This window comes from Sycon ciliatum, chromosome 1 (genome assembly GCF_964019385.1).
Source record: "Sycon ciliatum chromosome 1, ocSycCili1.1, whole genome shotgun sequence".
NCBI classification, from domain to species: Eukaryota; Metazoa; Porifera; class Calcarea; order Leucosolenida; family Sycettidae; genus Sycon; species Sycon ciliatum.
The window spans coordinates 38815021-38958907 of NC_088643.1; the positions used below are offsets into that span (position 1 = coordinate 38815021).

The window sequence follows — 143887 nt, forward strand, 5'->3', positions numbered from 1 at the left end:
ATGGCGTGGTAAGTCACGTGTGCGGTGAAAAGTTGCGTAACCAGTCACGGTGGTGCACATCACTGAGTTTGTGCAGATTTTTCGATTTTTTGATATGGACAGCCTGGTGATTTTACTTGACAGCGGATGTACGGAGCGTACGCACTGACACGAAAACACCGAAATCCTAAAACAGGAGGTCTAAGATCATGCAAACTTGGCTGATTTTCGGGCTGCGAAACACAAAAATTTGAGCTGTGCTTGGCTAACCTTTCAGATTTGATGTGCACACGCTCTGGTTTATGTATTTCTCTTGATGGCGGTGATCACTAGTAGTGTACAGATGGTAGCGTATACATGACTGTACTACTGTACTACTGGGATCACTAGTGTAGAGTTGGTAGTGTATACATGACTACTACTGTACTACTGGGATCACTAGTGTACAGCTGGTAGTGTATACATCATCGTAACATGACTGTACTAAAGAAACCACTTTTACGGGCAGAAAACAATTCCGATATGACTCATCATATGAGCACACAAGTAATTGAAGAGAGAAAGCAAGAAAGAGAGATCTGTATGCGTGGGCCCGCGCATAGGTGCATCGATGTGTGTACAGGCTTATGAGGTTGTTGTTTCGTGTCCATGCGTGTGCACGCACCTGTGTGTTTCACTGTTTTGCTTAGTATCACTGGCGTTCAAGTTGCTCTATTGACGCTACAGCTTATGTCTCATGTCAACAAGCACAGTACTCAAATTGAGGTCAGTATCTACTTGTAGTCATGTTCGTCGTGTTCGTATGCAATCACACACTTTTCAAGTGTACGCACACACATACACACACACGCACGCGCGCATACACGCATGCGGCATATACACACCCACATACATACACACACGCATGCACGCATATACACACACACACACACACACACACACACACACACACACACACACACACACACACAAACACACGCATACACACGCACACTTTCTTTGACATTCACACTGTACACCGGTGTTAAACTGCACATGATAAAATTAATTGGTGGTTGCATTTGCAAGTGGCCTGGCGCAACTGTTCATATCATTGTTACTAACTTAATCTTGGCCTTTCTCACTTCTGCTATCTGCGGTGCAGGTTCAGTTACAGCGGGCGCTACAAGTAAGTGGTAATGAGTTGCATTGTCTACAGTATAATAATTATGGACTTTGTGTGTGGGCATGTGCTTTGTGTGCAGGCATGTGCTTTGTGTGTTGCTTTGATTGTGAGTGGCAGATTAGTTACTAACTTACTCCAATACCAATACTAGTAGACAAGAGCATCTCTGGTGTTGACCGTGCCGGTGGTGCAGAATGTGCCGTTGGTGGTGATGGTGATGGTGATAGTGATGGTGGTTATTGTGCAGAAGCTCCATTCTTGTGCGCCCAATCTGAACCATTATTTGAACAGGATGTGCGGCTACTGCCCTTCCTGGCGTCATCTCTGAAGAGTGAGAAGAAGGCGCATGTGCAGCGTGCACTGTGTATGCTACTAGCAGCATGCAAACAAGCCGATCATGACGATCTATCACGGTGAGCAGCTGTGCGGCTTTGCCATGACTGCGACACACACGCACACGCACACACGCTCGCGCGCACGCACGCAAACACACACAAACACACACAAACCTGCTAGTCTAATGCTATGGACTGTAGTGGAGATTGTTGGAGAAAGGACAGTAGTGGTAATAGCATTGTGCATGGGTACAACTGCCAACAATACATTAATACGTGCCCGGAGGGGGGATAGAATAGAATACTGTAGTTCATTACTAGGGGTGAACGAAGGCGTCAAAGGTTCGAAGAACCTTCGTTTTCTTTTGAAACAAACCTTCGTTTTCAATTCAAAGAAGGTCAACACACGATTTCTGCACACACACATGCACTAATCTTCCTTGTATACAGGAGGTACTGTACTGTAGTCGGTCCAGTCGACTAGTTTTGTGTCCACTTGGCTCCCGGTATGTGCCATTGCAAGTGCATAGTAGGCCACGGACTGCGCTTGAGCATGGCCATTCACGGCCACCATGTGCAGACGTACGTAGTCTTGGGCAGTTTGATATGCAAACTGCGCAGTGCAAAGGCTATGGGCGTGCCAATTGTGGTGACTGCATAGCAAATATGTGCACAGTCATGTACTTTGTAGGGCAAATGCACGAGTGTGCTTCAAGAGGAGCTGTGAACTGGTAAAAGAATCCTTCGACACCTTCGTTCGTTTTGATGAAGAAGGTTCCTTTAGCAAATTGAGACCTTCGTTTCACCCCTATGAATCATTACACTACCTCGCTCTATTCCTCTTACATCGTGTTATTGGCTAGGCAAGAATGCTGGCAGTACAATCATGTACAATGTACCAGCTAGCTACACTATGTGTAGTGTACACACGCTTGTTTCCACTGCATTCTCTTTTGTTCTCGCGCAATCAGATTGGCTGATGTTGTGGCTAATTTGAACTGCACTACTCGTCAACGTCATGGTAGCAGTGGTAGTGTTCATTCACATCATGCTACCACCGCTTCCACACCAGCGATGACATCATCATCCAGTGGGATGACGTCAACGGTGCCGTCATTCCCGTTTGATCGGCATTGTGTTGCTCCGGGAGCCAGGGCCAGCTTTGACCAACCCGTGATGTCGCCGCCCTCATCTCAGGTATGTTGTCTTTATCCTGTCACTCCTGTGGGTGCGGGTGGGTGTGGGTGTGTGTGTGGGTGTGTGTGGGTGTGGGTGTGTGTAGCCAACCTGTTGGAAGGCTACCATCTTGCCAAAGCATTTGGAAGTTTGGACTAGTTTCGGCTCCACAATCCAGTGTGTCGTTACTATAATAGCTTTCATGGCTGAGGTTGTTGGTTTGTCTGTTGGCTCTGGGTTCCCAGTACTCAGTAGCCGAGGCTGGTTGGTAAAGTAACTCCAATTTCACTTCAAGGTACCAGTGCATCTAGTGTCTGCGTCTATCAAAGCAGCGTGCTGTCTATACTGGTTACCCCAGCAAGTGTAGGGTGTGCATAGGTAACTGTCTTGGCCGTTTTATGCCGATGTACTCCGTGTGGTGTAGACCAGGTGTGCATTGGTGGTCGATTCACATGGCTTCGCCAGTTGTGTGGATTAGACAGTTATCTGGCGCAAGTCTTGATCTGTCTCATTCAGATCTTGTTCGCTATCGTTGCTATAAGAGAAAATCTGTGGGTGCACATCCAGTGCATTTGCAGATTTGCGTGCTTCTCTTGCGACGGGCGTATACATGGATGGATGGACATGGTACATGGTGTGTGTAGGGATTCACTGGCCAGAGAAAGTCACTTCAATCAGCTGTGTGGTGGATACCAGGCTAAAAATAGTGGCGATCAATTCATCAGCCTTGCAAGCTGTTGAATGGTGTAATCCCAGCACAAGTTGCTATGTCTAACATAGCTGTTCGCTATCATCGCTTCCGCGATGGGCAGGTCTGAGGTATGTGTGTATGTGTGTGTGTGTGTGTGTGTGTGTGTGTGTGTGTGTGTTGGGGCAGGGGGTATGTATGCGTGTGTCCATGTGCTATGTGATTTTCACTCACGAGTTGCTGCCACTTCTTTGTGTTGTTTAGAGTCAGTCTGGCGAAGTGCAAGCGTTGATAGAGCGTATGCAGAGTGGCCTGGACCTGAAGGATATCCGTGCACATGAAATCATGGAAATCTACGAACATGAATTGGCCACTCGAAGTGTAAGTGCAATATACATGCACTCGCACTCAGGTGCATCAAAACCATTTTTCTTCACATTTTGGACAAGTGAGTTTGAGATTATCCACTGTGTTTATGATTCTGAATGGACCTCATGGAATTTCGTATAGGACTTTATCGAAGTGACTCTTGTTGTTGCCATCCTGCCCGTTATGCAGACAAAAGAAACTCATCTACAAGATCTACTCGAGGCCAAGACAATGGCATTGTCACAGGCTGATCGTCTCATTGCACAATACCGATGTCGTCGTGCCCAATCCGAATCAGAGGTATGTTTATTCGACGTATTCTTTTCTAAGGATTCTCAAACTCCATTGCAGCCATTTATGTTATTTACGTTACTTGTTTCACGCTGAGGAGGGGCCATGCCTGAAAATTTGGTGAATATGGAAAGACTTTAGCGCAAAGAGACAATGTGCGAATGTTCACACTGAGTAACGTAATTAGCGAATCATCTACTAGAGACCGCTCCGCTTCCTTTAAACAGTATAATACAGTCATGTTCACGTGTGATTAGGCAGCTGTGTGTATATGTCTGCAAGTGTGATGCAATGGCAGCATTGTGTACTGGGCAACTACGACAATCATATGTTGTAGCTACTTGGTGCCAGATGGTGTGGCGTGTATTGTGCTGTTCATTTGCACCTACTCTTACAGTGCATACACGTGTGTGTGCGACGTTTTCTATGTGCTCTGTGTCCGATTGCAGTGTACAAAGCTACGCGCCTTGTTACAAGAGTGTGAGAAGCGATCTGCCAATCAGCAGTTGGAGGTGAGTACCTAGTAGCTAGACTCTGATGACTTGCTATTTCTCTACTACTGTATTGCTATGGAAACAATATAAAAAATAATTTCTCTGGCGATAGTGGAACTCGGATAACTGTGTAAATTAAATTCCGCCAGCGCTCTTGACCAACCACCCCTTTTTTGCATGAGGACGGATTTTATGTATACATTTTTTAATTTTTTTTAATTACGAACGGCCCCTTAGGGCCTGGTCAGACTGCGGCAAAATCGAAATAATCCTAGGATTATAATCCGAATCTCCATAGTAACTTGCCGCCAGAGCGGCAAAAGCGAGAGTTGACGCTCCAAAAAAAAAGCAAGAACGGACCACGCTTTTCCGCTCCAAACAGGATTTGACGCTGATACGCCATTGACGCTGATAATCACTGATTTTTTCATCTCGATATCGAGGAGCTAATTGGCCACGGACAACAACAAAACTCATAAGGATGGTTGCAAGGATTGCACTGAAGGTGTTGGCGATCCCCAAGGTGAAGGAATTTGACGTCGTTCGTGGAGATTACCACTTGACGCTCGAAATGAAGTTTGAATTTTCACTCTCCCCACATGTGTAGTGTGATCGCAATTCAAATTCTGGACGCTGTTCCTTTTTCGTCAGGCAACCAAAATTTGCCGCAGTCTGACCAGGCCCTTACAGTAGAGGTTATCACTGGCCATCTAAAATGGGGGAGAATTAATTGTGCAAGTCATGTGTACGTGTGGAGTCTGAGTATCTAGTACATGTACACAGTGGTCCAGGGGCGTCGGAACCAGTGCCGCATCAATAATCTGTGATTTTTGAGGCAATAAAATAAGGACTTTTTGTGCCCAATTCCGTAAAATGTTCCCGGGGGCATTTTAAGTTCAGCCTGTACTACTGCTGCCTGTATACTGTATAACTGGGAATTTTCGGTGGTGTAATATTTTCAGTATTTCCCAAAATCAACGGTTCGGTAGCACGAAAATTTCGGTAAACCAGTTTTCCAGATTCAAAAATGCATTTTGCACACTGTGTGACATGGCATTGTTGAATTCTACGTAGCGTTTTATTTTATGTAAAAATTTCCTGTACCGAATACCGGAAATAAAAGTCCACCGAAATTTTCCGGTTTTACAGTACATTGTCACACTGAACCTTGCAAAGCAAAATTTCGGCCGCAACAAATTTATGCCAAAAAATGCCCAGTCCGAAAATAGCCGAAAATAAATATGCGACGAATAGTTGCTGACTTACAGTAGGCAGTACCAGTGCTTATAATATTATGTAGGGCTGGGACAGTACACTAGTACTTGGAAGTGTTTGTAGATACATGTATGTGTGTGTGTGTGTGTGTGTGTGTGTGTGTGTGTGTGTGTGTGTGTGTGTGTGTGTGTGTGTGTGTGTGTGTGTGTGTGTGTGTGTGTGTGTGTGTGTGTGTGCGGGCGGGCGGGCGGGCGGGCGGGCGTACACCAAGACATGCTATGCTGTGCTGTTGTTGTTTTTTCTCTGTTTCACATGCCTTCACCGCAATGCTATTGTCTGTAGCTTCAAGACTTGCTAGCAACTCAAAACAATTTGAAAGAGGAGGTAAGAGAGAGAGAGAGAGAGAGAATGAGAGAATGAGAGAATGAGAGAATGAGGGAGAGAGTACTTTGTAAAGATGAATAAGTCTAACAAATGAGGGCTGAGACCTCTACAACAGAGGAAGAGAAGAGAGAGACAGAGACAGGGGGGAGAGAGACAGAGAAAGAGACGGACAGGCAGAGAGAGAGAGAGAGAGAGATTGAGATATTGAGATATTGATATATTGATATATTGACTAAGGCATGTCACATACATGCTTGCATGTCTTAGTAGTATCACAGGCGTTATTAGTGAAATAATCTCGTATTGGGGCTTGTGCCTATGTCCACTGGAGCAGGGTGCTGACAGTCGTGGCTGTATTATCAGAATGTAAATCACTTCAGTTGTTCAAAGAAAAAAACTAAGCACATACCGCACAGTTGTGTTGGAATTGGTTTTCTCCTCCAATCCAGTGTCCCTTTGTCCTTTCTAGTCCGGCTTAGTTCATGTAATGGCTCATCTAGTATCTTTTTTTGATTACTGATCCCTCTCTCCGCTGAGTTAAAAAGTTACCAATTGTTTTGTTTTTTTGGTTTGTGTGCAGAAAGGGTGGGTGTATGGTAGCCGAAAAAACTAAACACTTCGTTTTGAAAAGAAAAGAAACAACCACTCGGTAACCCCACGGTCCCTTTCAACCAAATATTGCTCTTGACCCATTTTTCCATGGTAAATGGAAATATTACTCTTGGCTCATTTTTCCATTGTTCCAATGAAACATCTTTTCTCGTGTGCTTTCCTACGTGTGTTCTATGAGCAGATTGGTCAGCTGAGTCAATCTAGAGTTCAACTAGAGCGGCTAACGGAAGAGCACAGTCACTTACGCAGTACCTATGATGAACAGAAGCATAAGTAAGTGTATGTTGCCTGTGTACTGCCACCGCCACTGGACCACAGCAGACTGGCAGAGGTGTGCAAGGTATGCCACCATAGCTGCCGCGGAACCTGCTATCCACACAGCGAACTCAGATACATCAGTGCTGCACTGTCAGCAAGGTTTTTCGACATACAGTCAGACCTCGCATAACCGCACGCATCCGTTTTCCAGAAAATATCCAGATAGGCGAGGGAACCGGATAATCGAACACACATACTGTATATGTGCATGGCATATGCTGTAAATCGGTAACCAACAATTTTCTACCGGATGGCGAGGGATCCGGATAAACGAGGACCGGATAAGCGAGGTCTGACTGTATCACACAATTGATCTGCTTCAGAGCAGCTTGGCATGCTTGGATACTTTATGTCTGATGTATGCTGCACTACCAGTAGGGACTTCAATCGAAAAACCAAATTCGCGAGTTTCGCATAAAACGCTAGTTTTTCTAAACCGGGAAGATGTGAGAAACAACCTGTGAAAATTTGAACCCAAAATCCCAAGGCAATCTAGAGTTATAGTCGATTGAAGATTGGAAAACGGGGGAGAAAATAGTCACAGAAGTCAATGCAAGTATGTATGCGAGCCGTGTGGTTTCCGTCCAGCACTGCACTATCTGGTGCATACATGGCGATACAGGATGTGTGCATGCATGCAGTGTGCACGCATGCCGTGCGCGCCTACTTGCACAAGTCACACGTTTTCACCGTCACTGCTTCTACAGTGTGCGCGCAGTTCACTCGATTTTTTTCGTCTACCACCAGGAAATCGCCGTGGGCTGGTTTCTGTGATCATTTTCCTTCTACCGCGATAAAGCGCAAGCCTCAATGTTCTAGAATCCTCTTGGTTTAGGCTAATTCGAGGCCGCTGAACACGAAAATCGGGTGTTCCTCGCTGGGCCGAGTACGGATCTGGTCGAAATTAGTGCTTCGAAGTGCATCCGCGCCAAGCGCGGAGGCATTATTTTTGGAAGCATGGCATGTGTGGCACCATTGGAAAGGTAATGACCTCAGCTACCTAAAAATAGCATCGACAAGGCCGAAAAGGCCGCGGGAGAAGATACTCGGGCCTCGAACTGCATCTCGAACTGCAGCCACGAGGCGCCCATTCACTTTGTACAGGCGAGCTGTGACTGCATTTTTCGCTTTTCAGTGACCGGAATTGAACTCCCTACTACCAGTGTACGCACTGTGTGACTGTGTGCATCTCTAACATGTATGATGTTGATGGTGTGTGTGTTGTGCGGGTGTATGTGTGTGTGTGTGTGTGTGTGTGTGTGTGTGTGTGTGTGTGTGTGTGTGTGTGTGTGTGTGTGTGTGTGTGTGTGTGTGTGTGTGTGTGTGTGTGTGTGTGTGTGTGTACATGTGTGTACACGTGTGTGCATGTGTGTGTGTGCATGTGTGTGTGTGTGCATGTGTGTGTTTGTTTGTACGGGTGTATGTGTCTTTCTTGTGCTTACACTCTGACTATCTAGACTAGAGGGTACAATGCGCAGTTTGGCAGCAGCACAGGAAGAGCAGTCCTCGTTGTCAGATCTACTCGACATGCAGCGGAAACACTGTGACAAGCTCAAAGCTCAGTTTGAAAGGTACACAATCACTGTTCCTAACCACATTTCATAAAGCGTAGAATACTGCTGCGCCTCTGCTAACAGACTCGCTGCATGGTGATCTAGCTTATCACGTGCTAAACGGTGGTCTTCTTCTATCCGCAGTGCTCACCAATCCATTCACTGTTCAATGGATACTTCTGCTGGTGGCCATATTTCCACACTAGTTCAATTCTCTTGTTGATGGAGTTTTCCTTGTCAGCCTTGAGGATGTGGTATTTCTCCGCTAGGCATAGGGTGCATTTCTTGGAGGTGTTGCACTATGATGTAGCATTTTATCTTCCAGGAGATGCCTACATCACAGGCTTCATTCTCGAGCTCCCAGACATATTTTCATAATTCAGTTGGCTTGACTTCTTTTCGTGACGAAAGGATGACTGATGGTTGGTTTTACATATTGGCTGTCATGCTTGCGTACGTTTTCCTGTCATTTTCGCTCGGTGTTGCTTTCGCCTTGTACACAGTACACAGTACGCAGTAGGTATTCAGTTTATGGTGTGAAGGGGGGGGGGGGGAGGGGCACTCAGTTAAACTGTTTATGGTGTGGTGTGAGGGGGGGGGGGGGGAGGGCATTTAGTTTATGGTGTGAAAGGGGGGGGGGGATTCAGTTTATGGTGTGAAGGGGGGGGGGGGCATTCAGTTTATGGTGTGAAGGGGGGGGGGGGGCATTCCTGAACCTACAAGAGCAGACACACATAGCACGGTGGACTTCTTTGTGATTGCTTACCGGATATGCACTGAACATGTGTCTGTTCTTCAGCTCCAACAATCAATTGGAGTCTCTTGAGAGGCAGCATCAACAGGTTTTGCAGCAACTTTCTGACAAGGAGATGCAATGCAATGGTATGTGCAGATAAGTTAGGATAAGCTGAGATAGCACTAGTGTTTTTCTTCTTACACATAGGTCATGCTACATGTGGTGAAGATTTGTTGCTGCTTTCATGTAGGGGTGTCATCGGGTAGTAGGGTACCCGTGCTACCCGTAATTAGAGCGGGTACTCGGGTAGCAGTGTGCTCCTGAGAACCCGATCGAGTAGTTGGAGTACAGTGTTTTAGTAACGGTGTATGTAATAAGCACGGCTATGTGCTTACTGGACACTTTCTATGTAGCGCAAGTGGACACTCACTGTACAAACTATATCAAAAAAATACCCGATAGGTACCCGTGCTACCCGGATAGAAATACCTGAATGCGTTACCCGACCAAACCCCTACCCGTTGCAGCCCTACTTTCATGCACATGTTTGGCATTTTGCTTCTTTTGTATGTATGTGTGTATGTACATATACCGTAATGTACCGCGAGAGCGCCCCAGCATCTCATCCTTTCGTGGTCCTATTGTGGGGGTCGTCTTCTGTCTGTAGGTCATACGACACGAGCCTTGTACACATATTGCACGTTGTGCAGTCAATCCGTACCTTCGAGCGGACACAAGCTCCACACCAAAACCTGCTAGGTGTGACCTTAGTACACTACGGTTCTCACACTGTACAAACTTCGTTGCACTCTGCAATACGATTTTCCTTTCCCTGGCTGTAAATCAAGGCCGCGAGACGGGGCGCTCTGGCAGTACTTTACGGTACATGTGTGTGCATATACCGTAAAGTACCGCGACAGCGCCCCGCTATCTCGTCCTTTCATGGTGGACAGGTCGTCTTGTGAAGGTGGTGTCCTGTCTGTAGATCATATGACACAAACGTTGTACATACATTGCACGTTGTGCTGTCAATCCATACCTTTGAGTGGACATGAGCTCCACACAAAAACCTGCCAAGTGTGACCTTAGTACACTATGGTCCTCACACCGTACAAACTTCGTTGCACTCTGCCATACGATTTCCTTTCCCTGGCTGTAAAATCAACGTCGGGCGCTCTATGTACTGTACACAAGTAACAGCGGGAAGAGATTTGTTTGCTTCATTGCTGTGTAATCTTTGTACTGTACACACATATGTGGTGACCTGAGTGCTCTGCGAACACTGTCGTCACAAGATGCACAGTGTTGTATAATTGCCCCGCAGTGTGCTATCTTCGTGGAGTGCTTTGAACGAATGCTTGAGCTGCTTCTCTCACAACTAATGCAACCTCGATTGTAAAGGGATTTGATGGACCTACACTGCCTCGCCTCCCCAGCTTGCGCGCACCTATTTCCCTGTTCTGGAAATGTGTTGACTCCTGGCATGATGAAGTTTCATCCATGTGTCCATCTGTGTGTGTGTGTGCGTGCGTGCGTGTGTGTGTAGAACTCCAGCACAACCTCTCGCGCACTGAGAAGTTGTTGGCTGGTCGTGAGCAAGACTGTGGCCAGTTGCAGAAAGAGCTGCACAGTTTGCGTGCCGACCTGCACCGTGCTGAAGAAGCCAAGCAACAGCTTGCCAGACAGGTATGAACATTTGCTGCTGGTCATGTGTAAGGAAAGGTTGATATGTGTGTGTGCACATGTTTTCCAGCATACCTTTTCTTTGGTGTGTTTGAACACACACACACGCACACACACACACACACGCACACACACACACGCACACACACACACACACATACGCACGCACGCACCCACGCACCCACAAGTAGGAAGCAATAGACTGGTTCTGGGACAGGGGGCATATCTTTGCCTGAGGACTGCAAAGCATGCAACGTAAATTGCAAAACAAATCCTCGTTCTGTCTTGTTTGTAAGGATGCTCTGTCCATTAGGGTGTTGATCAGTGAGTGGAAAGAGGAATAATTCTACTGTCTTCACGGGGATGTGTGTGTACATGCGTATGTAGGTGGCAGCTTTGGAGGAGGACAGTTCTCACGTGAAGCGTCGCCTAGAATCAGCTGACAAGGAGCTGGACAAACACCGGAAACTGCGAGAAATGATCCACAGTCTGAGTGGCGGCATCAATGCTTTGCAGCAGTCATGATTTTTAAATAAATGTTTGCTGCATGGCTGTATGTTCAGCAGCAGCATATTCGAATTCCATGCTGTTGTAGAGGGCTATGCAAACCTCATGTTCTTGCCGCCTCGTCATTAGAGATTCCTTGGTCTACGTACATTGCTGAGAGTCAACCCTGTTTTTGGCACCAGTCCTGGATTGGCCATGTCTGTACACGGACTGCCTTCTGCCACTATGGTTCGATCAGTTCATGATGGAATGGCAGTAGAATGGCTAACTGCATAACACTCACAACAAGAGCTCTTTCGCGAGTATTTTCTTCTCTGTGTCTTGCTCCGATTAACTGTGTAACGTTGACATTCAAGGGTGCTGCTTTTCCTATGCATCCAATTGCAACCCTGCCTCTGCTACTGCGCCTTTCCTGCCCTATGCATGCCCTGTGCATGTGTTGGTGTTCCGGCCTTGTACCTGTGTATAAGCATCATGCCGGTGATAGGGGGTAGTGACATGACCCGCCGCCTCAAGATTACCTGCTACCACAGTAGGTTCAAATCAGATTTTGCCAGCACACTGGTTTGTCGAATCACCTCGTCCATTATTTGAAGTATAACACTTGCTGAAAACTAAGGCTGCCTGACGTTGCTGAACCTCAAATCTTTCTTACTAATATCCCGCCTGTAAATGCTACCGCTTCAAGATACTTGTAATTATATTTTTACTTCATGGCATTCTAAAATGCACATCGGCACAAAATGAATAAAAGTATCTACATGTACTTTCAAGTACCATCAATCATAACGTTATTCACCAGTTTGCTGCACATGTACTTTGGTGTGGATGTTAGCCATGGAATGAAACTTTATCGTTGTATTGTGATTTGTAAAATACCGGTATATCCTGAAAGATCAATAGCAATTGGAAAGTATTCTGCATTGCATGTCTGTGCTTCTTGTACAGGCCCACCGGAACCGGCCCGGTTGGTCACCAGCGAATGTATGCCGCTGAGGAGGTCTTGTGTACTACCCACTATATCAGACATGAACTGTATGAAAGGATGGGGCATGGCCCCCTGGCTGGTACTCTGTACTGCATGTACATGTTGTTGTTGTTGTTGTTGTTGTTGTTGTTGTTGTTGTTGTTGTTGTTGTTGTTGTTGTTGTTGTTGTTGTTGTTGTTGTTGTTGTTGTTGTTGTTGTTGTTGTTGTTTGGTGTTGTTGTTTGTTTGTTGTTGTTGTTGTTGTTGTTGTTTGTTTGTTTGTTTGTTTGTTTGTTTGTTTAGAGTCGAAGAACAAACAGGCTAATTTGTCTAATTACATGGTATCGACTAAAAGGCCAATAAAGGAAAGGGAAGACAACAGAGGTCAGTACTACATGAATGATTTGATGAAGACCTTTTTTAAAGCTACTGCATTGTAGGAATGGGTTTGCTCCCCACATTGGAGCTCGCGCTCTTCCGCCGACTTAACTTGACACGTGACTGACTCACGACTGCCATCCAGAGCACACGAGAAGTCCATCGAACCTTCAACATTGCAGTGTAACCATGAAAACCGAGGTGATATTATCATATCACTGTAGCCATGGTAACTACATGTAGTTGTTGGGGCGGGACGCAGTGTCATGTACTAGTAGCAGGAAGGAGCCATGAGCCCTTACCGGGACAGTCAGTGCCCTACTGGGGATCACACACACCCGGGCCGACATGGCTCTTCCTGCTACGCAGCGTAGTGTACCCCAGGGCTTAGTTTGTAGGGGTCGGGAGTCTCACAAACAGGTTTATCTCACTACTACCGGTCCGGTACTACAACTCCCTCGTTTACCGTCTACCCATATTTGCAGAAGAGGTCAATTGGCCCATCATTTCTCGGCCGATGTCGCCTTTTACCAATGTCACCACCGTCTTAATTATTCATAATGTTGGCCGATTCCATTTTCAATATTATTGGCATGTTCTTTGGATTTGTAGGCATGCTTGGCAATTCTAATAATCATGATCCTGCAATAATTATTATCATTTTTGTGGGTGCGTGACCATGGTGACTACTACAGTCGTGGCCGAAGAAATCCGACCAGGCCTAGGCTCATGTGGCCCTCGAATCAGTTTTGGGAACATGCATGATGTAATTGAAATGGAAATGCGATATATGCGGCGCTACTTTTGACTCGCAGGTCGGATTTCTTTGGCCACGACTGTACTACATGTCTTGTACCTTACTTGAATGGTTCTTTACAATCTGCATCACAATTATTTTGTGGGTTCAGCAATACTGTAAGACCAGATATTTGAAATTCTAACGGATTTTGTCTCAAAACTGGTCAATGACTGTCATCATTATTCTACAAACAGCAAAAGGATAATATTGTACACAGTTCATCCATACATAATGGACTGGAAGATTTGCTCGTATACCGTAGGCGGGAAGATTTGCTCGTATACCGTACTCGCGTACAGGCTCGTACTGCGCACAAAAGACGACTTCCACGACTCGACTCTCGAGTACATGACTGTACAGTCCCAGTTTTGATAAAACTACTGCGTGCACACCGGCGATTTGAGGGGAACACTCGGGTAGATCTTGAAATCACTGCATTTCTTTGTGTGACTGTCAAGTGCATGCCATTGATGTATGAAGCAGTACTAGCCAGGTCATGGCTACTTTAGAAGTAGCGCAATGCCAATAGCCATTGTATTCAGTCAGCATGCGTCTCAGCTCGTCTCAGTTTTTGTGCTGGATCAGACTGATTATCTTCACTCTATCAAGGACAGGCTATCTGGTAGCAGTTAGTTTTCTTTCCTGTGTGAAAACAGTGTTGCCAGTGTAACAGGTTGATTCGATGATAGCCTACACCGTGTGCGCGATGGTTCTAGTTCTGGAAACACATTTCTACCACGCCTAACCCTAAAGTCCATTCTGGCGAACGTTAGTCGCGAAGATGCAGCTGGGCGCTTTGGTATCGTCCAGTTTGAACATCACCATCAATGGCAGCAGCTATGTAAGCAATAATTTTTCGATTGGCCCAAGCATCTCTGCAGCACCGTTTACCACGGCTAGCGATGGTGGTGGTGACAGTAAGAAGTGCCACTTGATGGATAGAAACGCTGTTATTGTGCAAACGATACTGGCTGCCTTGGCGTTTAGCACTCTGTTACGTGAGTATTACTGTAACTTAGAAGTACTAAGTACTAAAGTATAAGCTTGCGTATGGTCTATGATAACATCAATTATACTGAATGATGTGTAAAACGACATGCGACACTTGCGACAAGAAAATGCTTCTGGTGTGCTATCGCAAGCTGCATGCTGTCGCAGAAGTGATATTTTGTGGCTGAAATTCAAGTTTGCATAATTATGTCATTATGAGCCACAATCATATCAATAATATCAAGAGTACATAACCCCCCAGAGTGTGCAACGCCGATCCAGCTCTGTGTAGGGTCTTGGTCGAGCGGAATCGGATCTTCTGATGTCATGCGTACACTTCACACCAGCGCAAGGCCGGTCTCGAGGCAGGGCACCATTGTTTTTGATCCAAGAGTACCCGCGACTCCCCGGGTTCCCCTCAGATGTGTACGGTATTATGACGCAAAGATCCGATTCCGCTCGACCAAGACCCTATGCAGAGCTGGATCAGGCGTTGCACACTCTGGGGGGTTATGTACTCTTGATAATATGGAGAACAGTTTCGAAGGGGATTGGCGGTGGTGGCGAGTTTGGATCATGTGTGTATGTATGTGTGTGAGTGTGTATGTGTGTGCGTGTGTGTGTGTGTGTGTGTGTGTGTGTTCGGGTGTGTGTGTTCGGGTGCGTGAGTGCGCGCGTGTGTGTGCGTGCATGTACTACAGTGTGCACGTTTCGAATTCGCGGACATAATATGAATGAGAGTCCGTCATTCATCCTCTCTGAATTTTAGGAGACTCTCCAAAGCTCTCCAAGCTCTCCAAACTTCAGAGTGGATTGAAACTTTGGAGATTCCCGCGGTTTGGGGTCAACACATGCGAACTACTGCTAAAGGCCACGTGTTGATCATGAGTGTACGACATTCCCTTTTCGCATACACACAGTGCGTACTATGTTCGTGTCACTGAAGATCGCTGCCCCTTTGGTGCTTCACATGCAGTCAACTTTGCGTATAACGACACTCGGCAGGGCATTAGAAAAGTGTCCTTATTTGCGAAGTGTCGTTATACCCGAAGTCTCATTATATGTGTTACAGTTAGATGGGACTTTGCTCTGGGCATGGAAATTCTGTTGTTATTCGCGAATTGTCGTTATATCCGCAGTCGTTATTAGCGAAGTTGACTGTATGCAAAAGATCTCCGAATTCTTCGAGACGCGTTCCTAAATTATCCCAGTTTCTTCCGACTTCCAGGAGAACTTTCTCCGAGAAGCTAGAGAGAATAAGAATGCACCCTTAAAAGCAGCAATGCCCAATGCACTACAAATGGCAGCAATGTCCATAAGATATACTAGACCAGACTTAGTATGTGGTAATCTTACAAATAAGCAATGCCAATAGGTCCTACAACAGCCAGGGTAGAGAATGGTATAGGTGACCCCGGTGCAGCGTGGGGAGCTCGCTCACCCAACTATGCAAAGATGACGTTTTCGTACGCCGAGGTCTTTGGGGGCCCGGGTGTAGATGTTGCCTTCCGCGGGAAAATTGTACGGGCTTTGTCCCATGTGGGTAGGTTCCCCCGAGTATGGCAGCAGAGCCGCTCTCCCTACACTTTGGTTCGCGATTTTCGGCGTGCTCTTTACGTCGCACCAAGCACATGTACAACACAAGAAGATGCGCCCTCTGGTTCAACTACCGGTACAAAGTTGTCAGATCATTTGTAAAGTTTGCAGGTGACAATCGTTTTATAATGTGCTGCACCATGTAACATTGCTCTAGTGAACATGCCAGGGATAGCAATGTCGACCTGCCCAGCAAGTTGGTGTAAATTTCAGAAGGCTGCAATGGGAGCTATGCCTAATCTTCCCGCGCCGTTTGGTTTCGCAGAGCAAGCCGTACACACTGTGATACCAGCCCCTGCATAGAAAGGTTCATGACCTGTGTACAGTCATACTCACAAGTATACTAGGGCTGGCTGTTCCTGCCAAATACAGGGCAAGTTGCCCCGCAAAAAGCCTGCAGCCATATTTTATGCATAGGTGCCATTGCATAAGTGTAAAACGAACAAGGCAGTCAACAGCAATGGTAGAAATTGAGGCAATGATGAACAAAGCCGCTTTTAATACTATGCAAGCAATCTACTATGTCGGCGCGAAGCAATTATTCATACTGTGCTGTACAGTGCTGGCCGTTGCCGTGAGTGAGGCAAGCAATCGTTGATGCCCTCACGCTCACAGGGTAACTCATGACACATGTCTCAGGGGACTGGTCGCACTTCACTGTCCAGCACTGCGGTACATGTGGTGGTAGTAATACCGGATTATGACTACATGCTGCCTCCCTTTCTCCATTGGTTTGTGTGTGTGTGTGTGTGTGCGTGCGTGTGTGCGTGTGTGTGTGTGCGTGTGTGTGTGTGCGTGTGCTTCTGTTTCCATGCAATTATTTAGTGAAATGGTACCGTGAGTCAGCGCATGAGAAGCGACCGTGTGCCGTATGGTGAGTGTCCCGGGCCCTACACGCCTTGGCGGTCTGCATGTGTATTGTGTGCTTGCTGCTCTACTTGCATGGCACAGCAGCCTGCATGTGTATTGTGTACTTGCTGCTCTACTTGCATGGCACAGCAGTCTGCATGTGTATTGTGCGCTTGCTGCTCTACTTGCATGGCACAGCAGTCTGCATGTGTATTGTGCGCTTGCTGCTCTACTTGCATGGCACAGCAGTCTGCATGTGTATTGTGCACTTGCTGCTCTACTTGCATGGCACAGCAGTCTGCATGTGTATTGTGCACTTGCTGCTCTACTTGCATGGCACAGCAGTCTGCATGTGTATTGTGCACTTGCTGCTCTACTTGCATGGCACAGCAGTCTGCATGTGTATTGTGTGCTTGCTGCTCTACTTGCATGGCACAGCAGTCTGCATGTGTATTGTGTGCTTGCTGCTCTACTTGCATGGCACAGCAGTCTGCATGTGTATTGTGTAAGGTGTACTTAGTACTACTTAGTGCTCTACTTGCATAAAGATCTTCAGCACACTGCTTGTCAACTTATCATGTTTACATCTTCTGTCCTAAGCCATGCATTGTCTTGCCAATTGCCCTCAAATGTGTTTGTTAGGTTAGCGGATACGACAAAGCAAATCGTTGGTGCTGGGGTGGTGCACAGTCTGAACGTTCTCGTCTCGTCTTTCAATCAAATTGAAGATCCATGCACTTGGTGAGTTCTCACAAACACCAGCTAGGCTCTGATGTGTTCGTTTTTCTACCTCAAACGGTAGATTCTACTTTCCTCTACCGTCTCTGCCAGGCTTGAGGCTGGTAGAAGTCTGTAGGGGTACGGTATTTCTGTAGAGGTGTGACCATGAGAGCTGGTTTCCACACAACATTGTACATTGTACTGTAAAAATTGCATACCGGTATGCGGATTGAACATCGGTGTCGTACCGACATCGGTAGATCAGCCTTCAGGTGTGTACACAGGGTCATCTGTAGGGGGTTTCCAACTGAATCACAACCAACGAGTTTTAACTTTCTCGACAGCCTTTGTCACCACAGACACTTCTCCATAGGCACAGGCGATGTCTTGTGCACGACCCTGCAGGAATGTCGTGAGACCTTGACAAATACCAGACCATGCTTGGTGCCAACAAAGGCATGGATAAACGGGAATTTCCGAATAGCGGCCAACAGGCTGTTGGCTTTTCGTGTGGACTCCACGTTCCAACCTTGGCCCGTTGCGATATCCTCAAATACGACAGTGACGGCTGGCAGGAGCTCTGCGAATGACTCATACACAGCAATACGTGCTACCCACCGGGTCTTGCATAGGTTGATGAGCTTGGTGTGTGACACATATTCCAGCTTTTTGATGTTCTCTGGCCTCCAGGAGTTGCTGTCGTTTCGGTGAGTACTGGAAGACGAGGTATACCTCCTCCAACGCCCCATGCACGTTGCGCACAGCCTGAGTTCCACATGCGTTGATTACACAAAGGTCCAGGGCATGTGCACCGCAGTGCATGCAAAACGCCGATGGACACTGCTCCAGTATCCGTGCTGCTGTGCCTTGGGCACGCCCTGCCATATTCCCTGCTCCGTCGTACCCTTGTCCAGGCTGGCAAGTATCTTGCCAGCAATTGCTTCGCCAGTGGTGCCGGTGTCGCGAAGAACGAACTCAACCAGCTGTTCCCAAATGGCTCCACTGCTGTCCACGGACCGCAATACTAGTGGCGATTGCTCCTTGTTTGATGCATCTGCTGCTTCATCTGCGCAGACAGAGAAAAACTTGGATTTCTTCACGTCAGCAATGATGCGCTGCTGGATCCATTGGCAACATGCTCCAATAAGGGCATTCTGGATACGGGGTGACCTGTACTGGGCAGTCTTGTCAGCTGTCGAAAAGTGCTGCTCCAGAACTTCATCACCAGCCTCCATCTGGAACTGCAGAAGCGCCTGAACATTGCCTGGTGTTGTGAACCCTCTGGTTCTCTAAAGTATCAGGAACGAACGACCCCACACGGCACGAGGACAACTATTTATTCTCAACAGTATATTTCACTTCCATCTACTAACAACAATGAATGACGAACAACTGAATAACTAACACTAAAACCACCGGGTAGTTATAGCGTGAAAATGACAGCGTATATGAGAAAAGCATACACATACAACATACAACTACAGCGCACACAGCAAACCGCACATAGCGCCTGTAGCGTATGCCACGTCGTAAACATCAGCGGTACGGCGGAGTCGGGATACAGCTGCATTGAAACGAACACAATGTCACAAGCGAGAAGGCCTTTCACTCTCGAGAACTTGTCGTTTCACAACATTCTCCCCACCAAACGGCTTCTCACCGCCGTACAACAACTCCTAAGTCAAAACGATGGGGGCTCTGACTACACGCCCAGAACGAGCCATCCGCTGCTGTGGGGGTGGCCAAGGTAGAATATTACCAGTGCTCAACATTTCTGCCAACTGAGCAATGGTCTGCAGACTCGCGCATTTCAGATCAAGCTCTAACGTTGGCTTCACGAGAGCACATACCGGAATGACTGCGGAGCTACCCAGGATCGTGATGGCGAACTTGTCCATCCGCCGTTGGCTTGATTCCGCACCGAACGGCTTCACCTCAACAGTCTCAACACCAAGCTTGCCGATCTGGGCTGTCACACACAACACAGTCACGGGGCCACTGCCTCGTGGGGCGGACGCTGGACCAGATAACCTACATTCGATCTCCGTGTTCCACACAGTCTCGCCGCTTACTTCTTCCGTGCTAACCAGTATCGCCCTTCTCGTTTCCTTATCTTCTACGCCTTGCGCTTTTATGTCTTGCGCCTCTAACTCTTGCGCCTCTAACTCTTGCGCCTCTAACTCTTGCGCCTCTAACTCTTGCGCCTCTAACTCTTGCGCCTCTAACTCTTGCGCCTCTAACTCTTGCGCCTCTAACTCTTGCGCCTCTTGCGCCTCTTCGTCTTGCGCCTCCAACTCTTGCGCCTCCAACTCTTGCGCCTCTACGCCTTGCGCCTCTACGTCTTGCGCCTCTACGTCTTGCGCTTCTACGTCTTGCGCTTCTACGTCTTGCGCTTCTACGTCTTGCGCTTCTACGTCGTTCGGCCGAGACTCCAGCTGCTTCTGAGCGTCTCCGACCGATGTTGCCACGCTCTGTACCGACGCAGTGGGCCTTGGATCTGATCCTGCCACTGGCTTCAAGCACTCTTCTGACCGCTGCTTGTCTGTAAGCAAAGTCTTACACGCCTTCCGGCGTCCTTCCGGGCGAGGCAAGCAAATCTCGCTTTGCTTCCTCATAATATGTACTGGCGGCAATGCGCTCGGCCATCTTCTTGAGCTTTTCGTTAAACTCTGCGCGGAGCGCACACTCTTGCCGTCTAGCACTGCGCTCTTCAAACTCCTCGCTCTGTCGGAGCCTCTTCTCCACGTATTCTCTCAACCTATCGCCTTCAAATCCATACCGAATTCCGTTGGCGATGAAGCTGGCTTCAATGATCCATAGTTCCTGTGCCATGCTCGCTTCGTATCCTGGCGTGGTCGCCAAATGTTGTGAACCCTCTGGTTCTCTAAAGTGTCAGGAACGAAGGACCCCACACGGCACGAGGACAACTATTTATTCTCAACAGTATATTTCACTTCCATCTACTAACAACAATGAGTGACGAACAACTGAATAACTAACACTAAAACCACCAGGTAGTTATAGCGTGAAAATGACAGCGTATATGAGAAAAGCATACACATGCAACATACAACTACAGCGCACACAGCAAACCGCACATAGCGCCTGTAGCGTATGCCACATCGTAAACATCAGCGGTACGGCGGAGTCGGGATACAGCTGCATTGAAACGAACACAATGTCACAAGCGAGAAGGCCTTTCACTCTCGAGAACTTGTCGTTTCACAACACCTGGATTGCCAGACAGGTCACAAAGCGAACCATCCTGAATAGGTGCGCTCTCGTTCCGATACCCACGCAGTGGAATATTTTGCTTCCTGCGAAACGCGATGCATTTCAAGATGGAACCGAGAATCTTCCAATTCCATTCAATGGTTCTAGCTGCTTGCAACTGCATCTGCTGCTCTACTGACAACTGACCCTCTTCATGTGGCAAAGAAACACCGCTGTATCTTCCAGTGCATTTCGATGGTGAGTCAAGTGGCTGTGCTCTCACAGCGTTTGCTTTGCACGAGTCATGTTGGTGAGAACATCATTCGTGACAGAAGGACACCGTTCTCCAATTGGGTGTGCCGCAGACCCTACTGCCGATAGTGAACAGAACCGGCATCTGCAGGCGATTTTGGAGAATCTCAGGAGGGAGAGTACTGAAGCTCTCAGTCACTACTGCTAGTACTCGGAACTGTATTGGATTCGCTCGGACTTTGCAGAGTCACAGTTGCTGTGTCCGAGCAGGATGCACTAGGCACTTCGGCCCAGGAAAAAGACTCCACATTCCTTGCTCGTTTCCCTGATCTAGATGGTTCAGAAGAGAAGAAGACCAGCAAAGTCCCCTTTCATTTCGACATGATCCAGGCACAAACAACGACACAACGAACTGCTTCTCGCACTCTGAGTTACAGCGAAAATCTTCTCTGCCGAAATAAGAACTGAAAAGCGAGTTACATGACAGGGTATGATGTGACAGACGCATGTTGATCTTGCTTTTATTATCGCCGCCCACTATGACCGCTGGTGACTTTCACCATGTTCACATGACCGTCTCGTAGATCTACTGCATGCAATCATCCAGCATGCTGCATACAGCACCAGTCATGTGTATCAGTGCACTGTCTGTCTGAACTGAACTGCATGTGTATGACTCTACGCTCACGACGGAACAAGTACAGTCCATTTCAAAACTATAGACGCGTAGGGTTTTTGAAATATTTCAAATTTGGCTGGAACTTTTTGAGAATAGTTTTCGGAATATTGCTCAGGTCCGCTCCACAATTACTCTCATATAGTTTCTAAACGATTGGATAACAGATGCCCAATTTCGAAAAAATTATGCACAAAGTTATCACAGATTTTATGTGGTATAGATGCTGGCATAACGGTTTTTGCCTAGGTACGCGTCTATAGTTTTGAAATGGACTGTAGGTCGATCTCGTATTCCCTGTTGCGCTTCGGACTGAAGTGAGCCGTCAAAGCATCCTTCAAGTCGTTGTAACTTGTAATACTACTGCTGTCAAAGGTGAGGTAGACGTCACACACGTTCTCACCGCCACCGTGCAAGAGCTGGGCTTTCTGCCGCTCGTCTTCCGTGATGTTTGCTGCAATCAAATAATTATCGAAACGAGCCTGCCATTTATCCCAACGAGGGCCAATCGACTCAGGCGGTTCCAGATCAAACGGGTTCAATGATTTTACTGTGCTCATCGTGGCAGCTGAATCAAGAACTTCGTCGCCAAATATTATGATCACACCATGTACCAGAGCAGTTCAGGACAAGACAAAAGGGGAACTGTTGACTCCAAGATCAAAGCTAGAACGCCGAACTAGAACAACATGGAACCTCAGCAGCACAACGGAAACGCATGCGCGGCTGATACAAACTTAGAGTAGGGGAGTAGAAAGATAATGATCTATCACGTGAGGTAGCTCACTAGTAAGGATATCACAACGCTCCAGCTCTAGTAGGCGTATGTACTGCATTTACTGCATTTACATGCACATGTATGCAATGCACCGCACGCATACTGGTATGCATGCCGTACTATAGCCACTGCAGGGCACCCCGGCGGCCCTGGCAAGTCTACAGATCGATCGCGGACCCTACCAAAATATTGCACAGTGGTACATTCGGAACATTTTGGGGGGGGGGGGTTCCGGGCAACCCCCCCCCCTGCGTACCCGCCTGGCCTTTATTAACTACCAACTATAGTCTTTTCTCTCCTCTACTCTACCACTTTGAAGTATATAAAAGACCTCAGTGCAACAATGTAGTATGTTATTACGACTGGATAATGTGTCAATATCGTACTGTAAGTACGGTGCAAATTACGGGTGAAGGTTGGCACTGAAATCCCGAGTTTGAGTACTCTGATTTTCTCCGATCGAATATTCGAGTATTCTTCATCTCCTAAAAATTGCACACCAGCAGTGTCTGCTCCAGGATTGTAGGACAGCCGGGTACACGTGTATCTGGCGCAACCATCTCAACCGGGTCGGCGCCGGGTACACATGTACGCCCAATGATATAAATGCGAATGGATAAGCTGCATTTAGAAAAGAGAGGACAGGAATTAGAAAATTACGAAAGAAGAAGAAGTATCTGACACATACAAGCCATGTAGTCAGTCCTTTCAAAGTTCGAAAGTGTAAAGTACCAACCGGGTCACAGGTGACCCGGCACTATATTTTCAACGGGTCCAAGCGCCGCCCAACCGGGTGGATTACCCGGCTCAGACAGCAGACACTGCACCAGGGGCCTGAAAATCACCTGATACAACCCTGATTGAACCGAGTAGCAGTCATTTTTCTCGGGTATATTGGTTGGTGGGTCATTTAGGCTCTCTCTACTCGTGAACAAATGTTCACCACACAGTCTGCACATCAATATCTGCCGACTGCTGCTCTGTAACTGCAGATTTCTGTGGTAAATGCATGTACAATGTATGAACGAGTACTCTGATTTATTCCGAGTATGATTATTTTTGAAAAACCGAGCGAGTGGTCGAGTATTGGGTATAATTGTTTCACCCCTAGTGAAAATGCAAAAGAAAGAGCTAGTGAAGTGTATCCAGTTATACTGAAGTAGTAGTATAAGCCACCAGCAATGACTAGATCACTATGACCCAAAGCGCATGTTCAGTTATGGCGAGTGCGACTTGCCGACAAACCTGCTACCGTACCAACCGTGCGGTCCACCATCATATGTACACCATCATACACCATCACACATCATCACACATCATCACACACCGCCACACACCATCACACACCACCACACATTACGGCACTAGAGAGGTTCCGGGGTACGATTTTCCGTGCCAAAATCCGTATGGGCGCTACGGATTTTTTTCCAGGCGTGCTCCATACGATTTTTCGGCACGAGAATCCGTGTGGACTGGCTTTCATACGAACCATGCTTCGTATGGAGATTTGCGTCATCGGGTGCAGAAAGATTTTTCGCGTACAAATTTCGTACGAGAAACATCGATTTTTCGCGGGAAGTTTTTATTTCGGTACAAATTTTCAAAATAAAAAGGCATAGCGCGGGAATGTGACGTGTTTGCGATCGTAACCTAGGCAATGACGGCAAACACATAAGTTCCGTACCCCGGAACTTTTCACTGCTCGAAAACGACGTATAAAAAATCCGTAGAGCCTCCATGGATTTTGGCACGAAAAATCGTACTCCGGAACCTCCCTACTATAACTTATAAGCACTCTGAAGGGAAAAGTTATGTATGACGGAAAAGTTCCTAAGCCTGCCATCATTGAACACTTGTGATGAGGCTGATGGAGAACCGACCCCAGATCCCATGGGAAATCCTGGATCCGCCCGCGCCTCCTCCTCCCACCTCTCTAGTATGCACAGTCTCTCAATCTGATCTTGTTTACGTGCGATTTGACATTCCTGTGGATTCCTCCAGTTTACGTATTGTATCTCCTACTTTCATCGGTGTTTGCTAATACCGCTGTGCTGTGTGCGTTCTGTGCGTGTATGTGTGTGTGTGTGTGTGTGTGTGTGTGTGTGTGCGCGTGTGTGTGTGTGCGCGCGTGTGTGTACATGCGCGCATGCGTGGGTGCATGTGTTTTTGTTGTTTTCTGTTGTGCACTTGTCACGGATATTCACCTGCACCTCTGTAGGTATCTGATCAACTTTGTCTTGGACTGCACACTGGGCCTTATCGTGATTTTCATTGTTCTGGCTATTGCCAGGTACATTGGTAAAGTGCGCTTGTGGCCAAGCTTGAACTTGGGCGAGTATGGTGAGTAGCTTGGTTTGCCACCACCCACCTAAGCCTGGCTAAACGAGTACAAAGCCGCATTAGAGTGGACTGCTCCAATGCCTCACCTATTTGCCGAGTCAAGGCTACTCGTACTGCGGTACATGTACCAGCATTCAGCAACATGATGTGACTACTGGCATTATCTAGGGTGGTGATATAGAATATGTTTCCCCCTGTGCTATGTCAGTGTGTGATCATGGCATGTTCAGTCTCATCAGCTGGTATAGTACATGTATATTGTACAGTTTCCAAGGACCCGGCATATGGTGCAAGGCAATACATTGTAAGCAACATGTACCGTACAAGAGTATCACAGTACACGATGTGCCCACAGTGAGTTAAGACCTAAGCGCAGTTGTTCTAAGTGATAGTATGTGGACAACTAAGGAGTCGTGGCATGCAGGAAGATATCACGGGCAAGTGAGACACTAGACACCCTTAGCAAACAACGGTAACGCTATTTTTTACGGTACTCGTACCTTGATCACCCAAATAGCGTTGAAGCTGCAGCGTATAAACGTTATGGGGGCTGATTTATCGTTGTGACCAACGGTACGTGTTTTGGCCAAATATTGCATAGTCCATACGCATTTCACCTTGTATCGCGTATATGGTGACAAAAATGGTTGTACCGCGCGAAATCAAAGCTATTCTCGTGCCAACAGCGTACTAAAAATAGCGTGCATCTTGCTAAAGGTCGAACCCAAATCACGGTATTTTCCCCCTTACGATAATACCGTTACAACATAACGTTTTTTGCTAAGGGTGTCTACTAATAATATAAAACGGTATGGGATTTACTTCTTTGGTGCCCGTTCTAGTTTCCCTTGGGGCAGGATTGATTTATGTACCCTTGCCCGCGCCATCACCAGGATAGGTCGCGTTTGGGATCTTTAGGTTACGGTGAAGTATTTCACGGATCACGAGCCACGTCGAACAACCTAATCCCAGGTCAAAAGGTAACATTGTTCCGGGTACAGTACCATGCTCTCGTGTCGTCTCTATAGATGCACCGACTCCCTGATGACAATCAACCGAGCGCACAATATACATTCTGACTCAGTGTGCTTACACGTGTGTCTTATTCTGTTGATTGATGGTCGTTCTGCGGCATGGCATCTGCACTGCATGTTTTTGGTTTGTTTCAGGAGAGCCATTCCAGTGGCGTTACTGGCTTATTCAGTGTGGAGTGTACGTGCTGGCTATGCTCATTGAAAAAGGATGTGTGCTGGGATTTGTTCAAGCTGGTTTCTGGAGAAAGGTGAGCAATCGGTTATCAGGCTGCAATGTCTGAATTAGCAAGTGATAAAGGCACCAATGATCACGGTATGTCATGATCAGCCTGGAATCTATCAGCACTGCAATCAGTACTCAAACAGCAAAGAAAGGTGTACAGAAATGACCAGAATTTGAAACTAAACGTGTAATAAATGCTTGATTATTCAAATTTTCAAATGGAAACTTTTTAATTATTCAAATGTATTCGATCTATCAGTGCTTCAAGATTATTCGAATAGTAATTTGCAAATTCGAAGGTTCGAACCAACACTAAACCTAGTGGATAAAGGTGCTAAGATATTACGAGATGGCGAAAATAATACATTTTAGCCTGCATCTGTAGTAATGGGGTAATGGAAAGGAGTGCTATGACACCTTCGAGAATACGGACGACTTAACCCTTTAAGAGCCACAGGAAAATTTCAAAATTCTGCATTTTTTCGTGTTCCTTGGATCATAGCTTCAGTTCTACTCACTCAATCCTCACAATCTAGGGCTTCCTGGAAAGGTCTCCGCGAGAGGAAGAGAATGATTTCGATCATGATAGCCAGCACACCGTCTAGCCAGCGCTAGATCGCAGCGACAGTACGAAAAATGCCCTAAATGCGTCCCGCTCCAGATATTTCATTTTTACTCGATCGTGGAGTTCCAATTTTTTCGCTGTGTACTCTTGACAATATCAACAGTGAAACCCGTGCAAATTCGAGTAAACCAGCGTGACGAAAAGTCTCAAAATTCTCAATACTAAAGTCGCACTGCGCGCTTTTGAAATTGCCGCGATCGCGGCTCAACTTACGAGTGATTTATCTCAGGAACCGTAGCCCGCAGTGCTTCGCGGATTGTTTCTTCCGACAGGTGAGAGTTTTCTCTTGGCCCTGGGTATTTCGATCACTGGATTTGAGCGAGATTGGACTGAGTTACGATCTTTTGAAGTTTTGCATTTGAATGCGTCGTTTACGACGCATTCAAGTATGGGGCGGCTCTTAAAGGGTTAAGAAGACACATAATTATCTATTTTTCAAAGTGCATTGTTGTCAGTGATAGTATGCCAGCAACAAGCATGCTGTGATTTAGTCGGATTGTTGCACGTTTGTATTGATGTCAGTGTATAGGATACATGTATGGCAACACAGCACTCTGGAGCTCGGGATAAGTAGACGTTTCGTCGTTTACCGTGGTGTTTTCTCTCCTCTGCCTGCATTTGTTGTTCTCGTAGGTTGCTGATGTGCTCCTTGAGCCTATCCATAACACCACTGTCAGGATGGTTATCGTCATGCTCATTGTTCCGTTCGTATTTAATGTGAGTAAAGAATGGATTTCTATAATTATAGCCTACCAAGTACGCCTTTCAAGTATAGGCGTATGTACCAAACGTCAAGAGTATTTAACCCTTTGCCGGCCTAACTCAATGTATGTGAGGGGTGGTCACGCAAATACATGTACACACAACCAGCAATAACTCAAGAACCATGTGATGTAGGTATGGGTAAACCATATATTTTCAAAATCTGTGTGCCTGAACGCGTCCAGAAAATTCAAATATGACTAGGTCCAGGCAAGGATAGGGCCCATGGTAGCCCTTCAAGTTGAGAGAAAATACAATTGCGAATGAAATACACGAATATCCCAGCACGAAGGGCATACCAAGTTCGTGATGGAGCTGAAGTCGTACGATAAACAATCAGGTAAGGGCTACGTCTTTACAAGAAATGTAGGCTCTCTACAATACCGCCATTGAACACCAACACCTCGCCATCGGCGATACGCCAGCAGCAGCAATTCCCATTGCACGATATCGCAGTTTCGGTTTGTTCATCTCAGCGCTGCTCGCGTCAGATTCACTCTCGCTCAGATGAGTACTCAGGCGCGAGCTTACGCATGCCGTGATTCTCACGGCCAGGCGAATCAGCTGATCGCACCTGACGAGTCCTTGTGACAGTCGCTGTCGCCGTGTCGGCAGCAAGAAGGCTTCCTCTCTGTTTGGAGAATTTTGTTTCTTCATTCGTGGACGATATATTTTTGAACTAGCAGGACTCAACGGAGCTCTTTTTCTCAACACACTACACTGCAAAACCTCCCGGGACATCCAGCCTGGACTGGTGATGTTACTGCTCTCACTCGGAGCGCTTGTCAAACACGGCCCCAAGAGATGCACTCGCATTCTTGAAATGCGCGCATGGCGGATGGTCGTCTTTTCAAATTTCAACAAACTTCAGTCGATCGATACGGCAAAAATTTGTATGGTAAGCATGGTTGTTTTGCACATCGTCAGAAAGCCTTGGACCTCAGCTACGCGTAGAGCGCCATTTTAGCTGTCTCCTAGCAACAAGACCCCAAAAAAATGAGGGCCAAACGTACCGATACTATAGTATCGGTACGCTTATGGTAGACCGGTAAAGGGTTAAAAGGAAACAAACGATGCTCATAGAATGTATGCTCATTTTCTTTGTTGGTTTTCAGGTGCTCATACAATTAGATTCGTTTTGAAACTGTATCACATGTACCACTCCACACTGCGCTTTGACCGCCTGATTCCACCCGCACACACCACCGCCATCGTGAGGACAGTTCCCAGGGAATGTGTGAACGGAATTGTCCTCACTAGAGCGGTAGTGTACAGTAGGTAGAAATGGGTCGGTCAGGAGGGTGGTGATGTGGAAGGATGAAGTTAGCTAAATATTCTACTCTTTTTCAGTGGATTTGCTTCTATTATGTACTATTAGCCTCAAGGTGGCTGGAGCGGTACGACTTTTTAGGGGCCATTTTGGAAGTAATAGTAATTGGCAAGATGGAGATGAAATTTGAAAATGGTTTCAGTGGATTTCTGGAGGAGAGCCCGGTTTCATTTCTTTTGGTCTCATTTTTCACTTGTGCGCCAACTTTGAAAAGGTTTTATGAATGGTGCATGATACTTGAGTAAATTAAGACAGATCATAAGCCTTTCTAACTTTTGTTTAAGGGAGAAAATAAGATCAAAGGAAATTGGAGAGGACTATTTGCCAAATTTTCGCTGAAACTATTTTCATAAATCATCAGTCCATCTTGCCGATACATGTAGCTTCCTAAAATGCAGTTAACATTTTTCTCCAAGAAGTTGTATCGCCATCTTACGTTTCTCATGGTGTGGGCTTGCTTATATGCATTTCTGTCTGTACCACAGGCTTTGCAGTTCTGGGTTGTGGATAACATTCTTAAGCGAAGGCAGCGAAAAAAGAAGGCAAACGGGTCAAAGAATCGTGCAGGTGACTGCGATTCGAATCTCAAGGAATCCCTGCTCCAAGATGAAACAGAGCCAGGGACCGGGAGAGGGTCAGAAGATCTATCTGCAGCAGCAGTCTCAGCAAAAGTTATGCCAGGCATTGCCCTTCGTGTGCTGGGCAAAGGATATTCGAAGTTGAAACAGGATTCCGGTGCTACATCCGATGACACTGATCACGCATACAGCAGTGGAAGAGAGCTGGCAGTGTAGTCGAATAGTCAGCACAGGCATCATTTTTAAACTCAGAGTTTTCGGAATCTATAATAATAATTATTAGCATTGCTGGCTAGAAAGCAGGCCTTGAACCAACCCTTGTGCATCATACTATTCACAGTGAGCTGGTGGTGTCTGTGTTACGGGTACATGCATTATGACCGGCCCGGCATTTACTGATAGTGTCTAAGTGCTGTGCACCGCTGGAAGTGTAGTAATACCTGTAGTGTAGGCTGTTGATATGGCACATAGTCTTGCCGTGTTGCCCTGTCTGCCTGTGTGACCATAATTTTTTCATACCACCTACCTGCAGTCACTGTTGACCAGTGACGTTGAGCTGCATTAGTGCATTGCAAAATTTTATACTGATCCCACACAGCCAGGGGAATTCTGCGGAAACAGCCCTGGTCTGAGAGTAAGGATTATTGATTTTTTCTGGTGCTCTGTGTAGATTTTTGATGTCTTGATTTTCGCTTCTTTACGCAAGCAGCAGTGGATTCATATATAAATTAATGTGATGCCAATCTAGTGATATTAATTTTATTGCTCTGAGAGACAGTGAGAGTGAACTAATTGGATGTATTCCTGCAGCTTCTACTTCACTACTACTAGTGTAGGCTTACATCAAGAGTACATACCCCCCCCCCCAGAGTATGCAACACCTGATGGGGGGGTTATGTACTCTTGCTTACATGTAGATTTCAATAAGAAGGTTGAAGCAGCACAACCTTGGAGCCAGAAATTTCAGAAGAATGAAAATACCAAGTAGTTCGTTGGTGGTGCGTGGTTGTCCACCATTGTAGTGGTAAGATGTACTGGGGTCCGGCTGTCCACCAATGTACTGTAGTGCTGAGATGCACTGGGGTCAGTGACTGTGTGGCTGTCCACCATTGTTGTCACGACGTTGACATGATGTTCAACGTCATGAGATTATTTGCAGTACACGTCATAGTTTGTGTTCTCTACCCCGGTTTTGTTTCCGCGTTCCCACACCGAAGCTGGGCCGCGTGTTTATTATTTCTACTGACTCACTCACCTCTTGGCGACTTCCTCCATGTTTTTTCCTCCTTTTTTCTCTGCGCAAGCGCCTTGCGCTTTAGTCGTTGTCTTCTTTCAGTTCACAGCAAGAACAAGAATTATTTACCTCTTGTGCAGTGTCAGTCAAATTCAGTCAAATCAAGCTCTCCCGATCCCAAGAAACTGTCTGGCGTGTGCACAAAGTGGTGCCGAAACCCGGGACATGAACCGCACCGGAGCTCGAAACGAGCCGTGCGTACCATTCCAATCTTGAGAAAGATAGACTCGACTCAAATAATTTGTAAGCAGCTTGCCCGATTTGGGTCGTCGAGCTAACATGCCGAAGAGAGCAGTGACGACCGGCACGCAGATCATGCGCCGGGCCAAGATCGCGCAGCTGCAAGGATCCATCGACGAACTCGTCAAAGAGGCCGAACTCCTTTTATCGAAGGAAGGAGGTCAAAGGGCCGACGAGTTGTCGCCAGAACACGTGGACTCGGATCCAAAAAAGCTAAGTACACTTGTGGATTGTATTGTTGAAGAATTGTACGCATATGATGAGGCGTGTGATGCATTGGCCAGTGTTTTGGACTCGGAGACTCTGGAGGGTTCAGATGAGGCTCTGCAAACGGAGATCTGCGATGTGGTTGCGTATTCGGTACGCATCAGAGGGTCAATTGTTGAATGCAAGCGATCTCCGCAGTACAGAGCCCAGACGAACCGTCCAGAAGCTGCTACTACTAGTACTAGCTCACCAAGTAGCACCAAGAGTACGGGCAGTGCGGGTATCAAACAAGAAACTAGTATGGTTGATTTGTCCAGCATCCAACAGTCAATAGGAGATCTTGTTCGTACGCAGTCTATTACACATAGTCAACACCAGCAAGTATTACAGTCGCAAGAGGATCTAATCAAACAACACCAACTAGTCGTACAACACATGCAAGCATCATCACCTCAACCACAACCAGCTCCCACAAGTTCAGTCAAATTGCCCAAATTTGAAATACCAACATTTTCTGGTGATTTCCTGAAATGGGCTGAGTTTCACGATATGTTTGTTGCGTCTATTGATGCGAATCAAGGGTTGTCGGGTGTCCAGAAACTGTCGTACCTAAGAGATCACGTAACGGGTTTGGCTCGGGATGCCATAGCTGGCTTGCCCATATCAGATACCAACTACACAACCGCGCTTGACATTCTCCGCAAACGTTTCGGGAATGATCAGCTTCGCGTCAATGCACACTACACGGCAATCATGGACTTACCGCCTGCGTCCAACGCTACTCCATCTTTGCGTAGGTTGCACGATGCGTTGGAGGTGCACTTGAGAAGCCTCACAGCGCTTGGTGAGAATGTTAATCAGGCGGTGTTTGTGTCAATGATTACGAACAAATTGCCACGCACCACGCTAGCGGCTTTGGAATTAAAAAAGGGGCCACAATCCTGGACCGTTTCGGACTTGCGCGCTGCAGTAGCCAACTTCATAATAGCGAATGAAGCAGCAGATCGCCTCAGCCAGCCACCGAAAAAATCGCACGAATCACCATCTGCCAGTGCGTCCGGTCAATCTCTTGTTGCCTCAGCTTCAGCTACTTCAAAAGCGAAGCCCAAGAGAGTGTGTGTTTTTTGCAGTTCGGAGGCACATTTCTCTGACGAATGCAATAAGTACACTACAGTAGAAGCGAGGAAGAGCGTAGCTAAACAAAGGTGTTTCAAGTGTTTGCGATCAGGCCACTCCGTGCACGATTGCTCTAGCAAACGGCGGTGTTTCTATTGCCACAATCCTGCACACCACAGCAGCTTGTGTCCAGATAAATTCACTGCCGCATCCACTCAGAGGCAAGCTTCCACTATGAGCCCGAATGCTCAGTCCTTCAAACCCAAGCCTGCCACGAGCACGGTCGCAAACGCCGATCACCAGATCATGATGCAAACTGCTGTGGCACCGTTTCTCTCCTCCAAGTTGAAGCCGATCAATGGCCGTATTCTCTTTGATACCGGCTCCACCAAGACATACATCACGCAAGCTTATCGAGATCAGCTCGATTTGCCCACAATCGGAAATGAAACACTCTCCTTGGCTACATTTGGGAACAACAAAAGAAAAAGTACCGTGTACGCCAAGGTGAGTTTGACCATGCAGTGTAAGGATGGGTCCACTCGTGCGATTCAGGCCAGTGTACTTCCGAACATAACCGCTCCAATTGCGCGATGTCCACTTGCTTCTTCTTTTCCTCTTCTACAGTCTCTGCCACTTGCAGAACCGCTCTCGAGCAGCGCAGAGCCCATGGTCGTAGACGTCTTGATTGGTCTCGATCACTATTATGATATTATCGGCAAGGACCGCACCGAACTAAGCGGTGGTCTGGTCCTGCTCGACTCCGTTCTTGGTTTTATCTGTACCGGCAGTCTGCCTGTGCCTGCCACCACAGAGGCGCAGTCATGTCTTGCTCATCAAACAGACGCGGACCCTGAATTCGACCTCCGTAAGTTCTGGTCGACAGAGAGCTTGGGTACTTTTGACGATACGTCGTCGCAAGATCTTGTGGGCAAGCGCTTCGCCAACTCCATCTCCTTTGCCGAGGGTCGGTACGCGGTGAGTTGGCCCTGGAGGGACTCACATCCTCCTCTTCCGACAAACTACGGTCTGGCTTTCGGTCGCCTGAAGGCACAAGTGCGTCGCCTCGAAGCCCATCCGGAACTTCTTGACCAGTACGATACCGTGATTCAAGACCAGCTTGACAGGGGCATGATAGAAGATGTTCCTCGTGGTTTTACAACCAACCAGATTCACTACCTTCCACACCATTCAGTACTCAAACCTACTGCTACTACCACGAAGCTGAGGGTAGTGTATGATGCGTCCGCAAAATGTTCCGAAAAACTCGCCAGTCTCAACGACTGCTTGCACGCTGGCCCCAATCTTGTTCCAGACCTTTGCGGTATTCTTCTTCGTTTTCGTCTTTCTCCGGTAGCCATAAGTGGAGACGTAGAAAAGGCCTTTCTGCAGATTGGTCTGCACTCACATGATCGTGACGTGACCCGCTTCCTATGGCTGCACGATGCATCCAGCTCAGCTACTCCAGACAACATACGGCAACTTCGTTTCTGTCGTGTTCCGTTTGGCGTTGTCAGCAGTCCATATCTCTTGGCTGCCACTATTCAGCATCATCTTAGCGCTGCTGATACAACCGATTCCGACCTAGTGTCTCGCAATATTTACGTTGACAACCTGTTCCTTGGTGCCAACTCTGGGACGGAGGCGATTGCTATCTATGATGCCACGAAGCGCCTCTTCAGTGTCGCGTCTATGAATGTTCGCGAGTGGTCTAGTAATTCTGCAGAGTTTCTTAGCAGCATTCCAGAACCAGACCGAGCCAAGGGTACTATCCACAAGTGCCTCGGTATGCTGTGGGATACAGAACATGATACTCTACATATTGCACCTGTCAGTGCCGTATCCAAGTCGGCCACAACGAAGCGGAGTATCCTTCGACATACTGCCCAATTCTTTGACCCCCTTGGTCTCCAGTCTCCTGTTCTTGTTGGTGCGAAGATTCTGCTTCAGGATCTTTGGAAGCTGAACGTCGGCTGGGACGACGACCTTCCACAAGACATCATTTGTAGATGGTGTGATATTGCGGCTCAACTTGAACTTGCTGCATCAACGAAATGTCCACGATTCATCAGTGCACCACGTGCCAGCGACGCTCGGTTTTCTCTCCACGTCTTCAGCGACGCATCTGGGCTGGCTTACGGTGCCGTTGCTTACCTTACTACTACGTTTGACGATCAACACACGTCGAACCTTCTAATCAGCAAGTCCCGTGTTGCACCTGTTGCTTCACCTACCATTCCACGTCTGGAATTAATGGCCGCGCTTCTCGGTGTTCGTCTGATCCAATTCGTCCGTCGGGAACTTCCGCTCACTTTCTCCTCTACCTTTCTATGGTCAGACTCCACCACAGTTCTCCATTGGCTGGCCTCTTCTGACAAACTACCTGTCTTCGTCAACAACCGTATTGATGCCATTCGTGCGGTTCCCGATGTTGCCTATCGCTATGTCCGCTCTGCCGACAATCCCGCCGACTTGCCTTCACGCGGTGTCTCTGTTCCTTCCCTTCAAGCCAGCTCGCTATGGTGGCACGGTCCACACTTCCTTGCCACTGCTGACCATCACGCCGAGCCAGCACTTGATCACCATGTCAACGTTGCCGCTGGGGAGGGTCCTTCAAGCACTTCGGAGATACCTGCACCTGTATCACACCCAACAGAGTCCACCGGTCCAGACACTGAGCTTGCACACGAAATGAAAAAAAAGCCTGATGCGCATCACGAACAAAAAAAAACATGTGATGAACCACCATTTGGTATTGATTGTGCCAGGTTTTCGTCTTTCAGTGCCTTAGTGCGTGTTTCTGCTCTGTGTTTGCGGTTTCTCTCCAGGTTGAGACCACAAGGCGGCAAGTCTTTCGGGGTGGATTCTAGTTGTAACTCAGAGGTCAAGGTAGCCAAAATCATGTGGCTACACCATGCACAACAGAATCTGTCAGACGTCAGTGCTGTCGAAAATTGTAAGAAGCACAGCCCGAAGGACAAGCTGCGGCTCTTCCTCGATGAGAACCGCCTCATCAGATGCAGAGGACGCTTGGAGAACGCCGAACTTTGCTATCAAGCAAAGTATCCAGTACTGATTCCCCAAACGCATCCCATCACCCAGCTCATCATCAACGATTGTCACCTGATGACGATGCATGGCGGCGTTGCACACACGCTATCAAGACTGCGTTACGAGTACTGGTTACCACGAGGGCGTGCAACAGTGAAGTCATTCATCACTAAGTGCCTGACTTGCCGGAAGCACCACGGTGGTCCATACCGCACCCCAGATATGGCCCCGCTTCCATCTGCCCGCGCAACAAGATCTATCCCGTTCACCCATGTGGGACTAGATTATTTCGGTCCTCTGCTCGTCAAGCACCAGCCAAGTACCAAGAAGGTATGGGTCCTCCTAGTGACATGTATGGCAACTAGAGCTGTCCATCTAGAACTGGTGGCAGACATGACCACAGAGGAATTCCTGCTAGCGTTCCGCAGGTTCGTGTCGTTGCGTGGTTGCCCTGAAGAGGTAGTGTCTGACAACGCGCCACAATTCATCCTAGCTAAGTCTGTTCTGGATGTGGCCTTTGAAGAAATGGCAACGAGTGATGATGTCCTGTCGTACATGTCGAGGACTGGTGTGAAGTGGCACTATAACCCACCGATCTCACCTTGGATGGGTGGTTTCTACGAGCGTCTCGTTGGAACAGTCAAACGAAGCCTGAAGAAGGTCGTTGGCCGCGCGCTCCTCACTGTGTCGCAACTGACTACCATTCTCATGGAAGTGTCAGCAGTCGTCAACTCGCGTCCACTGGTGTACGTGGACAATGACTTGCAGGAGATACTCACCCCAAGTCATTTTCTGTGCCTGTCCGCAACTACTGGTGGCGTGCAACCCACTGCTGATGACGGCGATCCGGACCACATCGAAGTTCCGACTGCAGCTCAGAATCTTCTCTCTGTCTGGAAGAAGGGTCAACGAACATTGGACCAGTTCTGGCGTGTCTGGCGAGACGACTACTTGGCTGATCTCCGCAACAGTCACACTCGGAAGCTCCGACAGGCACGCGTTACCGTTTCAGAACAGCCAGCCGTTGACGATGTTGTACTAATAAGGGATGACATGCCCCGTGGCTCATGGCGACTTGGTCGCATTGTCGCTCTCCATACAAGCAAGGACATGGAGATACGTTCCGCAACCGTCATCACTGCAGAGAAGACAGAGCTCAAACGACCCCTGTCTCTCCTGTACCCTATCTGTCCTGCTGCTAACTCCGAGGCTAATAACAACAGCACCGCTCCGGACACACACACCACTGGCCAAGCCGATCTGCCAGTTCCAGCAGCTGTTGCTCCACCCAGTCGTCCACAACGTGCTGCCGCTAAGAAGCAACGTCAGACGCTTCGCCAATTAATTGGCAGCGAACTTGTTTAGTTGAATCAGCTAGACAGTTGGTAGTTCACATCCGAACTCTCTCTCTCTCTCTCTCTCTCTCTCTCTCTCTCTCTCTCTCTCTCTCTCTCTCTCTCTCTCTCTCTCTCTCTCTCTCTCTCTCTCTCTCTCTCTCTCTCTCTCTCTCTCTCTCTCTGTGTGTGTGTGACGGTCTACTCTCTTTCACCCTTGCGTATGTTATATGCACTTATTGTGTTTTGTTTCCACGTTACTTTGTTACGAATTATCTCCTTTTCTCTGCATCTCTTGCGGGGGAGTGTCACGACGTTGACATGATGTTCAACGTCATGAGATTATTTGCAGTACACGTCATAGTTTGTGTTCTCTACCCCGGTTTTGTTTCCGCGTTCCCACACCGAAGCTGGGCCGCGTGTTTATTATTTCTACTGACTCACTCACCTCTTGGCGACTTCCTCCATGTTTTTTCCTCCTTTTTTCTCTGCGCAAGCGCCTTGCGCTTTAGTCGTTGTCTTCTTTCAGTTCACAGCAAGAACAAGAATTATTTACCTCTTGTGCAGTGTCAGTCAAATTCAGTCAAATCAAGCTCTCCCGATCCCAAGAAACTGTCTGGCGTGTGCACAATTGTAGTCACTACAGTAAGTGGTAAGATGCACTGCCCGGGTCAGAACTAAGTTATTTGCAACGTTGGGCACATTTACTGACGGTTGAAACCAAGAGTACATAACCCAGCCCAGTACTTTTGAATGTAGTCTGGTAACCAACACGACAAAACCATTATGCCATGTAACTAAAAATAAGAGTACATGTACCTGATTGTACAATAGTCATGAAGTTGATTGTTCCAACTACTAGGAACACACGCTTCTTGCCGAACTTGACACTTGACTGACTCACGACTGCCATCCGGAGCACACGAGGAGCACGTCGCACCTTCCACTCGGCAAACCTGCAAGAAAGCACCACTCCCTGCTCAATACACAGTGTTTCGGGGAATTCACCCCTCATCAGTTGAGCTTTTTGGAGGTGACAACGTTGCGAATAGCTATACTGGCTCTCAACGTCTGTTTAGCATTTTAGCACAACTCCATGATATATGAGCGACTCTGACTCACGCTGCTACCTGGAGCTTCACGAGGTGTTTGTCGCGCTGGAAACAAAGCGTCTCTGTACGTTTGTATCCCTGGTGATGGTTTGGCCTGGAGAGCAGTATATAAGTGGTGCTTTTCAGGCACAATCTTCCTCACTCCCCCTAGGGCCCTGCCTCCCCCTCGGGCTACTCAAGCTCAACTGATGAGGGGTGAATTCCCCGAAACACTGTGTATTGAGCAGGGAATGGTGCTTTCTTGCAGGTTTGCCGAGTTGAAGGTGCGACGTGCTCCTCGTGTGCTCCGGATGGCAGTCGTGAGTCAGTCAAGTGTCAAGTAACTTAGTTCGGCAAGAAGCGTGTGTTCCTAGTTGGAACAATCAACTTCATGCCTACTATTAGTATTACCGCCGAAGTCGCAACTGTTACTTCTAAATTTGATTGTACAAGTAGACGCGACTGTACTGTTGATGTAACGCTGCCACCGTGCCAGACCTGGGGTCCGGCGACAATACCAAACCGTCATGCGGTTTTGACTACAACTACTTACAAGGTGTAACCATGGTAACGGTACTCTGCGAAGTATGGCAACCGACTGTCCGAAGAGACTGCGGTAGGGTCGATCTACACTACAGTACCTGATCCTCGTGTTGGTGCATTACAGTCAGTACTTCTGGGATCCCCTCTTCAGTTACAGTTCCGTATGGGTTATGTTGGATAAACCAGTTACTACCTAGTACCTACATGTAACCAGGGAGTAGTACAATACGTATTGTACTACTCCCTGCATGTAACTACAGTGTACTTAGTCCTCAGGCTACACTACAGAGTCGCCGCTCAGGAAGTTGTTGTTTGCCGTTCTTGAGGTGAGCAGTGGCCGTGTTATGCCACGGTCTTCTGCCTTAGTTCTGGGTGCAGAGTCACCGATGTACGACTCGTAGAGAGTCTACCATTTTTAATCAAAAATTACGAGGGCAGAATAATCAATAGTTGTGACGCTAGCCAGAAAGAGCTGCTGAGTTTAGCGCATCCAAGACGTGATAGGGCCAAGTTTCAGATCGCTGAACGTCGATATCCTCCGTCAGATATTGAGTATTGTGTCAGTTGCTAAATGTTTCACGTTCTGAATTGTGCCACCAATTCACCACACAGAGCAATACAGTCAATTTCGTTTGCAAGAAGGTTTAACTTTCGTGTCAGAACTTATTCCCCTTTCAGAGTTTCAGTCTACTACATTTTCATTTGTTTCCGATTCGTTTATCCTTTTAGGAGTACATATGTACTCAGTACTGCCTAGTGCCTACTGCCTAGTGCCTGCTGGTGAGTTTAATGCCGAAGTGAAACATGAATACTGTACACAGTGTACCATACATTGTATACCACATCCAGAACCTGTTACCTGGTGTAGTGTCTGCCAGCCTGCTCGTGTCTGAGGCACTTTGGACTTACAACAGAAAGTGATTCAGGCTGACAGCACTAGCGGGAGGAAAACAAGCTCTTGGGCTTGAACTCTTCAGACTTCACTTCATAATTCCACACAGCAATGAGAAAGAATGATGGGTTTATATAGGCCAGAGGGAGAGAGCAGCTGGGAGCGAGGGCAAAAGATTACTAGGAAGACAACTGTTGAAAGATCTAAGGAAAAGACATTAATGTGTGTGAGCTTAGCTACTGAGCTAGGGCTGATCAATAACATGGGTTCGGGGAAGAAAGCTGTAACCTGTTGGATGCATACATGTACCGGTACATGGAGAACCGGGAAGGTATCTCGCAAGTGATCAAAAGGGTCAGTGATGGGGAACGGACTATACAGGAATCAATGTAATGTATTAGTACAGTATGAATGCGATAGGTCATGCCGTACCGGTCTTGCAAGCAGGGCTATCTAGTCCTAAGTGGTTGCGCGTGAGAAGCACTTAGATAGAATGTACCTGTGAACTACAATGTAACTACTGGTAGAGATTTGGCTGTGTGATTACTGACAGTCAGGGATACTACACCTGGTATTATTATTGTGACGTTCTTCAATGGAGAACCGTCAACAATACTGATGCTTATCGGTAACACCAAGACTACTAGTACATAACCCCCAGCCAGGGACTATAATTTATATTGTGCATGTACTCTTGGCTAAACGTTGCACAAGGATTGTCGACCACACTACTAGTAATATCTGGTCCAGGGAGTAGTATTGTACTACTCCCTGATCTGGTCGATCAGTGGTGCCAACTACTAGTATACCACAAAGAAACCTGCATTGTAAAGTTTGTAAACTATTAGGCCACACGTTTTTATTGCTATGTTTCTCGTCACCTGAAAATCTAAAAACGTATGCGAGAGGTGGAAAAAATATGAAATGACCGAAAAATAAAAAAGAGTTTATTAGACCTTTGTTCACACTAAAATCCATCAATAGTGCAATACACCATGCAAAATAGCCTCCATAGTTTGCAACTAGTATCAAGAGTTCATAACCTCCAGGGGGTTATGAACTCTTGATACATGTAGTACTGTATGTGGTAGGAGCTTCTGTCAGTGTCACAATCTGTGCATGTGCAGCTAACGTTACATGTAGATTGCGCACAATAATTGGTGACCTCGCAATGCTCGCATCATGTGTCGCGTAGGCCAGGCCACATTATGTACATAATGCATGAGTGTGCTGGTCCCCGCATCCACAGTCAGCAAGGTCAGTGCAGCACACTGTTTTTTCTTTTTTCCTCCAGACTCCTGAATCGTATGCGCACGGGTGACGAGAAACATAGATATAAAAACGTGTGGCCTTAAAGCGGCTGTGACAAATTAATTATACTTGCGCATGATCTGATCGAATCTGTTGTGATGTGTGCAAGGGGGATCGGCGAGCTCCACAAGTAGTTCCCAGTCCCCACACGTACGTAGATCTACAGCGGATGTGTCTGGGACTCTGGATAGTACAGTCAAGTCTTTTTTTCATAGTCAGAGTGCATTGTAAATATTAGTATCATCGTGGTTTATGCAAGCTAGGGTATTACTTGCTTGATAGTCTAACAATTATTATTATTTGTACATGTTTGAGGATAATAGCGGGTATTTAAACAAGGCTGATGAGGACACACAGTAACACGCAGTGTGTTGAGAATAGTGTTCCTGACAACCCGTTTTATGCTTGCTTGCTGCCAGGAACCGTGACGGTTCGCACAACACAGTGTTCCTCACTGACCTCAGCTTTGTTACCGGCTGTTATCTTCAAATAATTACGTTAGTACTGTTCATGGTTGCACCAACTCTGACTATCTGCAGTCAAAATAGTGAAAGTACTCAAGAGTGAACAGACCATTAAAATAGCTCAAATGAATACTTGCGCAGCTGCAATGGTCAACTATGGGTACCCGGGTAAGTGCTGAGATAGACTCGAGCTGGAGATGGTCACCACATTGCAGCATGGTGATCGTTCATCCACAGCCTGGAAAAGGTGGAAAGCATACGATCAAGCGATCAAAAATGTGGAGACTATGATCACCTTGTTCAGGTGTCCTCTGCTAGCCTCCGCGCGATCCGCGGTATTGGCGTGCATGCTTTGAATGTTATTGCTGCTTGACAACCGACCAAGGTGCAGTGATGATGGGACACTCAACTGCAGCTGCTGCGCGTGGTATATTTGTTCCTTGCCAGTATTGCAGGGCATGTTTTCTGGCTGAGTGCCGCACGTACGTCCCTCTGCCGTGATGAGGTATTTTAAGGTGGAAGGTCTCAGCCTATGGCGGCATGTTATCTTGTGAAACATGGACAAAGAACGCGGGCGCTTGAGCAGCATCATGTCGAGGTCACTGGAAGGGGTCCATCTCCAGTGATCTCCGAGCGGTTAGCATTGAAAGCAAACCATTCCTTTCCTTGCCCACTTGGCCACGACACGGGTCGGTGGCGGGGCATTCTTTCAGACAGTTTGTAAGCCATCTCAAACACCGTTCTAGCAAAGTAAAAGGAAACGTGCAGTCAGCTGAAGCGCAACGACCTGATCCTACACGTGCAAAACCAGGCAAGTGCACGTTGAAACGCAGCTAACACCTACAATGCCCTAATATTAGTATTACTTCAAGCACTGTATTGGTAACATTTGCATGATTGTACATGTAGCACAATGTACATTCGTGACTCATGTAGATCTACATCATATCTACAAAGCACACTACAGTCTACAGGACCAGAGCCAGGGTACACATCTCGAGATCCGTAGTCGCTGAGGGAATAGATCTACTGTCCTGACCTCCAGACACAAACAGATGGTGACAGCGGATACTTCACCATGACTGAGCTCCTCTACTCGTAGAGTCGTAGGAGCCAGGACTACATTGCTACATTACTAAGTATTTTGTAATCAGCAGCGGCCCTCAACACGTCGCCCAATGTCTATAGGCTAGCACTGATGCGGCAATATATTCACGCACAGCAAAACTTCAGTACAAGTCACGTACCCCAAGAGGAAAGGATGTATGGGACTATGGGACTATGGATATCCGAAGACTAAAAGATTAAGTATGCACTCAATCTGCGGACAGAATGCTTCGTAGAACTACCGGTACGTTCCTTGAGATGTGGTGGACTGGTCAGCGACAGCTGTACAGCGCTGCAGTCTGTAGTCTGACTTTAGAAAGTTTAGTACAATCATGTAGTGTAGGCCTGCCAGACTTGCTACCCATGCCCAGGGACTGCAAGACAACAGTGTAGATCTACCTGCGCGGCTGCCGCCACCAAGACCACAAAACCCGGCCGTGCTACTCGTAGATCTACTTCAGTAGATGTGTAGCATAATTATTACAATAGTCACTTCGGAGCTTGCATTCCGGCTTGACGGAGTCCTTGAAATATTGACGATGATTGACAGCAGCATGCTACTAGCGCTAGCAGATCAGCATGTCACCAGGACTACAATGACTTTTAATATCAGCTGGTATCCACAATTTATAATGCTTCCAGTTCAGTTATATCTGTGCATGAAAGTCTTGGCTTATCCTCGATCTTTCACAGACTTTAGAAGTCTGTGAAAGATCGAGGCATGGTCAAACTGATTTTAAACCCCTGTCCAAAACTGATATTGCTATGTTTCATTATGAGTGGCTCTCTGAGAGTCTGCACGATCCACGAGAACATCATCGCTCAAGTCAAGATCAGACTGCCAGTGCCACCACACCTCAGAAAATTGAGAAATGAAAGAATTGTCCATTCACAGGTAGAGAACTAAACTACATGTAACTTTTCCATCCAGTCAGGTGAAAGGTACATGACTGACTGTCCTACGCAGCAGCTGTTACTTGATGACACCATGAGCGACAGGTCTCCTCTGAGAGGAAGGGCAACCGTCTGTCAAAAACAAGACCTGCACGCACACAATCATGGTGGCAACTAATTACTTACTTCCAGACTCTGTTATTAAAGCATTGGAATGTTTCCTAATAAACTAAGTCCCATCGGCCCCCAGGCGCAGGGCCTTGACCGTTGCTGTCTGCTGTCCTAGGCGTACAGAAGTTGGCTTGTCTAGGTGCTGGGGGAGGTAGAGCAGTGGGCGACAATCTGGATACTTCCATTGTAAACTGTAGGGGTGTTACATCTAGCCCAGCTTATCCCGCACCTAACAACCTGGTAGCACTACAACCCTGATCCAGAGCAAAGAACCGTGCAGCGCTGATAGTACCACCAGCCTGACCAGGTCAACAAGCGCTGAAACGCCGAACAAAACCAAAACTGTGACCTCAAGCCTCAGTACAGGGTAATGTTGAAATTCCTGCCGCTTCAAACCCACAGTGCCGTAGATCATTGCCAAAGTGAGTTGTGACACACCGCGCTGTTGTGGAGAGCCAGATTCTGCACACACGGCCATTTAGCACAAGTGGTGCCAGTGTAGTTCCTGAAAACCACACACACACTGTTTCTGCGAGTGTTTGAGCGCAGGAACTGCACTCTGTACCGCATGATGAGTTCAACTAGCAAGTAGGGCCCATGGCCCAGTACTACTAGGCAGTAGCAGTACTCATGGTACTGGCAGTAGGGGCGATGAAACTGGCAAGGACAAGACATAATAATAATATTAATTTTCACATCTTATCTACTACTAGTACTGCGACTTGTTGTAATCTAAGCCGCGTGATCGCGACGAGTGCGAGTGTGGAGTTTTAGGTCTGCACATAATGACTATGTAGATCTACCGTTGTTTCGTGTCCACGCCGATGGTTGGCGGCTTTGATGCGTTGTAGCGTGCCAAGCGTGGATGTAGTGCTGGTCGAACGATAACTACACGACACTTCACACCCCTGGTACACAGTCGGACGGAGGCAGTAGACAGGCGCACGAGCCCTACACTACATGACATTGCAGAGTAGCAGTGCAGCTTGCAGCAGTGGACTCTGAGCTGAGCCTGAACTGAAGTCACTCTTCCAACTGATGTTCCAACTGATAGTATTTTCATTGTGCTGTGTAGCGTGGTCACGGTAGTCCGGGAAAGTCCGAGTAGATGGAGTGCGCATAGTTTCGGTGCGTGCGGCGGTATGGCGGTGCCACTGCGCATTGCAGTGAAGAGTAGCGACTGAGCGTGTGAGCTTGCCGACAAGAGCTCCATGACTTCACGACAGTCGTGGCTTGAAATAGTGCCTAGAAGCAACGGGCTTCGCGTGCTTACACGAACTTGCCGTGAAGTACGCACGCATCGCGTAGCCTTGTGCTTGGTGGACGAGTTGAATTGCCTGGAGGCCGCGCTAGGTTTCATGTAGACTGCTTCCTCTTCCCGACCTGGGAGAATTCTTCTCAAAAGACTTTATTGTGGAGGGATCGAGTGAGAACAGCATTTCGACGGATGGCAGCCGATGTGCGTGTACCAGGAACGATTCTGTCCTCGCTGACGCCGTTCAGAATCATGGTGTTCTCTCTCCTTACCGTCCTTATGGTCCTATTCCTGTCAGTGAATAGCAGCAGAGGCAAGGCTAGCCTAGAAACGTAAGTCAACAAGCTTGGTGTAGATTTTCACATCCACAGTCACCACCATTGGTTTTTCATTCTTGGGTTCTTCTGGCGACACACTCACACAGTTCTGCCGCTTCGAGTCAGCTGTTCACAGTTCAGGGTTTTGTGTTTGCTGTCATTGTACGCTGTCAAGATTTGTGCGCTGTATGTATGAGTGACTGTGTCGAGCATGGGTAGTACGGAAAGAAATCGGTGCATAAGGTTTATGGCGATTGAGGTGGCGATTAGGAAAGGATCAGTTAGGCAGTGGAAAAGACCGTATTGATGTCACGTTGCTGTCGGAAGCCTACTTTTCCGTGCAGCAGTTCGACAGATGTTAATATGTTGCGTCGTGCCTCACGAGTCACGGCTTTGACGCGTTCCTTTTCTGAATCCTGTTCCGATTTCTGGTGTCTCCTTTGTTAACCACACTCAAACTCTCTAACTGCTCAGCAAAGTACGTGTACCACGAACTATTACTTTAGTCTTTAGCCTGGGGGATACGCCTGGGCCGTGTGTGCATGTGGCGTAGATCTGCAGAATTCGATCTACTACTACTACTACTACTAGTACCACGATCTACATAACTGAACGAGGCCCTACTCCTATCAAACTAAACTAAGTTACTACTTCTCCAACGGTACTAAGTACTGTATGAGTGTGCTCGGTTGTCACTGAACTTTAGTCCTCAGTCCTCACATAACGGCCCTGCTCCTGTCTACTTCTAAGTGCTGCCACCGCCTTCCAAAGTGTGCAAGCATTTTTACTACTGTAGTAAGTAAGTTTTTGGTTTTAGGGAGGGAAGTACGTTGAGGAATGGCCAAGACTCAAAAGCTTGACTGTACAATGACGTCATGTCCATTCTTCAAGAGGAAAGGCTCAAAACACATCAAGTAACTTAGTTCAGAACCGTTTGAAGTCTACTTGAAGAACCAAAGTAAAGCATCAGTTGTGTGAAAGTCTCACACATTATTGATGTGTGCAGTGCAGTTGAGAGGGCTAGGCTACCATGCACTGTTGCAGCTGTGACTATGGCGGGTGAAATGTTACATTGTATTGCACTTTCTAAGGCAGAGAAGCCTGGGTGTATTGGCTGGATAGTTAGCGAGCAAGAAAAAAACCCAAGTCACTATACTAGTGTCTGATCTTGCCATACTGGATACCATATATTCCCATGGTTACTGATGATCTGTCACCATTGTGGAATCCTGTCTGAAGTATGTATTACAGTATTATGTAAAGTTTTCACTTTGCGGAGGGTTTAACATGGAACACCCTACACCAACACCAAGGCAAGTGATCTCTTTGCTGCACAACTTCATATCTCAATTGTAATGAAGTGGCTGCAATAGAGCTTGCACATCTGGAGGGTTTGCAAGGAGGTGAACGTTTCGGGAGTGAGGTTGCAGATGTCAGGATTGGGTCCAATTAAAAGAAAGAGCTCACTGTGAGTCTGTTCACTGCGTTCACTAATGGGTCCCTGGTTTCAATCACAAGCTTTCCAGCTAGGGGTACAGACCTACATGTAAGAGTGAGCATGTAGCGACCAGGGCCATAGCTGCATAGGGTAGAGCAACTAACAGCTGTTGACCTATTGTATACAGTGCAAGGGAAAGTAAGTGATGAGTAATGTTATAATTATAGCAGCAGTGTTGGAAATGAGTGATGGGTAGTATTATAATTATAGCCGCAGTGTTGGGAATGAGTGATGGGTAGTATTATAATTACCATAATATGGAATAATTTGCATGGGGTGGAAGCAGTTTTGGAGTCTGGATGAGGACAAGAATAACTGAACAAGAATAGGATGCTGCAGTTGACATGCTGGTGTGCCATCAGCAGCTGGAACTAACTTTGCAACTGCTACTATTATGGTTACGTGCTGTGGCTATATCTATGTTAAATGGTGCTAGTGAGTCTTGTGCTCAAGCAGTGATGTATGGCCGCTTTTGTTTCATTTACATATGGGTTTGTTTGCAATGAGCCATGGCATACTGTTACATAATTGCACCGGAACTACATCTGCACTGGTGGGTATCTGAACTTACTTACTAAGCAATGGCAATCACCTCTATAACCTACTCTACATAACTACAATAGCAATTAGCAAACTGTAATGTACTTTCCTAGATTTCAACACCTGTGATCTAATGTACAAATGAGCTGCTTCTGCACTGGCAGCCTGCTGCTGCTTCTGCTAGTTGTAGTGAAGGACTATTTGGACTGATTGGAAATGGTTCTAGTACGGGGGGGGGGGGGGGGGGGGGGGTGTCCTCATCAAGAGTGCGCATAATCATGGAAATGCTTGTCCAGTACAGTTAGTAACATGGCTGATTTCCTGAGTAGCTTGTATTTCTATCACCAGAAACCAGCAGTCCAGCGCCTACTTCTGTCTGCAGGCTCATGTAGCTTGTTTCAACTGTAATGTAAATCTCAGTGTTGGGGTGACGGTAGTGAGAGGCATGCAGATGAACCATCCGCTTGTTGTTCTACCATGATGTGTGATGATTGTATGAAACTCAAGCCAGGCCTATCCCTTTTGCTAAGTAATTCCTGTGTATGCGTGGTATTAGTGTCTGCTCGGTGTGTGAGTATCTCTGACCTGATATCCAATGTACTGTGTAGACCTTTGAACAAGTGACAAGAGCGGCATTGGCCAGCGGCACTGGCATTGGCCTGCTGATCTAAATTTAATTCCCTGCTAATCCCACTATTCTTCGGCTAATGTGTGTAGTGACACTGTCATGTTGAGCTACTTCACAGTACTTGCTACTACAGGTACTATGCAGGTACCGGGCAGCAGCTTGGTGTTCCTGGCTTACACAGTGTAAAATGTTGATTGTTACAGGAGCCTTTAGTACCTTGTACTGGCACTCCTAGCCGCAGCAAAGGTTTTGGTTTTAACATACGCTCAGCGCTCAGCGTAGTAATACGATACTGATATATTTACAAAACGTGACTTAGTACATTTACATGTGATGAAGTCGTGGTGCTTCTACATAGATCAAGAGAGTGCCAATAACTTGGATATCGAATTTCATGTCTACACCTGCAGTACAGTGATAATCAGTTATCTCTTGGTAAGAAGCATCCGCACTCAGTTCCCCATGGTGCAAAGGTTTCACCCCTGAAGAGAGTTCTGTCAGATCATCAGCGGGTGTTACACTAGATAAGAGTCACTGAGACTGTCCACAATGAAAATGTCTGGTAAGCACTTCAGAGTGCCAATATCCTGGCCTGTACTGTGCCTTGATATGAGTCGTTGAAACACCGAAATATTGATAAGTATGGCGTGTTGGCATGTGGGGAGTGAAGGGGAAGGAAAAGCGGGCGTTTCATGGTATTTATGTGAATGGAACAGCACTATGAAATGATGTGTTTAGAACTTTGGACCATTGCATTGCATCAGCAACGGATATAGATATGGACATTTGATCCGAATGGCTAATGAGTCTTGTATTTTTCATGGTTTGGATTACAGCTTGACCATGGGAAGTCATGTACACCAGCGAAGTCAATCCCAGGGATATTCTAATTGCGATGAAGATTCAGCTTCAGCGGGCAAAGCAGCACATGGCACAGAGCTAGAGATCCAGCTATTCCCACGGGAAGGTATGTAATGATCATGTGTGTGTGGGGGGGGGGGGGGGGGGAGTGATACAGTAATGCTACTTTTCACCAAACCAGAAGGGAGGGGTGGATGGGGGATGATAACCACATGCTACACATGCTAACAATTTTAATGTTACTAGGGCATGTAAAAGTCGTCCATGGAATGCTTGAAGACTACTTTTCCAAACTGGTTTTGAATAGTCCTTATCCTGTATTGGCAGGCTGTGGACTGCTGTGATGGACAGTCAGTACTTAATGCCCTGGGAGGAATCCACTTAGCACGCTCATTGCCCACTGCACATTCCTATACCACATGACCACAAATAGCCTGTGACTTTAAATACGCTCAACCTGACTCTACTAGCCCCATGTAGATGATTCCTGACAAGGTTCTGATGGTTTTCAAGTTGTCAACAGCGACCATGTTGTAATGACTAATGTTGCCCATTGCTTGGTGTGGCTCATGGTAAGGCTTGTTCTGAAGAAAAACACTAGTAACGTCTCGTACAAACTAGCCACTAGTCGTATCAGCGTATCCACTAGTCGTATCAGCGCATTCTTAGAACTACATGTCATGGTAAAACTCACTTTGTCACGGAAGTAGTGCTGGGTGACACCGGATCCTGCTTGTACCTCCTACATATGTATGTGTACTGCACGTGTGCCCACAATGGGATTGTACTGTGTTTCTTATGGGGCGAGAGCAGCGGTGAGAGCAGCAGAAAACAAATTGTCTAAACAAGAAAGAGCATCAGCATCACCATAATCAGAAGAAGATTTGGAATCAAATTCATGCTGGAGAGATCAACAAAAAGCTAACGCTGTCAACGATGATGGCATCATGAAGATCAGCATGCAGGCTCTCTTCATACTCGTGCAGTGCTCCATCTTGATATAGATGCAAATCCAAAGCAAGCATGCAAGGAGACAAAACATATTTACAATAGGAGTATCAGATGTAGGCAAATAATTCAATGGATGCAGTTTAATTAACATTTTGAGCATTTAGATCAGGACTGTGAACAGTTATCATGTCATCAACCGTGTCCCATGGATGCGTGCTGAAGTCTCTCAGTCAGGCTGTGCGGCGCATGAGCTGATCTTTGACAGTCGGGTCATGTAGGACATCAGTGCGATATCAAGGGCAGGGATGAAGTGTAGGGGTGATAGACAATGACTGTAGTGATACTCCACTCCACCATAGACTGGCGACCGAAACTAGTTGTTATCCAGAAACAAGACTGAGCAAGACTCTTATAGAGGGAGTTTGGTGCTGTCCAGGCTATCCATGATCAACACACTAAAAGTTCTTGCAGGTTTCTGTAGTGGGCAAGATGCTGGAAGTACAATAGTGGGCCATTACATGTGGAATGAGCCATGCGTGAAATGTTCACGCATGGCTCATTCCACATGTACTAGTGTATGCGGAAACCCACTGACCATGCATATCCACTGCCCATGCATACCCACTAACCATGCATATCCACTTCCCATGCATATCCACTGGCCATGCATACCCACTACCCATGCATATCCACTACCCATGCATATCGACCCATGCACATGCATATCGACCCATGCACATGCATATCGATTTATTCTTCCTAAATATCACCATGTACATGTACATGTATAGTAGTAGTCTTGTACACCTAGGTTCTAGATGCCACCTCACGATGATTGCCTGAGATAGCATGAAACTTGAAGTTGTGGACGACTAATCGTGCCAACAAGAGTTGTTTTTGAATAGTGTGCCACGGCTTTGCCTCTGTGGCATTACGCTGTTTTGGAGTTCTACTGGACTTGATCTTGATATACTCGGAACATACTCGGAACTTATCTTGTGTTGACTCTGTGCATCCGTGTATGTGTGTATGTGTGTGTGTATGTGTGCGTGTGTGTGCGCGTGCATGCGCGTGCGTGCGTGTGTGTGTATGACATTATCCTGGTACAATCATGTAGATGGTCAGCAGGGAGAAGATCAGCTGCCTTGTGATGTTATCAAGAACGTCAAAACACTTCTCCTCTTTGTCGGCTATCCAAGGAGTTGCCATAGTCTAGTGGGCTCTATCCTAGATGCCCATCCGCACATGGTTGTCGCTCATGAATATAACCTTCTGGGAAAGTGGCAGAAATGGTCCAAAAGTCAACAAACAAGAAGATTAGTTTTCAATAAGCTCTACCAGACTTCCTATCATCAACGGCAGACTGTCCGCACGGTGAAGCACATTCAAGATCGCTATAGCTACGGGATACCTCACCAGTGGCAAGGCAGATACAAGGACTCGATAACAGTGAGTGACTGTTGTACTGGCTTTTCATTTTATGGAGTATAGTCTCTATAAGAAGGTGTTCGAATGCAAGAGGTTGTTGACCCTCCAGTCATACACGGCCCCTCTGCTACAAGCCTCTGACTCTGTATGAGGTTTGTACTTTGTAGCCTGGCATCTGTACTGACTAACCTAACTACATGGATGCAGTGTATCCAACTTGCTGCTGCTGCGAGCTCAAGTTAATTCCTAGCTGTACTTAGTCACATGAGCAAGAGAAAGAGCGGGGTCTTGTTCATTAGTGTTTCATGGTCAGTGGAGACAGTTATTCCTTTGTGCTGATGGTTGAAACTGGATGGTTGAAACTGGATGGTAGAAACAGGAAGCCTGAATGCTATAGTTAGACATCCATCCTTGTAGCTTTTCTTGTCACTTGCAATCGTTGCCGGCTCACCATGCGGAGTGATTGGATGTAACCATCTTCCGCACAGTCTTGTCAGCACCACACACCATCGGCATTCACAGAATTGTTCATGGTGGCTCATAATGACCATTGACAAGTGAATTAACAGCTATTCCTGTGCATAGGTGGCGCTGTTTGGCATCCCACTACTCACTACTTGCCCCTGTGAAGAGCTTCCTCAGTGCTCATCCATAACCTATTGGATGTTTCAAAGTCGATGCACGTGACCCATTCTTGGCCCCTGTATTTTTCAGGCTAACAGAGGCCATAATTCCACTTGCTGTGGCCTATGCTCTAAATTTGTTCATCATCGGAACATATTACTTGTACTTCGAAGTAGTACAGCAAATAGAAACTGGATCATCTCATCTTATGTTTTGCTCAGTCCAGCCTACTATTCATGGCCGTGCACTTTTGTTCAATGGTGGGTCCATTGTTATTACTTATTAGGCATTATGCCTGTTTTGATTTCCACTATAAAAAGTATGCAACACAACAAATGCTCCTCTGTCATGCTGATGCTCTTATCATGATGTGCCTCATCTTGTGTCTTCTTCCACTTGATACTCTTCTTGTGCAGGTAATTGGTGACAAGCGAGGAGGACTGACATCCCGTCTTCTTACCGCTGATGGTCCAGGCCAGGTGATGGGAAGTAGCTATGATGACCTCATCACTCATGTTCAGAAGTCACTCAACGTCCGTGTCAAGTTCATTCATGTTGTGAGGAACCCAATGGATAACATTGCAACTATGGGACTCCGCAAGACAAAGTTGAGGAACTCTGACAATCAGGTATGTACTGCTGATATTGCTGCGCTGTCACGGTGTGTGCGTATATGTGTGCGTGTGTGTGTGTGCGTGTGTGTGCGTGTGTGTGCGCGTGTGTGTGCGTGTGTTTGTGCGTGTGTGTGTATGTGTGTGTGTGTGTGCGCGCGCGCGCGTGTGTGTGCGTGTGTATGTGTGTACACCGTGTGCATTATGCCTGACTGACATGGGCATGGAAAGATCATAGAAAACTCGCTTCGTTGACATGTACACGTAGTTAGCAAGCCCATCCGTGTGTATGTGTGTGTGCACATGTGTGTGTGTTTTGGTACATCGGATTCTGCTGATCTGTCAGCTGAAACCACCGATTACTCATCATTTGTTACGCGGAAAGAACACTGTAGCAATATTGTGTGCATCCTTTGTGTGCATCCTTTGTGTGCATCCTTTGTGTGCCGGTGTGATGCTTTACTGTGGATAGGTTGAAATGCTGGATAACAGCACTATTATTCACAACACGGCAAGGCGCTATTTTGCGCGGTTGGTGGCCGGAGTGGAGATGGTGAAGGCCATGGACTACCCGATGCTGGACATCCACTGCGAAGACTTAATCCGCAGTCCGAGTGAGCAGATGAAGCGGATGTGCGCATTCCTTGGCGTTGACTGTCCGCAAGACTATATGCAAGACAGTGCTAGTATTATCCACAGCAAACCATCAGTAACTCGGAACCTTGTCAACTGGGCGGACAGCACAAAGGAGCTGATGATAAGGGAAATGAAAAAGCACTCATTCCTCGAAAAGTATGTGCCAGATGTGCAAGCTACGCTGAGAGCAAAGTGATTCTGGAACCGCTATCAGAACTTGAGAACTATTATTAAACAGCATAGTAGTAGATAATGACATTGACAACACTAATACCACTATAATATTATGTAAGAGAGTATACAAATTAGACAGGCCTCGGTGACGGCATTCCTCACCATTCACAATCAGGATTAGGGTGATTTGATTTGTAATTTGCTGCTTTCATTGTTGCTAGCAGCCTCTGCATTATCAGTAGTAAAACGTTACTTTGATTTTATTGAGACAACTTTGAGATGTTGAATTAGTAGGGTCAGTAAATGAGTTTCTATTTTCCCTTTTTTCCTTTTCAGTCAGTGTGCATTTGTTGAATAAAGCACATGGGAATTCAATTCCTGTTGAAACAGTGCTCAATAAAGGTTATACAAATGATTTCATGGGGTGAGTCAGCGGTAGTCGCTAGTGCAAGACTTGGTGCAGCGCTGTGCCGCGACTTCGCCAAAGCATCTTAAGGGGCAGAACTTCTTTACAAACAAGGCAGAATGAGGTTTTGCTTGCAACTCGAGTTGTATGTTATGCAATCCTCAGGCAAAATAATTGGAATTTTTAGAATTAATTTGCGTGAAGCTCGGGTTTGGCAAGATGTTGGTTGCTTGCAACATTCTAGACACAAGCTTAGCTGTAATTACTCACCGTACATTTGTACAATTTTCTCATGTAAGTTATTTGAATGGTTTCTCTTAATTATTCTCCACTGGGGGTAGAGTAGACACTACAATGGCACCAACTCAACTGAGCTAAAGGATCGATACCGGCTGAGTTCAGTTAGGGGGCATCCGGCAATATCGATAATTTTCACGAAACGAAAAAGTTTAGTTAGGACCCTCCCCCACCCACCCACCCCCCCCCTGAACGAAAAATAGATTGACTTGACAGCAAGAATGCCTTCATGTCTCACATATCAATATTTTTCAAAACGAAACCCCCTTGACCCACCCACCCATATACGAAACTTTTTCTCTTCGTGTAAAAGATCGATAATTATGGACGGCCCCTTACTAGTAGCTGCAGAATGCCGGTTTTCATTTGATGACAGCATGAGAGCAGTGTTTCGGGTCGATCCTATTCGTCCACATTTACAGAATATTGCCGGTTTGTCTGCAGTGCAGGCTTAGGTCGAACTAGTTCACTCTGTGGCATGGCAGTGTATGGCAGCACCTGATCATGCAACATGCAAGCCTTGAGTCACTCGTCACAGGCAAATAATCTCTACTAACGTAAATTGCATCAATTGGCTTGGATAAGGAGAAGTTTCATGTCATGTCAACTGCTCTTCAGACCATTCAATTGGACAAGCATCATTATGTTGCTAATCAGAGCATGTGCGAACACTTTGCAATGGGTTCACTCAGAAAAAATACGTAGCAGGATAATTATTATGGCAAAGCACCAGCAGTGCCTTGCATCGCATTGTATAGAGTGGCAGATTGCCGATGCTGACTACATTAAAATATCATTTTAGATTGGTTTTCTTCATAGTTACATAATATTGCCTAGCATTTTAAATTTTGTAATGGCATCATAGATACTTGTACAGTATATTCACAAAGTGTATTGCAGCTTTGAACTGAGGTTATTGGCGGCTGAGGTTATTGGCGGCGTGGAAATACTTCACTAGATGTATTTGTGCGGGTGTGGTCTTTTCAGTTAGTTACTCGTAACACCAAGCTCTGTACTGTGTATCTCCAGTTAGTCATGGTACAGGGACGCTGGCAATCTAGCCACTGGCCCAGTCATGGCCGCGTCAGTATGAAGTTTTGCAATGTAGCAATGCATGGAGGTGCTGCTGTTCGGCCGTGGCGGGGGAGTAAGCAAGGTTGCCCAGGTGGTCGCGACTTTGATGTCGTGAGTAGCGCTTCCAGATGACAAGCATGAGCACAAGAAGCAAGGCAAAACCAACACATCCTAATAGAATGGGCCATACCAGTTCTTTAGACATGGACGCACTTGAGTCCACCTCTGCACCATTCGCTGGGCCATCTGGTCCTGGGCCCACAGCAATGGGACCTCCAGTCTCCAGCACATCAACTTCATCTTTGACCTCAATTTTGACCTCAACTTTGACCTCTTCATCTTTGACTTTATCCTTGACCTCATCTGTGCACACACACACATACACAAAAGTTCACCAAAAAGAAAACAGACATGCAAATACAATGTCATGTTGAGTGCCATTGATGAACATCACAGCCAGTTCTTACTTTGATGACGTCCAGAAGTTATTTGTAAAACAAGAACATTCCAACAGACCTATGCTTATGGTTCCTTGCACATTGCGGCCTTATGAGAAGACAAATGGAATGATTTCATTAAGACTACTAGAAACGGTGCTGCCAGAGCACCCCATCTCTCCAGAGCTCCGCCCTTATATAGGGCCAGGCTCATTGCACGGTGAAGGGAAACTTGTTCGGTCGAGAGAAACTGAGGTCAAGCGGTGTTAGAACCCGAATGTAGCTGTATGGTCACCCAATGTTCCACACCTGCATACTCCCACTATTGTTATGTTATGTGGAGCCCACTGTCAAATCAACAGGTGCGGAAATGAGTGCAGCTTGCAATGTGCATACAATGTTCTATTAACGCTAGGTGTCATAATTATGACCCGGCTGCAGTCAGGACTCGCTCATCCGTACCACCAACAAAAAAAACACGGGGCATGATGGGGACCAGGTAGAGCGGTACACTCAAGGTTTCACAGTACCTTACGCCAACAGAGTAAGGGGCTGTTTAGATGAGAAAATAAGCCTGGGCTTCTTCGCCTCGGGCTTATTTTTCAACCGTTTACATGACGGTTGTACGGCGCTGAGTTCTGGTGAATGACTGCGAGTTCTACGCGCATTCTATTTTTCAAATCGCACACAAACGCAGTGGTAAATGTTCGCGTATGATGAAATTTGAATCAAGAAGTGCCGGCTCACGCTTCTACTGCCTCTCCGATTGTCACTTATTTTCGAGAAGGTGAAGGATTGGCTAGGACCTTACACGGAACGAAACCAGAAGAAAAAATTCAAAGAAAGAAACAAAAAGAGATGCACTGTCCACGGCGACATATTCTCAGGTTCACGAGGCAAAATCAAAAAATACGGAAAACTTGCTTATAAGCCCAGGGCTTATTTTCCTTGACCGTTTACATGAAAAAATAAGCCCTAGGGGGGTTGGATAAGCTCGGGGTCAAGGGTAGGGCTAGTTCAGCTCGGGGCGAGCTGAATAAGCCCACCTCACCATGTAAACGTGCTCTCTAAAATGACTGGTTGACAGATCAAGGCGGGCTTATCGTAAGCCTAGGGTTGAATAAGCCCGGGCTCTATTTTTCTCATGTAAACGACCCCTCAGGCTTCGCTCACCACAGCTGCCTTGTAATTTCTCAAGCACTAATATTTTGCTGTCAGTCGAGATCAAGTCCAAATGCCTGACCCCACTTCTTTAAAGTACTGTCCAACATCTGCACATTATGATCATATGATGTACGACTCTGAGTCCAAGCAACAAAGGCACGATGGCCTGTCACACAAGCCTGTACACAGTCATGACACCCCGGCAATACTGTTGTTCACCATCTTTCGATAAATCCCTTTTAAATTACCTTTGCATATGACGCAGCATTGGTCCAGGGATGTCTCCCTGTTGACACAGCTTGAATTGATGTCTGGGCAATTCAGTCCCCACTTTTCATCGCACGCTATGACGCCGTCCATCGTACAGGTACATTCGTTGCATTGCGTTGGCTTCCAAGTTGTCCCGGACGCAACAGAGCTGCCATTGGCCAGTTGGCAACCACTACCTCCTTCAGTATTTCCTGTTCAGGGATGAGAGTGAATTGAAATGATACAGCCCGCTCTCAATTCGTATTTCACTGAGATCAATCATAAAAACTCGGATGTTGAGCCAATACGGTAATATGTAAAGAGAAAAGGACCTATAAGTTACTACAATTAGTTATGACTAACAGTCCACCAAGGGAACGAGACAATATACAGTCAGCGCATCCCTTCCCCTCATTGGAACTTTCTGCACCTGAGCCTTCCAAGTTGGAAGGTCGTTGGTTTGCGCTTCGTAGAGGTGCTGGAGCTAGGTGTCAGGTCATCGAATGTCTCAATATCCTTGTCAGTCTTGTGCCTTGTTGTCGCACTATCTGACTGTATGTTACCTTGGTGGAAGTACGGGTAGGTCTTTTTCTCTTTACAGATCAATGGTACCATACTAACGCACATATAGGCACATGTGCTTGTAAGTGAATTTTTGCTACGAATCCAATTTTCGAAAATGAAATATTTTCACCTAAACGCGCATGCACGATCAGAGTTCGTTTGCCAGAGTCTTTGTGTTTGACAAGGTCTTGTAGTGTCAGTTTCCCGGTTCCTGTATGCTGTTTGCAGACTTTCATCCGTGATTTTGTCAAAGTGAGAATTTTGGTATTGCTTCGCCTATAAGAGCATGCGCTTATATCCGAATACAGGAACATGCGCTTATATGTACGTTACTACGGTAACTGTTATTTAAAAAAAGGTTGCTTGATATTGAAGTAGAATGCCGATTATCCGAACGCCAACTATCCGAACGATCGAATATCTGTTAAAAATGACTGTGTGCACTGGATTCAAGCACCGGAAATGAGTTTTGACTGATTTCCCTACCCAAAGCCCTACCCAAAGCACAATTCAAATTGTGCACAGGATGTATATAACAAGTTGGGATCAAAATTGGCACCCAAAGCATCATTAAGAGGAGCTGGAGTGTGTCTAAATCTTGTAGCACTGGTGAAGACAAAGAGAAATGATGAAAACAACAGGGATATGCATGCTTTAGATGGATGTGTGACCGCTCCCTTATCGGAACATACTCTTCATCCGAACCCCCTGGAGACAGCCCCGCGCCCTGAGGGGTGCAGATAGTCGGCACTCTACTGCATTTCAAATACAAGCGAAAGTGTTACAGGTCAAATGCCACCAGGCCGTACTGTCTACCCTTCAGTTTCCGTTAAGGCGAAAGCGACATCAAACAGGCAAGAAGTGGTATGCTCCATGATGGTCAGACCTGTGGCGAATGATATACTTACCCCGACTTGTGTCACTTGGCACTGCCGTAGGCCCAGGTACTAGTGAAGCAATGGCATTAGCTTGGTTACTAGCGTTTCTATGATGGATGTGTTGTTGACAGGGTCTTCGGTTAGGAAATCGGAATGGAGGCTCACCGACACATGCCATCTTCTCACCGCACCAGCACACACCATTGATATCATCGCAGCCGTAGAACAATTGCCGATCACATTCTGTTCCCTCTGTGGAGAATGCACAAGCAACAGCGCGTACCAGAACACGCCACATGACGAGAATGACGACCTAGGTGTTACCTGTACATTCTGACCTAGAAGAATGGGTATTGAAAGTATTCCACTGGGACCATTTTATTGTATATTCCGCCTACCCAGACTACCTATAGTAAAGTGTATTCCGTCTACCCAGACTACCTATAGTAAAGTGTATTCCGTCTACCCAGACTACCTATAGTGAAGGACATCAACACGAAGTTTCACAAATCTACTACATAGTGGTATGATACCAGGAGTATATAAGTCCCCAAGAGTGTGCAACTCTGCATATGGAGTCTCCGACGGCGAAAACTCACATCACGCGTCTCAGGTACTTTTCGCACTACGTACAAACGAAGGATAGCGTGCGCCCCATCCGAATATCTGCCATAATCATGCTGGGGATTTGCATACGTGCAGTGAGTTTCTGTTCTGAGATTGCTTTTTTATCACTCCGCTGCTCGCTAAAAACGGGTTGAAAAAACGTACAGCTGCGACACTACACCATGTGATGCGAGTTTTCGCCGTTGGCGAACCCCATAGAAAGGGTATCGTGAGTTGCACACTCTTGGGGGTTATACTCTTGATGATACATAGAGGGAGCTAAAAGGAGTAGTGGATAGCGAAAAAGAAGGGGAGCCTGGGTGGGGAGGGGGGGGGGGGGGAGCTCTTTACATGGATGTCGGAATGAATTATAGCTGCAGCTTGGAGACTTGTGTAAAGCGATCCTCAGCCTACATTAACCCTTTCAAAGTTTGAGGACTACCCCAAACCACCTGGATTCCTACGATTTTCAGGCGAAAAATCGGTATTTTCAAAAATTGATCTAGTGTCATAAAATTTGGTTCTAAAGAGACATAGACATCAGTAGGCAACAAAAACCAAAGTTTCTACATCATATATACATTATAGAGGTCAGAATGGTCAATTCAAAATAGGTGTATGTTGCGATTTTCTCGAAAAATTGGGATTTTCAAAAATTGATATAGTGTCCTAAAGTTTGATTCTAAAGAGACATTGACATCAGTGGGCAACAAAAACGGATCACACTGTTCATCCTCACTATCGCTGCTCATAAAGATAATGCCGAGGGCCCCAGACAAGGAGACACTTGACAGGTTACGTGCCATCGGCACTCTCAACAAAGTAACAAGTTAGTTTAAAATTCCAAATAATTTCTCCTGAATCGGCACATTCTCTGAGTATACTCAAATGTGGCCGGTTCTCCACGGGACCGACTGCGACACGTCTCACCTTGACGAAGAATCAGATCGTACTCGTCTGAGCAACATATGAGCGACTTCAAGCACCTAAAAATATATCGATATCGCAGTTTTCTCAAAAACGGATGTACTCACCTTAAAAAACGGATATATTCGTCCTTCGTCCTCAAAGGGTTAAAAGTTGTCGAGGGAAGTATGGCCGAAAACAGAATAAAATAAATCCCCGTAGTCATCCAGGTGCCGTGTCGAATGGTGTAGGTCTGAGGAGTCTGCAATGCTCCACTTGCCCCATACTTACAGTAAAATTAATATTTGCACACCTTCACCAATGGCAATGAGGGAAGAGTGTGTCCTACTAGAATGTGATTTGTATGGAACATTTCTCTGGAGGTGTCATTTCATTCTTATAGAAGCTCAAACACAACTTACACCTTTAGAACCTGTTGTATCCTGGGCGCTGAATCGACTGATGTTGATCGGAGAAGGCTGGAAAACATCATAACCCGTAGTCCTAAACATGGGCCTATATCCTAAACATGGGCCTATATCCTAAACATGGGCCTATATCCTAAACATGGGCCTATGTCCTAAACATGGGCCTATGTCCTAAACATGGGCCTATGTCCTAAACATGGGCCTATGTCCTAAACATGGGCCTATATCATTGTTTGTGCACAAGCTGATAACATTACCCATTCACCAGTTCAAACTGAGCGAGTAATGTTACTCCAGTGCAGTGCCATCATGCATGCAATGCATCAATCTCTTCAAAACAATAAAAGGGGTCACTGGTTTTTACTGCTGTTGCATGCGGTTACACATAGTACGTCTTTACGACTCTTTAGCTGATCATCAACCGATGCATAAATAGTGAAATATGACCAAATCCATTTGGGATTCAGAATGGATGGTGCAGTGGAGCCACCTTGGATCAATGCCTTTCGATTCGACGACCAGAGACTAAAAGGTCTGGAACAGTTTCATTTAGGTCTGTGATTCTATATCTATGAGAATGAAATGATGCTTCTCCTGAACATTTCCACACACAAGTTCCTATCCAGTATAACACACTCTTCCCATTTGGTGGAGGTACACGGATTCGATTCGGAATATCAGAAAAACGGAGCATTGCAGCTCCCTTGGACCAACACCATTCGCCTCAGCACCCAGAAGACTACGACTGGTGAACTTTTTAATGCCGTACTTCTCATGTAGCAACGACTGTTAGAATAGTACTCAATCAGTACTGCTGCATTGTACTGGGTACAGAGCCGCTTCGCGTGATCAGTTGCCTGAAGATGTCCTTGGCATGAAACTATGGGTTGGAAATCCATAGCTGTTCTGCGATGAAGGGACCAATGGAAGATTTCCTTGCATACACATTCTCTGCATGTACAATTCACAAACCTCAACAGTGCAACCAGGTCCTTCGTTGCCGTTACTCCAACGATTGAGTACCAGAAGAAGACGGCACATGCCCCGAGAACAAGCAGGGACAACCATAAGAGGAAGGTTGTGTGGTTTAAAGGGGAAGTTAAGGCTAAAATCAAAATTTCACCAGTTGTAGTCTTCGGGGTGCTGAGTCGAATGGTCTTGGTCCGAGGAAGCTGAGACGCTCCCTTCCTACTTTAATCCCAATCGAACTCGCGCACTTCCACCGAAACTGGGTGACTGCGCCCTACGAGATGGGGATTTTTATGCAAAATGTCACTAAAAGCGCCATTTCGTTCTTATAAAAGCACGGATGACCACGATTGGCCCATATGTTGTAGTCTTTTGGACGCTGAGTCGACTGGTTTTGGTCCGAGAATGCTGCAATGCAGCGTTCCTCCTTTATTCCCAATCGAACATGGTTGAACAAGCGGTCACGTGCTCCTGCAGTACACCAGTCACCTGGTCACCGTGCCTAGCGGCCCTAGCCTAGCGCCTGCAGGGTCCAACTTACAGCCTGTTTGACCTTTTTTGGGTGCACTCCTTCACTCGAGTTGAACTCGAGTGGAACCTTGGTGTGAAAGTTCTCGCCTGCTGGCGAGGTGACCAGGTGACTTTGGCACGCAGGAACACATGGCCGCCTGTTCAACCATGTTCGATTGGGAATAAAAGACCAAAACTAGTCGACTCAGCGTCCAAAAGACTACAACATATGGGCCAATCGCGGTCATGCGTGCTTTTATAAGAACGAAATGGCGCTTTTAGTGACATTTTGCATACAAATCCCCATCTAGTAGGGCGCAGTCACCCAGTTTCGGTGGAAGTGCGCGAGTTCGATTGGGAATAAAAGAGGAATGGAGCGTCTCAGCTTCCTCGGACCAAGACCATTCGACTCAGCACCGCGAAGACTACAACTGGTGAAATTTGATTTTAGCCTTAACTTCCCCTTTAACCCGCCTTTCAGCAGGAGTTTCGAGTACAAACATGGCGGCGGCGTTCCTGAGACTGGTGAAGAAGCACTTCCCAGCGAATTCCAAGCTGTACAAAATACTTAGCCAAAGCAACGTCAGAGTCTGTTATAGTGTCATGTCCATCGTAGCCGCTGTAGTTAATGGGCATAACAAGAAGCTGCTCTAGCTGAATCAAGTCGAATTGCCAAGCCCAGAAAGTAATCTATGAAGTGAATGTGTCCGGAGTGGGTGTACGATAGTGTACATCGGAGCTACCAAGCCACCGTTCAGGAAGCGTCACTACAACCACAAATCGGCCATGAACACCCAGTCCTGAAGGAACGCAGCTGAGCTATCTCTAAGTATGTGTGTATGGCAGCTGAAGGAGAAGAGTAAGCAGTCCACGATCAAGTGGAGGATTGCAGAGCTGTCCAAGACATACAGCAACGTAAGCAAGCGCCGAGTAATCTCTGCCTGATGGAGAAGTACATGTAGCGCATGGTCACCGCCGACAGAGCATCCCACCTGAACAAAACGGGTGTGAGTTGACCCCAAATGTCGCCATGCTAACAAGTTCCAGCTCAGCAGGGTTAACATGATGGATGACGTGCACATTGGTCATGCCAGGTGCGGGGGAGGGGCTGTTGTAGTTGCCATGGGGTCGGGTGAGTGGCGATGGGTTTTGCGGGGGTGCGGGAGCGATGGGTACGCTTTGGGGCACACTGCCCACTCGTTCGCGAGACTTGGCTCTGGACATTTTGTTGACTTCTTGGTGGGTGTGATGGTCACCTCCTGGCCTTGGTACGGGTGGTGTTTGGGGCCGTATTGGTATTCCGGGGCTCGTCGCTGGCTGGTGTCGGGATGACTCCAAACGTTATGCACTCGCTACGAGTTGGTGGGATTCACTTTGACACTGGTCAGCCCTGGCACCTCCCTGGCTCCTTAATGGCTTCTACCAAGAGTAGACAAACAAGAGTGTGTAACTCGCGGATGGGTTGGCCCACGGCAGACATTTTTTGTTGACGTATTTTTTTCTACGACGCATGCGCTGTGAGTCTTTTGGGAAGTGTTGCCTAGTGCACTTGGCCGGGCTTTACATTAGACGGTCGGTGCCCAGCACGTGCTCTCACACTGCTCTGCGGTAAGATGCGCGTGCGGTGACGTCAACAAAAATTTCTGCCGTGGGCCGGGGTATCAGCAGATTGTGCAGAAGAGATGCGGAGTTGCACACTCTTGTTTATCTAGTCTTGCTTCTATGCACCAGTTTCACGGATCACATACTATCATCCTCAACATCACAGCCCATCATGATACATGATTGTGTCAATATGCAATGCTTCCCTGCTATATCTCTGCCAAGCCAGTATGCTAAAAGTGTCCTATGTGCTGTAAAGCTAGAGCTTGTGCGATCACTGCATTATTTCCCCACAGACTCGAATGGAGCTGAGGTTTTTCCACCTCCCCCCCCCCCCCACACCCCCTACTGAAGTGTTATGCGTTTGTCATCTCTGAACCCTTCTCCCGGTAGGCTGTGTGAGTGGCAGTCTAAGTTATGCTGTCTGATGTGTGTTTTCAAAGAAGGACCTGGTTGCACTGTTGCTGCTTGTGAATTGTATTGCTGGCTCAGTCCACTGGACATAGAGCACTATATGCAGCTGGTACATCATAGACACCCTGTATATCTCTACATGTACATTGTACACTCAGTAAGCCAGGGATGTTGCTGAATGCAGTGCTTACATGTACATACTTGTACTACTTACATACCTGCAATGCACTTAGCCACTGGTATACAGTGGGTAGCATGGCCAGTTTCCTCAGCAGGGAATTCCCCACAGTGGGTATAGGAGTGAAGACAGCGTGTGCCCGAAGGGCATGTCTTCTCCTGGCATGGTGTTCGCGAGGGTGTTCCTGTATAGAAAGCAGAACACGATATGAAAGCAGCACTGAGCATCCAGGCATGGTTGAGGACAAGGAAAAGGTGAAACCACCTGGGGCTATGCAAGACCACCTCTAATTTTCTTCCTGGCACACTTAGCCACGCAGATGCTCACATACCGGCACACAAACACAAACACACACGCATTTGCACACACGCATTCGCACACACGCATTCGCACACACGCATCCGCACACACGCATTCGCACACACACACACACACACACACACACACACACACACACACACACACACACACACACACACACACACACACACACCACCACCACCACCACCACCATCACCACCACCACCGCACATACACACATACACACACACACACATACACACACACACACATACACACACACACACATACACATACACACACACACACCAATTATCTTTCATTGGCAAGCCTTGAATATTGAAAAGCATCCAGTCAATAATGCCACTATCTGGATGATACTACCTCAGTATAAACCAGAGCTAGGGAATTGGTTGCATAGGTCCCATGTGTACTACATTATATACTGAGTATGCACCTGCACTCACACTCTTTTTGTACGCTTGTGTCAACACACCTGGCCAGGGGAACCGAGTTCACAACTACAAGTACATGACTGAACACAGCCAGTGACCTGATATGCTAGTACTGTAGAGTACCCCACTGATGTGCCTTTCACCAATTTCCACCTCATGGTTATTTCCTGACTGTGAAGAGGCTTGTGTATACATCAATGCATGGTGATTAGCAGATGCATGCATACACTGCTGTACATGCAACACATGCCCATGCAGGCATTCTGGTGGATAGGACTGTTCATAACCCAGCCTGGAAATCCTAACCTTTCGCACTTGTTACATTGGGGTACACATACTGGACTATTAAACAGCCTTGACGTACATGTACCTTATTTGTCGGAGTATAAGCCGCACTTTAAACACCACTAATTCACTCCCCAAAATAGTCAGTGGGTGGCTTGTACTACGATGATCAAATGAACTGTGGTAAACAGGGTAGTTGTCTGTATTTCGTGACAAAACCCTGGGTGAGGCTTATACTCTGGAAAGTAGGGTAACTCAGACATACACATAATGTATATACACACGCACACATGCACACACACACACACACACACACACACACACACACACACACACACACACACACACACACACACACACAACTGCACATACACACACACACACGTGCGCACATACACACACACAAACACACGTGCGCACATGCACACACACATGCGCGCACACACACACACATGCGCACACACACACACACATGCGCACACACACACATGTGCACACACACACATGCACACACACAGACACAGAGGTAGAATTGATAGATACACATCATGATGAGCCTGACCTTTGCAATGTCCATTTGGAAGGAGATACGGTGTGGTGAGCTCAGTACCAGCTTCGTCTCTGGTTGTGGCAATCACCACACTTTCTAGATGCTGCTCCGTCATTTCACAATGCAGTCCCTTCTCACAACGTCCATGCATATGCCACAGACCTCCGCAGAACTGGTGCTTGGCCTTAGCACAGGTCCAGCAGCACTTGCACACGTCTGGCACCAAACTCGACGAACAGGTCGGTGGACGACCTCCACATTGCTGACGCCTCTGTGCCAGAACGGCGCTGCATGGCGGACACTTCAGGTTATTGCCAGCGCACACCTCAGCACACTGCCACCATGTTACGGCAAGGAGAAGCACAGCAACTCTCGAAGCTAGTGATGGCGACCTGCTCATCATTGCCAACACACTTGAACTTATCACTACGGTACAAGGGTTCAACAAGGGTTCAACAGAATCTGATGATGATGTTTGCCAGGGCAATCAGTCTCAGTGTATATTCGGGTACGGACACAGTATACAGTGCTTGCCCTGTGCTAATAGGACCAACATGCAACTAACTTCTTTCAGAATGGCTACAGACTACAGTTGATGAAGAGACAGGCTCTTCTTCACCATGCGACAAGGTTGAGGACAGTGTAACCAACTGCTTATGTGCATTGATGCTACTGCACAGGAAGAGTCTTCTTGCAATCTTGGACCTCCGTGGCTTCCTTTTTCCCCATCCGCATTGAGGTCGTGACCAGTGACAACGCAGACAAACTGTTTGTACAAACATGCGAGCCTACTTGCAAGTACATGGCTGTCCCTGGACGGGTACAAACTGCGAACATAGCTAAATTGATCTTATCCCGCACGTACTGATGGCAAGGTCATCGGTCTGTCGGCTGCCCAGTATTCATGATAAGATAATATTATACAAGTCACCACACGGATCCGATGGCGAAGGGTATCCGCACCTGACGCATCAAGGGCAAGTGATGTACATCATCTCTACAAACACACAATCAAAGATCTACATCATAGCAGACTCAGCGCAGCAGTCAACGGATTTGCTTAGATCTACATCATGTATTCTACAAGAATAACAATAAGTTTAGTTCTCTGCTGGCCGCTCAGCTCAGCCTGGATCGCAGTTCCATACTATGTATTCCCGAAACGGCGAAAAAAGGCAGCGTTACCCTTCACCCATGCCAAACCAGTAGTCAAAAAAGACACGGCCGCACACTTGCCTAGGGCTAGGGCCTCACGACTAGGTTGCGTTCCGGGTAACACCCTGCTGTCAAACTAACTCAACTGCAGGATTTTACTGGCGGCCAGCAGCCAAGGTTCCGAATCGATATCATGTGCTACCCTGCATCTGCGAAGAGTATCGAAATCGGGAAGAAGTGACAATGACAAAATACCTCCGCCTGCGCCTGTACTGTAGTGTAGAGTGTAGTGTAGTGTTTCTATCCCACGGCCCAGGCAGGCACTGAGCTAGTAACCGAGAATGCCATGCCAAAGACACGATTCGTCGAATTTTCCGACAACCGCATTTCTCAACGACTACAGTCATGTACGTATGTAGATCTACGTCATCATGACAACATCTGCAAAAACTCCGTCTGCGCCGCGCGATATCGGCTCACAATTATGTACTATTTAATCCACTGTTCCTGTTCCTTTTCTCTTGCCTGTATTTCACCTGATGAGAAGGCTTGAAAGTATACTTGTGAAGACAAAAACTTTCAAGATGTTTGTAATGAGCCTGAAGTGTGTCCTTTTTATGAGAATTATGTACTAGTAGTTCTTTTTCCAGCAAAGAGCGCACGACGGCCATCTGGTCACGACATCGTCCTGTTCCATACATTTCACAACAATGCGTTCGAGGCTAAAGACCAGGGAGTCGTATAAACCGGGTTTACCGACTCCCTGCTAAGACAAGTAGTCAGCTTCAGCACAGAGTGGGTAGATCTACGAACGACGATACCCCGCCCCCCCCCCCCCATACACACATAGGCCATACAAATTACAATGTCGACTAGGCTCCCTAGAGTAGAGTAGAGGCTAGACTCCTACAGTCCTAGAGAGACGAAGGCACGTAGAGCCTAGAGGGTGGTGACCCAGGACCCCAAACTGCCAAAGACTGTTGTCAAGTGTTGAGCATTCCCCTGCAGCTCGTGTCCAACCGGCTGAGGTAAAACCAAGCAAAACCAAGCGCTTGCCTCCTGCTTTGGGTCTGAAGAATAAATTCCATAGGCCAGCCTGAGAATAGACTCTTGGAGCAACAATCAAGCCCACCCGCGTACCCGGCTCCTAGCACAAACCCTCTAGTTACACAATACACGTCCATGATTCCACGCTGACATGTTGCCGGTTTGTCTGCCGGTCTACCGGCGCTCTGCCCTTTGTGAGCAGTGAGTTCCAGCGGTCAGGCCAGGGACGTCGGTCCAGGCCGAGCTGTCCAGTGTCGAAGTTTGGTAATGCCGTTTGGTGGCTGGCCTGGACGGCTCTTCGTAGGCCAAAGTCGATCACGAGCGTTTCGTCGGGAAGCCTGTGTGTATCCAGAATGATACGAAGCACCTGCCTGTGCACGCGCGGCCCTGGCCACACAACGGCTGAAGGTTTGTGTCGGTACCCGTTGTTCAATGGTAGCTTTCCAAGACTGGAAAGAGCAGAAAGAAAGACGTCTTACACGACGCAGGCTTCGAAGAAAAATACATTTCGACTCCAGAGCTGCAGCTACAAAACCATGTCTGACAACAGCGCCGGTCGTTTCATTCACTGGGCCATGCCGGGGTGAACATGTAACTGTTGAAGGTGAAGATTGGCGCTCAAACTAGTGAGTAGTGTTATCACCTACACCGTGCCAGCAATGGCTGTATCTCTTGTAGGCCTGTGCTGATAGTGAGACTGTGCGGCATGGCCAACAGTTTGAATACCGTCAATGGTTCACAGCTCCACCAATGCGTGATGCCACAGCCCCACCACCAATGCCAAGGGAATGTGACCACCAAGCTATCGTGTCCCTGGAACTCGCTAGCATGCAGGACGTAGATCTGCCCACAAGTGGGAAGGAACAGGTACATTTAAATTGTGTATACCATTGTACACTGCGGGCAGATATTGACAGGTACTCCAATGATTCGCCATGCTCTTGAACTGTGTGTGTGTGTGTGTGTGTGCGTACATGTGTGTATGTGTGTGTGTGTTTGTGTGCGTGTGTTTTTACTATGTTCACATAACCATGCAGCTGGAAAAGAATAAGGAAAGACGGAGACTGTGTCTGCGTACATGTGTGTGTGTGTGTGTGTGTGTGTGTGTGTGTGTGTGTGTGTGTGTGTGTGCGCGCGCGCGCGTGGCGTTGTGTATGGAAGATTGGGAGTGAATTATTCATCCCCATCCAGTAATGGTAGTACATGTACATGCCAACTACAATCACGCACTTACTGTACAAGGTGGGTGCGGTCCAATCCTAACCGGCAAATGCAGTGTTGCAGTGCCTGGCTAGACTAGTCGCTAATGCTACCGCTGTACTCTGTACAACACGAGCGTTAGTATCATGTTGTTGTGTTAGAAATCTTTATTATCACGATGGCCGGAGCCAGAGGTGTGTTTGTTAGGCTATTCCTCTTACGTAGTGCTTCGAACCTTCATGTTGATTCGCTGGCTGTGATTGCAAGTGAATGTGAAGTGTCACGGCCAACCCTCAAACCAACCCTCTGTGCCAGTCTGGACTGAGCCCAAGGGAGTGAGTGTACATTCGTCACTGCATCGTCACTGCATTGTGGTCACCGTTGTGATTACTAACACGGTGACACCATACACACAGTTAAAGATATCTCTGAGACTCGACTGAGAATCGACATGACTCATAAGACTGAGTGTCCTAACACACTAACCCACATGCAGGTGCTGAACTATCCCATAGGGATCCCGCAGATTATCTGGGAGAAAAACAGTTGCCGTGTCAATGTTGTAGTGAACTGTTTCAGTCATTGTGGAAGTTGTGGCCATAACGTTATTAAATTACATGCATGAGGATAAAGGCTGTGATGCGGGATTACGTAGTGGGCAAACATATTTGTGACCATAACAATGCATTGCAGTGGTCTTATGATCTCATCATCAGTATCATTAGAAGACTGGCATTAATGTTACAGCCTTGGTTCAGGGTAAGTCTGAGAAATAATTATCGCATGAAGAAATTCATATTGATTGTGATGCATGATTTCTTTTCTGAAGAAATGGAGTTTGCAGAGACAGGAATTGCTGCATGAATAAAGCAGTAATCTGATACTTTGAGGTACGATAATGGTATGGTACGCAAATGTTTTTTTGCGTGATATGAAACAAGATTATGGTACAAAAGGGTGTGTGCTTCTAGTGTGACATATAGGACACCATCTGAGACGCGATCAAGAAGATTGTGGGCAAGAAATGAGCAGTTGTTGTGGTTATACATGTAGATCTGAGCAGTTCTATTTACACATACTGAGTACACATTATAGAGAACAGCTTACATGTAAATGCCCAGGCTCCAGCCGTAGTGGACACAATAATTATTGTACTTTTGCCTTTGCAAAAAGAGAACCTGCTCCAGATCCATACCAAGAAAGGAAACGGTAGGTATCTTTTCAAATAGGGGTCATGTAGTTGACCGATCCGGTTGACCTGAAGTTAGCAAAATTTGGCACAAGAAGACGTGCATCCAAATCAACATCCAACACACACTCATCACAGAACACGTTATCACACCTCTAGTGTTCCTCTTAGGCATCAACTTGTGATATTTGCACTATAGCGCAGCAGTACCAAACTAAGACAATAGCATTACTAGACTACTACTTACTAATGTAAAATATTCGTTTAAAGCGTGCTGAAGTTGTCTGGCAAGGCATAGATTTTAAACCCTTTGCCAGGGCAGGATAATTTTTGCTAGTAGAAAGTCATGGAGCAGTACCTCTTCCAGGAAGCCAGAAAGTCACTGAGCAATGCCTGTCCTGGAGAGAGAGGGGGAATTGTGTGTGTGGTGTGGGGGGGGGGGGGGGGGTACACCCTTACCAAGCACAGCCTGTCCTGGGCATTTCTTACATCCTATGGTTCATAATTATGCAGTTTACTTGAAAAGTACTTCTGGGTTGACCGCAATGGGGCTGCAACAGGCAAGACCTGGACACTGGGATGATCTAAGGGGTTGTTGCAATTTTTTTGTCGTCCCTGAAATGAACATCGTCCGTTTTTTGGGGGGGGGGGGTGCGAGCCAAAATCGCAAGTCAACCAACAATGTACATATGTACAATCATGCATGCGATTTTCGTCGTCCAGCATAGCAAGCTGCATTCATTTCAGAGGGAGGGGAGGGGGCGAGTACGAAATGAACGATGTTCGTTTCGGGGACGACAAAAAACGCTTTCGGTGACCCCAACGTGATCAGTGCACTTACAATGCTAGTAGGTTCTCATCTGAATCACTGCCCATCAGCTGCTCACGAGATCCAGCACGATCCATTGTATGCTACGAAAAGGACAGAAGAAGAAGAGGAGGAGGAATACAAACCAGTTATTTCATGCGGGATTTCTGCAGCCAGCAGGGTTTTTTAACAAACAAACAAAAACCCTAGCCGGATTTTCAGTAGAGCACACACCCATGACAAGTGTTTCTCCGCAGAACCAAATGCAGCAGGATTGTACCATTGAAGAGGTATAAGAGGGAGTGATACACAACATTACTATGACTATGCATAGGGCATGTTCACTGGGGATGCATGATTAGAGTTTCCTTCAAAAAAAGGCATCATCCAAGCAAGACATTTGAAAAGTACACCTGCCCACACATTCAATGTACACACACATAAATACACTCACACACACACACGCACGCACGCACGCACGCACACACACACACACACACACACACACACACAAATGCTAACACGTGTGCAGAATGATCACTCACATTCCTTGCATCTCGTGCCACCACATTCTGGAGTCTTGCAGCGTGCGGCAGTGTTTTACTGTATATAGAAGGTGCAGAAGGCAAAGACAGCAAAAAGACCAACGGTTAAAAAGCATATAATAACTTCATGTAACCGGCGTTACGGTATACAAACACACAATTTTTATGGGAAATGGCAGAACTCTTCTACTTGGCTTTCTGCTTGAGCAATATCACGGCACTATACTAACATAATATTATTAGCAGGAAGAAAACAATGCAGCCAGTACAGACATGTACATAGCTTCCAATCATGTGAACGGCCGCAAACTGTGAAGGTATGTCCAGGAACATGCATCTTACCTTCTCGCTTCCCAATTGGATGCCTCGTTTCTTGGCGGCAATGGTGGTGGAGGGTGTCCAGATTGTCGCCGTTCTGTCTGCAATGTGTCGTACTGATAATCAGCATCGTAGCTACTCGCATCAGCAGTACTGTCACCTTCATTACCCAGCGCATCGTAGAAATAGTCACTGCAGATGCGTGCGTGCATTTCACTACGATGGCATGGCGACTCATTCGCGTCACGGGCATGGCGATCGCCACCGCTCCTGGCTCCCTGGTGTGCTTGCTTGAGTGTAGCATTGAGTTCAGCCAGCAATGCTTCCACACTCTCCGACTGGACACTTGGAGCAGCGCTTGCACTACTCCTGGCACCAGCACTGGCTGACGACGTTAGCTTGGCCTTGGAGAAGTCGCCTCCAGAAGCTGCTGCAGCTGCAGCTGTAGCTGCCGCTGCAGCTGTAGCTGCCGCTGCTGGTTTAGATTTAAACGTGCCATCTGTAACGTCAGCAGCGGTGGCGGTGGCACCTAATGACAAGTGATCTGGATGTGAGCGGTATCCTACCGGAGTACTTGCCATATCCTCATAAGTATCTCCTGAACTGTCCGAGGGAGCATTTCTATTGCCACCACTCTGGGCTTGGCTGGCTGCGAGGCCAAACGGCTTTGGCACATATCTGTTGTCATCACTGGTGTATCCCGGAGGCCTCTCAGCGATGGCTGTTGCTTTGCTCTGCTTTGCTGGTGATTTGTCGAGCGGTGATGATGCATACGGGCCGGATGAGATATGTGACAGATTTGGCATGGTAACCATGAAGCCAGATGCCGATGACTGCAACCTCTCCAGATCCATTGTGTCAATATCTTGGGCTTCGACGGTGACAGTGGATGGTTGTGTTTTGCGCGATTGTCGACTGCTTGTACTAGCGTTCAGGTCATAGTCAGCGTTCAGAGCTGCTTCGTTTGAGAATATTGTCGATGAGGAGACATTCAGGGTGGAGATTGATCGACTCTTCAGTGTGTCGACAGCTGACAGCTTGTTTGGTACAGGTCCACTGATGTCACTTCCACGCTTGAATGTCACACCGTAATACGAGTTATCTCCAAAGTCACTGCTACGACCACCAGCTCCACTATACGACCACATATGTAAAAGCAAAATAACAATGTACAGTTTGTGTCATAGCATTGGAGCTTATCTGTGTACACAATAAGATTTTAACAATGTGTAGATTCTTCAATAACCAAGGTTATGTGCATTGAAGCATAAAGCCATAGAGACATACCAATTAGTGAGAGTTTTTGAAAAATACCTCCGCAGGTATGGTGTGTGGTGCAACATTGAATGGAAGTTATTTTCAAATCACTAGCAATATGTAGCGGATATGCACAAGGTCTAAGATCCGCACAGAGCCAGTGCTCATTTGAAACTAGCTGGAGTTCTACTGTGGATGGCAACACAATGCACCCGAATGCCTTGGTCATCGGTTGTAGGCTAATAGCACAACCTGGCTACAACATGGGAAATCTTACACTGGATACCCATAAGCACCTCATCTTCAGAGTAACCAATGACAGGTCTGATGATGACAACTTTTGTTCAACTAATCAAATTCAGAGTTGGATTCAATTTTTAAAACGTACCTTCTTTTCCAGCAACACGTCAGCCATACTCCAAACATGATCACAACAAAGAGCACACCGGCGATTGCCACTCCGACAATAAGCCAGTCGTTTCCGTCTGCCACAACTGGACTGGGGTCTGCGAGGAGAAGATGATAAAGCAATCCATTGCAAAAGGATGATCTTTAAATACATTTCTTTCTTCAGGAAAGGACGTCACATGTTTTGGGGCGTATCGCTTGTGGACTCAACCTAGAGACTGATCCTAGTGAGCCAAATTGAAATGCATGCACATGGGTATCACACAGTATGACCAGCAGTCACACCATGCACACCACTCCAAACGCCTCAGTCACAAAATACCAGTAACAATCAATAATCACCACCGTACCAGGAGTATTTTGTGCATCTGACGGTGATGTTACTGTTGTGGCGGACAAGGTCGGCACAGTAGTTGGGATACCTGTCAATGTTGGAATATACAGTCACAGCACAAACACAACTCAAACACTCGATCCTACTGCCAGAGTCTATCTATACATGTACCCGCAATCTATCTATACATGTACCCGCAATCTGATCCTGCAGCAGTGCATGTACAGGGGCACGGGACAGTGGAATATGTGTATAACAAAGTTAAGATCAAAACAAGGCCAAGGGTACTTGGCATCGCTGAACAATATGCACGGGCACATTTCACGGGCATACTCTTGTATGCTAAGTGAGATCTTTCACACTTCAAGATTTTCTAATAGATTTTTACTTTCCATCTCTTTTGCGAGTCCAGCATAGCTCGGTTTATTACGTGCCAGTGATGTCCACCAATGTGGACTTATCCTGTATTCACTATGACACTTCTATACAAGTACCGGTTTACCCTCTCTCTCCTCCGTCTCTCTTCCTTTGGCATTGTTTTGCTATAATGTTATTTCCACCTTTTTGAATCATCTTTTTGGCTTACTGCTGCTGAGACGAATATGTAGTTCATACAGGCACATTGCTTGTGTGAGACAACTTCAAGAGAGTGGTTGACTGACTCTTACCGGCTTGCACATGAACAATGGAGAATCCCAGTGGGACGAGTGCTGCTTGGATAGTGGGGTCTGTCAGCAGCCGCACTCCCTCTTCTGCACTCACTGGTATGGTGGTGCCATTAGACAAGATCAAGATCTGAAGCTGAACACTGTGATTATCAAGCAAACCAGACAACATAGACCACTGAGTAATGGGAATTCCCAGCTCATGTCCCACCACACACTAGCTGACTGTCCCACCACACACTAGCTGGCTGTCCCACCACACACTAGCTGGCTGTCCCACCACACACTAGCTGGCTGTCCCACCACACACTAGCTGGCTGTCCCACCACACACTAGCTGGCTGGCCATATGGCATACATGTGTAGTCCACTAGTCGTAGCGCTAAGCAACTGGTAGGAGCATTACCAGCAGCAACGATAATCTTCAAGTTGGTGGTGGTGGCGTCAGCTTTAGCAGTGCATTTTGCAATTTAGACTGATCTTGTCATGTAGAGAGTCGCAGTGAACCAGACAGGTGCTCCTTTGTGGACTAGTCTCTACATATGCGGGCTCTAGTGATCCTGAGGACGCATGCAACCAGCCAATGGTGCAAAGTAAGCCAATGCAGTCAGCATGGCATGACTCCCGGGCAGTTCAGAATTATGTAAGGTTCTGTGAATGTTTTCATGTCACTCGTGGCCACATGATTGTATGTTGTCATGTCCTGGTGCATGAGCAGGCACTCACTTGGTTTCCTGGCTTTCTTCTTGCTCGACAAACGTGGCATTTCCCACAGTACACTGGGTCGCCTCGCCGCCATTAGTGATCTCCTGGCACACGGATTGAAACTCATCATCTTGCGGACTAGGCTCATTTTCCGGACACACCACAACAAGTGTTGTATCAAATGTCTGCAGGGGAAGAATAGTAGCAAACGTAGTTCCAGGATAAGTTTTGCCTTTCTAGAATAACCCGAGATATCATATCGCGATGTAGAAACAGCTAGACCACCAATAACTAAAGACCCCAAGCAAGATCATAGGTGCTGGACCCGGGTACAACTACAAAACAATTCTGGACAATTAATACCTTTCCATCCCAACACTTGGATGCTATCTATGTACATACTATCGGTCAAGTTTGCTGGCCTACATATAATATACAAACTAGTAATACTGTGGTAAAGTTCAATATGCAATGTCAGCTCACCTGATCAGATGACTGTGAGCTGGAAGAGGCATCCAGGACTACTATCTGACAGCCAGCAAAGCCATCATCTCCAGTTGAGTCGCTATCACTAGTTTGTCGACGGCGTCTCTGACTTGTACTTGAGCCAGCAGTAACAAGTGAAGCGTCGTAACTTTGCTACAGAGATAGAGGACAACAAGTCATACTCATAGTTAGCATTTGACGTGACAGCCACGAACTCATACAAATGCAGTAGTATGTTGAAGAACTGCACTGGTACACATCATGAAACTATGGCAGGGGGGGGGGCGCACTGACTAGGAGATTTTGTTCATCATTCGTCTACCGATAGAAGTGGACAAACGTGGACAAAGTCAGGAGTTTGAAGCTCTCCAAACCCTCTACCATTTTTAACAGATTGACTTATAGCTTTCAGAGGCAGAAAGTTACTTCCGTACTCTACCAGATTCTGACCAGCTTCTTATTTGGTAGACGGGCGGTGGAGCTCGCTGGAGCTACCGGCTTCAGGAGAACCAGCTGCTAAAAATTCAAAACTGGCAGAGTGAGGACTAATATACCCTAAAGCAAAGGAATGTTAGTGTTACTGCTGAGGCTGAGGACTATGGCTCCTGCACCATGCCATTTAAGATGATTTGACTATTCATATTTTTGTGTTTATGCATGTACTTTCTCAGCCGCATGATAAGTTCTTACCGCTCTCTTCTTGAGCAGTGCGTTGAGTACTAGTGGTGTTAGCTGCTCGGCTATATCGGTGGATGCTGGACGGCGACCGGACCTCAGCTTCAGTGTGACCTTGATCTTATCACTGTTCTTAACACACGCGTATCCACTGTGGTAGAAAAGAGAACGCATGCACGGGCATAGCAAGGATGCACAAGTATAAAAAATGATCACAACACGAGATAGATAGATAGCCTGCCAGAATTACTCCTGGCTTTGTAGCCTGATGATAGCTAGCAAGCTAGATAGATAGATAGATTGATAGAGGGAGAGAGAAAAGTGAGAGAGAGAGAGCAGGGAAGAGCAGGAGAGAGCAGGAGAGAGCAGGAGAGAGAGAGAGAGAGAGAGAGAGAGAGAGACAGCAGAAGAGAGGGAGGGAGAGAGAGAGAGAGAGAGAGAGAGAGAGAGAGAGCAGGAGAGACGGATAGATAGATAGACAGAGACAGACACAGCAGGAGACAGAGCAGAAGAGACAGCAGGAGAGAGAGAGATCAGGAGAGAGAAAGAATGTCAGAATGAATAGCAAAAGCAGCAACGGGCGACAGGCCAGTTGGGATATGGATCTTCAAGCACATGATGACCCCATCTGTACCTGAACCTCCAGCATTCTCAAAAATCATGCTGGAACACCTCCAGTCTGCATTATTCTTTTCCAAACTATGCAGTTCAACCTACCTTGCACGTATGTCTGTCAGAACACACTCGGCCTTCTTTTCACAATTCACATTATCGCATGCTGCTGCATTCAGTTGACAACGCTGTCCTGCTGTGTTGTTCGGGCAGTCGCATGAGAAGGTGCCTTCCATATTTATACATACACCATCGTTCTCACAAGGATCTGTTCATGCACACAAACACACATGCGTGCATGCACACACAGACACACACACACACACAGACACACACACACACACACACACACACACACACATGTGCGCACACACACACACACACACACACACACACGTACACCCACCCGCCCACATACACACACACAAACATGAAGAAGAGCATCAAGATTATAGGTTTCGTTGCTGCAAATACAACTTCCCCATGCACATTCTAGTTGATGATACAGTCGTTCTACTCAGTGTGCATGTGCTGCTACACTCTCCTATCCTCCTGCTACACACATACCTATCCTCCTGTTCAGTAGTGTGACTTACTTCTGTCACATTCATCACGATCCACTTCACACCTTGAGCCAATCCAACCTGATGGACACGAGCAGATGAAGTCCTTGTTTCCGGATTGCGCCGAGCACACGCCGCCATTCTGGCAGGGCTGTGGCCAGCATGGGTTCTCGCTGCACTTATTGCTCGTACTTGCTGCTATGGCAACTGTATCCAAGTTGAAGTTTTGCATCAGGGCGAACTGCGAGCAAAAACATTCAATGCGTCAGCATACTAGTATCAAGCCATAGCAGATCAAATCAAACAATATTGCCACGTACCAATGTCTACTTACGGCATATTATGTCATCCACACAATTATGCGGCATGCATGTCAACCACCTCATTGCGCTAATCCATAACCTGCACCAATATACTATGAGGATATTTGGGAGGTTGTTTTGAATGGTGACAATCAGCACCATGTACACATGATATTGCTGCTTCTGCTTCTAAAAGTGTTTAAATAGTTACCTTAAATTGCTGCAGGGAAAAAGGTGGACATGGTTGTTTGAGCGAAGCACGCACTCTTGTCAGCACGGTAATCTGGTCAGATCGAACTGCAAATGTAAAAACACACCAGATGGCAACAGAAGGTCACACTTATACAAAGTTACACACATAATATACAAGTAGCACACACACGTAACATGTTCAGGTTTATTCAGGTGTTTGTTCAGTCTTGACACTGCGGCCATGGGCAGTTCTCCTGGACGTGCTACAGCCCTGGCCGATACTAGTCAACACTGGTCAACACTGGTCTACACTGGTCAACACTGGTCAACCAGTCAAACCTCACTCAAATGCTGTGCAACTAACTATACAATCATGTAGTTACAACATAGACAATAGAGAGGTTAAGATGCACGGTATTTCTGACGTGACACGAAAGTTCAGCTCGCGTTATTTGGCTCGCGCGTCAAAAAACAACGCGAGTGACCTGCAGCTCACGTTGAAATCTGGAGTTTTACGCCAAATTTTACGTGAACTTGCGCGTCACGTCGGATATAACGTGCATCTTAACCTCTCTAATGTGCACACATGCACCCAGCACCCACCATAGCCAAAGAGCTCCGCTGTTCTCGACATGGCCGTTCCTAAACGGTTGGCAGCGATGCACCGCAGTTTGCCATAGTCGATAGCAGTAACATTAGCGACAGTTAGTGTTGTGGTGTTGGAACCAGAGAATATCCGGGAGTTCAGAGGGATGTCCTTTCCATCACTCTGCCATTGAATGACTGGCGTGGGATCACCACGGACACCGCAAGTAAATGAGGCAGAAAGGCCGGTTTGAACCTCAACCGTTTCTGGGTGAGCAGTAATGGTTGGCGATTCTGTGGGGGGGGGGGGGAGGATGGTAGTTACAAAAAAAACCCAGTAACATGTCATTTAATGATACATATTGCTGCACATCAGCAGTACAGGTGTGGCCTGAGTATGACAGAGCTGCACTGATGGTATCTACTTAAAACAGATAGAACAGTATAGTTACGTACTATAATAATTATTGGTACAAGTACCACTGCCCCGTAGTCAATCCTACAATATTATAATAATTATAATTATATCCTTAGTGCCAGAAAGTGTTAGAGGTTTCTTGTTGCATTGAGCTTTTAAACACATATTGAACTTTGAATGGTGCACTCATCTACTGTGCCCCATCGCCTTTGCTCACCCCACCAAAGGACCAGTGCTTTAGATCAATATTATGTGCAAATTGAATGGATGGAGCCAAACTTTGACGTTTCGAACAGGCATGGGGCTAGTACTATTGAACGGGATATTACATACACACTAGCGCACACTAAGCTACCTTATCGGTACAATCATACCTTTTATGTTCAGCGCTAGCTGATGGGAGAACAGAGTACCAGCATCGGGCAGAGATGCATGACAACTATACCATCCTTCATCCGACATGCCGACGTCAGACAACACCCAGTATGTCACTCCACCGATGGCCGAGTCCTCATTGAATGAGCCATCCTTTATTAGTGTGTACTGAACATCATCATGACAGTTGGATTTTGATACACATACAAAGGACACGTTGTCTCCACGAAGAAGGTCACCCTCGGTGAGGTTCTGAGGCTCATGCGCCTCGAACAGGACTTCGCACAGGGTCCTGAACGTGACAAGACCAGATTCTTTATCCACCAAGAATGTGATGACGTCGCATGGAAATGTCGTAAACACAGTGATGTTGAAATCTGTAGACTGCGCCGTTGGAATGCCATTGTCTTGGGCACGGACGGTGACAAGTCGTGTTGTATCATTCAGCACCACAGCACTGACCAATGTGTAGTTAACCAGTCCATTCACTCCGCTGTCCACGTCGCTCGCCCGCAGTACTGCCAGCTTCTTTACGGCAATGTCGTCAATCGTAACTACATTCGCTTGATCAATGCTGAACACCGGTGCGTTGTCGTTTTCATCCAGTACAGACACGGTCACAACTGCAATGCTACTGAGATTTCCAGTATCCTGCACCATAGCAATCAGCTCATACGTCCTTCTGATTTCAAAGTCAATCGTTCCCGATACATTGACCACTCCCGTTTGTACATCAATTGCAAAGTCGCCATCTTCATTTCCTGATATGATGTTGAAAGTGAGACTATCATCACGGTCCTGGTCCTCGGCAGACAATGTGATGACAACAGTGCCTGGCTGAGCGTTTTCTCTCAATTCGGCGAAGAACGGCAGATTAGTGAACGTGGGCCGGAACTCGTTGACATTAGTGATGGCAATTGAGGCAGTGGTTGTTGTGCACTGCTGTGGAATACCCTCATCACAAGCTCGAACATCAAGCACATAGGATGTCTGATTCTCAAAGTCCAGCGCACCAGTCACGATCAGATGACCACCTACGGGATCGATGGTTAGCGGCAGGTGCTGCAGTATTGGCGAGACCATTGCGTAGCGCACTTCACCATTTACACCAATATCAGCATCTTCTGCATTGAACGTCAGTATGGTGGTGTCTTCATCGGTGTTCTCTGCAACACTGACAGAGTATGGTGCTCCGACAAACTCAGGTGCGTTATCATTGGCATCAACAACCATGACAGTTATTGTCTGCGAAGTGCTCTGCTGTGGGCTTCCCGCGTCACTTGCCATCACGGTCACTGCATACAATTCCTGTACATCTCGGTCGAGGGACTCCACAAGTGTTAGCTGCCCAGTGTAGCGGTCGATTGAGAAGAACCTGGCGTCGGCAGTGGATTGCAGCACTGAAAAGACAACCTCACCATTCGTACCCTGGTCTGTATCACTGGCTGTGGCCGTCAGTAATAGAATGGGTACACTGACGTCTTCACTCACAGATATGACTGAAGGTAGCTGTCGGAACTGAGGCGAGTTGTCATTCACGTCAGCAACCGCAATCCTTACTAATGTGGTGCTTGACAAGGACGGAACGCCATGGTCCCTTGCGACGATCTTTATCAGGTATTGCGAGACGTTCTCCCTATCCAATGGCACACGATTGCGCACAATGCCCGTTCTGTTGTCAACATAGAACACATCTGCTCCGTCACCCTTCAGAACTGCATAGGTGATAGCACCATTCCGTCCGGCATCTAAATCGTCCGCCTCGACCGTTGCCACGTTTTGGCCGGCTGCTTCGTTTTCCACCAGGCTTCCAAAGTATTCCGATTGTGTGAACACCGGGACGTTGTCATTAACATCCCCGATGATAACGAATAGGGTGACTGTCAGCGTTAGAGGTTGCGGAGTTGACGAGTCGCGAATGGTGATGATGAGTTGAAAATCATTCCCTAAGTTTGATTCTCTGTCCAGGTTGCCGGCAACGAACACAACACCAGTTGAGGAGTTCACAGCAAAGAATCGATGCTGATTCCCTCCAATTATGGTGTATACCAGCGGGCGGACAAATTCTCTGGCTGCAGTTGGTACAAACTCGGCTATTGGCGTCCCGATGGGTGAGTTCTCGGCAACGGTTACTTCTTGCAATGTTTGATTGACCATGATGCCACTCTCGGGTACATCGGTGATGTGAACGTCAAGAGTTGTCTGACATGTCAGCGATGGATTGCCTTGGTCAAAGCCTTCAATGTTGATTGTGTACACTGAAAAGCCACCCATGCCGAAATCTGGACCAGCACCTTCCGGCTCAAGGGATGGAACTCTGCCGATTGTACTGACAACACCCGAGGTCTCATTAATACCGAATATTGTTGCTATAAGACCCCGGTCTAGAATGCGGTAGCGCACTTCGGCATTGGCCCCTAAGTCAATGTCAACCGCAAGTACGTTGACCAGGAAAATACCACCTAGGGAGCGCTCTGGTACTGATGCGATGAACGGACCTGATGGAAATACACAGTTGTTGTCATTGACATCAAGAACATTCACCGTAAGACTCGTCTTGTTTGACAGAGACGAAACGCCATTGTCCTCCACGATGATTTCCAGATTGTGTCGGTTTTCCAGCTCTCGATTCAAAGGAGCGATGGTTGTGACAACGCCTGTAGTTGCGTTGATTCGGAAGAGATTCATCTGAGAGGCATCCTCCAGGCGGTACTCCAGAAGAGCGTTTCTTCCCAGATCAGCATCCGTTGCCGACACTTGGAGCAACACCGATCCAACAATGATGGACTCGTTCACGTCTATTTCAAAAGGACTGTCCAGTATTTGAGGTACGTTATCATTCTCATCCAGCACTGTAATGGAACAACGCACAGTGGTGCTGAGTTGTGGCGTTCCGGAATCACTCACAATCACTCCAACCTCGTAATTGTCCAAGGTTTCACGGTCAAACGCAACTGTGGCTGATAGTTTTCCGTTTCTTCTGTCCAGTGTGAAGAGGTCTGCAGAGTCCAGTAGCCGGTACACTAGGCCTCCAAAGGGATCAGGATCCTCGGCCATGACAGTGAGTATGTTGCGCTGCTGTGGTGCGGCATTCTCTAATACGGACCCACTGCACGGTGCCACTCTGGGATTGAACTCATTGACATTCTCAATTGTCACAATGACTTTCACCTCTGAAGATAGGGATGGCGTTCCTCCATCTGACACTGTCAGTACAAACTCGTGCTCATCTAGCTCTTCATAGTCCAACGTTCCAGTATTGGTGACAATGCCATCACTGCTTACTTGGAACAGAGCAGGTGAGCTGCCAGCTTTCAGGCTGTAGGACAATTCTCCGTTTCTGCCCGCGTCCGGATCACTGGCGGTCAGGTTCAGCTGCACATTGCGATTCTCTTCCGTCACAAATCGGCAGAGTCTGTTTTGGCGAGCGCATTGCATGAGAAATTCAGGTGCTTGATTGGTTCTTCTTAGAGCAATCCTGACACTAGCCTCTCCGCTGAGCGTGGACCTGCCATTGTCCGTAGCAACAGCTATCAGCTGGTAGACAGCGATGCGATCGACTGATAATTGGTTAGATGCGACAGTGATTATTCCATCATTATCGATGCTGAAGTCGTTGGCACCTGGCCCGGTGAGAGTGTAAGACAACTGACTATTTCTGCCGATATCCGAATCAGAAGCCGTGACCGTCAGAAAAGCATATCCAACAGGAGTGATGTCATCAATGGTGATCGAGTACTCGGACGGCTCAAACACCGGCGCATTGTCATTGATATCCAGAATGTTCACGATCAGCGTTGTGCGTCCACTGTAACATGCCAGCTTGGGATCCGTAGCCATGACCACTGTGCTGACACTAGTCTCACGCTCCCTGTCAAATGGTCGCAGTGTGGATATGGCACCGGTGACACTGTTTATGGCAAAGTCCTGTGATCCCAGTGGCAGGCTGTACTGAACACTGACATTCGAAAACAAAACAAAACAAGACACACACACGCACGCACATACAAACACATACACATACAAGCAGATACCCACAATCACACACACACACACACACACACACACACACACAATCACACACACACACACACACACACACACACACCAAAATCCTCAAAGAAGATCCCGAGCCGGCAGTCTTCTCCAATACCATGTCACAATGACTGACAATAGTGATGGCATTCTCATCCTAACAAGAGCAGGAGACCACGTTTTACCAAGTCTACATTAGGACTGAGGGCTAAAGGGAGCACATATGCATACATACGCATTCCGGGGTGGTAGATAACGACAGGTCTGTTCTTGCAAGCCAGAACATGACGTGCACAGGTGAGTAATTTGTGTCTTACTTGAATCCTTTCCTGGCCATAGCGGGCAGCGTAGTGACCACTGTCCCTGCGTCCTCCTCTTCATCAAAGGACACTTGAAATTCATCAGAACCGAATAGGTCATCAGTGATGAATATAGTGAACCGGTTGATCTTGTCTGTACCCTTGATGGCTATATATACCGTCTACATGAAAGGAATGGCGCGTACAAAGGTAACACACACACACACCTCAGACCTCAGACCTCAGACTTGCCCATCGCGGAAGCGATGATAGCGAACAGCTATGTTAGACATAGCAACTTGTGCTGGGATTACACCATTCAACAGCTTGCAAGGCTGATGAATTGACCGCCACTAAATTTAGCCTGGTATCCACCACACAGCTGATTGAAGTGGCTTTTTCTGACACACACACACACACACACACACACACACACACACACACACACACACACACACACACACACACACACATACACACACACACACATATACACACACACACATATACACACACACACACACACACGTGTATGAAGTGCACACGCATGAGCACAGACATATTCAAACACGCACGCGGCATGTACTTTTTAAGTACCATATTATCCGGAGTACAAGCCGCACTTTGAATGCTCAAAATTCACCCAAAAAGGGGGTGCGGCTTTTATATTATAATCTGATGATCAAATGAACGGCAATAAATAGGGTAAATGTCTGTATTCCGTGCAAAAATTGGGGGTGCGGCTTATACTCTTGAAAATACGGTATGTACAGTAAAAAAAAAATTATCATGTCCGTTCCTGAAGGGAATTCACGACGGCCGCTAACACCCGGTAAACCCTACAGTCAACTTCGCTAATAACGACTGCGGATATAACGACAATTCGCGAATAACAACAGAATTTTCATGCCCAGAGCAAAGTCCCATCCAACTGTAACACATATAATGAGAATTCGGGTATAACGACACTTCGCAAATAAGGACACTTTTCTGATGCCTCGCCGAGTGTCGTTATAAGCGAAGTTGACTGTACAGAAAAAAACTGAACGAGTGAAGATGATGAGGTGACACTGAATTACTTGCATGGTGTAAACAGTCAGTCATTCACATCTAAGCTCCAGTGAACTTAGATGTATGGTGTGGTCAATAGCATTGACACCGAGAAAGGAATACAGGTGATACTTGGACAGGCCGCGGATCATCTGCTTGCACAGTCACGTCGTCTATGTGGTCTATGTAAACACTGGGTTTGGAATGTTCACACGCTACCGTAGTCTGGTTTTCAGAGACCACCCACGTTAAACGATCATGATCAGACAACGCCAAAAGTGGTCGCTGAAAGAACACACTTAACATCACTGTATTGTTGTTCGGTAATAATGTTATTTTATTATATAATTTTAAGGCAAGCCAGAACTTACCTCATCGCCACTATTTGGTAGCTTGACAAGAACAGACTTGATCCTCCCTGTGGTGGTATCACGTGCAACCACCCTTGGATCATACCAGGGGTTGGGATTCTTGATCTGGAACAAATAAAGGCACAGGAACATAAGCGTTGTGCGGGTGCATCAGGATTTTGCCAAACAAATCCAGGGTCAAGTTTACGGTCATGGTGGCATGCTGTCGAGTAGGGCCGATCAGCTAAGCCATGACAAAGCAGACTATTCCCCTCTTGAGTGATTTCAAACTTTTCACATATCAAACAAGTAGACAACATAGCATATTGTGAATGGGGTAAATGCATGGATGACTAGTATGTACAGGATGGTACAGAGCTGTACTAGATGGTTAGCTAGGATGCTGGTAAGATACCACATGACATCAGAGTAAGTGCAGTTCGTCGTGAGAAGTTGATGATAACTTGTGCCGACTGGCAGGCCATTTTTGTAAGGCAGAACGCCGACCTACATACCGTTGTGGAGGCAAAGACGTGCGTGTTCCCAACAATATTGTGTATGGTAACAACCACACTGCCAGACAAGCCAGCACACTTGGCTTGGAAGTACTTGTAACCATCTTCAGGCACCTCAGTGGTGGTATTTTGACCCGGCGGCACATCAGCGGGTTCTAAGACACAAGCCGCACAAAACACAAAACACAAAACAGAGCAGAGTCCTATCAAAGCATACTGTGAATACCTCCACAGTACAAATCATGATAGATACAGAGAGAGAGAAAGAGAGAGTATGTGAGAGAGTGTGGGTGAGAGAGTGAGAGAGAAGAGAGAAGAGAGAGAGTGAGGGAGAGAAGAGAGAAGAGAGAGAGAGAAGAGAGAGAGAGAGAGAGAGAGAGAGAAGAGAGAGAGAGGAGAGAGATGCACAGTCACAGTGGGTAGTAAGGAAATCCAGGATGAGAGGATGAAATTACTTTATTCCTTCTCTGCACCTTTTGCTTCACATTCCTCTCTGTCATGGCTGTTGATAACCAATTTCTTGACTCAAGAATGGTGAAGACTATGTGTGTGTGTGTGTGTGTGTGTGTGTGCATATAATGTTGAGTTACTACACGGTATATGATATCATGATATCGTTGGTTCATATTCCACGAGACTGTTCTTACACCTAGCTACATGCCATATGACCATGCACCTAGCTACATGCCATATGACCATACACATAGTACATGTACTCCAGTTCCCCGATTCATTCATATACACTGACTGTACATTATACAGGCAAACATACTTACCATCACATGATACGGATCTCATTCTGTTGACTAGCGCTGCATAGTCATCAAACCTCTCAAGTTGATAGAGATGATCAGAGAGTGGTCGCGATGAAATGTTCTGCAGCTCACTTATATTCAATCGACTACCAACTCCAATCACAAAGATGTTGATGCCGCTTCTCTTCAATGCCTCGGCGGGTATACCTGGTCGCACGCCAACATTGGCTCGACCGTCCGTCATCAGAATTAGCACACGCGGTACACCTTCCGACAAAGGTCGCACACCGTTGCTTTTCACAAACATCTGCGTGTGAGCAACCTGCAACGCTGGCCCAATAGCAGTATATCCACCTGTGTAGCCCACACGGTTCACAGCCCAGCGCAGAGAGCTACGGCTAGTGTAGGCAGTGAACGAGAACTGGCGGTGTACATAGGAAGCAAATCTAACAAGTGAGACACGAGTATCGGCCAGGGAAACATCAAAGAAGTCGATCATATTCTTGATGAAAGTCAGCTGCGTCTCAAAATTGTATTCACCAACACTGCCGGATGCATCCAAGGCAAATGCAAGATCCAAAGACGTATTACATGCTGTGTACACAGAACAGGCAAACCAGCAGGCACAATTGTATTATATTTTATTGTATTTTATTATTTTACTTGGACATTCCCAACAGACCCTAAGGTCTTCTTACAGGGTGCCCAAGGTGAATGAATTTGCTAAGTTCCTTGTGAAATGAATTGGACAACGAGGATATTGAGTGATTTTAACGGTGTCATTCAATATTAATATTAGTAAATTATCTCCCAGGTGGTGTGGAGCCCGGCTGTATGTTTGCGGCATGTGTATGTGTGTTGATGCGAGTGTGGGTATGTATGGGCATGTATGTGATTGTCTGTGGTTGTGTGTGTATAGCTGAGCATGCAATGTACACTGAGTACAGCAATGTAAACATCAGAGTTGATCTCCAGGATGGTGGATCAGGAAAGTCATTATGAGGATTCAATGCATTCTCAGTCAGGGTGATGCTCATTGATGCAGCATAACATCTCTACAAGTGTATTCGGCAGTGATCACACGCCAAGGAAACTAGAGTGCACTGTTAGTAGACTGGCATGCCCTTGCATCAGTATTGCTCAATCTAGTACTGGGCACACTACTTGTATTATTACTCATGCACCATTCCTGCTGTACTGTCCAGGGAAGGAGATTATCTTCTATCCTGCATGGCAAGTACATATACTTTGGAAGCCAAAGTATATGAGCTGTATGTACTTACTGGTGGGGATGGAGCTGACTTGCACCCAATTACCATAGTTCTTCACCCAGTCAAACCCAGCCTTGATACACAAACCAGCCAGTATGGTGTGATCATAGCTTGACCCACTCCTTAGGCGAAGACTTAAACTTCTTCCTACGAGACAAGAACACCAGAATATGAGCCATTGAAAACGAAATGATGATCATACCCAGATTGAGATTCTTGTCGCATGAAAAGAGAAACAGAAATGCCAGGATCAATGCGGACACGTATCATGCAACACATTCTGCTCTATTGGAAAAGTATGCAATGTTCATGTGATGGTTGCGCTGCATACGAGTAGCGCGGGACGATTTGCAAGCCAAAAAGGTGCGATGCTACACTTCAAGGCAACCATGTATACAATGTGAAAACTTGACTGATAATGATGTCATTGTGTCACAAGTCGTAAAGTCATCTAAGCAGCAATCATTCATATACAGGTGGAATCCTGATAATTCGAATATGGCTTAATTCGAACATACCGCGTAATTAGAAGTTTTTCCAGGACCGATTTCTGTCAATACGATTCCCACATAAAAAAATTCTGATAATTCGAACCTGGAACCGGACCTGTCCGGTTAATTCAAAGTTCCACGGATTCCACTTACATAGAAAATTTATGGGGTTTGTGCTGATAATTCGAAGTTCAAGCAAAGTGTAATTCGAAGTTCACTGTACACTGTACTGGTCAGTTCAGTTTGCATGAGCAGGCTGTGCTGGTGTTCAGTATCCGTGAAATATGTGTCTAAGGTCCATAGCGCAACTCTGCGTGACCATGGGAGCATTTTGACATACATATTGTGTTGTGGGGTCATGTTTGGATAATTTGAGAATGTCCGGATAATTCGAAGTTTTTTCCCGGCATTTGGTGGTGGTGTACTAGCTGTGCTAGTACAGTGAGTATCGTTTATAAAGTGACCGGGTGTAACGATATACCGGCTATAATGATAGAACTCGCCAAAATCAAAATCAAATCAGAAAAAAATGCAGCTAAAATATCACTATACACAATATTATCGGCTATACCGATATATCGCTTATTGTGATGGGCTTCAGGAAGCAAACCATATCAAATGTACAGGAAAATATCGCGTATAATGATCAAGAGTGATGATCACAAAAACAAGTGTTCTTCCAATAAAGTTCACTTCTTCCAAAACTGATCCAGTGTTGCCTGGATGCACCTGGCAGCAGACATGAGTGAGAGAAAATTCTTCCCTGCATGCTGTACGCAGCCTTATGTACACGTGGCTGCATTTCATACTTTTTCCAGCGTGTACGCATCATTTCATGCCCAGTCATGTGCCATGTGTGGTCATACATGCAAATCGGCTATAGTGATGCACCGGATATAGTGATAAATTATCGAAAATCAAAGGGGCACGTTATATCCACTATTTACTGTACTTGTTAGCAACAATCCGAACTAGCGCACACACTGCACTGCATTGCTTTGTACTGCATTCAAGACTGACGTCATGCGCTTTGTTTTGCTGCGTAATCACAAATGGCACCAGCCCATTTTTGCGGAAAAGAAAAACAAATCTTGCTTGCTCTGTTGTGCTCTTCCAGACAACGGATCGTGCTTCAGCAGTGTTTCTTTTCCTTCCAGACAACGGATCGTGCTTCAGCAGTGTTTCTTTTCCTTTCGTAGCTTTGCTGCCAGCCCGAGTGTCACCTCGACACTGTATTTCTTCAGTATGTCTGACCTTACTGTCGACACCGTCAAGGCAATGCCTTGCCAAGCCCTCCGCGGCGAGCCTTCTCAGCGCGGCTTGAATCCGAAAGGAAACTTAGTAAAAGTATTTTACAGGACCGTTTGCTGGCACAACTAGCCCTTGGTAGTGAGGTCTGCTCCGGCCAGGAGAACCAGCAACATGACAGTGCGGACACGGCTCGCGAGCCCAGAAGCCCGACGTGCACCAATGCCTCCTCCGCCAGCTCAGGCGACGCGGGCTCAACGGATCTCTGCGCTCCCGTACGGGACGAGGTGTAGTCGGCTTTGTCGGCCGCCATCTTATTATTATCGGAGAGCATTGCGCCGCTCCTCACCCAAGGCCAAGGCAATGCGGCAGCTGCCGCCACTACGCCAGGCCAAGCTCCTGTTACCCACCCGATCAGCCACCTGCACCAGCTGTGCCCAAGGCTGTGCAAGAACGTATCTTGCGAGGGGAGTTCGTAGATTTTTCAAGTTTGTTGCCTGAAATTCTTGCACACTTCCGGCCCAACACTGTGATTCCGGCTGGTGCACAGCCCGAATAACGATAGCCAGCTAAATATCGTTGAGTCGGATGACGCGAAGCAGGTGCGTAGCAAGGTTCACGATAATTACACATGTAGCTACCCGGCTCGAGGCATGGACCACATACATGTCTGTTATCACGGCTGCTGCCCTACACCGCACTGCTGAACTGATTGCGTACCAGCAGTTGATCCTGACTGCTAACTGCCAGTTCTTCCCAAGCGCGTGGCTAGAGTACGACCGCCAGCTGCGGATGCTCGTGGCCCAGTAACCAGGCACGAAGAGGTTGGACACCATCGACGTGAACCTATGGCAGATAGCTGTCATAGGCCATGCACACCCAAAATGCGCTCAATGTAAGACGGTCCACACCCAAAATGCGCTCAATGTAAGACGGTCCATCCAGGGGCGGTTTGTGTCCTTTTCGTCCCGAAGCCAGCAGCATTTACCTCCAGTGGTCGCAACCATACCAGCGACGGCCAAGAAATCTGCCGCAACTTCAATGGAGGTCGCTGTTCTTCGTCGTCGTGCCGCTTCTCCCACACCTGCAGCCAGTGTGGCAAGGACCACCCATGCATCATGTGCAACCAGCGGCAGCGCAGAGCCAATCGGCCACCCCGCCGCTCCTAGCAGAATGGCTACTGAATCGCTTGACTCGGTACGTAGCTTCTTTCCTATACACTCTGCAGACACCACACTGCTAGCTGACCACTCTGCCCGCCTGTTACGTAACCACTCAGATCAATCATGTGTTGCGTATGTTCTCCATGGCCTGCGCCGTGGCTTTACTCTTGGATCTGCCGGCCAACACGACATTTGGTTTTCTCTAATAATCTACCATTGGCTTTCACTCACTCGGCATTTATATCCGAGCAATTAGCTGCTTCCTGCGCCCGCGGCGAGACCACAGGCCCATTTCCGTCACCTCCATTTCAGTTCATGCGCCGCTCTGGTATTGGTGCCATCCCCAAAAAGAACGGCAAGCCGCGAATGATCCACCATCTGTCTAGTCCGGAAGGCACCGGCGCGAACGACAGCATTCCTGCCGAGCCGCTCTCTCTGCACTACGCGAGCATTGACAACGCGATCAACATCATCATGTCATGCCCACAGCCTGTGTATTTGTCCAAGCTCGATGTACGCAGTGCATTTCGGCAGATCCCAGTCCGCCGTCAGGACTTCGCTGGGAAGGCTCCTACTACTACGAGCGCTTTCTGCCTTTCGGCCTCCGCTCCAGCCCAGCCGTCTTTGACTCAGTAGCCACAGTAGTCAACTGGATCATGCAGCACGAGTTTGCTATAGATCACCGGTTTCACTACCTCGATGACTTTCTCGATATCTCCACTGGTTTGGCTGCAGCCAACCAGCAACTCACCATCCCCCTCCGGGCGTTCACGTATCTCGGCACTCCTCTTTGCTCCATCCCAGCTCGAAGGGCCATCACCATCATTGACCTTCCTTGGTATTGTCCTAGACTGCGAGCGCCACGAAGCTCGGCTACCAGAGGACAAGCTGTCCGAGATCCGTGCGCCACTCATGGCTACTATCAGCGAGCGCAGCATCGGCCAGCGTCAACTCGAGTCCCTCCTGGGGAAGCTCACTTTTGCTGCCCGAGTCATCGTTCCTGGACACACATTCATGCGTGAACTATGATCAGCGTGCCCTGAACTGTATCTGTGTATGCGAGTGCGGTGCATAAAGCCCACCTTGAGAATGGGTTTGCCGGCCCCTTAGTAGATGCGTGGCTTCTGAAGAGGGCGTTGAAGGGCATCCAGCGATGCCATGGTACGGCTGCACTCACCCCTCGCCTTCCTATAACTATGCCAATCCTACGACACCTGACGGATGCACGCTGGAAAAAGTAGTATCCTGAATGGCCATGACAAGCTGCTCTACCAAGCCGCCATGCTGCTTCTTTGGATTTCTTCGGTGCGCTGAATTCACTAATGGCATCACACGGGGCTGTACTAGCTCCCCTGGTGACGGACGCCTGCAACTCTTCCTGCTTTCATCCAAGACGGACCCATTCGGTAAAGGCGTTACTAGTGACATTGGCCCGTCTGTACCGCCGTACTGCCCGGCCCGTGCCATTGTTAGCTACCCATCTGTCACTCGTCGCGAGGGACCGGAGCAACTCTTGTTCGTATTCTCGAACAGACAGCAGCCGACCAGGCAGTCATTCACAGTAACAGTATGGTCTCTTGTCGCTGCGGCCGGTGTACTATCCCAGTCGAACTACTCCGGGCATTTGGTCCACATTGGTGCAGCCACCACCGCTGCTATGGCTAGTGCTCCCGACTCCTTCTTCCGAGTGGCAGGTCAGTGGAAAGAGCGATGCGTGTCTACGCTACATCCAGACTACAACAAGCGCATAGCGCCAGCTATCGTCCCGGCTTGCTGCCGTGCCATGGATGCCATGATCCCCAACTCGGGTGAGTAATGAGCTACTGAACTCTAGCTGCGCAATGCTTGCCTGTGCTGACATTAATTGACCCTTGCTGTGCGTCAATAGTGCTTAGCTAACGGAGTGCTGGTTTCATGGGTCCACTCTCACAACTGGTGTTATCTAGCTATTTGCTGCGGCTCTGCCTTGCGCTATATTACATCCATTTAGCATTGCAGCTCTACGTTGAGCTAACAGCAGCTCTACTTTGAGCTAACAGCAGCTCTACTTTGAGCTAACAGCAGCTCTACTTTGAGCTAACCGCAGCTCTACTTTGAGCTAACAGCAGCTCTACTTTGAGCTAACCGCAGCTCTACTTTGAGCTAACAGCAGCTCTACTTTGAGCTAACAGCAGCTCTACCTTGAGCTAACAGCAGCTCTACTTTGAGCTAACAGCAGCTCTACTTTGAGCTAACAGCAGCTCTACTTTGAGCTAATCGCAGCTCTACTTTGAGCTAACAGCAGCTCTACTTTGAGCTAACCGCAGCTCTACTTTGAGCTAACCGCAGCTCTACTTTGAGCTAACAGCAGCTCTACTTTGAGCTAACAGCAGCTCTGCTCTGAGCTAACAGCAGCTCTGCTCTGAGCTAACACCAGCTCTACTTTGAGCTTCAAACCAGTTGTTTCGAAACCAGCACTCCTCAATCCAAAGATGCCTCTTTGTTGACTTGTTTGTGTGAGGGATGGGGCTAATGGTGTACTAGCTGTGCTAGTACTTGTTAGCAACAATCCGAACTAGCGCACACACTGCACTGCATTGCTTTGTACTGCATTCAAGACTGACGTCATGCGCTTTGTTTTGCTGCGTAATCACAAATGGCACCAGCCCATTTTTGCGGAAAAGAAAAACAAATCTTGCTTGCTCTGTTGTGCTCTTCCAGACAACGGATCGTGCTTCAGCAGTGTTTCTTTTCCCACCATCCCTCCCTATCCAACTTATTCACACCATCATAATATTATCGTACCCACTAACCGGGTCCACTCTCACAACTGGTGTTATCTAGCTATTTGCTGCGGCTCTGCCTTGCGCTATATTACATCCATTTAGCATTGCAGCTCTACGTTGAGCTAACAGCAGCTCTACTTTGAGCTAACAGCAGCTCTACTTTGAGCTAACAGCAGCTCTACTTTGAGCTAACCGCAGCTCTACTTTGAGCTAACAGCAGCTCTACTTTGAGCTAACCGCAGCTCTACTTTGAGCTAACAGCAGCTCTACTTTGAGCTAACAGCAGCTCTACCTTGAGCTAACAGCAGCTCTACTTTGAGCTAACAGCAGCTCTACTTTGAGCTAACAGCAGCTCTACTTTGAGCTAATCGCAGCTCTACTTTGAGCTAACAGCAGCTCTACTTTGAGCTAACCGCAGCTCTACTTTGAGCTAACCGCAGCTCTACTTTGAGCTAACAGCAGCTCTACTTTGAGCTAACAGCAGCTCTGCTCTGAGCTAACAGCAGCTCTGCTCTGAGCTAACACCAGCTCTACTTTGAGCTTCAAACCAGTTGTTTCGAAACCAGCACTCCTCAATCCAAAGATGCCTCTTTGTTGACTTGTTTGTGTGAGGGATGGGGCTAATTCGAATTATCAGGATTCCACCTGTAGTTACAGTCCATTCATAAAAAAGATGGGTCCTGGCTCTGGCGAGCTCCCGTATTTGGCGATTTGTCGTGATTTCGTGTACACAGTGCAGTGCAGCGAAATTTGAACTTTGAAAAAGAGTCCAAAAAGGGTACCTGAACTGGGGTTCGAACCCCGCAATGCACTGTTGCAGGTGGGGTCAAACGGCCTGGATTTTGATGGTTTTCCCAATTCATTGCTTTTGGGGCGAAACCTGGCCGATATCCTATTCTTGTTATGGCTTGCTTTTTAGACAAATAGACTTCAGAGACATAATTGGAAGAGGATTCCTTAGGAGATTGCAGAAAAAAATTCTAAAAAAACTCAAAGTTTGACCCATTTATGGCCAAAAGCTAGAAGTCCATCTTTTTCTGAATGGACTGTATGTGCGAATTGTGGCCACTAGTAATCCCTGAGTGCATTCCAAAATAATATCCATTGTGAATATTCATCACTAGGCCCCAGCGGCAGATGCTAGCTAAATGTTGCCAAGATGCTTTTTGGGATGCTAGCTGACAACTCAGAAAGATGCTAGTTTGGATGCTAGACAACACGAATTATGCTACCTATTAATGGTAATGGTGAAACATTTGGGTTGAAAACGGTGTTCCGTGCTATTTATGAATTCTCACAAAGCAGGTATGTAAAAAGAGTTTTTAAAGGTGCGATGTTGGCATCATGTTGCTATGGAAATATTTGTTTTACGTTTCCAACCAAAGATTACATAAGGCTCAGTAATCCTAATACTAGTTTCATAGTGTAATCTAGACCGAATTCCACATCCAGAATGCCAAAATTGGCAAAAATGTATCGGATGCCGGTAAAAACTGCTGTTTATGCTAGCATCGTGTGGAGTCACAAAAAGGCCCTTTTGTGCTACTTTGGGTGCTAGCATTTGCCGCTGGGGCCTATTCATCACCCAAGTCGTATTTAGTCACCCACTGGAAAAAAACGTCAAAAAGAAATTTCTATCACAAATTTGCATATTTTAAAATGTTATGCAGACATTATCAGAAAATGCTGTTCGACCAGAAAACGGCAAAGTAAGAGAACAGGCCAACGAAAATACTGCTCAAGAGTGCAAGAGTGCATGCAGCAGATAAGTAGAGACTGTATCAGTGTATACTTTTCCACTCACTCAGCTTCTCGGGTCTCCCGCCGAAGCAGGTCTGTTGCGCCGTCAAGTGGCCATCCTCAATATCGTGCGCCCGGTCGTAGGCTCTCTATGCTAGCAACATTTTCCAAACTTTGACCAAAGCTCTACTCTAGACATGAATCTGCATATCAGTTCGGGTGCGCACTGGGTCGAGTCGTGCAAACAAGGACGAACATTTTTACTTGGTTGTACTTGTACTTGTAGATAATCACGATAATAAAATATACACACGTGACAGGCTCTGGTTTCGTTCACGTTGCCATTGTTGGGCCATATCCCATCGTTCACTACTACATGCTACCACCACCGGCTCACTTCTACCACTCCATGCTCACCGCCGCTACCTCCATTGCTGTCACCGAGGCAGATTGCCTTCTGCTCGCTAATCGACCTTTCGGACCGTCCGACGCGAGCACGTGAAATCTCTCCATTACTGCATCCGTCTTTTTTTTATGGACGGTAAAGGAAGCCACGTTTGTGACAGCGCCGGGCGCTTCGTGGTTACACCCACACTGGTCCGGACTGACTGAGTCTGTAGCTACATGACAATGACTGTCATGATGATTGATGTACATGTACATGTAGCTGTGATTGTGCTGCAATCATGCTGTAAAGCCTGTACTGTAGTCTACTCTGTGCGTTTGAATTCCTTTACGGGGTTGGGCTCGGTCTTGCGGGTTGGTCTGTAGCCTTACATTTCGTAGTGTAGGGTACTATTATGATGTCGGATGCCATGCCATCATCTCGATCAAGCCTTGCAGGGGGGGGCAAGCATGACGGAGTGCTTTATCCAAAGACTAAGTCCTGAATAGCTATCGTCCTCATAACATCAAGACTGGCCAAATATCCATGAACCGCCTACAAGCGTGTGCACGTACAAGGTACAATGTACATGTATATTGCATTTCTTGCCGACTTTTTTCCATACATCTTTCCTCCTCCCCCTCCCACATAATTCCTGCATACGATGACAGTCATTGAAACTGAGCATGTAGCCTGCAGTACTATCAGTGACACGTCCCACAGCACAGTTTGAAGTTAGTTGTGCTTGAAGAATGTTTAATTAAAAGCATGTCGAATAAACGGGGGTTTCAAGCCTTATTTTAACCCTTTGAAAGTCGACCATACTTGAATTTAAACACTGGTGCACTCACCTTCATATCTCAGAGATTGATTCCGACCAGGAATTTCCTGCTCAGTCCATGCTGCTCGCACCTCAACAGCCCTGCTTGTTCTCCAACGATAGTACACACTATCTTCCAGTGTGTTCAGTAGCGCATCGCATCTTGATGACATCACTCGACACGTGGAGCAGGCAAAACGTACACGGCTGTTCCGATTCGACACGAGCTCGGCAGTGTAGCGAGGCGAAGTGCGTCCAATTCTGTCTCGAATTGGCCATGCTACGATCTCGTCAACATCCGGCCACCGTTCTCCTGACCTCAATGTCGATGGTGCTGGATCAGAAAAATAGTTACTCGAACCTAAAGCGACGCTTACAGTGGAAAGAAGGACAAGTGCTGGCAAGGCCACTGCCAACGCCATGATATTAATTTTCTCCTCTTCTATCTGCACCCACAAACTCGGCCTTTGCTTCTTGAAAGTACTCGCATGAAATTGTGCACCTTTCTGCAAGTTGAGGAGACTAAACTCTTCTATCTCCACCTCAAACTAGGCTTTTGCGCATTGAAAGTCCTCACATGAAACTGTGCACCTTTCTGTAAGTTGAGGAGACTGCAAACTAAACTAGTTGTAGAAGATGTGACCTATGTGGTGTTCGCTGATCCCGAACACGACAGTATAAGAGATTAATGGCTGGGGTAAAGCAACTGTCGCTTCGGAGTTGCCTTTTGCCTCTCTCCATCAAGTTGTCACTATGGTACTGGCTGTGTTTTTGCTCTTGCACTGTCTGGTGTCCATCATGTGAACCATTGCTCTGTCTGTCCTGCAATAATACTACATGTATTACTCTGTGTCCCGTGCCCTGCGCTCGCTCATTTCTGTCCAGTGCTCGCGAGGAGGGCGAATGGATGCAACACAACGGCTAGGGCTGTGCGGTTGTCACGATTTCCGGAGCTGGAAAATGGATGGGATGGTCGTGCAGCCGCCCTTCCTGCTGTACCATGTGTCACACGCCACCCACAAGAGACGGAGGCAGCTAGCGATTACTGTTTGGCAATTACGTTACTGACAGTTGTCGGGCTTCACGCGTGCATGCCCGCCCAGGAGTCGGTCTATTGGCAAACGCCTCCGTTTGGGCATAGCAATTCCCACAAGTAAGGTCTTCTCCTGCAGCCAACTTTGCTGCACTCCCTGGATTGAAGTGATACTGTACAGTGTACCCTGTGTCTACATGATTGTACAGTATTCAGAGTGCTCACGAATCCGGACAGGACCGTGACTATGTACATAGAGCAGTGCTAAATGCGCAGAACGTCAAGTGTTCGCCGCCGCTTTGCCCGGCTCTAGACTGGCACTGCGGGGTTCTTGCAATGAGTGGCATGTTGACTGTTGTCGACTGTTCGTAATCAACTTGCTGACCCTATGGACAATAGTGGTAGATGCGCATGATAGAGGAGCACAAGGAGGGAAGACACTAGCTGCACTGGTTGCTGGTATTGCCGACAGTCAAGTGGGTGCAGTTTGCAACAACACAGTGACTGTATAGCATGCAGAGCGGTTGGTGAACGGAACAGGTACTTGGACCGTCCACTGCGAGTACCATGCACATGACAATGTTGTGAAGGGAAAGTCAGGGTTAGGCTACACGAAATCATGATATTGCTGCATTCGAAACCTGTCCCTACACTACTGAAGCATGTTCAATAGTTACAATACTAAGCTTTTGATGGCTATTCGCCGTTGTCACGTCTATAACTTAAACAATAATGTCGCGGAGAATTCAGTGGACTTTCCGCTGATTGTTTGAGTATGTAACCCACTTCTTGAAAGAAGGAAGTCATAACGTGCTGGATGATTCAGGCTGTGAAAACTGGGAAGTGACACCACACTGTCACCGAGCATATCTCAACTGTGTAGTGTGTAACTGCCACTATTGCTGTGTATATTCACACGGAGCATGCATGTATCTCAGCTGCTTGTTAGGTACTAAGTTGTACTTGTAGATTCCGGGAGATGAAGCAGCATTATTCGAGCAGCTTGCCATGTTCCGAACAGAACAAAATCATAAACATCATGTGAATGTCTGCCAGGAACGTTTGCTACTAGATTACAAGAAAGACTGAGCATGAGAGATACTTAGTATCCACAGTGTACGAGCCTGTCCGAAATATACGAAGAATCTTTGCTTCTCCCTATCGGCATCAGAAGAAAGTTCACAAGTGGAGCTTTGATGCGACGACAGATGTTGCCGCTGCTGTAGACTGCCTATACCGGCGTGATCTGGAGTGCTGCTGACGCTGCATAAGCAGCTAGCTACACTACATACTGTATCATACACAGGGATACTGCGCTCTCTAGCTAGCTCAGTTAGTAAGTCTCTGTGAGTCTGTCTACGTTCTACTAGTACTCAGTAGTAGTATTCGTATTCCCTTTGTCAAGCCAATGGACCCATACATGTACTGCTAGTCCATGTATACAATGTCATGTAGTGGCATAGTTATTGGATTCCATTTCTCTGTTGTACGATGATGTGAAACTACGACTTGGTTTTCACAACGAAGGGGATATGCGTCTACAACGGAAAGGGGATATGCGTCTACAACGGAAGGGGATATGCGTCTACAACGGAAAGGGGATATGCGTCTACAACGGAAAGGGGATATGCGTCTACAACGGAAAGGGGCCGGATAGATACACTCCCATGTGTTGTTAGCACGACAGGATATTGAGAAACGATTCTCAGCTCTGAGTGTAAGACCGAACACCGGGCTGGGCCATTTTCACTGTCACTCACGCCCAGCAGGCGTGCGTGAATTAATGTGAATTAATGTGATAAAGATCATGCAAGTGAGATACTACCCGTAGTACTTGCCGGGAAAGATTTGTTGGTGAAGGAACATGGAAGGTAGTGTCTTCTCTCGCTCGGATGGATATATATTATTGAATCATGATTCTTTGACAGGATAGAGAATTTGAGATGACCTAATGCGAGAAACTGACGCTCACAGAGTGCCCACTTTGTAGTTCTTATGTCGGTCCATGCTACATGACACGGCTTGATGAGCTCCGGACAAAGCTACCCTTCTTTTCTGACCTGCCTGCATGACAGAGTATTTGAGGTCGGACGATGCTGCAACTTACTTTCTCTTTTCTTACAGTTTCAGATGTGCTTGCTAGAGTTAGTCACTCGTCTCGTCTACGCTAGTTGGCTCTTGGATAGTCATTCACGATAGAGGTTGCAGCATACCGACTTTAAGGATGCGGCAGACGATTCAGAAGAAGTTTTCGTATGCAGTATTTCAGGGAAGGTTCGCGCATGATTTGTATAGTTATGGGCGAGGAATAAGTCACGGAACGGACTCCTGGCAGATATTACCGTGAAACTCGTAGTTCGTCCTCTTCTGTGTGGCTATGCTCTGTGCATTCCTATACACCGAACACTGTATAAGGATGATGGACTTTGACCCAAGACGGCAAGAGGACATCATCAGGTGGTGACTCCCGTGAATAGTCTGGAAAGACTGGGTAGCCAAGGACATAGTGCGGCCGTCTGCGCTGGGATTTACTTTGATCAAAGACCATGTGTGGAGAGGTGGACGGTTAGATTCTTTTCAAATGGCCGAGTTTATCGCTAGTTCTTAGTTATCAAAGACCATCTTGTAATATTAAAAAGTAAGTTGGTTTCTCACAACGCTGGAGCTTGCGCTTTTCCGCCGATTTGACTTCAAACTAACTTGACTAAACTGACGACTGCAATCAAGACTTGAAGTGCACACGAACAGTCGGCACCGAACCTTTGACTCGGCAAGCCTGCAAGAAAGAAACATTCCCGGTAGGCGGGCTAACGCCCCTACATGGCTACTTCCCCTTGTCTAACCCCCAAGACGAAATGATAGTAGCCGACTGGCCGAAATTTAAAAAAAAATTCCCGGTTCAATGCACAGTATTTCGGGGAAGTCCACCTCTCATGAGCTGAGCTTGAGTAGGCTGAAGACGAGTGTGTCTGAAGAGCACCATTCTTCACTCTTCACTCCGTAGCGAAGGTTCGATAGACTTCTCGCGTACTCTGCGGTGGGGAGAAACCAACTTTGCCCAAGTTACTACCATGATTTCAAAGCCCACGTTCCTGAAAATTCGGATAACTTTATCATGTTTCACTGATTAATGGTTTACCGGGTGTTAGCGCCCGTCGTGAGCTCCCCTCGGGAACGGACACGATTATTTACCTTTTTTTACTGATTAGTGTAGTGTGGCGCAGAGACCATAATAATATATAAAGAGTGGTGTGAGGGAGTATGGTTATGATTGATGGCTACAGTACGGGTATTGAGATAGGTTCCTGAGGTTGCCACGCACACTTGAACAGTTTCTCTTCAATCCTCACTCACACTCAATTACTTGTAAGTCATACCGTGCTCATACTTCTTCGTCTTTTTGTCAGAGAGCTTGGCCAATCCACTTGTCCAGGCAAGAAGGCAGCAATGCCTGTTCATTCTGGCGAAGTAAAATAAAATTATACAAACCAACCAACTTACATACTCATACTGAAGTACTTGCTATTTTCTCAATGTACATGAAATAATGTTTGTCCGAATTCTCTCTGTCTCTCTGACTCTCTCCCCGTCGTGCATGCAGTCACCTGCAACAGAGTAACTGGTTCTCTGCTCATGACTGGTGTTGGTCACTTGCGGCAGTGTAGCCGGTTATCAGTAGATCCTGAAGTCTTTTAACGTCTTCTAGCAAAACATTTTGCCCTTACAGCTTTTTCAATTTCTTTATACATTATATCTTTCTCCCCACCACCTCTTTCTCTGTCTTTCTCATTTCTCTGTCTTTCTCATCTCTCTCTCTCTCTCTCTCTCTCTCTCTCTCTCTCTCTCTCTCTCTCTCTCTCTCTCTCTCTCTCTCTCTCTCTCTCTCTCTCTCTCTCTCTCTCTCTCTCTCTCTCTCTCCCTCCCCTCCCTATGGTGTGTGCCGTGTCCGTTGACCCCGATACCTTTGCTCAGGGAGTTGCATAGCACCTCTTTAGCAAAGCTCATGTAGCGCTCACTGTTGTACTTTTGCATTGATTTGTTTATGTTTCCCCTTCTTCCGTAGCGCACTGTAATAACAAGCTCAGTATTTACCCCCAGCGTGGGGCCCCCAGTGCCCCCACAACCCCAATATTGATGCGATTCTCATGCACCACCGACTGCGGTAGCCAGCCCCAACAGTTTGTAGATCTTTGATAGTCGTTTAGTAACTGTATTATACTGTATTACATAACTATGCACATGTACATAATTATGCACATGTACATAATTATGCACATGTAGTTTCAAGCGACTGCTATGGATAACTTTGGTGTAATTCCTGATATCACAATGAGGATGACGTGGCAGTGTGAACTTGTGTGAAAGCTAGGAGGAAGATGAAGGTATTCTAAATCAGAATACCCGCATGATTAGTACACTGCACCTGTAGTTAGTAATTGCGATGGACAGTAATAGGCTATTTTGAAAAGGGAAGGCTTCTCGATCCCAATCAACTCAATAAATATAATAATATAAATGCTCAACACGTACGTTATCAAAGCGTAATCAAGGCGTAATATTGCGTACAGCTGGTTGTAATGGCACAAGTACAATGTTAGTGTTAGTTGTTAGAGCAGCAGCAGCAGCAGCAAAAGCAAAAACAAGCCGTAAGAATAGTGGTTGCAGTAGTAAGCCGAGTGCTCAGCACATCACCCTGCAAGACTGTTATAGACAAGTACACACGATGGCAGTGCTTAGACGAATGAGAGTCGTCGATGCGGCACAGCGTCGTGTTGATGTGTTGTGGCACTGGCTCTGTTTGCTCCGGAGACTGTTCTTCGTCTGCCCCTTGCTACACTTCCAGTGTTGATTACCACGTCAACGTCATTGCAAACAGAGTTCAATGATAATTGCGCAGCTGATGTTGATTGAGGCTCCATGGGAGAGCTAGCCGTGTGGGCCTTCCATGTGGTTAAAACACTACCACACCTTTCAGCCTCCAAATCACAATCCGAATCACTATCCGACGTTGCAGGTGTCAACCGTTGACAGGAGTTCTCCCGCTCCCGGAGCTTCCTAGACGAGGATTGATGGCTGTCCGTGACGTCACATGACCCATCACCGCTATCTTGGGAGGTCTGTTGTACTGGAGCGGTGCGGGATGTAGTGAGAGATGTCTTGGTGTGTTTTTCTAGGCACAGTGGCGATACGCTGTCTTGGCGCGGCGTTACGCTTGTTGTTCTGAGGACAGCGCTGCCACTGTCGATGCAATCAATTCCACTGTCCTCACTCCGACTCCGCGATAGTGAGGGAGACGGTGCTGCTGATGGTGGAGAAGAGAGAAGCAATGGCGATGGACAGCTGCCGGTGGTGGAAGAACTGAACGTACTGCCAATGCTGCCACATGTAGATATGCTGCTCAGTGATGCAAAGCTGTCACGTGCTCCTGCGGAATAATCAGGGAGGTTGTGAGGATTGGCATGTCGCATTGCACTCACCAAGTGCTTGACGCAGCGAACACTAGTCGGGTCGACTACATCGACCAAGTCTAGCGCTGACTCGTTGCTATCCAGGGTCTTGGCGTAGGGATCGGCTCCAGCCTGTAATAGAACCTTCACGCAGGCATCGGCACTCATGGCCGCTGCGGCTTGAAGGGGAGTCCAGCCATCAACATCACGTCGCTCGATATTGGCACCATAGTTGACAATCAGTTGGGTCATGTCAGCATCACAGTTGAGCACACTCTGATGAAGAATGGTAACCCCGGAATTGGGACAAAGCTGGTCAATGGCTGATGGGTTGACTGTCTGTAGGAATTTTCTCACTTCGTTCAGCTCACCAGATCGCACAGCCGACTCGAGAATAAGCTCAGCGGAGAAGCTGACGTTCCTCTTGCGATTGCGTCGCGGAGAGTTGCTGGATACCAGGATACTTTCTCTGGGCAATTTCCGGCAGACCACGATTCCTTGTCGTCGCATCGGGCCCACGGCAGGAGTGCTGCCCACATCTTCACAACCCTCACTAGTGCGGAGAGAGACTTCTTGCGGCATCTTGATGTGCAATACTCAATAGTTCACTTTTCTAAGAGCCTTTGGTTAGCAAACGAATTTCAAGCGGTTATGATCAGTCCCAGCGGTGGCGAGGAGGTTTTATAGCCGATCAATTTGTACCTCCCTCATTGTGGCTCCTTCCTTCGGACTGATAACATCAAGCATATGTCACGGTACTTGGGCACATGGCTACATGCATAATGCTGGCTAGCTCAGCCATAATGACAGCCTGCTGTCGCGCCTGTCCAGGTCGCATAACACAAGGCTAGGGATGTTCAATGAAGTATGTGGCTGGATGCCCAAGCACTGTGTCCGGTGCGATCATTTCAGATCTGTACTCGTACATGTACATGTACATCAGGCGCTGGCACAGTTGAATGTTGTGAACGGTGTCATTGGTCTGCCCACCTGCTTATTTATCAACAGATTAATCACCGCAGTGGTATGTCTGTGTCTGGATTGAGCGTACAAACTAGAAGCACTTTGGCTGGATCTGTGACCTCTCATTTCTCTGCTCTTTTCATTCATCGCACATACATGTACATACCCATGCATGGAGTGCATTCGCTGCCGAATACCGAGCTCCTGTGTGTGCTGAGTGATGGTGCATGATGGCAGATCCGTCAATGGCAGTGCGTCAATGCTTGCGATGACTGAATGAGAGGACACAACCGTGCAGTTGCATGAAGGCAGGTTATCAAAACCTCTTCTCTGTTTCCTATTGCACAACGTCCAAAAGTGCATTTTCAGCCTCAGCATTAGGTGTACATAGTCGAAATACGAACACACTCCGCGCCCCCAACATTATTTGTGTGTCCGGTACCAGAATACTGCACTTCAACTCATGTACAATGTACAGATGTGAATTGGGACAGATGGCAAGGCGGTATTTTTCTTGGTCGGGCTATCGCTACGTCATTTTCATGTTAACATTATGTCATTGCGTCGAGTTTAGACATCCGCCGAAAAATCTTCCAAAGCCTGTCCTGATTTCAATCTGGTCGATCTACATGATTGTACATGTCTCCCTGGTCTGTGTGTGTGTGTTGATTTTATTTTTGAATCAACACACACACACACACGCACGCACTATACACACACACACACACACACACACACACACACACACACACACACACGCACACGTACTACACACACACACAAACACACAGGGAGACAGCGTCCATAGCTAGCTTGCAGTGTAGCACACAGGGAGACACGACATTGTAGAGCTAGAGGATTGAAATCAAGAATGGCTTTGGAACCCTGTGTGGCAGTGTGCAGCCCCGTATCTCTCATTATCAATTCCCACAACCCTAATACTACATTTTGTTTTCGAACATAACAACATCGAACTCTCAAGGGTCTAGTGTCAGCATTGCTTGCTGCCCTGGTCAGTTTGTAGCTGTGTGCCTCCAGGGATGACAGCCACAACATCCATTCATTCATGGTCACAACATAAAACTTTTAAAAGTCCCAGTACTGCCGGCAGTGGTTCAGGAGTACGAGTTGCGATTGTAGTTGTGATTGTATTAGGTCTGATTTTGTGTTGGACCACCGCATCGCAGTAATCCAGCCTAGCGCCTGCAAATCGCACTGGGACCCGGGCGGACTGTGTGGATCCGGGGAAGGTGCGATATGCCCATTCATTGTGACCTCAACTGGACAACATACACACGCACAGAAAACACTGTACTCACATAGTGCCACGCGAGCACGCTCCCGCGCTGCTTCCAAGGGTACAGAACCCCCAGGGGTTTAATTAATTTTAAATACGTACTCTTTCTCCTACTATTAGTACAGCTGTATTACTATTACTCCTACTAACAAAATAGACGTAATGTACTGTCTTGTGCTTTGTAGCACACGCAGCAGATAGAGATCCTAGCCATCATGTACTGGCTTCAAAAGAATCTGATAATTATAATAATTTAAAGTATTTGTTGGACAGAGTGCATGCAGGACATTGACCTGTAGTCTGTAGTCTGTGCTGCATGTCCCGAGACACAGACAGTGGATAGCAATATCTGGACTGCAATCCGGTGAGAAATGCCGCCAGAAATGCGTTGCTTACCTCCGTCCCTTGTGGCGCAAGGATGTCTGTGTGGCCTTCCCCTTACGCTAACACACTAGCTGTTGTCCTTGAATGGGCATTCACCGCCAGACGGCTGTCGGAATATTCGTAATACCTTGACCGAGGACTGTGCCTGCTGTGGTCAAAATAGGAATGTTTCGTTTATGACCATGACTTGTACATGTACATGTACATTTGTACGTATAAACTGGGAATATGTTACATCCACTGCAGGTGCATACATGTATTCACGTGACTGTCACCTTGCTTTGCGTGTTGATGGGTTTGCGGAAGGTCCATCCTTGTGCCAAAACCTTGTAAAATGATTAGGACCTTTCAAGTCTTTTGAAGCCAGGGATTTACGGCGATCATCGAAGATGCTCATGTGGGGTCCTGTACTGGATCTAGGATGGCACTCTAGTTTACAGCGGGTGTCACTGTGTTTACCACGGCTAGCTGGGTAACTGCACAACCATTAACCAACCACATCTCTGTTCCTGCAGTAAGTAAAGACTTAAAAGTCAGTAAGAGATAAGCAGGTGCTGGAGTATTCCATTCATACTCGCTGGCAGCAATTAGCAAATGACCAAAATTGATGAAATACCACTACATCATGTATCAATGTCGATGTGAAAGCAATTCACGCTCTCACCCTCACCACCAAGTCATCTGTCAACAGAATCAATGCAATGCTGCTGATAGTGATAGCGAGCACTATTGGCCAATTCCAGTCTTTACATGAGCAGTTTTGTAGCGTGGACATGCTGTAGGGGTGCTGTGAGAACGGTATTCTGCCCTGAAGTGAAGCTCTGCTATCAGAACCACCACCTGCGCACAGCTTCACATGATATTACTAGTACTTCGAAGTACATGTCATGTAAATGTGGTACTGAACTGATGGTGTACAAGTTAGTTCTAGGTCGAGTATCCAGTATTTTCATACTAAATCTAAATTGGCGCGGGCACCATCCGAACTAATGTTGTTACTTGCATGCTTTGTAGCAGAGTCACAATGTTGATGGAGCATTGTGTCATTGTGTGCACGGGGAAAAGAAGGTGAATACATGTAATTACAAACCCTGGAAACAAATAAATTGTTTTTTTGCTCTTGTGCACCGTTCATGAGCTGTATGCGTTGATTGTTCGAAACAGCCGTCGCGAATGTAGTTGTTGTGACTCAGTCAGTCATTTGCAAAACGTCGCCACACATTCAAATAATTTCCAGGTAATACTCTTCGAAATAGGAAGTAACGCTCAGCTCGATCTGTAGTGAAACTATGTTACTTGTAAGCGAGTGAATCATCTTCTTTCGTCAGCAGCAATTTGTTGTCTAGACGTCACCCAACGGAACACCGAACAGACGCCGCACGTGGCATTGTCCTGTATGCAAGCTAGCTGAGCTGCTCTCATCACCACAATCGTACTGTATTGTATTCGCCTGTTCTATCTCGGCTACACTACAGTACTTCATTGTACAACACCAAGATGCATCATCAGTCGTCACCTCGAGGCACACAGTTACGCGACTTCAACTTGAGCGTGGAGTGTAGAGTTGATGAAGTGTTTGTGTCAGTGATGTCGAATGCATAGCCACAGGTAATGTCTTTTAAAATTGAGCCTTCCGAAAACATGCTCCGAGTCAGAGTGAGCGTTGGATCATGTATGGCAGTATGTACTGTACCAGCAACACTGCAGTGCAGTGCAATGTACATTATGTAGTACTTGTATGTACTGCAGCTGCTGTTAGTATTGTCACTTACTACGTTGTAGACTTGTAGTTGTAGTATTATGATTATGACGTGTTGTTAGTACAATGTATTGATGTGCCCCCCCCCCCTCCCTCTTCCCCCGCCGCCATACAACCCGGAACCTATCAACACCTAATAGTCACAGCCACCGTGATCTAGCGGATCTTCATCGGACTGAACTAACTAATAATAATTATTACTTGAACCTATCGAGGCCATCCCTCCCCCGTCGGCCATCATGGGTATCCTGCAAAACTGTTGCTATCAAGTGAGACAGTGGAGAGGCCAGGTGCGTTTTAAGCGAGACTTCATCATTGTAGCTGTGTGCCTGAAGGTGCAGAACATGACATCGATTGACGGCATCATGTCGGTCTGGTCTGGATCGCCGTGACCCAGAACCGTACACATGTTTTCTGATGGACTTCTACTCCGCCAGTGGGTGTTTGCCACTGTTTGGCCTGGCGAAGTACAACTGTAGCCCTTATTCACTGACCATGTACAGTATGATGCAGACTGAGCCTGAGGTGTTCGTATTGGGTGATTAGCAGCTCACAGACTCGTTGTCACTTACCTGTTCACATTCACAAACATGGGCATCATTATAGATTGCATGATGTGTACACTGTACAAAATATACACTTGCACTCAGCGGGAGTGTAGGCTCACGCGGCTGGTGTTTTCACTTTGGAGACTGAGGCACATCTTTGATCTACTCATTTATGGCATTCTGTAACATGTCGTCTAACTCATTTAACATACACTCCACCCACAAACAACAACACAAGGAATCTACGATAATTGTTAACAAATTGTTGACAAATTGTTGACAACGCCGTTACGGTGGTGTGAAAGAGAACATGAACTGTTATCAAGCTGCAATACACTCGACCGATGAACACGCACATGTAACGATGAACATGCACTTGTGGGCTCAGTGCAGGTTCTCGGGAACGTTTATTCGTGACCTCGGGCAATTACTGACCGCGCAGAACACTTTATCGACTGGTTGCTGATTCCTAAAGACGCAGTAAGGGCGCGATCTCTTACAAGGCGTACCATTTTAAAAGAGGAGAACATTGTGCTATGTTTCTCCTAGATTCCTGCTGGGAAGTGCACGTCGGATTGCTGTGTGTTCCACTGGCACTGGTGTACGGCAGACTTTCCACTTTGCATGGGATAGTATCAAGAGTACATAACCATGGTTACTGTACTCTTGATACTATCGTACAGAGTAGACTCATAGGACCCTACCTATTCTCACGCATGCTGTTGTCCAGTTGATGGTGGCATTGACCTTCGACTAATGCATTGTGGTGATGCAGAAATAGCGCCTTTATCGCGGATAAAACGACCTATTCCTTTCTTGTCAATTTACCCGCGGTACGGAGTACGTGTGCCTCACCTACAAAGTACAAAGTACTGGTTTAACGTTAAAATGATTGTACTCTTGTATTATTATTATATGCTACTTGGAATTGGGGAAGTACACTAACGTTTCGCTCCATGTAGGCAATGTGATCAATAAGATTGCCACCGAGAACGAGATAATTTAAGTAAATTACATGACATTGTACATTGTGTGTATGTGTGTTCAGTGATCACACATACACACACACGCGTGCACACGCGCAGAACCAACTAATTACTTCGATTCTTGCACTTCTTATAAATGGTTAGTGTTGCTCAATTGAAATTACATACATACATGTACATACATACATACATACATACATACATACATGTACATACATACATGTGCATGACTGTATTGTTGAAAGTTAAAAGAAGGCATTATACAAGACTGGTATTCATACATGTACATGCATTTCTCAAGAAGACTGAAGTCCTTATTACAGCATGCGTCACATTGGTTTTGTTATGCACAATTAAACTGTCTGCGAGGAGTGTTAAAGTTTACGCAAGCCCTATCCAAAATTGGCTCCAGAGCAATTACATGTACATTGAACACTGCTCTCTCCTTTTCGTTACAATGCAGTGTAGAGTACTAGTATGCAGATTTCCCATTCACTGAATAGGTACTGCCTTTGATGGCAATTCAGACTTCAAGGCGTACAAATTGTAATACACAAATGACAGAGTGCTAAAGTGTGGGTAGAATATCGGTCCGATCAAAGTCAGAAAATGGCTGACACGCAAGATACGCAATAATTTCAATTCAAGCGGATCCTCTCTGGAAACTGGCAGGAAGTAATACTGGGAAGAGGCCAGAGGAGCATACCAAACCAACGCACAGTCATGCATACACACATTTTGGCCGCTGCCTATTATGTCCACGAACAATCAATGTCCCAAAATATTGCCACCAACGCATGCATTCATACACTTAGACGAATTCATGGTTTTCGTGCTGAACGATTGCCACAGTCTGGATTGCCAGCACCAGCGGCAACCTGCCCATCACCAAATGCCGTGATGGATTATAGAATGCTTTCCGAGAGGAATGTCCTACACCATACGCAAGGTACTTGTGTTTGTAGTGGTGTGGACACGACACGGGTTGAGAGCTTTGAGCTATAATCGTATACCCTTCGAGCACTATCACAAAGCTCCTGTCTGCAATTGATCCACTCCAGGCCGGACATCAGGAGAGCAGGCATACGGCGGTGGAATGCATCATGTGGCAAGGAAGGACAGCACAAACGCCACGGCAAGGACAGGTAACGGGTAATCAAGTGCATGTCTGGGCGCCGAGGAGAAGAAGAATCCCCGCGGACCTTTCACTTTCTTCATGCCAATAGCTGAACCGTGTCTGGACGGCCTCAAGTCGAGTTCAGCCACACTGAAAGGAACAACGAGCGACAACATCAATCGCAATAAGTTTACATTATATTTGCAGTCTAGCTTAAAATATTTCTTCCATTAGAGGATTCGAGAGACAGAGTATTATACTCAAACAGTCATGTACTACTAGTCGAATGTGTCTGCACTGCAGTCCCCCCCCCCCCCCCCCTCCCCCACTCACACACACATTCTGTGCATGCATATTAGTCAATGTTTAGGAACGTATCACATCGGCCAATACCTGCAGGCGTACACGCAGCATTCTAATGCTAGTTTTCATCATTCACTGCGGCAAGACAGAATCGCTGTGTGCCTGCAGCCTCATGATAAGCCATGGAATTTCAAAATTGCTGGGTAATGTCCAGGAGTGCTGCGCACAGTGGGCGAATCTCTGCTACTATACAGGGAAATATGTCTGTTCAGAAGTCACAGTCATTAAGATTTCTGAGCATAAGTTATGTTGAGAATGCCATCTTTGTACATGCCGGTGAGCTGGTAGGGCGGGATGGCTCCGCGGATACACATAATTATTCGAAAGAGATCGAAACATAGTTTCCTCCAGCAAATTGAAGCTGAGTACTAACTAGATCATCACTGGAATGCAGACAGTTCACGCCACTTGAATGTACACTGCACACGTGGTGGCTGCAATAACATAGCTTGAGGAGTATTGAGGAGTTTCATAACTCCTGAGTTGAGCAAGAATCGAGAATTCAGTTTTACCTTTGTTTACTTGGAAGTGATCCACAGTCGATTGCGAAATGAAACATAGACTGCTGTAAGCTGCAGGGCAAAGTAGAGAACATGATTTTGTACACACTCAATTATGTACATTTATCCATGAATGTACTTCGAAGTAGTGCTAAAAAAGTGTTGAAATGCGGGCTACTGTGTAGAATCATATGGATGGACACATGATCACATGATCACATGATCACATGAGTAACACTTGATGCGAGTACTGTATAGAGTATAGTGTTCATTGCCTGGCATTGTGCGCAGAAGGGAATGCAGGCATTCAAGGAAGGCGCCTACAAGTCTCTCCGCAGTCGAGACTGGCACTCAGCCACAGATGCCCTCTGAACCCTCCCTGAACACCCTCTCCGCTTGCACACTGGCTCCCCTTTTTACTCTATCACATGTATCATCTTTCCATTTCCCACCCTCTATACAAATGCACTCCCCCCCCCCCTCCCCTCCCCTTGTGCCTACTCCTCCCCACTTTTTGGTGCACTGAAGTGTCGCTGAAGCTGAGATCTCAGGTCGACGGAAATGCTCCAGTTTCACCACCACAGTTGCGTCTGCAACCACCTCTATCATGCAGTATTCTGTTCTCGAGGTTCATGGTTTCTGGTAAAAAAGGGCTTGTAAATGTAAATGTATATGTATATGTATATTGGCAATCAGCTAGCATCACATGGGTACACGGCGTTAAAGGAGAATGTGAATACAAAACAAATCACGACTAATTGAAGTGACAAAATCATAAGCCTTAGTTGAGGGAATGGAATTCAGTTACATTTAGGTATATCCGTGTTCAATGGCCTGACTGTGTGAGATTGAAAATATCACGTGCACCTGAGATGACTCGACAGCTTTAGTTGGTATGCGTGGGCTTTGAGCGGGCCACATTCACCCACTGCTTTGATCTTTTCAAGGGTCAGTATGTCCACATGCATGGTGATGGCTAGTGACTACAATGCATGGCAGTGTACAGTATTGAGAAAACGGTTCGCATCAGAGGGCCTTTCACCTATTATTATGAAGTGACTATTATCCATCACTGTGGGAGTTGCATACGTGTACATGATGATTGTAGTTATCACCATGTGTGTTTAACTACTGTGTGTATGTCTTGCTGATCTCAATCTGGCGTCAGCCTAACTGACCTTCTACTAGTATATTCATTTGTAAGTGTTATGTCTCTTCTCTACTTAGTTGAATGTCGTGAATACACAGGATGAGAGTTACACTACACCAACTGTACATTGTTTTCGCCATGTTGGGACGAAGCATACAACTGCTTGAAGCTATAGTTTACCACTTCTCATTCTCACAACATCGCGTATGAAGTGCAATACAATAGACACATGTAATGTTTCGGGTGTGTACGTGTAACAGAGTCGACTGCTCTACCACTACCGGTACTAGTGCGTGCAAGCTTTGGGCTCCACACAACCTCCAAAGTAACGTTAATTAGAATCAGTGAAACCGTGACTTGAACACAGTCACACATACACGTAAAACATGTTTCTCCGTGACAAAAGTAATACCCAACAGCCATACCAATGCATACTGCATCCCCATACATGTAGGTTTTCTCTGCGTGATGTTGCCCACAAACACATGTAGTTAGCATACATGTACATGCAGCAGATGACCAGTAACGACGTTACGTATCACCATCATGAGTGCTAGAGCAGTGCACATGGAGGGCCTAACAAAGAGGTTCCCTGTCGCCAGCGGAGTAGGGTAAGTCGCCTGATGATTCCATTGAGCAAAAAACCTGGACTGCTGGAGTTGCGACCAACCTCTACAAACCTCCTTCATGCCGTATGTGTGTGTGGACTGTCATAACATGTACATGTACATGTATGTCATGTACATTGAACATTGGTGGTCAGTCCACTTACAGCTAATTGTATATCACAGGAGTCATGCAGTCGAATATTAGTAGTGGCTATGCCCACGACACACTAGTACACACTAGTACGTACGTTCACTCTAGTAGTACCGCAGAAGGAAATGAACATGTGCATTGTACATGCTCGTACATGTATACAGCAGTACATCTCCATATGCTGCGTTTTGTACATTGCGTTGAGTTTTCATCTCCTCAGAAATTGGCAAACCCAGTCAGACACTGCATTGTACATACTGTAATACTGTAACCATAGTGATTCATACGACGGTATTGCATGATTGTATCTGGGAATAGTAAAATGCAAGGTTTCTCCACTCGCCAGTGGCGTGGATCGGATGTCACTGTGCCTTGTGTTACTCGTACATGTACATGATTGTATCACCTGATGAGTGCCTGAGATGGCATGAAACTTGAAGTTGTGACTGATCAAGCCATCTGTTGTTCTGACTAGTGTGTCACGGCTCTACCTTCCCGGTATCGAGCTCTCTTGGATTTCTGCTGGAATTCACGACAGTATACATGATTGTATATGTATATGAGCTATCGCCTCCCCTTTCCCTATACATTAAACGATACATTCCTCATGTGAGAAGGTGATCGATCTATCGGAGAAGCGACTTAATTTAAAAGCCATGAGGCTCAACCCCTCGCCCCCCCCCCCCCCCCCACCATGACTTGTGTAATGTGTTCTTACCACGTCTTCACCGCCATACATTGTTCTTTGCTTCTCCCGGAGACCATCCGTCTGCCATCCGCACTGCACTGTTGTTCAGGTGTACAGGTAAACTGCTGGACAAGTTGCCGACAAACCCGTGGCAAAGCACCCTGTGCCGCTGCTCGCTGCAATTGCATGAGCTGTGCATTCATTTGGCGATGAATCTGGAAGAACGGTATCTGAAAGTCGGGCACCCGTATACCTGGTGCAACGCTGGAAGTGCAAGTAGTTCTCGCCTGCTGACCAAAGCCGGGTCGAAATGCACCTCCCACGCCTCCAGGCATGCGCGATCTTCTAGCACCCATTGCAGAATTTGCTATGGGCTTGCACGTATTGAGCTCATACCGTCCCGTAATGACGTCACCACCACCGGTACAGATCTTCATCTCGCTGAGAACTCTCCTGGATTGCGGAGAGTGGCAGTATCGGTGGACGTTGAAACACTGCGTGTTCACACCCTCTATACTCCAGACGGCCATGCCGGTGACGGAATTCACAGCACTCTGCTCGCAGCGCGGTACTTGCTGATGGCAGATATGCTCGACGGCAGCGTCGGCGCAGAGTTCAGTCGTCTGAGAGCGTATCTGGGCGTAAATCATTGCGTAATGACGTGTAAGTTTGAGCAACTCTTGCACACTGGGTTGACGTTGACCCACGATGCGATACAACGGGTCGAAGTCACACAACTCCAGAAGATGCGTTGGCCATAGGACGTGCTGGCATGTCAGGTTCAGTCTGCCACCACGACTCCATTGTTCCTGTATTAATCCCGGTATGGTACCATGATTGGCTCCACTGTTGAGAATAGTGTTGATGGCTCGATGACTACTACTACTACTACCTGCACTACCTTGTCCGTTGGCATCTCCCGCAGCTATAGACTCCATTGGAGGAAGTCTTGGTTGGTTGTTACCCATTCTTTTCGTCTCAGCTGTTGCTGCTGCATTACCCTCAGCAGGTAGTAAGTTGAGCTCCCCTTGTTGATACCCTACTCCGATCATTCCTCCCATATGTCCATAGTCAAAGGTTGGTCTCGCACCGTGACCCTGGCCGAACCTGACGTAGTCCAGTGGACGTGGTGGTAAAGTCACCGATAGATCTCCGTTATGGCCCTTACCTTCACCAGTTACAGGGTCCAACAGAGACTGGGCATGGTCGTGGAATAAGGAATCTACCACATCTGTCTGAGACGGAGGTCGTTTGGTTTGAAGAATGCGTTCATTGTCGGCAATCTGTCCTACACACGCCATTATACAACTCGCAGACAACCAGCACACCACCCTGGCCAGAAACGAGTGTAGACCACCGCATGGTGCCTCCATTGCTGTTACACGGAGTTCCTGCTGATGGAGTCTTGCTTGGCAAACACCCTTGCTTGTTTCTTGCTACCTACTATTACTACTTCAGGCTCAGCAGCAGCTGGGTCGTCTCCTGACAAGGATACTCAGTTTCCACAGGACTACTGTCTTGCCAGGCTTGCCAGTCCTGGGCACTGCTGGAGAACTAGCCTAATGAAATATACAGCGCTACAGCTTTACATACTGCATAGCAATCTCACTGAAAACGGTTGACGGTTGACCTAGTCACGCTAGACACCAATGCACAGCGTACAGCGTGATCAAGATCTATGCCAGGGAGAGAAGCAGGAAAGGTCTGCGGCGGGATCTTCCGCTTTCTTCCAACGGGGAGCGCCGCAGGACACCCGACGTTGCCTTATTAGCAACGCGGGCCACACTCGAGTGAAAACTTTCCACGTTTCGTGTAACGTCGCCGTCGCGGCTTTGTGCCCCGATCCCAGGCTAGGAATAGTAGGATACTGGTGTGTCGCCCGTGGGCTTGGTACAGCTGGTATCGCACACAACCAGTCGTGTTTAAGGTGGGATATTCGTCGATGGTTTTGGTCTCTCAGTAAGCTGGATGGGATGTTCTTCCACACACCAGGTGTTGCGCGCACACTCCCTGCTTTGTTAGAGCTCTGCAGAAGATGAACAGAAGAGATAAAAACAGACACAGTACGCTTCAGAGCCGGATCTAAAAACTTGTATTTGTATTTGTATTTGTGTAGCATTTGTGTACATACAATCCTGCACAACTTAGCCAAGTGATATTGGACGTTCTAGGTAGGCTTAGGGTTACTGCGAGAACATTTCACGTTCGCATTCGTGTACAACCTGCTTCAACTGATATTAGGAGAATGAACTGAAGGAGGTATTGACGCCACGATCGGCTTCTGACATAAATTATGTTCATGGCAATGGCTACTATGCAGGTTAGCCTCGCTACATGAACGCGTCGAGCTTCAATTTGATCTGAAGGCAGTGCAGCGTGTGATCCTCCGCCGTCCAGCTGCGTTACGCTGCTGCTTTGTGTTGTGTAAGACCTGCGTGTTACACAACTGTCTGCTAACTGAAGCAAGGACACACCGCGAGGCTAAAGACCGTGCATGAAGTTAGCACCTGGAAAGAAACACACCATCTCCTTGATATCCCCCCTACGGTCACAAGTGATAATGCAGCTGAACACCACCAGTACTAATATTAAAATTTAGATACTGACAGTCAGAACTGAAGCTGGTATGCGATTGCCGGGGAATGTGCTCCGCCATTTTAGGCCTATTTGGGATGCCGGTGTGCCACCCAGGGTTTCCTACTCGAATAGCACTTGTATCTGTTCATGTAGGGAAAGTATGTAGGGCTAAGGTATACAGACAGTACATGCAACGTCGCGGTATTTAGTCACCTGAGTGTGCAATGCTGGTGCAAGGCTCGGGTGAAGGGCACATCTGTTGTATAATGTGCATCGTCGGGCAGAAATCAACCCCACCTCCCCGACCTCCCCGAAACTCAAATGGCGCACTGAATTCCCATAGCGCATCGCAGTATACACGAACAATGCCTGTGTTCGACTTAGAGGAATACATGTACGTATGCTGAAAAGAAGTATCATAAATTTATATGAAAAGGCGACGAGGAGACAATAACTTTATTAATGCGATTAATAGTATTAGTGAAGCGGACATTACAAAATGATGAATGAGAATACATGTATCTAAAATGGTTGTTCCTAATCGATTTTCTTGAGACTATCATCAGGGAAAATCGTTTAGTTTTTTTTTCACACCTCACCTTGTATACTTCCCACTATCCGATAACCTATAAGTAGTTTGTTTCTCCGTATAGCCTCTATTGTGAGACGATTTTCCCTGATGATAGTCTCAAGAAAATCGATTAGGAACAACCATTTTAGATACATGTATTCTCATTCATCATTTTGTAATGTCCGCTTCACTAATACTATTAATCGCATAAATTTATAATGCAACGAACTAGGATAATGAAACAGTACTACATTGTACATGTAAACAGTCACAGGACATGTATAGTATCCTGCACTAGACTAGCCAGTAAGCCAGTACACACCTAACCAATAGAAGTACACGTAAGATGTGTAATGTACTAGTACTGGTCTAAGCTGAAGAATAGGAATCATTCACGGTTGGTGTAAGGCCCAGACGGAGTTTTCCGCATCCGTGGGAACACCACCACCCTCAAGGATACAGGCGCAGATGCAGCTCCTAAAGAGGTGAGTAGATCATACCCACCTCCAAACTAAAGGTCCAAAGTTGTCAAAGACCGAAAATCCCATTCGCTGCAGCAAGTCTAGGCTAATAGCAATAATAGTTACAGTTCGCATGTCACTCATGGAAGGATCCATGGGCTTAAAGCCATAAGTCTAGGCTAACCTACACGTGAATTGAAGATTGCGTTCATGTTTGAAGTGAACAAAGGCATGATCAACACCTGGGTCCTACACCAAATATGACCCTCCTAGCATGCTGGTGATGGCGTACTTTATTGCAAACATCGCATCCCAGAGGTTGGTGCCATTTTGTCTGCTCCACTGCAGGCAAGAGAGACACCGCCAGCATTTGTGGCGCATTTAATTCTTGTCACAGAGAACATTATAATTACGTGTACAATGTACATGGAGCGCATTAATTAAAGTGCTGTCGGGCGCCGAAGAACGAACATGTTAGAATTTTACCAAGTGCAGGATCCACTTATGGATAAGTTATGCACACGGTGGCTCAACTGTACAGACATTAGCCTGAGGCTACGACCGGTTCGACTCTGAACCCCTAGTTCTTCGCCACCAGATATGTACTGTAATCATGTAGCTGTTTTGCGGGTTGTGCATACCGGGCACAGCTCAGCGACATTACGTCGGCGTTCAGTCTCGGACAGGAAGAGCAGCCAATTGGTCGACGCTTAGTCTTTCCGTCCGTTCTCAGACAATCTTGTCCTGCGAAGCGACTAAACAAGATATTATGTAGAAACTCTGGCGGTTGGCGTGCTCGCGTGCAGAGTTGTATACGAACACCTGCTGACCGCACTACAAGCTATCACCATCCAAGCTCATCAGCAGCCAGACAGAATACCACCTTTGCTCTCCAGCTCACCTATCATTAAAGCAGCGCGCAGTGGTGCAACCTTAGCACGTGTACATGAAACCATCGCGAAGACACTGTGAGTGTGACTCTGTTTGCTATGACTTCGAATGATATAAACGGCGGGTAAGCATTCATAGCATCGCACGAGTCAATATCCGAAGCACAATCCGGGTCTACAGTCCTACTGCAGCCCGTAGGAAAGCCTGGACCATTCCACACCCAAGCAAATGGTCGCATCTTCCTCTTTCCTCTTTCTGCTTGGCAACTTACTGCATGTTTTACAAGTCTACTTCAAAGTAAGAATAAGCAGCAGCATTCCTATGAAGTTATGCTATGCCTACCAGTGCAGTAACAGTATTCGTTGCTGCTGTTGTTTCTACTTACCTGTAAGAATGCTAACGATCTAGTGTCGAATACTGCCTTGGAACCTTCCTCAATCTGACGATACACCATCGATCGAAGACCAAGCAAACCGCACAACGTGTCACCACGCACTAGGAGTACTGATAGCGCTCCAGCTGACCTATCGAGACTGAAAAGGCTCCTAACAGTTTGTGTTCAACTGTTGCCTAACAAGCTAGTACCCTGCCCTGGGTTGATCGACTGAGCTCTTCGTCGTCATCAACTGGATGTTTTGTTTATTCTGAAGAGCGGACCATGTTCCAAGCTGGCAACCTCACGTCCTGGGTTGCACGTAAAAGAGAAAACCATGCCAGTCGCACCAATACGCAACTAGCCGCGACCGGGCTGGTATACATACTGATGCCCGGCAACAGCTCGGCAATTGGACAACAGAAACGATACTGGTATTTGTACGAGCCTACGCGCCCCATTACCATGGCTTGTAGCGGACATATCCGTGCTCGTTCGGCTGGTAGAAACCGGGGAAATTGCTCCAACAAGTGAGACATTATCAGTGTTGAGATGGTGGAGAATGTCTGTCTCTACTTTAAACCCTAGTCAGTATGCTCTTGTGTATCTGGGCACATGGACAATATGGCGTCGAGCCAACATCACGATCATAACCTGGCACAATGTGCTACACAATCACATACTCCAAGTACGTAGTGATCACGAAGCGACGTAGATTTGTGTGCTGGTCTGATCACGTCACAACTGCTTGCATATCGATTGAGAAATGCGAATGCCACTGTATATGGAGAGATAAGATACTGGGACTCCATTCCCGGTATCACAAAGTTGTACTGCATCAGTCTAAACATAGTCATTGACCTGCACAGAAGCATCCTATTGCCTTTAGCCATTTTAAGCCTGAAGGTTAGGACTGGTTCCCTTTACCCTGCCTTCAGGACTGGTTACCCACGGCCAGTATGGCAGTATACGTGTACATATAAACATGTACCAGGGTTACAACCCCCGAATCATAACCCAGGGTTACTACACCCGAATCATAACCCAGGGTTACAACACCCGAATCATAACCCAGGGTTACTACCCCCGAATCATAACCCAGGGTTACTACACCCGAATCATAACCCAGGGTTACTACCCCCGAATCATAACCCAGGGTTACTACCCCCGAATCATAACCCAGGGTTACTACCCCCGAATCATAACCCAGGGTTACTACCCCCGAATCATAACCCAGGGATTGTTATTTTAAAAGAATAGACAGAATGATAGCGCAACACAGCAGAACCCCATCGATAAACGCCTCTACAATACGAGACTCGTACCACCCTCCTGAATATCTGCAGAAGTGCTGGAACATTAGAGTTATGGTGGTATAACACATACCAGGCAAACACTAGGGGCCAAGGTACAGACTACAAGTAGACCTACAGGCCATGGCTTTGCATCCCGCCTAGTCCATAACACTGCTTGGGTAGAGCGGCGCCGCGCTCCTCTCTTGCACCTCACTTGCAGGTGGAACGACATCTTGACACAATATCAAATTATCAATGGCGTAATAAAGCAGCAATGGGTTTACGTGTTCTAAGCATCGTCACTGGGAGTGTGATTGAGGCAGCTAGGAAGAGGGCTATCCACATTTGGCCATCATCGCCAGTGGATATCAATGTGGCATAGCTGTGTGAAGACGAAGACTATCCTATGTAGCACTTTTAAGTAAAGAAGGCAAACGTTCAAGCCTTCTGATGGGTCTCAATCGTCTTCGTTCTCACCCACGGTATCAATGGCTATCACCTCAGTATTGCAGTTGCAATCATTATTGCATGGTTTATCACTCTCCCCTTTTCTCAGGTGTGCCTAGTGAGTGTTCGATGGACTTCTCGCGTGCTCTGGATGGCAGTCGGGAGCCAGTCAAGTGTCCAGTCAGTCAAGTTAGTTGGCGGAAAATCGCGACCTGCGGTGTGGGGACTCTGGGGAGCACCTTTCCTATGAAATAATCGCCCAAGTTGCTACCACTATCTGGTATACTCTTTTTCTCTTCGCCACTTTTCTTTGCTCTGAAGCCATCGAATCATATTTCAAGTACTTATTGGGCAGCAGCACTGTCTGTTTGATATCGATGTAAAATAAACTAAAAATACTAACATGATCTTCTCCCTGGGACTGGGAGTAGGGACGGTAAAGAATCCATGTGCTGGTGACGATGGATGAAGATGAAACTGTGTTGTACATCTTGCACCGAGTACAGGACATTGTACTCATCAGTAACACGGCTATCGTGGTTATGCCCTAAGCCACAGTTATGATACAGTGCAGCTGAGAACACAAGTGAAGAAGATATTGATATGGGTTGGTAACCCCGTGCGGTCCCGCATGGTTGGCGGATATTCACATACCGTGATGATGTATTAGAATACACTACTCTCGCAGACCATAAGAGGTATGGGTGTGGAGATTGCGCAGGACACGGTCTAAAAGACAAAACCAGGAGTAAGTTACAAAAGCGTCTGGGTACGTCATGGGAGCTTATTTTACCCTTGCCGATACCAATGGATACCAATGGATACTGCAATAGTAGAGTGTAGATGTACATGTAGTGCGTCGTGGCTTGAGCACTCCTCTTTTTTTACGTACATGTACTTCGACGAACATGTAAACCAGCAAGGTTCCAGGCTGTCCGTGTATTCTAATTCTGGTTGGGATCACTGCCACTGGGGAGTTGGCTATCTTGTACAGTACCTCGTGTAATAATATCTTCAGTTCAGGATTTCCTTTAGGCCGTAGCCTATCGCAGGAGGATCTCCTGTGTCATCTGGCCTAGATATTTGCTGTTGCTAAGGCCTAAGTAAGGGTCGAGGCCTTGGCGTTGGGAGCATTGTCCCTACCTATCCTTCCCTACAGTCGTTCTACGGTACACTGTACTGTAGTGCAGTAGTCAGCACTGTACGCACTACAGTACAGTCATTATCTTTCTTGATAGGATGGGGTATCGTATCCTAGAGGCTAAAAGCCCAAAGGAAAACTCTTCAAACGCTGCAAGGCCGATCTGAGCGACTGCAAAATGCCACGGGTGGAAGATGCGCCCGCAGTGTGCTGCCGTTGCCTTGTAACGTTGTGACATGTCTCGACACGCATGTACACCATGTACCAATGTCGTGCATAGCACTGTGCCGCACTAAACCGTGTGCGGTTGCACTTTTCGGTTCCATAGTTTCTTTTTTTAAATTATCTTGTAGTATTTTTGCTGTGTTTTCTTCCTCTCTGAAGGAATTGCTTGTCCGCTAGTGTCAGGATGCGAGAGTCGCTGTGCGACTGCCGCAACACTATGTGAATACAGCCTCTCAGCCGCAATACCGCATTCTGCCAAGCGCGAAACACGGGTATCCTACATGATCGCAGTCTCTCTTACGTTTATACAGGGACTTCTCCATGGGCATGGGCATGGATCTACATAGACCGTGTATAGAGTACATGATAGTATAGTAGTGTATAATGACTGTATGTGTTGCGCACGATTGATCGCCGAATTCGTGTCTTCTCAGGACAGATACATGATAGCAATTGACTGCGGCGTTTACAGTGCTGGTCTATGAAATCCAATCACATGAGTCAAGTTTGCGCCTTGCACCTTTATTTTAGCAGTCCGTGTTCGCAGGTCTAGGGCTGCACAATGACCAACGCGTATTCACTCCCACGCACTCGCTCACCCCACCCCTTGCCCTCTCTATCTCTGTCTCTCTCCCTCTCTCTGTCTCTGTCTCCCCTCCCTCCTTCTCTCGCTCTCAGGCTCTCACTCTTTCACACACAATCTCTCTTCTCTCCCCGATGCGCCTTGATCCCGACACCATTGGTAGGGGGGGGGGGGGGGGGGGGCGTACTTCACCGCACCTGCACAGCCTATAACACCTCTAGCCCTGCACACCCTTTGCAGTCCACTATGTTCTCTTCCATTCTATGTAGGCATGTGCATTTCCATAAAAATAAAAATATACTTCAACATCACGAATTACGACAAGCCATGAACCAATTGCCTGCGCTCTAAACGAATTCAAATAAAAGAAAGAACAAACAAACAAACCACACTTTTCTCATTGCCGTCAAGGCTGATTGTATCTACAATCGTAGTCACTGGTCGGTAGTTGGGGGTTCGCTGGACTTGGGGTAGTTGCAGCCTGTGTCTTTCTGTGAAAAAAAGCAACCGAGAGAGACATTAAAAGTGAATCCAGCTTCGTGCTATGCACTTACCGTAATTCCGCGCATATAAGCCCACGGTCCTATATCCGGATATAAGCCCACCTCCGTTTATAAGCCCATTACATGGGCTAATAAACAGACACAAATGCAATTCGCGTGTCCACCTCCGTTTATAAGCCCATGGGCTAATAAGCAGACACAAATGCAAGTAGAATTTTCACAATATGGACTCTTCCTCAGTACCATGGTACAGCAGGTCAGTGCAGTTTACCAGTAGAGTATGGTACACCCACTATGGCCACGGACTTGTACTTTTTCTTGAACCTTGAAAATTCGAATATTGGCCCAAGGGCTAAAAACGAACATGTTTTACTGGATATTTTATCGCCAAACTGCATTATTTCACATACATGTACGTATAAGCCCATGGGCTTATATGCGCTGAATTACGGTAGGGTAATGAGTACACTTGCAGCGAGTTTTCGTAGCTAGCTGGAGAGAGTGTTCGATACACCTGACTACCGAGCCGTGTTCACACTCAATCTCCGGACATCTAGCTGTTTCAATCTTGTTAGATCTCATCAGCGGAGCTCAGAGTTACTGGTCGGACCGATCGCAAATGAAGTCTGATGAATGAAAATGCATTCTTAGACCTGCTCAAATCATGAAAGTCAGAATGCTCTAACTGCGATAAACACAGCGAGCTGTGCACGAGGGTGGATATCTTTGATGCTAACCAGAAAGAGTGCTCAACCGAGCCAAGGCAAAGAGCCTTGTACACATACACATACAGAGAAGTAAACTCCATTGAACCCATAGTGCCATACTAGTCTGGTGGCCTCACGAAACAGCGAGCTAATTATTTGTTTGCATGAGGTGTCCTTCTTTATATTTCTCAAGACGTTAGCCGTTAGCACCATTAAATGATTTTTAAATCCTAACTTTTTCCGGCAGATGTAAACAGAGTGAGTATACACATGTACAGCGTCAAAGAGCAAGTCAGCATGCCCTTGTGATATTTTAAATACACATATAATTTGTAAGAAGTGGATGTGCGCAAATTAGTTGGAGCTGAAGCACCCAGCAAGAGCAAACAACAGAGAGAGAGAGAGAGAGAGAGAGAGAGAGAGAGAGAGAGAGAGAGAGAGAGAGAGAGAGAGAGAGAGAGAGAGAGAGAGAGAGAGAGAGAGAGAGAGAGAGAGAGAGAGAGAGAGAGAGAGAGAGAGAGAGAGAGAGAGACAAAGAGAGAGAGGAGAGAGAGAAATATAGAGAGAGAAAGAAAGTAATGCTCAAAGAACGGTACATGATTGTACTGTCTACAGTGGAGTCGTACCATTATCGTGAAAAGTAATTGTTTAAAAAAAATAGTACAGTTCAAACAGCAAGCTGACTGCATATAAGAGAGAGAGAGAGAGAGAGAGAGAGAGTGAGTGAGGTCTTGTGTGCTCTATAATTTAAAAAGAGAAGTACTGTTCCTAGTATATACAATGGTTGCTATGTTATTTATAGTAGTGACTCACTATGTACCCTTTGTTTCACACACAGTTCTATATTAATTATTGTAGGTGGACTACAATGGTGTGTGTCAATATTGTCATTGAGCTGTTGCACTTGCTATCACCACATGTTGTGTCACTCAAGTTGTGTACCAGCAAGTGCAATATGTTTTGAGAATGTGAGGAACTCTCCAAACTTACAAGTGAAGTTTGCTTACATGTCATGTAAGTTAGCTTGCTACAATCCGTTTTTGTCTATGGGTAATATTGCCACAGAGGATCACACTTTCCATATAGGCATCACCGAGACGGTGCCAATGTCTTGTTCACTGGTTGTTACATGCATCTGTAGTTCGTGGAAAACTGGACACACATGCACATACACACACACACACACACACACACACACGTACACATACACACACACACACACACACGTACACACACACACACATACACACACACACACACATACACCACACACACACGGACGGACAGATGCACACACACACACATTTGCACAGCACACACGTACTTCAGTACCAGCAACATCAGCAATGAAAGGTGATTGGCAACCACTGGACTATACAGGCAAAGTCACTCATGCCCAGATGTCCTGGTGCACCCCCCCCCCCTCCCCTGTCACTCCTCTCCTGATGCACTCCCCCCTGTCACTCCTCTCCTGATGCACCCCCCCCCCCTGCCACTCCTCTCCTGATGCACCTCCCCCTGCCACTCCTCTCCTGATGCACCCCCCCCCCCCCCTGCCACTCCTCTCCTGATGCACCCCACCCTTACCGCTCCTCTCTCCCATCTACAACCATAGGGAAGATAGCCACTAACGAGACTAAACATTCCACCTTTCCACAATAGTGATCAGGCAGCCCTGGAAAAAGTTCAGATGTTTTCCACCTACCCCATGGAACATGCCGCAACAGGGCTTCATGTCATGGAGATGTGGGATTGACCAATGACACTATCCATCACACAGGGCTTCATGTCATGGAGATGTGGGGTTGAACAAGGACACTATCCATCACTTCTGCCTCCTACTTCTACTGTACATGGCGAGCGGGGAAATGATAGGGTGGGGTGGTTAGAGAAGGATTGGTTCACTGAGTACATGCGTTTGTGGCTAAGGCCACATAGAGATGATGTTGCAGAGTTCTTCCTGCAGCCAACATGGAAACGACTTAGAAAAGTAGTTGGCCCGCCAGATCAGGCACTTTACACCGTTTCACTGCCCAGTTTTGCAGTTTACACGAATAGGATGTTCTTCCCTGCACAAAGACTGAACTCATTCGATAAGTACTGGTACTTACTGTTTTGCCCTGCACGTCACACTTGCATCTTGCTTGATGCTTGTTGCGTGTGCAGCTAAGGGTTCCTGATCCACCGTCATCCACACACTGACAGTTCTGACATTCGTTGCCAAACTCTACGGCCTGTTCAACGATGGCATCGAGGAATGCAGCAGTGAAGGCATCACCACTGGCTTGAATGTAGTTGATATCCCATGAAGTGCCGCCTTCATTCAAAGCCAATCGGACGTACTCGTGACTGGTTCCACCAAATCCGGGACCAACTGTCATCTCTGCAGTTGTCTTCATGGGCGTAGGTAGAGTACTGTCTTGATAGGCGACCTGGCGGCTACCGCCAAGCGCTACTGAAGAATCAACGAAGAGAGAATTATCCACAATGACGTTCAGATAGTCTCCAGCCTGTCGCAGTTGGTGGCGCAGTGCAGACCTGGTGATGTTTTCACCGTCAGGACGAATGATGTCTCGGTCTTCATCACTGAGTAGAATGACTTGTACAGCTACTTGCGAGCTGTGCCTTAGTGACAGTTGATTCAGGGCATAGTGTATAGCCAGGTAGCCATCCTCTACTCTGCCTTGAGGGTCATTCTGCAGCTTCTCTTCTGCCACACTCTTGAACTCGCCTGGCGTCAGAAAGTCACTGTTGGAGCCGCTCCTTCGGTAATGATGTGGCCTGAGTAGCAGCGGCCTGTCTGCACGCTGCCCGTAGCCCACCAGAGCATAGCGATTAGGCAATGATGAGTCATTGCCTATGCCCTTTAGCTGCAGCATGTCATCCAAGCTTTCAGCAATACCCCGTAACCATACATGCTCTGCAGCCATGGAATAGGTCTCATCCACTACAAACACCACGTCACTGGCTAAAGGTCGGGTGGCCAATGCCACTTGCTGCAATCGCTCTCCTTCTTCGTAGAGACCTTTGCACAGAACTGCAATCACACAAGAGCACACGCACACACACGTACATGTAGAACCAAGCATACAACACCCTGTTTTAATCAAGTGCAGTCAACTCCAACGACTTTGCCCATCGCCAATCAAACTGGTCATATAGACAAGCACTGACAAGCAGGCTTTACTTGATGTGTTTTCAAATGTGCATGTCGGTATACTGTGACATGGTGCGGTGTCTACGATTACGGTTCTCTTCCAATAAATTCAGTTGGCATCTTATTGAGGTGGATGCTGAACACAGATTCTATAGTTTCCATCAAAGTGCTGTAGCAATCATTTGCACAAACCCACCGCACAGACGAGGTGTACAAGACTGGTAGGACACCAGCACTGGGCACTCGTCGCCATTGGCAACTGGATCCACGGTGACAAGTCGTGTTCGAATTTGGGTGCTGCTGCCACAGGTAACCGGGCATGGTGACCATGGTGACCAGGTAGACACTTCACAGTTCACATCTACAACAGGACAGGTATAATGCCAGCAAGCGCACAATAGCCAGGGCAATCATACAATAGCCAGCGCAATCATACAATAGCCAGGGCAATCATACAATAGCCAGGGCAATCATACAATAGCCAGGGCAATCATACAATAGCCAGGGCAATCATACAATAGCCAGGGCAATCATACAATAGCCAGGGCAATCATACAATAGCCAGGGCAATCATACAATAGCCAGGGCAATCATACTAATTTTCTTTCTTACAGTGAGGGGTGATACTCAACGGATTGACCACAAAATGGTAGCCATTCAAATATTATGATGTCTAGTCTTCGATATAGCATAAATTCGAGGCTTTACCATTTGAAAACATCGATAACAGCACAATACTACATCATGTTGAAGCTGAAAAATACCACATTATCCAAAACATCATAAAAAGAAGAGTACGAACACAACATGACATGGCATCAGGATTGATATGATTGTAAGACAGATGCCGCTGTCTGTTTCCATAAGGCATGTGATAACATGTCCCTATGGCATTTATATCAGGTATCAACCATTGCCCAAACTCACCGCACAGACGGGGATGACAAGACTGGTATGACTCAAGCACTGGGCACTCGTCACCATTGGCAACTGGATCTACAGTGACGAGTCGTGTTCGAATTTGAGTGCCGTTGCCACAGGTAACTGGGCATGGTGACCATGGCGACCAGGCAGACACTTCACAGTTCACATCTACAACAGGATAGTGACAATATCCAGAACTATTGTTATATTTCTCGCTAGCCGAGCGTAGCAATAAGAAATGATTTCTCAGGCAACATGTTTCTTGGATGGAGAGCCAAGGATTAACATTATGGCAAAGAAAATAATTTTAATATGAATTAACTGGTTTGAGGGAAAGAGACAAACGGGAAAAGTCTGTGAAGAAAAAATTGACTGTCACCACCAGGACTTTAATATGGTCTGGAAGTCCACAATAAGAGGATACTGAAAGTCCTTTTCCGCAAACCATTATACTTTCCTTCTGCCGAGCTGTATGATATGTTTAACACCTTCCCTATCTCTAGTCAAGAGGATCGAAAACTGTGTATCGTTGTTCATTCTATTCGTCTTGACAAAGCCCCGCCACACTTGCGTAAATATAACTGGTTTCTTCCCACTCGTCTTACGCGCAATCCCTGCACTTTACCTAAAGCCCGAACCTCAGCTTATACCAGATCTCTGTTTTTCGCTGCCTATTCTCTCTGGCTGGCCCTGCCTCTATCAGTAAAATCGTCTTGTACGCTAAAGGATTTCAAGGCCAACATGAAGCTCGTGTTCTAATAACTGCTAATTCTTCATCCAGATTTGTTTCTCTTTGCCTCCAGTAATGTGTAGTATTTATTTATTTTTGCTTTGTTTTTGTTTACAGCCATGGCTGGCTACCGCCCCCCTCCCTCCATATTGGCCTATATTCTCTGGCCACGGGAAGGTGAAATAAATAAAATGTCACCTGGTCACCGTGCCTGCAGGCTACTTGAAGTACAACTTTCACACCATGGTTCAACTCGAGTTACAGGAACGCGCCCAAATAGGCTGTACGTTGTACCCTGCAGGCACGGTGACCAGGTGATCGGTGTGCGCATGAGCATGTGGCCGCTTATTCAACCATGTTCGATTGGTAATAAGGGCCGAACGCTGCATCGCAATCTTCTCGGACCAAAACCAGTCGACTCAGCGTCCAAAAGACTACAACATATGGGTCAATTGCGGTCATCCGTCCTTTAATATTAAAGGAGAAGTATATCCTAAAATCAAATGTTTACCAGTTGTAGTCTTCCAGGTGCCGAGTCGAATGGTCTTGGTCCGAGGAAGCTGAGACGCTCCCTTCCTCCTTTATTCCCAATCGAACTCGCCACTTCCACTCAAACTGGGTGACTGCGCCCTACTAGATGGGGATTCGTATGCAGAATGTCACTAAAAGCGCCATTTCGTTCTTATAAAAGCACGTATAACCGCGATTGGCCAACATGTAGTCTTTTGGATGCTGAGTCGACTGGTCAGTTTGATCCGAGAACGCAAAGTTTTGCATACAAACCCCCATCTAGTAGGGCGCAGTCACCCAGTTTCGGCGGAAGTGGCAGATCATTCGACTCAGCACCCCGAAGACTACAATGGTTTAAAATTTGATTTTCAGGGTACACTTCCCCTGTAATGCTTTATCAGCTCAACTTCTCAATTTCTCCTCACCGCAGGGCCGTAGTTGACAGCTCTTCATCTCCTCCAAATCAGGACAAGGTGTTCCATCATCCCTTTGTTGTGTTGTTACATTGCGAGTTCTAGCGGTCAGTCCTGAGTCACATGACTGACTGCACGCTGACCAGCGACTCCAGTTGCTAACTTCACAGTTTACATCTAGAGCGGCAAACGGACCCCCGCCCATACACACACGGGCGCATGTTCCACCATGGACACACGTGCACACACACACACGGGCACATGTGCCACCGTGCACACACACACACACACACACACACACACACACGTACGCTGACACAGAGACATCTAGTAAATAAAATTATAATAAATATAAAAAAGTGCACATGAACCTGCGAGGAATTTATGCATGGGCCGACTCATAATACAAGTGAACCCACGCATACATTCCATATACTTGTACTTCATAGGTTCATCATAACACACTGCAGAGTGATTAGCAAAGACAATGGCTGGCAATGGGAATTAGCGTGACTGTTACAGAAGACCGTCAACGAAAGCATCATGGGTAGAAATACATGAAGTAGAGCCATGATTGACATACGTTAACACTTTGTACAGCTATTGTGTTATGTGAGAGTTGCAACTGCAGATACTGAGCTCATGTCACCACAACGATCTACTGAGCTCATGTCACCACAACGATCTACTGAGCTCATGTCACCACAATACGATCTAAGACCTAATCGACAGACTAGTGTTGCACTGATACAGTACTGTCCGGCGCCGAAGAACGGACCGCCGAAGAACGGACTGCCGAAGAACGGACCGCCGAAGAACGGACCGCCGAAGAACGGACCGCCGAAGAACGGACCGCCGAAGAATGGACCGCCGAAGAACGGCCAGGCTAGGATTTCACCAATTTTTAAGAACAGTGTAGGCTGGAATTTTGCACATAAGAATGGAAACCGTAATGTACACTTTAATGTACATACAGATGTATAACTCGGCATAGATGTACATGTAAGACAGTACCATCGAAAAAGAACGAAGCTGCTTTGTTCGCTAAAAAATACTTCGAAGTAAGAATGGGCTAGGCTAGAACCCTGCCCCCCCCCCCCCCCCCTCCCAGTTCTTTGACGCCCGACAGTACTGTAGGAGCTTCACCAAGTTTAGTTGGTTCAATAAAAGCACGTGCTTCAGTGTTAAATGGTCCGGAAATACAGTAAAACCTGTAACTAACGACCACCCCTTGGTGCCCGGAAAAGTGGTCGTTAGTGGCAGGTGGTCTTTAGTGAGAGGTTTGCACCGCGCGACCATATATGGATCCCATTATATGATATGTATGTCAAAATGCAGATAATACAATCCCCCACCACTTGCGCACTGACATTCTTTTTTCAGATCATACAACACTTGGAGAGAGAGAAAATCAAGTTTTTTGTACACCGGAAGCGATACGACCAGCGATGTTGCGAGTTTTCGCACCTTTCACTGTAGACTATTATCCGCCATCGTATCCTGGCCTGTGTTCCGTACGTGAGTACATAATACCGTAGCATGCTAGCTAGCCAGCACAGACTGTCAGTGTGACCTGGTGTAGTGGTGAGTCTGGTGACTGAGCTGTGTGATTGCACTTTGACAGAGAGCCGCTCAGTCTTAGTTTCTCCTTCGAGTAGTAACATCGATCAAAGAGCGCTTTGGATGCGCTCTCCAAGACGTTTCCTATCATGTTTGTTCTTGACAGCACTTGAAATTATGACAGGTGTAGTGCAATCCACACTGATTCCACAGTAAAAATGAGACTGCGCTCATTTGTCCAGCTGTAGTATCGAAACGACCATGGAAAATCATCAAAATTTTGAGAAGGAGCTTCAAGCAATGCTTGATTTGCTACATCGCGGTCGCTAGTTACGGGTCAAAATTCGACATTGGGACAAGAAAAGGCGGTCGCTGGTCGCGTTCAGCAGGTAGTCGCTAGTCACAGTGCATTTTGAATGTGAGACCGTCCGTGCCTGACAAAGTGGTCGGTAGTACCAGGCCGGTCGCTAGTCACGGTGCCGGTCTTTAGTTACAGGTTTTACTGTACATCACATTTTGGCTTCAAAACCAACTGTTCAATTGCTAAAAAGTAGTACCCACCCAAGCTATGGAGACAAACACATACTATCTGTCCATACACATTATTTTGTATATATTTTAAGAGCATGCAGAGGAGCTTTTATGCAGTCTGGAGAGCAAAGTGCAAACATTACAGCGTAAAACATGACGTTAGGTGAAGTTTTCAGTAAGGCTGGCTGCCTAGTAGTGAAAGATAATACACTTCTGGAGGTAAAGTGTGGAAACAAGGCATACTAGTAACTTAGCAAGCCGCCGTCTAGGATGATTACTTACCACACGGTTCATGAAGACAGTGCTGTGTTTCCAGTAGATTGGGACAAGCCAAGCCGTTACCAACCTGCTGCACAGTGATCGGTCGTGTGCGCGTCCGTATGCCTTGATCACATGACTTGCTGCAAGATGACCATCTAGTCCAGTCACCAACAACGCAGTCTACAGCTGCGACAATCCGCGGCAGGAGCAGCAAAACATGACAATTGCAACAGGAGAAAGCACAATGATGTTGATTCCAGTCTATGTACAACGCATATTAAATTGTATCTAACCAGGAGCACACGCAGCCTCCTTCTTAAAAGCCCTCCTTTGGCACTAGTATGTAGAAAATCATTTGAAAAGAGATTTCACAGCATCTTTCACACCAAGCTGCATGCCTGGTGCCGCTCATTAATTCCAGTTGTGCCATGTTTCAAGTCAGCCACATGCATACCAGTGAGTGCACTATAAACTCAGCCACGGTACTCTGCACTCAAGGCAGCTCAATATTTTCTTATATACGTTCTGGCACCCTACCTAAAAAGTAAAAACCAAACAAAATCCAAAGCTATCCAAGCTGTCAAACATCACAAATGGCAACTCACGACAAACCACTTTTGTGCAGATTCTTTGGTCCGCAAGTGGAGGACAAGGCAAGCCAATGCCTTTCTGAGGCACAGTAATCTGCCGTGCTCTCGTCTGCTGTCCACTAGCACAGGTCACGGAGCACTGGTCCCATGGTGACCAAGCGGAAACTTCACAGTCAATATCTACACAAACATAGGGCAAAACACGACACAGAGCACCATGCATCATTCGTTTTAACTTCAAGTTCCATGCCCATAGGCAACCCTCAGACAACTAATACCGGATGAACAGCCAAGATCTGATTATATACAGTAGTGTTACAGAGGCAGCGGTGTGTGTATGCAAGAGTGAGGAGTTTCATACATGGATTCAGCGGGCCTAGCGAGGCATAGGGCAACAAAATAGGTGCAAGCATTCACAGCAGATGTGCCATGGCCAAAAGATCACAGGGACTCACCTATACGAAAACACACTCTAATTTCCGGTAATCATTTTAGTCTTGGATACGGTAATTTAGCACCGAGCCTACCGTTTGACGGGATCTCTATGATTTATGATGACCTAAATAATTTAAAAAAACTTGGTCGTAGGATTGATTTTACGCAGTATAGATGCGGAGTTGCATATCCTGGTTTATGCACTCTTGACAGTACCCCTGTATGAGATCGTATCTGCTTTCATTTTGAAAGTCAGGAGGAAGATAGATTTTTGGAAAACGGATCTTAGCAGCCAATTACAGCAGAAGATCACTGGAACTGAACATGTTAATTGATACAATCACAATACGGTACTGGGATATTAGATTCGCAATGTACTGGGATATCCTATTTGCAATGTACTGGTATATCAGTTTCACTTACCGCATTTCTCCATCACACATTGCCGTGCATCGCCCAGGCCAGGGCATCTTGCACCATGGCCAGTAGGCTGTTGCTGCACTGATCGTTTGCGAAGGCTGGTCCCGTTGTTGCAGGTGACACTGCAACTACCCCAGTTACCCCACTCGCTCAGCACGCAATCTGCAGAAAAAGCAAAGTGCATACGGTGACAGGTTTCCGGGTATAATATGCTTAGCTGTATAGAACCTCTACTACAGCCCTTCAGTGCTCGAGAGTTGAGCGAAAAATCTGTTCACATTGTCCTTTCAAATGTGCTTTGTGACAGAACCTGGAAGAAAAAACTCGGTGTAAGTGAGACTGAAAAACTCAGGAGCTGAAGGCCAAACTAGGAAACTCTAACCTGTTGGGCCACAGTGATCGGCAAGTCCGCCAAAGCTTTTAAGCTGCAAAGTAAAAATGTTAATAGTACTAGAACATGCATAACATACCTCTTGTCACTCTGCACTTATCTGCTGCACTAGCAGTGGACTTGAACTGTACGCAATAGCAAAGATAAACAATAGACAACAAGGCAACTGTTATTTCGGGGGATCTCTAACAAGATGTACTCGCGTGGGAACAAGAGAGTACACTTATTATCCAAAGGTACTCTTTCAACAATCATATTTGACAATGGAGTAATACCGCACTCTATGATGCCCTGGACAATGGAGTAATACCGCACTCTATGATGCCCTGGACAATGGAGTGATACCGCACTCTATGATGCCCTGGATAATGGAGTAATACCGCACTCTATGATGCTCTGGACAATGGAGTAATATCGCACTCTATGATGCCCTGGACAATGGAGTAATACCGCACTCTATGATGCCCTGGACAATACCCATACTTAGTAAGTGTACACCTTTTCAAGAACATGCTACACTGTAGGTTAGTTCCGCTGTACCTCTCCCCAACCCGAAATCACAATCAGATTCATGTCTCCGTCAAGCCTCACAAGGAAGCCGCTCTCTGCAGTACCTCAGTACCTCTCGAAATGTGCATTTTTGCAGGTTTTCTAACATACATATGCACAAACACCCTGATTTCACTCTACACTGCAGGCATTAAACAGTTACATAGTCTATTCTGCCTGAGCTCAGAGTTAAACTCTTCATTTCCTACATGAACAAGCGAAACTTTGAGATTTGACAATTCACTGTACCTGCCCATCGCTGGCTTCACAAACACATCTCTCAGGATTGGAGTCGGGCAAGCATTCGAACCTGGGTCCTTGGTTGTCTTGCTGCTGGTCTTGTGTAGCATGTCCGTGCTGCTCAGAGCATACACACTGCAGGCAGCGATTGCTGGTCCGACTGACGTGAATATGTAGAGAATCGGCAACTGCCTCGGCAATTGCAACCAACATATGATCATCAGCATAGGACAGAGGCAAGATGGTCCACGTCATGCCATCCATCTTCTCAGCAAGTTGAATATAATCCTGCTCGACATTGGCGAAGGGAAGATATGAGGCAACATTTGCAGAAGGGAGAAATACAGCCCGCCTCTCTTCTGGTAGGTACCGGTAAGCACCAAGGTCACCATTGCCAAACACCGGACGATCACTATCATGTTCACCATTGATGCTAAACTGAGTATCAACAAGTACCTGCAATGCTATGTCTTTCCGTCGCAGTTCCTGCACAATTGTGTCAATGTCACCCGTGTACGACTCCACTCCACGATCCTCGTCCGTCACGAAAACAATAGCAGATCGAGTGTTTGCGGCATGGCGGAATGGTGCGTTGGTGATGGCATAGCTCAATGCACTATATCCATCAAGCTGATGGCCTCCTCCTTCATGCTGAAGTTGCGCAACAAGATTTCCGATGCTTCCCTGGCGGACAAGCACCTCCTCACTTGTATTCAGCTTCATCAGTCTTGGCTCAGTGGTACCACCAAACTCGACCACTGAGTAGAGATTGGAATGCTCTGCAGAAGATCCAATGCCCATACCTGTTAGATTCGCCTCCAGTTGTTTGCTGTAAACGCTCACCCAGCTGTGATACTGTTCCTTGCCTCTCGTATTCTCCATCACGAATACTATGTCCATCGCAACTGGATCATGCATGTGAGTTTGTACATATTTCGTACCTCCCTTCACCACAGCACCTAGGCAAACATCTGCAGGGCAATGAGGAGAATTGCAAAGCAGCAGCGAAAGCAATGCATGAAACATGTGAAAAATCTGTTCTCAGCATTCCATGGTGGTTGTTTCTAAAATGATGCCACGGAGTATCCTACAAATCAGAAAACGAGACCTTAGAATTATCTACAATATTTCGACGAGGCTTCCAAACGCACAATGCAGTCGCAATCAAATGCATCAGAGAATGCCAGCCATTAGCATTTCACCAGGTGGTGCACAAACTGCACAAGACCCTACAATACCTTGAAATGGATAGGATCTGGTATACTCAGCAAGGCTGCATGTTGTCCCATCGGCCGTTTCTCCTGTTACAACAGCTGTATATTCACCACTGGTCTTGCCAGCTACACTTGCCAGCTCCAATGATGCAATCTGGCCTAGTGACAGAGGCGGAATGCTCTTCCGCGTCCACAGCGTCCCTGAGACCCGACTATAGACTAGCAGTGTGTACATGACAATAATGCTGTCATCACATGACGTGGTGTTTGGAATATGAACAACCAGGTAGGCAGGATCAGCATTGTCTGTTGTACCAGCAGAGGTTGTTGGACGGAAGGTGATGGTAGGGTCAGGTGACACATGCACTGTAGAACTAGGCATAACAGTTGGTCCGCTGGAAACTCCTGGAAAGCACAAAGAATTGCAGGCGATATCGGAGAACGGTTTACCGCATGTTCTGGAGTATAAGCCACACGCAGATTTTTCATCCCGCAATGCAGGCATCTACCCTGTTTAAGCCATTATTCTAACGAGGTGCATATACAATGATTTCCCAAAATTGACTAGTTTACGTGTACCAAAGGTAACGATTCTCACTCATTCTCAACGCTCAATAGGACAGTATATGTATCGATTTCTGTATAACGATTTCTATTTTAACGACAGATTTCTCCTCGTTAAATCGTTAGAGTTAGCACTTCATTATATAATATATGGCTTTTACAGTACCCTGTTTATTACTGTTAATCAGTTGACCATCGTAGTAGAGGAGACGGCTCGATACTGGGACGCTTTGACAGCCAAATTTGTATAGACCCAAACCGATCATCAGCGTTGATTTTTCACTCGAAATATGTTTGTGGAAGGAAACTGGCATGTTGAAGTTTGCTCTGGGGCCAGAGTCAATCGAACTGAGCCACTCCTTTGTGTTGACCCATTGCCTCCAAGTTGCCCAATTTTTCGCTTCAAAAAAGTTCAAATCAGAGGTGGCTCCAAACCGGACACGTTTTAGAGTGCACGTCAAATTCACTCTGGGTCTGAAATTAGGTAATTGCTATCGCTCCACGACGGCCAGTACAGAGTAACAATAAGCCTTGTGTGTGCTTCCATTAGTTTTGATTGGTATGCGGTGCTTTATTGGCGAGAGGCGAGCCGCTGTTTACCTGCGACAAGAAGTTGATTTTTCGAAAGTCGTAAAACTCAAGTCGCAGTGCGAAGCAACACGTCAAAAACTCACCTGCTTGATATGGCGCTTCTGGTCATCGCAGAGCCATGAAATTTTGGCTCGGAGTATAACACATCGTAGTCTCACTGTGACATATGTCTTCTAATCAAAATACCAAGAGAGAAAGTGAATATTGAGTCCGTTCCGGTTTGCAACCTGTGTCCTATTTGAAACCGTCCCCTCTACAAGCCGTATCGACTGTTTTTGGGTGAATTGCTGGTGTTCAAAGTAAAACGTGGCTTATGCTCCAGAACATACAGTATGTAGCAAGTTCAGAGCCGCACAAGAATGATTTAACCATAAAGACTTTCACAGGAGTCCTGCTGTTTACCTTCAATAGTGCAGTTCAGAATTTGGCAAGGCTTCTGCTCAATCAGAGGATGACAGTCCTGACCAAGAAGTCGCCGTGGCGTTGCTTCACCTCTGTGCCGTGTTCGCACTCCGATGCTATCATCTCCGCCAACGCACTGGCCCAGGCATTCCGACCATGAGCTCCATGGAGTTGGCACACAATCTAGATGGAGATATCATGCACAGTGTGTAGGATTAGGACTTGCTTAGCCTAAAAGGCATTGCATACTGGACAAATTAGACTCCTTCCTCTCCCCCCCCCCCCCCCCCCTCCCCACTCCCACACATACATGGCAGTGTACAGTGAACATCGCATATATCGACACTCGGCGGGGCATCAGAAAAGAGTCCTTATTCGCGAAGTGTCGTTATACCCGAAGTCTCATTATATGTATTACAGTTGGATGGGACTTTGCTCTGGGCATGGAAGTTCTGTCGTTATTCGCGAATTGTCGTTATATCCGCAGTCGTTATTAGCCAAGTTGACTGTACTAGTAATCTTCATCTTTGAAATTTAGAGCAATATCGTCAAAATGAAACACTTTCCATGTCATGCCACCGGAGCACCCCCATTTGGTGTAGCGACAGACTGATTTCCAGTAAAAGAAATCATTGCACAGAGAATTGCATGAATAATAGTTTAGAATCCTAAACCCAGATACTACGAGATACTCGTAAATGAACTGTTCCACCACAAAATTATGCAAAAATTTCAAAATACATCTGGCCACTCACCAATCTGTACATTGCAAGCAGTTCCTGCTGAAGGCTGTATGAATGCATAAACAACAAGCCATGGACAAAGAACATACATGCCAGTTTTAAAGTTCACAGGGCTACTTGTACAGCTGCACATTCACTAACATGTAATATTAATGGACTCGGATGGAGAGCCAAGGATTAATTTATAAGAAAGAAAAAGGACCAAAGAGCTAAAAGTTACGCTACAATGTCCATTATCCACTAACACCCCCTAGCCAGTTAGTTGTAGAACGACAGTATCGTCGGTCAGTGTCGTGCAATATTATCGCATGAGCTGATTGTTTAGTAACTGGTGGTGTTAGTGGACATTGTAGCGTAACTTTTAGCTCTTTGGTCCTTTTTCTTTCTTATAAATGTAATGTTAATAATAATATGAATCCTCTGATGAGATGGCGACGAAAACGTTTAGGAACAAGCTTAGTTATTTACATGAAAACAAGTTTTGCTAATGGTGTTTGTACTGAGTGCGCAGCTTACTCTATTTATTGCGTTGATTACATTTTTATCTCCACGTAACCTTTTTAATAATAATAATAATAAAATTAATCTTGGTGCAACCGTACTCCTACCTAAGAAAGGTGATCTGTCGAAACCCCAGTTCTGGAGATCTATAACCTGCCTGCCTTCTATAATATAAACTCTTCACATCTGTAGTATCGGAGCTTATGTGGTCTCACATCACCGCTAACAGTCTGCTGGGCCCGGAACAGGTCGGATGTGCACGTGGTTGAGGAAGATGCACAGATCAGTTGTTGATCAACAACATGATTATTGAAGATGCCAAATTCCACCAGCGCTCCCTCAGTACGGCATGGCTAGACTTCTGAAAGGCCTTTGATAGCCTCTACCAGGAGTGAATCTGGAAAATTGCTACCCGCTCTACAAGTTCATTCCTAGGATCATCTGCACACTCTGAGTGCTGTCAGAGCAGTGGAGCACACAACTGTGCCTTAGCAGCGGGGTCAGCGAGCCAATGTCTATCCTAAGGGGTGTCTTCCAGGGTGATTCTCTGTCTCACCTGCTGTTCTGCATCGGTCTCAATCCTATCTCAAACGAATAAGCAAGAAGCCGAATAGGATGCCGCTGTGGACCCACACGTGATTCCCTATTGTCGCATCTATGGTACATGGCTGACGTCAAGCTATTTGCCGCTAGCAGTACTGGGCTGGACTCATTGATCAAAATTGTTGAGTGCGTTAGCGGTGCAGTTGGCATGCAACGATCTCCCACTAAGTGCTCTAAGATTGTCTGCCTGGCCGCTAAGCCAAGCCAGGAGGCTGATCCTTCGTCAACCTTGCGAACAGAGTCAATCATTTATCCTCTGCAAAATGGCGCGGCGTACCTCTATCTTGGCCTCCGGGAATTCCTGGGAATCGAGGCTGGTGACGTTAAACAATCTGTCATCGCTGAGTTCCGGCGCCATCTTTGCTCGATCACGGACGCTTCACTATGTGCACCAAACCTCATCAGAGCAATCAACACCTACGTTCTGCCAGTGGTGTCCTATGGCCTTCGCACAGTCGTTCCTTGGACCGCGGATGAGCTCCGCTCGCTGGACAGGACAGCGAGGAAGGCTCTGACTGCTAGCCGGGTCCACCACCCACGTGCCTCAACCCTTCGCCTATATATATACCACGGAGTGAGGGAGGTCGTGGCCTAGTATCCATCGTAGATCTCCACGACCGCACTTGCATCCGTCTCGCTCGGTACCTGAAGGATCGGGAAGATGCCCCTGCCCTGGCCGCTGTTCTCCGGCACCATGAATCACGTCCCTCTAGAAAATCCATACCAAAGCTGGCAGATACTGTTATGCAGCGCCTTCGCCTGGCCAGCCTGGACACAGCTAACAAAGAGACTGTTACACAGGCCTTCAATGACAAACGCCGCCGAGAATTCCGGGCGATGCCTCGTCATGGCCGCTATTGGGCGCGTGTTGATGGCATCCTAGGCCTGCAGCTCTCGTTTTCCTGTTTCAGATCTCAGACAATGCTTCCTGAAACGGAAGGCTTCCTCATTGCGTGCCAGGATCAGGTGACTGCCACGAGAAACACTATGTGCCATGTCCACAAGAGGCATGATGTCGTGGACCTCTGTGGTGTACGTGGTGCACTCGGGGAAAATATAGACCACATCATCGCCTGCTGCCCAGCCCTGGCACGGACTGCATACATTGCCCGGCACAACTTTGTGGTCCGGGCCCTGCATCGTACGTTGTGTAGGCAACATGGATTGCCTAGCAAAAAGCAGCTGGTACAGGTCACAAGTTCTACCAGCTGCAAGCTCACGTGGGAGATTTCCATCCCCACAGATCGAGTCATAAAGGCTAACAGACCAGACTTGGCGCTGGTTCTGAGTGATCGGGCACTACTCTTGGACATCAGTGTCCCATTGAACCACAGGGTCAATTATAAGGTGCAGGAGAAAATCAGCAAATACCTGCCCTTGACAGCAGAGCTAAGGAGGATCTGGAACAAATAGATAACTATTGTTCCAGTTATCATTGGTGCTCTGGGTGGTGTGTCAGGAACGGACCGCAGCCACATCTTGAGCATTGGGCTCCATGCGTCCCTGATCCAGCGGCTGCAGCAATGTGCTATTCTGGGCACCCTGAGGATTGTGTGGTCGGTTGCTGGTCATGGATTGGGGAGTGGCACAGTCTGAACGGTCGGTTGACCTTATGTTACCTTGCTCGTAATGTCTCGATGTGTCTCAGTTTGTGCGTGTTATGATGGTGGTGCATTATGTACTGTGTGACGAGCCGGGAGGCGTGACTTTTGACATACGCCCCCAGTCATGTATTGTCTTTCTCTGCCTATGCTGTCTTATCTCGTCTGAGTTTGTCTTGCTTGGAGCTCCCCATGTGCAGTGTGCTTGATATCTACTAGTGCTGTTATACATGACTGTGAATTTATGTGAGTACCGTATTGGTATAGGTGAATGTGTATTTCGCGCTCATGAAATTTATCAAAACATTTTCTTTTCCATCACTGATCGGTGCTTCACCCTTGGCTCCCATGGATCCTGGTGCTGTACTTCATGCCTCATTTCAAGTTTTTATTTTCAGCTTTGGTAGTGAATAAAGTTAACATAATAATGATACCACAGCACGCATAACAATATAATTATGCGAGCACAATTATATGTTCCGCTTCTGTCCTATCCACTGTGAATTCCATTCCCAATGTAAAATACAGTTTACTGATGGCCTGTTACCCCAGATCACGGATGGTAAGCCAGACTTCTCCAAGTCGGCCTGCTGTCCAGAGCGATGGACCTCACCGATTCTCCAGCTGACTGCCCCGCTTCAACACAATGCTCTTTCTCTGTAGGTCATTTGGCATGCGTGTCGCTAGTGAGGTCCTTTGGGCGGCCTAGCCCAGCCTTGGCTTCTGAAAAATAGCCTGTCAGCGCGATCCATGGCGGTGAGTCTTTGTCAATGCGGAGAATGTGGCCAGACTACTAAGGGGCCGTCCGTAAATACATGTATTTACTTAGAGACGTGTAAGAGGCGTTTCTTTCTTGACCCACCCACCCATCCCCAGAAACGCCCCTCAAAAATGCAGAAAATACCACTCATAATAACCACTATACTATGCACGCATATACAGTACAGACGACTCCACTTATAACGAACTCATATATAGCGAATTTCGTGATACTAGTAAACAAAAGTCATGTAGCTATTAGTAGTATTAGCGAACCCTTGTCCATGTCCCTGTTTGAATCCATACTAAATTGACCCTTTATAATACAGTCATGTACGTGTACAGTAGCTAGCGAACGGTCTCCCTGTGTTCCCTGGCCACTCTGCAGTGACCCGTTCATGCAGTGCAGCGTAGACTGAGTGCGTCTCAGAGCCTACCTGTACTAGCTGTAGCAGTGCTACATCGTGTACATACACGCGCGGTATGGTATGCATGCACTCCGAAATATATTTTTTAGAAACGCCTTGCAGGCGAACGTACCCACCAGAAACGCCTCTTAGACGTCTCTAAGTAAATACATGTATTTACGGACGGCCCCATAACATGTCCTATATGTTAAATACGCATTCGATTGGACTATAACATTACCCGTATTAATTTTTACTTTCCTGTCTTCATGTTGTACTTCATGGAGCACAACCAGGCGTACTAGTAGCCAACATAAGGATGTTGGTGTGATGAGCCAACCATAGGTGGGAAAGTGAGTTAGAAGAAACCAAACCACTACCACTGGCATACACTATACTTCCCTTAAACTGAGGCAGATGTTGCTTCCCATTCTTCAGTCTCACTGCCTATGATCTCCCAAAAATGCTGAAAGGGCACATTGAAAGAAACTCTAACCTCCCCATTCCAACTAAATTCATTGAAACCCAAAGGGGAAAGCGGACCGTGAGTCGTGACCCGTCCACATTGCCCAGTAGATCATTGCGTTTCCCCAAAGCTCTGAGCATTCTGGTATCAAAACTACGCGGCACGAAGAGAGCATCAAGATTGAGCAGTCCAGAGTCTAGTACAATGTTAGTGATGGTGAGACCTTTTTGCCGTCAGCCGACTTGAGGCTGGGTGGTACGGCTTAATGAACCAACACCGTGCAAAAGTGTGTTCTGCGATTGATCAGTCGCACTCATGATACCTATTCTAGTCATGAATACATTTACTTGAAACTGATATAAATGGCAAAATGAAACCTTCACACATACTGTAGGATACTTACAATTCCGCCATTGACCTCGCAAGCACACTGACGTGATGCCTGGCTCAACTGAGTGTTGCATTCTGCAGCCGTGTTGCGGTTTGCAAGCTGCGTCTTGAGAGTGCTTGCAACGGTGGCACTGAGAGCCGCTAGACTACTTTCCTTCAGACCGGAACGGAGCTGCTCACTGGAAATGCGAACTACAGCATTCATGTCCCACACGGTTGCTCGTAATAACCTAGCCAGAGCAATGTAGTCCTCGTCCACTCTACCCCAGCTGCTAAACGACACTTCACCAGTAACTTGTGTGGCATTGAAATCGCCAGCAGTTTCTGCCACCAGTAATGCGCTTGTCGCAAAGTCGTAGCCTAGCAATTCCTGATAGTAGGCGGTGACATCACTGTATCTGCTGTCCTTCGCAGCATGGAAGAACGTGTCAACCACCATTGCAATGCCAATGTTCTGACAATCCAAGTACCGGCGAATAGATCTGCGTGTCAATTGAACTCCACGATTTCCGTACTGGTGTGTTCGATCCTGATCAGTTAACAGTATGATGAAGGTAGCTGCTGCCGATGTTGACTTATAGCGCAGTGCATCAAGACCCTCTAGTATAGCCTGGTATGAATCAACGATGTCATTGGCAGCTGTCTGAGCTGTAGCCCGGACCTGCGAGATAAGATGCTGTACATTATCAATTGTTACATGTGTGCTAGCGCTGGCAGCAGCAGCAACGCCATCGCCATCACCATCTGCACTGAAGCCGTACACATTAGCATAGCACCCTGCAGGCGTCTGGCAGGATTGCTGGTTTGTCGACCGCTTGCCAAAGCCAACAATCGAGTACATATTGCGAGCAGACGGATCCACACCCATGCCCTGTAACTTCAGCTCCTTCTCAGTTCTGTTGAGCAGCTGATGAACATATCTTAGTTCATCATAATCACCCGTTCTTGGGTCTACCACACCAAGATCTTCATCCATCACCAGTAGGATTTGAGCTGATGGTGGTCCAGTGGCAACATCGGCACAGTCTCCGAGTGCACCTGGCCAGACAACAGAAATTCACAAGAAGAAGAAAGTATTGTGCCAGCAGCACTAAATGTGCAAGAAAGCCACCTGTGCGCGGGGACGACAGTCATAAGGTCCCTAGAGCGGCTGGCTCAGACCGGTTCTATAGTATAATTATAACACTGCCTCAGTAAAGCATTTATATATTCAGTAGTTGGTTAGCGCTATCGAGCAGTGCTCAAGCTCACTTCCTTGTCGTGGAATATCTCAGTACTCCTTGTCAGTCTGGTGCTACCTTGTGCACGCCTGACTCTGACTGTTCAAAACCTGATTTAGTTGGCGGACTCTAACGCATAACTTGTGCCCCACCGTTTTTCTTGTTTCAATTTAACATTTATATATACATTGCCATTTACCCAATGCTGTATACAGCAAGCTGTTTCGGCCATATATGCCTCATCAGTACAGCCACGAGCTTTAAGTAAGCCGAGCTATCAAGCCATGGTGCAAAGGAGGCAAAGGTAGTTCGTACATTGTCATTTACATTGTCATTCCCTTTGAAAAAGGTGTCCCGATATGCATAATATACTCCTAACAAGTAACTGTCAAAACACCAAGCTCCAAAAGAGCTGAAGAAGAAGGTTTGAGTGCAGTAAAAAGTACACTGTATGGGTACTCTGTATGGAGTAAAAGTTCTTCAAAAATAGAAGTAGGTGTCGCAAATTTGCAGTAGCTCGCTGGTAGTCCTTATTCTACTTTATTGATATTACATTTTCAAGGATTCTCCAGAGGCAAATGGATGCCTATCAAAGGGAGTCTCCTGGGGAAAGGAAGTGAAGGTGGCCGTTATGAGAGAAGGAAGACTTTACCATTGCTTCTCCCTACCAACTGGAATCCAATTTTCTAAAGGAGCCCAGTATTTCGACTCTCCATTATCCCAAAGAAGTCAGACGTTTTCAAACTTCCGTATGGGACATATATACTGGCATCCTGACTGGAAAAAAATCTCACAAGAAGTTTGTTTTTGTTGTTTTTGTTTTTTTTCTACAAAATCCACCGTGATATCTCCAGACACTGGGGTGAATAATGGAGCGTGGTAGTGGGGCCCATTAAGCTCCGCCAACCAGAGGTCTTGGCTTCATAGCTCCATGGACGCACCAAAGGGAGATTGGGTAGGGAGGATTAAGTTGAAAAAGAAAACAGAAGAAAGAAAATGGAAAGATTGTATTGCTCAGTGAGCAACAGAATAAGTTGAGTATTGATGTGAATGCTGTTAGACTTTTAAATTCAAGAGGAGACTGTCTGTGAGTAGAG

General features: G+C 46.8%; 9 protein-coding genes across 10 annotated transcripts in view; 4 read left to right on the plus strand and 5 right to left on the minus strand.

The window, feature by feature from the left end:
• The window catches only part of LOC135824789 (protein CIP2A-like), a 27415-nt gene extending 15010 nt beyond the window's left edge, over positions 1–12405 (plus strand). For both annotated transcript variants that reach the window (XM_065337495.1, XM_065337504.1), the window contains 13 exons: positions 669–744; positions 1124–1147; positions 1436–1557; positions 2451–2676; positions 3608–3724; positions 3902–4012; positions 4453–4515; positions 6055–6096; positions 6890–6981; positions 8484–8597; positions 9379–9461; positions 10862–11001; positions 11386–12405. In XM_065337495.1, the coding sequence (XP_065193567.1) occupies positions 669–744; positions 1124–1147; positions 1436–1557; positions 2451–2676; positions 3608–3724; positions 3902–4012; positions 4453–4515; positions 6055–6096; positions 6890–6981; positions 8484–8597; positions 9379–9461; positions 10862–11001; positions 11386–11523 (1348 nt within the window). In that variant the 3' untranslated portion in view covers positions 11524–12405. The remainder of the gene's footprint in view (positions 1–668; positions 745–1123; positions 1148–1435; positions 1558–2450; positions 2677–3607; positions 3725–3901; positions 4013–4452; positions 4516–6054; positions 6097–6889; positions 6982–8483; positions 8598–9378; positions 9462–10861; positions 11002–11385) is intronic.
• Positions 12406–14142: 1737 nt separating this feature from the next.
• LOC135824736 (store-operated calcium entry regulator STIMATE-like) lies at positions 14143–30407 on the plus strand. Its single transcript, XM_065337446.1, has 7 exons — positions 14143–14647; positions 17061–17109; positions 17727–17825; positions 24942–25063; positions 26233–26345; positions 27579–27662; positions 29523–30407. The coding sequence occupies exons 1-7, from the start codon at positions 14431–14433 to the stop codon at positions 29829–29831; spliced, it is 993 nt and encodes a 330-aa protein (XP_065193518.1). The 5' UTR covers positions 14143–14430; the 3' UTR covers positions 29832–30407.
• A 781-nt stretch (positions 30408–31188) lies between these two features.
• LOC135804576 (uncharacterized) lies at positions 31189–36888 on the plus strand. Its single transcript, XM_065318475.1, has one exon. The coding sequence runs from the start codon at positions 31189–31191 to the stop codon at positions 36886–36888; it is 5700 nt and encodes a 1899-aa protein (XP_065174547.1).
• A 7165-nt stretch (positions 36889–44053) lies between these two features.
• On the plus strand, positions 44054–53268 carry LOC135824746 (uncharacterized). The gene is made up of 5 exons (XM_065337457.1): positions 44054–44917; positions 48405–48535; positions 50498–50829; positions 51849–52061; positions 52516–53268. The coding sequence occupies exons 1-5, from the start codon at positions 44778–44780 to the stop codon at positions 52873–52875; spliced, it is 1176 nt and encodes a 391-aa protein (XP_065193529.1). The 5' UTR covers positions 44054–44777; the 3' UTR covers positions 52876–53268.
• Positions 53269–54099: 831 nt separating this feature from the next.
• Positions 54100–65757, minus strand: LOC135824757 (cysteine-rich motor neuron 1 protein-like). Its single transcript, XM_065337466.1, has 5 exons — positions 65138–65757; positions 63576–63719; positions 57953–58174; positions 56480–56692; positions 54100–54993 (listed from the first exon to the last, which is right to left on the minus strand). The coding sequence occupies exons 1-5, from the start codon at positions 65526–65528 to the stop codon at positions 54641–54643; spliced, it is 1323 nt and encodes a 440-aa protein (XP_065193538.1). The 5' UTR covers positions 65529–65757; the 3' UTR covers positions 54100–54640.
• A 3320-nt stretch (positions 65758–69077) lies between these two features.
• On the minus strand, positions 69078–96741 carry LOC135824767 (protocadherin Fat 4-like). Its single transcript, XM_065337476.1, has 21 exons — positions 95882–96741; positions 87251–87385; positions 85989–86561; positions 85213–85367; positions 84719–84823; positions 83316–83479; positions 78963–82921; positions 78189–78464; positions 77605–77690; positions 77125–77332; positions 76634–76796; positions 75932–76067; positions 75239–75394; positions 74777–74940; positions 74055–74194; positions 73403–73474; positions 73033–73150; positions 71412–72521; positions 71070–71127; positions 70558–70628; positions 69078–69785 (listed from the first exon to the last, which is right to left on the minus strand). Exons 1-21 carry the CDS (start codon positions 96270–96272, stop codon positions 69749–69751), a joined length of 8277 nt encoding a protein of 2758 aa, XP_065193548.1. The 5' UTR covers positions 96273–96741; the 3' UTR covers positions 69078–69748.
• Positions 96742–101184: 4443 nt separating this feature from the next.
• LOC135824777 (uncharacterized) lies at positions 101185–103009 on the minus strand. The gene has a single exon (XM_065337487.1). The coding sequence runs from the start codon at positions 102910–102912 to the stop codon at positions 101617–101619; it is 1296 nt and encodes a 431-aa protein (XP_065193559.1). The 5' UTR covers positions 102913–103009; the 3' UTR covers positions 101185–101616.
• Positions 103010–108407: 5398 nt separating this feature from the next.
• LOC135824811 (uncharacterized) lies at positions 108408–117927 on the minus strand. The gene is made up of 4 exons (XM_065337527.1): positions 117730–117927; positions 112875–114870; positions 110260–110319; positions 108408–109534 (listed from the first exon to the last, which is right to left on the minus strand). The coding sequence occupies exons 2-4, from the start codon at positions 114215–114217 to the stop codon at positions 109369–109371; spliced, it is 1569 nt and encodes a 522-aa protein (XP_065193599.1). The 5' UTR covers positions 114218–114870; positions 117730–117927; the 3' UTR covers positions 108408–109368.
• Positions 117928–122835: 4908 nt separating this feature from the next.
• LOC135824819 (uncharacterized) overlaps positions 122836–143887 on the minus strand; it is a 25570-nt gene continuing 4518 nt past the window's right edge. The window contains exons 2-15 of the mRNA XM_065337540.1: positions 141584–142608; positions 136856–136889; positions 136101–136283; positions 134568–134948; positions 133339–134300; positions 132620–132665; positions 132153–132311; positions 131310–131474; positions 130726–130890; positions 128365–128529; positions 126703–126867; positions 125972–126136; positions 124730–125655; positions 122836–123770 (exon numbers count right to left, since the gene is read on the minus strand). Of these exons, the coding sequence (XP_065193612.1) occupies positions 123744–123770; positions 124730–125655; positions 125972–126136; positions 126703–126867; positions 128365–128529; positions 130726–130890; positions 131310–131474; positions 132153–132311; positions 132620–132665; positions 133339–134300; positions 134568–134948; positions 136101–136283; positions 136856–136889; positions 141584–142608 (4568 nt within the window). The 3' untranslated portion in view covers positions 122836–123743. The remainder of the gene's footprint in view (positions 123771–124729; positions 125656–125971; positions 126137–126702; positions 126868–128364; positions 128530–130725; positions 130891–131309; positions 131475–132152; positions 132312–132619; positions 132666–133338; positions 134301–134567; positions 134949–136100; positions 136284–136855; positions 136890–141583; positions 142609–143887) is intronic.

Coding starts and splice junctions, on each gene's coding strand:
- LOC135824811 (XM_065337527.1), bottom strand. CDS start 114,217: ATGGAGGCACCATGCGGTGGTCTACACTCGTTTCTGGCCAGGGTGGTG. Junction 110,320..112,874: donor TGTATGGCGGTGAAGACGTG/GTAAGAACACAT, acceptor TTTGCCCTGCAG/CTTACAGCAGTCTATGTTTC. Junction 109,535..110,259: donor TCACTTCCAAGTAAACAAAG/GTAAAACTGAAT, acceptor TGTTCCTTTCAG/TGTGGCTGAACTCGACTTGA.
- LOC135824746 (XM_065337457.1), top strand. CDS start 44,778: ATGGCAGCCGATGTGCGTGTACCAGGAACGATTCTGTCCTCGCTGACG. Junction 50,830..51,848: donor GATACAAGGACTCGATAACA/GTGAGTGACTGT, acceptor CTTCTTGTGCAG/GTAATTGGTGACAAGCGAGG. Junction 52,062..52,515: donor TGAGGAACTCTGACAATCAG/GTATGTACTGCT, acceptor TACTGTGGATAG/GTTGAAATGCTGGATAACAG.
- LOC135824757 (XM_065337466.1), bottom strand. CDS start 65,528: ATGATGAGCAGGTCGCCATCACTAGCTTCGAGAGTTGCTGTGCTTCTC. Junction 58,175..63,575: donor AGTGGCTAAGTGCATTGCAG/GTATGTAAGTAG, acceptor CATTCTCCACAG/AGGGAACAGAATGTGATCGG. Junction 54,994..56,479: donor ATGCTGCGTCATATGCAAAG/GTAATTTAAAAG, acceptor GTGTGTGCACAG/ATGAGGTCAAGGATAAAGTC.
- LOC135824767 (XM_065337476.1), bottom strand. CDS start 96,272: ATGGCGTTGGCAGTGGCCTTGCCAGCACTTGTCCTTCTTTCCACTGTA. Junction 84,824..85,212: donor ACGTCTTTGCCTCCACAACG/GTATGTAGGTCG, acceptor TATTTGTTCCAG/ATCAAGAATCCCAACCCCTG. Junction 75,395..75,931: donor CACTGCTCAAGAAGAGAGCG/GTAAGAACTTAT, acceptor CTATCTCTGTAG/CAAAGTTACGACGCTTCACT.
- LOC135824777 (XM_065337487.1), bottom strand. CDS start 102,912: ATGCCGCAAGAAGTCTCTCTCCGCACTAGTGAGGGTTGTGAAGATGTG.
- LOC135824736 (XM_065337446.1), top strand. CDS start 14,431: ATGCAGCTGGGCGCTTTGGTATCGTCCAGTTTGAACATCACCATCAAT. Junction 17,110..17,726: donor AAGCGACCGTGTGCCGTATG/GTGAGTGTCCCG, acceptor TGTGTTTGTTAG/GTTAGCGGATACGACAAAGC. Junction 26,346..27,578: donor AAGCTGGTTTCTGGAGAAAG/GTGAGCAATCGG, acceptor TTGTTCTCGTAG/GTTGCTGATGTGCTCCTTGA.
- LOC135804576 (XM_065318475.1), top strand. CDS start 31,189: ATGCCGAAGAGAGCAGTGACGACCGGCACGCAGATCATGCGCCGGGCC.